General features: G+C 37.5%; 4 protein-coding genes across 10 annotated transcripts in view; all 4 read right to left on the reverse strand.

Moving 5' to 3' along the window:
• Positions 1-19,045: 19,045 nt before the first annotated feature.
• cd82b (CD82 molecule b) lies at positions 19,046-45,067 on the reverse strand. 2 transcript variants are annotated; one of them, XM_079875000.1, is made up of 9 exons: positions 44,911-45,067; positions 37,323-37,390; positions 35,896-35,968; positions 30,854-30,978; positions 29,818-29,892; positions 25,833-25,931; positions 25,388-25,567; positions 23,087-23,170; positions 19,046-20,042 (listed from the first exon to the last, which is right to left on the reverse strand). In XM_079875000.1, exons 2-9 carry the CDS (start codon positions 37,383-37,385, stop codon positions 19,965-19,967), a joined length of 777 nt encoding a protein of 258 aa, XP_079731126.1. In that variant the 5' UTR covers positions 37,386-37,390; positions 44,911-45,067; the 3' UTR covers positions 19,046-19,964. The 2 variants fall into 2 exon arrangements, with proteins under 2 accessions (XP_079731126.1, XP_079731125.1); XM_079874999.1 differs by having other exon boundaries at positions 37,323-37,395; positions 44,911-45,065.
• Positions 45,068-51,583: 6,516 nt separating this feature from the next.
• On the reverse strand, positions 51,584-120,120 carry tp53i11b (tumor protein p53 inducible protein 11b). 6 transcript variants are annotated; one of them, XM_079875004.1, is made up of 8 exons: positions 119,996-120,119; positions 70,769-70,915; positions 68,428-68,565; positions 57,699-57,757; positions 55,156-55,204; positions 54,945-55,041; positions 53,382-53,483; positions 51,584-52,224 (listed from the first exon to the last, which is right to left on the reverse strand). In XM_079875004.1, exons 3-8 carry the CDS (start codon positions 68,554-68,556, stop codon positions 52,091-52,093), a joined length of 570 nt encoding a protein of 189 aa, XP_079731130.1. In that variant the 5' UTR covers positions 68,557-68,565; positions 70,769-70,915; positions 119,996-120,119; the 3' UTR covers positions 51,584-52,090. The 6 variants fall into 6 exon arrangements, with proteins under 6 accessions (XP_079731130.1, XP_079731129.1, XP_079731131.1 ...); XM_079875003.1 differs by lacking the exon at positions 119,996-120,119 and adding an exon at positions 108,021-108,200; XM_079875005.1 differs by lacking the exon at positions 119,996-120,119 and adding an exon at positions 107,614-107,788.
• Positions 120,121-125,611: 5,491 nt separating this feature from the next.
• On the reverse strand, positions 125,612-136,500 carry LOC307160419 (tripartite motif-containing protein 14). Its single transcript, XM_079874533.1, has 7 exons — positions 136,252-136,500; positions 134,373-135,271; positions 133,579-133,674; positions 131,125-131,373; positions 130,388-130,410; positions 129,871-130,019; positions 125,612-127,126 (listed from the first exon to the last, which is right to left on the reverse strand). The coding sequence occupies exons 1-7, from the start codon at positions 136,478-136,480 to the stop codon at positions 126,570-126,572; spliced, it is 2,202 nt and encodes a 733-aa protein (XP_079730659.1). The 5' UTR covers positions 136,481-136,500; the 3' UTR covers positions 125,612-126,569.
• A 1,267-nt stretch (positions 136,501-137,767) lies between these two features.
• Positions 137,768-144,179, reverse strand: part of cd81b (CD81 molecule b) — a 9,781-nt gene continuing 3,369 nt past the window's right edge. Inside the window, exons 3-8 of the mRNA XM_079874534.1 lie at positions 140,666-140,763; positions 139,347-139,421; positions 139,138-139,251; positions 138,941-139,042; positions 138,576-138,659; positions 137,768-138,469 (exon numbers count right to left, since the gene is read on the reverse strand). Coding sequence (XP_079730660.1) covers positions 138,407-138,469; positions 138,576-138,659; positions 138,941-139,042; positions 139,138-139,251; positions 139,347-139,421; positions 140,666-140,763 — 536 coding nt within the window. The 3' untranslated portion in view covers positions 137,768-138,406. The remainder of the gene's footprint in view (positions 138,470-138,575; positions 138,660-138,940; positions 139,043-139,137; positions 139,252-139,346; positions 139,422-140,665; positions 140,764-144,179) is intronic.

A 144,179-nucleotide genomic window follows, 5' to 3' on the forward strand; every position in this document is an offset into this window, starting at 1 on the left:
TCTCTGAAACATCCATCTTGAAATGATTTGTTGGGAGTGTGCAGATTTGGATGAGCTGGGAGAAATTTCCACTCACCCTGGTGCCATGGCATGAGTGCTGAGTTACTGAGCCAAGAAGAACCAATGCCTGGCAGACGCTCTCTGCGGAGGACTGTCCACTTTCATCAGTGTGATCCTTCTGATCAGAAGCATTATGAACAGCTTTATTTTTAGTCTTTCATTCAGTGTAAAGCCATTATAAGAAGATTTTCTGTAGCTTTAACTCTTTCTGGAAGACCTTTTCCCTAAATAATCTCCCTGTAATCATGTTCTCCGGTGATCTTTTCTTGTCTGTTGTTTCCCGTTATCACCCTCTCTCCTTTCTCTTTCAGCCTATCACTACGCTTTTCACTTTCTTCCATTCATTTTTCCTCCCTCTTTCTCTCTGACAGCAGCGGACAGACAGCCTCTCTTTAATGGGATCCAGATGAGTTAGAAAAACAGGCTGAGGACAGGGGCCCATTAAAGTGCGGACCCTGTCATCATTCCTCACATGCTTCTACAGTCCGCTGGTATGAGCTTTACACGGCACAGAGTGTGTGTGTGTGTGTGCAACTGTGCGTATCTACATATGCTTCTTAAATCACAGTTAGTAAAATTATGTCATGATTGATTTACAGTCACTCTGACGCAAATGAAAGCGGTTTGATTTTCTGTCAAGTCCCTCTGGAGTCAGGTTAAGCTCTGCAGATTGACATTTAGTTGATCTGAATCATTCTGGAAATTTAGAAAATGCATAAGGCTTATTATTGGGGTGCAAGCCCCTTTAAAGGGTTAGTATAAATTCTTTCATCATTTATCCTAACCCTCATGACGTTTTTATTTTTCACACTGAAGCAGAAGCCAGCTTTGATCTTGTGTAGGCTGCGTCCGAAACCTTCGGCATCTGACTTGTTGCAGGCAGCGTTTGCACATCAAGGCACCACAAGAAACTCATTTCGGACAGACCTCTGAGGCAGCGTAATGGTTGAATGATCTACAACAAAACAGAGAGAGCTTTAGTAAGCAAATATTTAATTACTACAATAGTAGTTTCTTGCTAGAAATGGCATCCAAAGTGGGAAAAGTTTGCAAAAAGAATTTACACTTACACACAAATTGACCACCAACCACTACTTTCAGATTCCATTTTTTTTTTTTAGCTCAATTGTCATGAAATGGAACACAGGATTGTGGGAAATCATAGACAGTGAAGGATACATTTACATTTGTTCATTTAGCAGACGCTTTTATCCAAACTGACTTACAATTGAGGAATGAAATGATTCAAGAGGAAATAAACACGAGAAGTGCTTGTGATACAAAGTTTCAGACATCATTTAGAAAAGTACAAACTAGAACAGGGAGAGATTAAGGAATAATGGTAGCATAGGGTAAGAATTTTTTCCCTACTTTTTCTTTCAGCATGATGCAGTTAAGTGCTGACGGAAAAGATACGTTTTAAGCAGATTCGTCGTTCCGGATAGGGATGGAAAGATCATTCCACCAGCAAGTAACAGAGAACGAAAACATTCTGGAAAGTGACCAGTCAGCTGGTCATTAAAATTGCAAGATTCCTTGCCAAACTTGATGGGATTATTGTTGATGAACCTAGCTGGATGGTGAAATTATGGAGTACAGTCAGAGTGACAGATAAGATGAGAAGCTTTGTCTTCTCTAGGTTGAGCTGTAGGTGACGTTCCTTCATCTGCGCCGAGATGTCCGCCAGGCAGTCTGAGATCCGTGCAGCTACCGTTGGATCATCTGGTTGAAATGAAAAGTAGAGCTGTGTGTCATCAGCATAGAAATGACAGGACTGTATGCCTGTATAATGGGACCCAGTGAACAGATATGGAGAAGAGGAAAGGTCCGAGAACTGATCCCTGAGGAACTCCCGTCACCAGTTGATGTCCTTTTGGAGCCACCTTGAAAGACCAACATGCGAAGTAAGATTCAAATGAGCAAAGTGGAGTTCCAGTGATGCCTATGAGAGGGTGGACAGAAGGATCTGATGATTAAAGCCTCTGTTATACTCCAGTTTGGACGCGTAGGGCCTACACGACAGCTGCGCACAGCTCGGACGCGGACTACTTGTATTTATACTTTCTGCTGAGGTCCGCTCGGTGAACGCGTTCAACGCATGCGCAGTAGATCGGTCTGGACAGTATAATCGATAATATTTTTTATATTTATAGTTTATATTTGCATTTATGTCAAAACCTAGACACTTTAAAACATCAAAATGACATTTATTAATATGTATTCGTGTCAAAATGACATATAAACATCTTTTCCTATTCTATTTTGCCTGGAAACGCTTGCGTGAAAAATAGGCATTGGTTCTATTTCTAGCATGCACACGTTTTCCGTTTTTTCAAATTCGGCGTCCATGTTATTTCCATCTCTTTCCTAATGAACGCGCGCCATTTTGTCCGCGCGGTCACAAAAAATGGGAGGCACGCGGCTGTCCGCAACGAGCCTCCGCGCGCACCACGATGACGATTTTTACGTCACGCGGACCTTCGCGGTCGCGGAAAGTATAAGAGGCTTTACAGTGTCGAAAGCTGAAGATATATCTGTAAGAATGAGAACTGATCATTTTGAATCAGCTTTCGCAATAAGCAGAGCTTCCGTAACCAACAGCAAGGCAGTCTCGGTTGAGAAAATCTGATTGGTAATCTTCCAGCTGGTTGTTCTATGAAAGGAAAGATGATATCGGGTTGAAAACAAATTCAAGTGTTTTCACAATGATGCTTCCTTCAAAAATCGATCACATGAAGGTATTTCAGTAGACAGGATGAGACACAATCATTTGATTCGGACTCTCTACCACTGCTGAGCTACACACTTGACATTAAAGAACACAACAATGATGGCAACAGTGGACAAAGGATTTTGTATAATTTATTGTAATAAGCAGAAACAATATTGAATGCTGTATTGTACATTACATTGAAGGTTATTTTTAAATAAATAGAGTGCAAGAAAGTGCACTGGTCTGGCTGAATTATTCATGGAGATATTGACTTGCCACTGAAAAACTGTCCGCTTGAAATGCACATTTTCACACAAATATCAGTGGAAGTGAGAGACTGAGAAAAAGATAAGAGAGAAAATGAGATAGTGAGCCAGTAAATGGGGTGTTGACCTGTTCGTCATACACTACGAATTACTGACAAGAATGTGAAAGAATAAAAGATGGCCCTTTCTTGTTAAAAAGACTAAGTTAGTTTAATTGCCATAGCAGATTTATTGCATTCTACTGTAATTCTGAGGGGTTTATAGAGGTGATATGATGTAAACGGGTGGTCTATAAATGAGTGACAGATAAAGGCCCGGGAGCAGTTGGTTTAATGTCTTTATTACATTTCTATTCCTCGCAATGTCCTTAAACAGGGCCTAGCTTGACAGGTGCTGTCAGACAGTTGGGACACCTCATTTCCCTCGTTTCCCTCTGTGGTTCCTTCCTTCTCACTAGTGTCTGTTCACGCCAGAGTGCCACAATCAGTTTGGTTTATTTTAGACATCATTACTCACAATGATGAGGCAAAGGGACAGTTGTGAGAGTTCATGTTGTCTGCTCCCTGTCACTTTTCCTCTCATTTCTAGAGGACAGTCATGAAAAACAGAGGAGAGAGAAAGACAGCTGATGAGGGAGTTTTCTCAATGGAAACATTAAGTGGCCGCTGCAGCCATAAAAGAAAACACAACAGCAATAAAAAGCTGACATTTCAATTAATGGCCAACTGCTTCTGCTGAGAATTAAAAGGGAATCGTCACAATCTATCTTCCTCCAAGCCCACCTGTGTCACGAAGCTTTTATAGCAGAGCACAGAATGTTTCCTTAATCACATCCATAGGGAGAGACACATCGACTGGTGGCTCATGCATGCATCATGCTGTCAGATGCAGTCCAGCTACGTGCACTCTCTCCAAAAGTGTATTTCCTAGTTCAATTTCAATGGAAAAATTGCTAAATAAAAAGAGTTTGGCAGAAGCTCTATCCTCACATCCTCTCATAGATGGACGCCAGGTGCTAAAAGACATGAGAATCTTTTAAAATAAACTGCTTTTGGGAAACTGCAGTTTTAATATGGTTGTAATGGAAGAGCTCAGTCCAATAAAGTGCATGAAACAACAAGCCCTCTACTCTGCTGTCTTAGTTGAGCTCAGCTTGTAAAAACACCCTGAGAGATTTCATTGGTCTATAGTCATCTGGTTGATGCCTGGGTGGCTTCAGTTCACAGGTTTGGTAATGTGTTCAGTCATGCGACAAACATGAATTTAAGAGCAATCAGGAAAGTGATTTGAAGGCTGTTGCGGTCTTTATGCCTTTTTAATGTAATCGCATAGAGCCATGGGTAACTAACTGTAAGTCATTTAAACGAAAGCAAAACAATCATTATTTTTTTGCTATATTTATAACCTCACAGTTTTCCCGAAATCTTAATAAATTCGAATTGTTTATAAATGTAGCAACTTTTACTTGAAATCTGCAAACCTACTTAAATCTACATTTCTGCTTCAGTATCAAAAGTGATCCATTGAGAGAAAATGTGACATTTGAGACCCGTCCTACAAATCCTCGGGTTAGCACTGCAACTTTAGCCAAAGACACATGAGAGGTGACGCTGAGATTGAAGAGACATCTGTGTGCGCATGGGGTGAAAGATTTAAAGAGCCACGCGAGTCTGCTGTTGTTAACATTAAGTCAATGGAAAGTAAATCCAAGCTTTGAATTCCTGTGACTCGCAGGCCCCGGTAAGCACATCCAAATATAGGAATGAGCTGTTATTCATTTTCTTGCATCACGTCTCTCTTTAGTGAATTCAGTTGACCCACTTTGGTTTATTTTTCATGCACACTCTATCCTTGAAAATACCATTTGCATTCACTTTATCTTATGTATTGCTTTATTAACAGCTAAAGTGTGTTGTGTTTATATATATATACAGTGCTATGCATAAGTTTAGACACCCATGCTAAAGTTGACTAAAAAGAGGAATAAAAAATCATATTTTGGAAATTGAACTTAATGCCTTAATTAAAAAAATTAGGAAAAATCCAACCTTTAAGGACACCAATTTTCTTTGTGAATGAATAATGTATTGTAAATAAATAAATATTATTCCTTAAAATACAGGGTGCATAAGTTTGGACACCCCTATGTTAAATTCCCATAGAGGCAGGCAGATTTTTATTTTTAAAGGCCAGTTACTTCATGGATCCAGGATACTATTCATCCTGATAAAGTTCCCTTGGCCTTTGGAATTAAAATAGCCCCACATCATCACATAGCCTTCACCATACCTAGAGATTGGCATGGGGTACTTTACATAAGATCCTCTCTCAAGGCAAATCAAACTAGCTATTAGGCTAACTGAAATAAAACCATGCCAATCTCTAGGTATGGTGAAGGCTATGTGATGATGTGGGGCTATTTTAATTCCAAAGGCCAAGGGAACTTTATCAGGATGCATAGTATCCTGGATCCATGAAGTAACTGGCCTTTAAAAATAAAAATCTGCCTGCCTCTATGGGAATTTAACATAGGGGTGTCCAAACTTATGCACCCTGTATTTTAAGGAAGAACATTTATTTATTTACGATACATTATTCATTCACAAAGAAAATTGGTGTCCTTAAAGGTTGGATTTTTCCTAATTTTTTAAATTAAGGCATTAAGTTCAATTTCCAAAAGATGATTTTTTATTCCTCTTTTTAGTCAACTTTAGCATTGGTGTCTAAACTTATGCATAGCACTGTATATAAAGACACTTTCTCCAATTCCAGTTTAATAAGCCATTTAGTAGCACTAAAAAAAATGTTTGTTTGAGCATCCCAACCAGCTCAACAGCAAAACTGGTGCAACTAATGGTGAGTTTTTCCAACCAGTAACAGATGAGGGGAGTGATTAGGGAAACTCGTTTGAAAACGATCATTATTTTTGGGTGACTCTAGTTGCACACTTCAGCTTTAAGAGGGGATCAGTATACGCTATGAAGGAATTTAATTGAATAATAAAATGAATTGTTTTACCATTCAATGGTAATTTAATCTTAACAGGAGGCTTTATCTCTGTCCTTAGAGGCTTATGTCCAGAGTTGCTTACTGTGCGTTATATTGACATAATTGTTTCCACTCCTCCAACCTCATTGTGTGTAAACTATGCCCTTGGGTCTTTTCCTGGTCTCCTCCTCTCATCCTCAAGACTTTGCTTCCTGACGCACGCTTCTTTGACTACAGCCCTTGAATAAACCAATCGAGTGTGTTCAAGGATATCATTAACATGCCGCTTTCTCTCCACACAGAAACCTAATCTCACCACATTCGGCCTCCCATCTAAAGACGCAATATATTACACAAATTATATATATTTTTCAGAAATTAGTTGTGATTGATTGATGTGTTCAATATTGATCTAATCACTGGAATCAGGAGAAAGTTCATTGATGAGGTAACTAACTAAACACTGAGGCACCGTTGAGGTATTCAATGAGATCACAGGTCACTGATGATTTGATCAAAGTGGATTCTGGTGAGGTCATTCACTGATTAGTGAAGTCAATACTGACCGCAAATAACTAGTTCATATATGAGGTCACGAATGTTCTCATTCATGTTGCGAATTAATTAACTTTTAGATTTTTTTTTTTTTACCTGGTATTAAAAACACGTACTTGATTGTTATTTGTGTACTCTGGTGATCAATATCAGTTGTGGTTTGTTGCAGTAATGAGCATCTTCTAAGAGCTGACACATCTGTAAGCTCTGAAGCACAGCAGTGACACGTTCATCATCAGCACAGCTGCTGCTAGATGAAATCCCAGAGTGCCTTGCCTGTCTGTTCCCTCCTACAGCGGGCATGCGTGATTCTTGGCACCACTGAACGTACATCAACATGGCGATCAGAAGGAGTGATCCCCATGTGAACGAGCCTGCTCTGAACAAAATATTTTTGCCAGTTTCATAAAGAGTCTGGAGAGTCAGATGTGGGACAAGAAGAGACGTGACTCACCAAGGGCTTCATTTTTGTGCCAATGAATATCATTAGCTATCACAGCTTCTCTAATCAGTCTCCAGGAATATTCTCCACAAGCCCTGCGCCGAGCTTCCTCCGCCCCCTTGTCAACCCTCATTTTCATTTAGACTGTGCCAGCACTAATGCATAAATTTTGAATTCCTTTTATTAAGAGGCTTGATTAAATCACCCAGGGAAAGTGGCTGTTTTGCATGCAGGCTGTTGTACTTGATTCTCATGGTAGAGCCTTAACCTTTGTCTGGGTTCTTCTTTTGAGACGTAAATAATGTAGGCACAACTGAACATCAGCTCAAGGCTTGAATACACTACGTGACTTTTAAAAATCGGATCAGATTTTAAAGCACTAGGCATGATACAGTTGCTGACAGGGCATCATATGCTAAACTAGAGGTTTTCAAACTGGGGTCACAGGAATTGTTTATTTATTAAAATAAATGAAATATTAAAAAAAAAAAAATTATAAAAAATTCATATTAGAATATGAATAACAAAAATATGATCTTAATAAGCTAATAATAAACTATAAAAAAGATAAAAATTTATTATAAAAGTTACATGAAAATAGACAAAAACATAAATATACGTAAATATTTTACACAGTATAGTGACTAGAAATAAAAATAAATATTTTCCAAATAATATTTTACATGTTTATAATATTTATTTTTCTCAGTATAAATTGGGTTTTTATACATAAAAATGTATAGCTGCCTTTTAAATTTTAGGACAGGGGTTCCTCCTCCTCGCATCAGAGTGATTATATATGGGGGTCCGTGGCATCAGAGTGATTATATATGGGGGTCCGTGGCATCAGAGTGATCATATATGGGGGTCCCTCACATCAGAGTGATTATATATGGGGGTCCGTGGCATCAGAGTGATTATATATGGGGGTCCCTCACATCAGAGTGATTATATATGGGGGTCCGTGGCATCAGAGTGATTATATATGGGGGTCCGTGGCATCAGAGTGATTATATATGGGGGCCTGTGGCATCAGAGTGATTATATATGGGGGCCTGTGGCATCAGAGTGATTATATATGGAGGTCCGTGGCATCAGAGTGATTATATATGGGGGTCCGTGGCATCAGAGTGATTATATATGGGGGCCTGTGGCATCAGAGTGATTATATATGGGGGCCTGTGGCATCAGAGTGATTATATATGGGGGTCCGTGGCATCAGAGTGATTATATATGGGGGTCCGTGGCATCAGAGTGATCATATATGGGGGTCCGTGGCATCAGAGTGATTATATATGGGGGTCCGTGGCATCAGTGTGATCATATATGGGGGTCCCTCACATCAGAGTGATTATATATGGGGGTCCGTGGCATCAGAGTGATGGGGTCCGTGGCATCAGAGTGATTATATATGGGGGTCCGTGGCATCAGAGTGATCATATATGGGGGTCCCTCACATCAGAGTGATTATATATGGGGGTCCGTGGCATCAGAGTGATGGGGTCCGTGGCATCAGAGTGATTATATATGGGGGTCCGTGGCATCAGAGTGATTATATATGGGGGTCCGTGGCATCAGTGTGATCATATATGGGGGTCCCTCACATCAGAGTGATTATATATGGGGGTCCCTCACATCAGAGTGATTATATATGGGGGTCCGTGGCATCAAGTGATTATATATGGGGGCCTGTGGCATCAGAGTGATTATATATGGGGGTCCCTCACATCAGAGTGATTATATATGGGGGCCTGTGGCATCAAGTGATTATATATGGGTGTCCGTGGCATCAGAGTGATTATATATGGGGGTCCCTCACATCAGAGTGATTATATATGGGGGTCCGTGGCATCAGTGTGATTATATATGGGGGTCCCTCACATCAGAGTGATTATATATGGGGGTCCGTGGCATCAGAGTGATTATATATGGGGGTCCGTGGCATCAGAGTGATTATATATGGGGGTCCGTGGCATCAGTGTGATTATATATGGGGGTCCGTGGCATCAGAGTGATTATATATGGGGGTCCCTCACATCAGAGTGATTATATATGGGGGTCCCTCACATCAGAGTGATTATATATGGGGGTCCGTGGCATCAGAGTGATTATATATGGGGGTCCGTGGCATCAGAGTGATTATATATGGGGGTCCCTCACATCAGAGTGATTATATATGGGGGTCTGTGGCATCAGAGTGATTATATATGGGGGCCTGTGGCATCAGAGTGATTATATATGGGGGTCCCTCACATCAGAGTGATTATATATGGGGGCCTGTGGCATCAGAGTGATTATATATGGGGGTCTGTGGCATCAGAGTGATTATATATGGGGGTCTGTGGCATCAGAGTGATTATATATGGGGGTCTGTGGCATCAGAGTGATTATATATGGGGGCCTGTGGCATCAGAGTGATTATATATGGGGGTCCCTCACATCAGAGTGATTATATATGGGGATCCCTCACATCAGAGTGATTATATATGGGGGTCCGTGGCATCAGAGTGATTATATATGGGGGCCAGTGGCATCAGAGTGATTATATATGGGGGTCCCTCACATCATCAGAGTGATTATATATGGGGGTCCGTGGCATCAGAGTGATTATATATGGGGGCCTGTGGCATCAGAGTGATTATATATGGGGGTCCGTGGCATCAGAGTGATTATATATGGGTGTCCGTGGCATCAGAGTGATCATATATGGGGGTCCGTGGCATCAGAGTGATCATATATGGGGGTCCGTGGCATCAGAGTGATCATATATGGGGGTCCGTGGCATCAGAGTGATCATATATGGGGGTCCGTGGCATCAGAGTGATCATATATGGGGGTCCGTGGCATCAGAGTGATTATATATGGGGGTCCGTGGCATCAGAGTGATTATATATGGGGGTCCCTCACATCAGAGTGATTATATATGGGGGTCCGTGGCATCAGTGTGATTATATATGGGGGTCCCTCACATCAGAGTGATTATATATGGGGGTCCGTGGCATCAGAGTGATTATATATGGGGGTCCGTGGCATCAGAGTGATTATATATGGGGGTCCGTGGCATCAGTGTGATTATATATGGGGGTCCGTGGCATCAGAGTGATTATATATGGGGGTCCCTCACATCAGAGTGATTATATATGGGGGTCCCTCACATCAGAGTGATTATATATGGGGGTCCCTCACATCAGAGTGATTATATATGGGGGTCCGTGGCATCAGAGTGATTATATATGGGGGTCCGTGGCATCAGAGTGATTATATATGGGGGTCCCTCCCATCAGAGTGATTATATATGGGGGTCTGTGGCATCAGAGTGATTATATATGGGGGCCTGTGGCATCAAAGTGATTATATATGGGGGTCCCTCACATCAGAGTGATTATATATGGGGGCCTGTGGCATCAGAGTGATTATATATGGGGGTCTGTGGCATCAGAGTGATTATATATGGGGGTCTGTGGCATCAGAGTGATTATATATGGGGGCCTGTGGCATCAGAGTGATTATATATGGGGGTCCCTCACATCAGAGTGATTATATATGGGGGTCCCTCACATCAGAGTGATTATATATGGGGGTCCGTGGCATCAGAGTGATTATATATGGGGGCCAGTGGCATCAGAGTGATTATATATGGGGGTCCCTCACATCATCAGAGTGATTATATATGGGGGTCCGTGGCATCAGAGTGATTATATATGGGGGCCTGTGGCATCAGAGTGATTATATATGGGGGTCCGTGGCATCAGAGTGATTATATATGGGGGCCTGTGGCATCAGAGTGATTATATATGGGGGTCCGTGGCATCAGAGTGATCATATATGGGGGTCCGTGGCATCAGAGTGATCATATATGGGGGTCCGTGGCATCAGAGTGATCATATATGGGGGTCCGTGGCATCAGAGTGATCATATATGGGGGTCCGTGGCATCAGAGTGATTATATATGGGGGTCCGTGGCATCAGAGTGATTATATATGGGGGTCCGTGGCATCAGAGTGATTATATATGGGGGTCCGTGGCATCAGAGTGATCATATATGGGGGTCCGTGGCATCAGAGTGATCATATATGGGGGTCCGTGGCATCAGAGTGATCATATATGGGGGTCCGTGGCACAGAGTGATCATATATGGGGGTCCGTGGCATCAGAGTGATCATATATGGGGGTCCGTGGCATCAGAGTGATCATATATGGGGGTCCGTGGCATCAGAGTGATCATATATGGGGGTCCGTGGCATCAGAGTGATTATATATGGGGGTCCGTGGCATCAGAGTGATTATATATGGGGGTCCGTGGCATCAGAGTGATTATATATGGGGGTCCGTGGCATCAGAGTGATCATATATGGGGGTCCGTGGCATCAGAGTGATCATATATGGGGGTCCGTGGCATCAGAGTGATCATATATGGGGGTCCGTGGCATCAGAGTGATCATATATGGGGGTCCGTGGCATCAGAGTGATTATATATGGGGGTCCGTGGCATCAGAGTGATTATATATGGGGGTCCGTGGCATCAGAGTGATCATATATGGGGGTCCGTGGCATCAGAGTGATTATATATGGGGGTCCGTGGCATCAGAGTGATTATATATGGGGGTCCGTTGCATCTTAAAGACTGAAATCCCCTGTAATAAATAGTGTCTCTAAACTAAGGCTGGAAGTTGTAAATAAAACAAAGAGTATTGGAGTATGTTTCACAAGAAAATACCACTGCATGCTAACTCCAAAACTCTCGATCAGTCTAAATGCTGTTAAAAGTAAGTTAGTGTGAGTCAGAGCTGAACAAAATATAAGCATGATGTAAGGCTCCTTTCTAGCACATTTTTCCCCATTAGCAAGTGAAATACACTGAAAGGGAATCACAAAATCACCCTAAAGTGGCAATGAATTAGGATTGTCAATCATTATCATTAGTCATCTGCTCTAATATCAGAATACAGCAACAAAATAAGAGACATAGAGAAATAATGAGATGTCTCAGATGCAAAACAAAGCTCAGTCGTGGCATTGAAAATGGATTAGACACAATTGTTTGTATCATTAGCATGTAATCGCTTTACATCTGCACACAAAACAAAGCTTCCCCATTGACATTTTGCTATTGTTAGCCATTAAAGCAAAAATGATAAGCGAAATGCCACATCACAATTGTTCATAACAGAGGCAAAAATATAAAGCAATATTGTTTCAAGCAATATTGAGAAACAGAGCGTGGAGTTCTGTGATGAAGACTTAAAGGGATAGTTCACTCAAAAATGAAAATTCTGTCATCATTTATAATGTCAGAATTTTCATTTTTGGGTGAACTATCCCTTTAAGTCTAAAAGAAAGATAAGTGCTAACATGATAGCAAAAATATAATGTTAATGTTTTAGGCGATTAAACTGACAGAAAGTTATTTAATCATAAAGCCAAAACATCCTTCTTTATTCTTCATTAATGTTCGGCTCATCTTTTTTCTTTTATTCCGTAACTTTCTTCTACGCTTCTCAGACTAAAACAATGGGCTGATGGGTAATCATATTATTCTAAAGACTTTGGATTGAAAAATGTTGTTACTGTGGGTAGTGTGTATTGTGAACTAATGATAGCAAAACTGCCAGGAGGGAGCATACAATATGCATACATTAGATAGCAAACGAGTCTGCTGTGAATAAACACAGAGAGATGAAATCTGCTTAGCATAGGGAGAAAAATGATATCAAATCACTTTCAGACACTGAAAATACTTTATCACCGCAAATACATTTATAACGCTACTAATTTAATTGTCTGGGACCAAAACCAGTAAGGTCATGAATGACAGGTTTATGTGGATTAATTTGATAATTTGCAGTCATAAGTCGCACAGGTATATTTGTGGCAATAGCCAACAATACATTGTATATGGGTCAAAATTATTGATTTTACTTTTATGCCAAAAATCATTAGGATATTAAGTAAAGATCATGTTCCATGAAGATATTTTGTACATTTCCTACCGTAAATATATAAACATTTATTTTTGTGAGTGAATGCAGCACAATCGTGAACATAAATGGACAACTTTAAAGGAGATTTTCTCAATGTTTCAATTTTTTTACACCCTCAGATTCCAGATTTTCAGATAGTTGTATATCGGCCAAATATTGTCATATCCTAACAAACCATACATTAATGAAAAGCTTTGTTACGTATAGATCTAAATTTCACATAATTGACTCATGGGACTGGTTTTGTGGTCACATTTGTATTTAAATTACAAAAAAAGGAAAGTGAGAATATGGATCAGATTGCATAGTGTACATTAGCTCACCTCAAAATAAAAATTCTGTCATTATTTACTTATTTTCATGTTGTTCCAAACAATCTTAATAATAAAGCATCCAAAAAGGAGGTTATCACAACCATGCAATAGACTAGAGAGACCACATTTGGTTCTATAAAGAACCTTCTGTGTAAAGGAAAGGTTCCATGGAGGTTAAAGGTTCTTCATGAAACATGGATGCAAATAAAGAACCTTTATTTATTTATTTTCGTAATTTTTTAGTTTTTTTTTTTTTTTCTGTGGAGCACAAAATAAAAAAAAAAATTGATAAAGGTTTCTCGCTGCTTTCTTTTATGCAAAGAGAAGTGGATGGCGACAAGGAACTCTCAAAATACAAACACGTATAACAGGCTTACCATAGTGAATCAGGGTAAGACAAAAACACGTTTTGGAAGAAGGATTGATGATGCATTGACTCATTAAAATTGAGGTACAACAAAAATAAGGTTACATTGAGCATTTCTCTGCGTTATCTCAGGCCATCATCTTTAGATAAGCTCATTTACGGATTTAATAAGCATCTTAACAGTCTCCAAGGCAAGGGTATCACACACACAGAGAGCAGGTAAACACCTTTTCACACTCTCCCACTCTCCTCACCCACATGTCCATCAACAAAATGAGTTCAGACAGGCAGACGACAGATGAGATTAAAAAAAAGGAAGATATTAGGAGCCGAGTAACCATTAAATGGGGGAAAACTGTCAGGATTTGCTAAATGGCAAAAGCCAGCGCACGGGCCCGGATGCGCACAACACATTTGTCAGAAGTGATAATGTGCAGGTATGCAAAAGTAATGCTAATCATGTTATCTGCCACACAGTCGTGTGGCTGAACAGTGATAAAGTAGCAGTACAGACTCCGCATTTACATTCAAACCACAGAGGTAGAAATGTGAAAGAGAAATCAAATAAAAATCCTGATTCAACAAATTCTTTCACCTACTTTACAGCGGAAACATGGACATTCGCTTCAGAGTTATCAGCAGAGTCAGCTCATTTAATGCCTGACTCAAAACCAGAGACCCTTAATCCGGAAAGTACACCCTGATGGCCTTGCCCATCACTTAACACTGAACTGTGATACACATGAGCCTTCAGGGGCTTCACACTGGTTTAGATCATGGAAATCTGGTGTGTTGTGGTGTAGTTCACTATAACTCACTCGATGAATCACAGCAGTGTTTTTATCTTGCTCGGTTTGATGATTTGTGCTTGTTGGAAACAGTTAAAATGAGAATGCCTATTAAACTCTTAAACATTAAAAATGTTTCAGTATAAACTGGATATGCACAGCATATGGAGTATTTCAGTTAATGTTAAATAATATCAATATTACATACGTTGAATAGTAATAACCATATTTGAAATGTCACCAAACATTTATTTAATTGATATATTATATAATTAAACTACCTTCAATTTTTTTTAAACGTTTCTAAGTCTCTTATGCTCAACAAGGCTGCATTTATTTGATAAAAATATAGTAAATACAGTTTTATTGTGAAATATTATTACAATTTAAAATACCCGTTTTCTTTTTAAATATATTTTAAAATGTAATTTATTCCTGTGATCCAAAGCTGAATTTTGAGCAACATTACTCCAGTCTTCAGTGTCACATGATCCTTCAGAAATCTACAGGGTGGGCCATTTATATGGATACACCGTAATAACATGGGAATGGTTGGTGATATTAAAGTCCTGTTTGTGGCACATTAGTATATGTGAGGGGGCAAACTCCTCAAGATGGGTGGTGACCATGGTGGCCATTTAGAAGTCGGCCATCTTGGATACAACTTTTGTTTTTTCAATAGGAAGAGGGCCATGTGACACATCAAACTTATTGGTAATGTCACAAGAAAAACAATGGTGTGCTTGGTTTCAACGTAACTTTATTCGTTCATGAGTTATTTACAAGTTTCTGACCACTTATAAAATGTGTTCAATGTGCTGCCCATTGTGTTGGATTGTCAATGCAATCCTGTTCTCCCACTCTTCACACACTGATAGCAACACCGCAGGAGAAATGCCAGCACAGGCATCCAGTATCCGTAGTTTCAGGTGCTGCACATCTCGTATCTTCACACCATAGACAATTGCCTTCAGATGACCCCAAAGATAAAAGTCTAAGGGGTTCAGATCGGGAGACCTTGGGGGCCATTCAACTGGCCCACGACGACCAATCCACTTTCCAGGAAACTGTTCATCTAGGAGTTTTTCCCTGAGTCGTTCCCTGAGTTTTTCCAGCAAGATGGTGCACCACCATATTATGTGTGCCAGGTCCGAGCATTCCTAGATGAACAGTTTCCTGGAAAGTGGATTGGTCGTCGTGGGCCAGTTGAATGGCCCCCAAGGTCTCCCGATCTGACCCCCTTAGACTTTTATCTTTGGGGTCATCTGAAGGCAATTGTCTATGGTGTGAAGATACGAGATGTGCAGCACCTGAAACTACGGATACTGGATGCCTGTGCTGGCATTTCTCCTGCGGTGTTGCTATCAGTGTGTGAAGAGTGGGAGAACAGGATTGCATTGACAATCCAACACAATGGGCAGCACATTGAACACATTTTATAAGTGGTCAGAAACTTGTAAATAACTCATGAACGAATAAAGTTACGTTGAAACCAAGCACACCATTGTTTTTCTTGTGACATTACCAATAAGTTTGATGTGTCACATGGCCCTCTTCCTATTGAAAAAACAAAAGTTGTATCCAAGATGGCCGACTTCTAAATGGCCACCATGGTCACCACCCATCTTGAGGAGTTTGCCCCCTCACATATACTAATGTGCCACAAACAGGACTTTAATATCACCAACCATTCCCATGTTATTACGGTGTATCCATATAAATGGCCCACCCTGTATATTTGATCAATATAAAGATCAAAACAACGTAATTTATTTAATCATTTATATCTTTTGTAACAATGTCAAAGTATTTAATGCATCCTGGCTGAATAAAATTGTCTTGGCAAAATCATGGTGACCATAACTCATTGATTGGCTCATTCATAAATTGTGAATTTTGCTCAAACATGAGCCAAATGTTATTTTGAAATAAGGAAGGACTCGGATGTATTAAAAATAAATAAATAAATCAGCACCCATAATGAGTTCAAGGAAGCCAACGAGTTCACTTAAACGAGTGTGTCATTGACTAGAGCTCTAGATCTCACAGTGTGAGTCAGTAAGTATGCAGGCAACCAACATACGAAAACAGGAAGTCCAGCGGGGCGCTCCGGCAGGATGAGGAAGAGGCCATCAGGTGGAGGTGACTGTGCTGATGTGGATGAGGAAAACCATTCCCAGGACGGTCTGTGACTGAGGAAAAGAACACACAAAGGATGCAGAACACACGTTTATGAGCCAACATCCATGTTCTGTTGCATTTACTCTCAGACCTCTATTCATAAAAGCTGACAACATTCAACATTTGCTACTATATACACATATAAATCACAATCATTTGAAATGCAAAGCAGATTTGGAAACTGCAGAGGAAGACAAAAAATGGAATAAAGGAAAGGAAAATGGCAGCATTTACATTATTTATTGGATATGGAACTGAAAAACTGAATTTGGGTCATGGATTTAGATCGTATGCAAAAGCAAACCACCAGCTTGCATTCAGATGCTGTCAGTGTAACTTCGGACCCAGAATTCCTGGCGGCGGTTCTGAGGTCACACAGCCAAGAGGTTTCTTCATTTCTCTCAACGGGACCGCAGAGGTTCATCGTCCTCTCAAAGCACATTCTTCATCTCCCATTAGAACAGACCACTGACTGGACCTCAGATGAGGACAACAACTGAGGTCTTCTGGGAATCTGAGAATATATTATTAGCCACAAATAGCATGCATAACCCTTTCATTACAAATACATCAGAAGGAATCGAAAATTCTGTATATTGTCTGTAATTATTAATATATCTTTGTTAGATAAAAGAATGATTTTAAAACACAATGATTACCAATTTGACATAAAAAGCATGAAAACCATCAATCAATTGATTAAAGTTCACTATTTTCATGTACTGTAGTAGACTACACCTATAGGACATCCCTGATGATCCTGGAGCAAAATTCCAATTAACCAATCAGATTTGAGTTTACTTAGTCAGGTTTAAGTTTACAACCAGGGTTAATTACTTCAACATGGGTGTTATTCACATATCACTTCCCTCTGATTTTAGGGATAACTTATGGGTAGGGTTAGGACTACATCTTCGGAGCAGTTGGGAACCTCACTGTTAGATTTACAAGATCTCGTTTACCAATAGCGCCCTCTTCTGGTTACAACTGCCAATGCAGCAACAATGAAGAGAGTTCTTGCATAAACGTCCTTTCTGAATATAGCATATTAAAGTTGTTGTTTTTTAAAAATAAATTAATACTTTTAATTACTTGGTAACAATAGAAGTCTTAAACTAATAAAATGCTGTTCTTTTTAACTTTCTATTTATCAAAGAATCCTGAAAACAAATGTTTCTCTACAAAAATATTAATATTTTCAACATTGATAATAAGAAATGTTTCTTGAGCAGCAAATCAGCATATTAGAATGATTTCTGGAGGATCATGTGACTGAAGACCAGAGTAATGATGCTGAAAATTCAGTTTTGCCATCACTATATTATATTTAAAAATATATTAAAATAGAAAACGCTCATTATAAAATGTAATAATATTTCACAATGTTTGCTGTTGTTACTTTAATTTTGAACAAATAAATGCAGCCTAGGTGAGCAAGAGCCTTCTTTCAAAAACATTTTTAAAAAACATTACCGACCATTACAGTACAACGTACGTTAATGTACTATTTAATGAAAGCAAGGTAATGACTGGTCTCTCAGTGTTGCATTCAAACTGAAATAAAGAGAAATAAAAGACAGATCACACTGGAACGCATATTTTGTCAAAGTTTTCTTTTAATCCAACTCTTAACTGTTGCATAGACATGTTTCATAACTACTGAAGCAGCTGGTACATGAAACTACAGAAACATGGCTTCCCAGGTAAACATTACATGTTGAATAAGAAAGTAGAAAAAGCCCTTCACTTTGCCTCGGAAATACACAATTATCCCAATGATGTGGAAGCTTGTTTCCGCCACAGAATAAAAAAAAAAATACAAAACATAATTCTGACTTCTCACAATTCTGACTATTCTTCTCGCAATTACGAGATATAAACTTGAAAATCTGAGAAATAAAAGTTGCAATTGTGAGGAAAAAAATATATATATATAAAGAAAGAAAAATTGTGACATATAAATTTGCAATTGCAAGATATAAAGTCCAATTCTTAGTTGAATTTTTTTTGCAATTCTGACATTTTAATGTGAGTTTCTACCACACAAGCTTCCGTAAAACGTTGGTATGTTTTCAGATAATTAAAAAAAGCTCTTAAATAGCTAAACTAGAGTTCTACAGGAGACAGCATCTTGACAAGATACAAAAAAAGACGTTTGACAAAAAGTATTACAAGATCTTGAAAGATTTAAATTATTGTAAAGGACTGAACTAGGAAACAAAGATTTTGTTCTTAAAAAGCAACAAAGTGTTTGGAAACGGCCTTATACAGACAGCGGCCGGGTCATTTCTCGTATCTTCGGTTGCTTCTGTTCTGAACGAACACTAAAACGGCCCAAATTATTCCTCAGAAACGCCTTCGAATTAAGCAAACCCAGGCTTCCTCAATTCAAAAAAGCTGACCAGTTTACATCAGCTTCACACGAAGTAATACAAATATCAAAAAGAAGATATTAAAAAGCCTGGCACAGTTTTGGTTCAGCTGAAATGGGTCAGTAATGTCACATCTGGTGCTGCAGGATCTGTATCTAACATACTTGCACAGATGTTTCACCCACACCAGCACAGCGTGAGGAACTGTGGGATACGCACACAACCTAAAATCCACATACACACCCTGATCCACAGAGCGAAGTAGGCCGACTCACACGTAAACCACGAGAAACGCTACACTACTCCGATCTAGCCTTCAGTCTTGACAATGCTCAACCGCAGCCATCTTTACCCAGACTCCACCCTGAGTGACCCAACCCGGCTAATAACACACGCAGAAAAGACATCATTAAGTGCGGCAAACCTCACTGAAGTATGTCATTCGTATTGATATATATATACACATAACTGAACTGAAAGTACACAATTCTCATTATAAAAGGTAAACAAAACAAAAAACAGGTGTAGATTTTCCCGTCTGTTTTATACAAGTATTTTAAAAGTAGCTAATAGCTCTTCCCATATCAAACTCTCTATTCACTAAAGTGCTCTCACATTCAACTAACGATGAAAACCATAAACGCAACAGTACAGCTATGCAAGAGTGAGATACCAAACATAAAGCTATTTAGACCTTGCAGAGCACTAACCAGGAAAAGATCCATCTATATATCACTAGTTTCTTTAAAAGAACAAGATGCAACAATCCTCATCAAAAACGTTGATCCTAAACAGCGTGATGTTTCAATGATTAAAGGAGATAATAAAGTGAAAAGTGTGTGTGTGTGTGAGCAGATGCCGTCTGGCCTGCTTTGCTCCAGTTGTTCTGCTGGTGTGCAGAGTCTGTAACACTGAGTCACTGAAGGGGGGTTTGCTCTCAGTATTTAGGTACTTTGGTGTAATCCTCCTGTTGGACGCTCTTGCACAGGCACATGGACAGGATCATCCCTAAAAGCTGGAGTAAGCACAATAGACAGAGATCACAATCTGCTCCCCCACCTCTCACACACACACAGAAACACACGTTTACAAGCTAATGGCTACATTTATACTGCGAGTCTTAGGGTGTATTCACACCTGCCTTGTTTGGTTCGATTGAATCGAACTCAAGTTCGTTTCCCCCCTTGGTGCGGACCTTTTGGGCAGGTGTGAATACAGCAATCGAACTCGGGTGCGGACCAAACAATCGAACCGAGACCCAGCTGAAGAGGTGGTCTCGGTACGGTTCCAAACGAACTCTGGTACGGTTCGTTTACGGTGTGAACATGAACCGACCCAACTGCAGAAAACTGCGCCTTTTTATTTGGCTGCTCTTATGAGGATACTTAACAAAACGGACATTTTGGCATAATGCTGTGCATGTGTTATTGTTCGTTCAAGCGCGAAAGAGAAAGAGAATTCTGGCGCGCTGTCTGTGCACGCGATACTGTTGCGCGTCTTTCTGCGAGCCGTGTGTGCATTCACAGACAGAGCGTTCTCTTTTGTATTACCGCGCTTAAATGGTTTAAAAGCACGTTCTCTCCGCCGGAACCGTACTTGCAGCACATCGTCGTCTTCTCAAAATCTAATTACAACATCGTATAGATGACATTTTGTCATATGCTCAATAGTTTCTTAATATTGCGTTTGTAGGGAATAACACCAAATCAGTAAAAGAACAAATATTGCATTACGAAATATCTCCATGCTGAGCCTGTTTTTGCACTTCCTGCTTTTCCCTGCTTGAGAATTCTTTTTATTATTATTTCTTTATTTAAAAGGGACAGCGCACATTAATCAACATGAGGACAAAGTCCTTAGTAAATGTGCCAGATTTAGCCATACAGGCTCATTTTCATCTGCAGTCTCTAGGTTGATGGTTAAGAGAAAACAATAAATACACTACAACAATACAATAAATGCATATCAATAAGAAAGCCTTAGATATAGATAAGTAAGAATAACACCACTATTCCCGATCAGGACAACTGGCAGGTTGATTGAAAAAAAAAAAAAAAAAAAAAAAACCCTGTCCAATGAATGGACGACCTTAGCACACGTGTGGTTTTGTTTACATATTTTGGTTCACTTGCAAAAAGAGCAGTGTGAAAGCAAACCGTACCAAACAAAAAAAATCAACATTGCATTTGGTCCGGACCAAAGCAAGTGAACTATCGGACTTTCCTGGTGTGAATACACCCTTAGTGCTCAATTTCCATTAACTGATTTAAATTTTTTTTTTTTTTTTTGTATATACCAATATCAGATTCCAGTGTGAACAGATCATGGTCCTGAAATGACTTTTTGGTCTCTTAAGCGATACACGCATACTGTACTGTTCAAAAGTTTGGGGTCAGTACGATTTAAAAAAAAGTAATTAATACTTTTATTAAATGACAACTTAAAATTAATCAAATCAAAAGTGACAGTAAAGCCATTTGTAATGTTACAAAAGCTTTCCATTTCAAGGAATGCAAGATATCGGTTATCGGTTGATACATTTTTTATGTTATCGTTATCTGCACGATAAGAAAATTTGGCCAATATATTAAAGCCGATAAATAATCAGCTTAGAGACACTTCAGATGTGCGCTGTTCGCCATGATGGTTATGAATTGCTTGAAATATGATTGGAATCCCTTCAAAAATGAAAATACGGTTCAGTGCAAGTCCGTCATATAGGCTACATAAAATTATAATGAGAACTATAATTGTGTGCTTGGGACATGGATTTAATGGACAGACTTTTGTTTTTGTAATCAGGCTCTCAAAAATTATATAAAAACGTGGATTTAGATTTATCGGTCAATATATCGGTTATCGGCTTTCAGATATAAAGAATTATCGGTTATAGGTATCGGTTAAAATGTTCATATCGGTGCATCCCTACAAATAAATGCTGTTCCTCTTGAACTTTCTATTCATCAAAGAATCTTGAAAAAAAGTATCATGTTTTGCACAAAAATATTAAGCATAAACAACACTGATAATAAGGAATGTTTCTTGAGCACCAAATCAGCATATTAGAATAATTTCTAAATCTTAACAACCTCAAACTTTTGAACAATAGTGTATATTTCCAATAAATGTAATTAAATTATTTGTTTGACCATATTTTGATCATTTAAATTAGCTATAATTAATTTAAAAAAAATGAATATAAATACAAACAAAAAATATTTGGTTTTGGTTTTTAGTGTCTAATGTATGGAAGCTTGTTTCCACCACTGAATAATAAATAAATAATAATAATTGCGACTTTTTATCTCACAATTCTGACTTTTTTTCTTACAATTGCAATATATCAAGTCAGAATTGTGACTTTTTCTCAGAATTGCGAGATATAAAGTCGCAATTCTGAGAAATAAAGTCGCAATTGCGAGATATAACGTCAGAATTGCATGATATAAAGTCGCAATTGCGTGTTATAAAGTCAGAATTGTGATATACAAACTATTCTGAGGTAAAAAAAAAAAAAAAAAAAAAATCCGTCTTTTTTTCCCTTAGAATTGGACTTTATATCTCACAATTGTGAGTTTATATCTCACAATTCTGAGAAAAGATGTCAGAATTGTGAGATATAAACTTGCAATTATGTGTTATAAAGTCAGAATTGCGTGATATAAAGTCGCAATTGCGAGAAAAAAAAAGTCAGAATTCTGACTTTAACACGCAATTCTGACTTTATAACACGCAATTGCGACTTTATTTCACGCAATTCTGACTTTATATCTCGCAATTCTGAGAAATAAAGTCAGAATTGCGAGATGTAAACTCGCAATTGTGAGATAAAAAGTCGCAATTATCTATTAAAATGTTTTATTTTTTGTGGCGGAAACAAGCTTCCATACTAATGTGCTATAAAAAAAAAAGAAAGAAAGAAAAAGGAATGGGACACCAAAGTGCACCGTATTTGTGGAAAGTGCCAAAATAAAAGAAATGAAGGTTAATGAAAGACAGTTAGAAGGGAATAATCATGAATTGGGAATGCATTTCACAAGATACGCTTTCTAGATTTACCTCAATCACTGCTATTCCGACACAGACTCCCAGAATAACTCCACAGTTCCTCAGGAGCCAGTCCTCCACACTGGATACGCAACCCTGCAAACAGAGAATGGAGACAAATGAAATAAGCAGAACAACTGGGAAAAAGAGTGAAACGAGATATGCGTGGTTTGGAAACGATCCTAAACTGACAGAGTTCTGCAAAGATAACATCAGAAGAGACAAACTGAACATGCCAAACTCAAGCTTGGCCAACAGTCAGTGGTCTCGTTTACAGGAAACATTTTGATTTACAGTAAACACTTTGTTCGCTTTGGGACTGTTCGTTTTTTATTTAAGGGCTACCAGAGGAGTTTGGAGATCTATGGTAAAAATAGACTTGATCCTCCCTTCGCCAGCAATACATTTTTCTATGACCCTCCAAAATGATTGTGAAAAAAGGCATGACCCTCCCCGATAATATATTGATTGATTACGCTTGGTTGTACAAAATGGCTATCTGAACATCTTTGCCATGACAAACGACTTAACCTCTGCTTTCTCATCTTACACATCACACACTCCACTGTTATGGTGGCCATTTCAGTAGATTTACTCACTAACATTTGGCGCGTTTCAATTACAGATTTGCGCAAAACTTTTGCGATTTTTTTTAAATGTCGACAAAAAACTATTGCGAAATGATGGCGTTTCCATTAACCGATGTTATGCGAATAAAAATTTTTTTTTTCCTCTCGCAGTCAGTAAAATCATTCCAAAATGGAGGTTTATGTACTAATCCCAGTCACTGCACTAGCCATTATTATTAATGGAAGGAGATGTATGTGTGTTTTCCAAGCATTAATGGCAAGGAACGACCCTTATTATACTTGAGAGCGGCACATATGAGGTGTTTCTGGGTGTTTCTCCCTCATATCTGCTTCGAGGTCTTGATTGTGGCATTTATTTGAGGTTTAGAATCCATTATTCCTGTAATTATTTTGTCTTATATGAATTCTTAAGAACTCTGTCTCGTATTCTGTCCAAACACACCGCGTCATCTACGTCAGGTGACCTGGAAATGCGCAAAAACTGTTTCCATTGCAGTTTTGCGAAATATTTCTTTTTCGAATTGCCTGATAAACCACCTCATGCGAGCGTAAAAACTTTTTTGCGATAAATGGGAGTTTTTGCAAAAATTACGTGTTTCCATTGGGCGTATTTTCAATTCGCAATTTCAATTTGCGCAATTTGAAGGGTGATGGAAACGCGGCTACTGTTGTGGAAAGACATTAAGCATGGAAACTAAAATATGGTAGGATCGCGCATTCTATCAGCTGCAGTTCTGGCGCCTCAATACTGTAAAACTTGACACACATTCACATCACATGTTAAAGCAGTGGTAGAGTTACACTCACAGGACACTGCACTAATTCGCAATCACAAAAGTTCATTATTTGCTCGTGCTTTAAAGCTTTGCCGGGTAAACATTTCATTGGCGTTCTGTTCTGACACAATGCACTTTTTCTGAGCGCGTACACCGAAGTCAAACAGCGCCAAACTGGATTTTTGTTGGGTCAGGCCCATCTGCTAGCGATGGGGGGCCGAGACTGAGAGAGCCACATGGAGCTACATGGACAAAAAAATGCACCAAACAAGCCACTTTGAAATTTTGCTGTTTTCATGAATACAAAAGTTGGGTGACCCTCCCCCTAAACTAAAAAAAAGTTTGATGACCCTCCCCTCAACAAAGAATATAAACACATGACCCTCCCCTATTTTCCTCCGGTGGTCCATTCCATAAATGCCGAACGGTCCCTTATTCAAACAACTGGACTGTGTATATGCTACTAATATGATACAGTTTCCAAATGAATTAATGTAACAGCATAAAGGAAAAGCATTCAGAATTCCCATTTAAATGTATGTATATGAGGTCTGAAACCTGGCTGGGCCTTCGAGACCTAATGAGCAGAAGCACAACCTGTACCAGAGCCATGAATCAATTCATTATTAATAAAAGTGCCAAATGGGAACTGAATGGGGACTCAGAAATATTGGCATGGACTGGACATTAGCTGTTCTCAGCCTGCTAACCATTCAGTCTACAAAGGAAACCCATATGTTGCACTAAAAGCAAAAGGAAGGAGGGAGAGAATGCGGCACAGATGGAGAGGGAAATCTCACGAGCGTATGAAACACAAACGCCAGGTTTGAGAGAGAATTATTGCATTAGCAATGAGAATGGAGAACTACTACAGAACACCAGAATCAGGAAAGTTTACACAGGAATCTGGATGTGTCAATGTGTGCAGTAAAGCTGTATGTCTGTACCGTAGTGTGGACAGGCCATTCAGAGGACAAACTCGGACACAGGCCTGTTTCTGTCATATACGAGCCAGCGACGGAGTCATTTCTGCAGGAACATGGATACAGATTCTGAGAACCGTTATGGCTTTTTATCAACACGTTCTCCGTCCAGTTAGATGGTCCAGTCCAACCACAACACTTCATCTGTGAGAGAAAGAAAAAAGCAGGAAAGAAATTTTACACTACAGTAAAAACAACAACAATAACAAAAATGAAAAACCTTACTGAAAATAACCTTAAACAGTTGCTTGTTAAACAAGAGATAAAAAGCCACAAAAATCCTAGTGATCTTTTGTCATCTGTAAAATGCTTTTAACATATTACTGTAACTTCACAGTAGGGGAATGATGGAAAATAACATTGAAGAAGGAAACGGCAGACAATAGCTGAAGGAAAACCTTGCGCTCACCGTTCTCTGGAGATAATCCCAGGCGTGCTCAGATGTCTTGTTATGACCGGTGTAGTTCACCAGAATTTTGTTCACAATAGTGGACATCTCTTGCCTCAGCTAAAAATAAGCACATGGAGAAATGTGTGAGAAATGTTAGGATGGATCTGCGATTCGAACTTTCCTGTGAACTGAATGGCACCCATATAGGAATAACATATGATATTTCAACAATCAACATTCTTTATAGAGTGCAACTGTTGGGTACCAGAAGTAAAAACTCCAGTCATTTTCTCCATAGGGAATTTGATTTTGAACGATAATTTATAAAACTTCAAATAAACACCTATTTTGAGCTTCAAGGTTGTTAATCAATGATATTTACTTCTGCTGAAGCCGTCAGCTCGCATTATTTCAGCTTATTTTTTAAAATGGTGGAATTAGTGGAGAAAGACTACATTACCCATAATGCTGTACAGAAAATTACACCAATCAGAGGGTTTAAAAAGAGCTCTTTAGCTCCACCCACTCCCATGAAGCACTAATCAATCTATCTATCTATCTATCTATCTATCTATCTATCTATCTATCTATCTATCTATCTATCTATCTATCTATCTATCTATCTATCTATCTATCTACACACACATAATTTGCAATAAACTTAAAATATATTGTTTACATACATATAATTTGAAAATGAGTAGTTTATTATTCCTCCTTTGTTTTTAATTCGATTATGCTGTTCGCAATGCCTCATGGGACTGTAGTTCTTTCCCTCACTAGTGCCGTTAAGTCAAGCAACTAGGTGAATCACAACATTACAAACTATGATATGAAGCAAAAAATCGGACAAAAAGACAAAGACTGTGTTTGTCTTTTTGTCAGATTTTTTGCTTCATATCATAGTTTGCAACATTGTGATTCACCTAGTAGCTGATTGGCTTGGTTCATGGCTTATAACTCTTTAATGAAGGCTTTTTTTTTTCTAAAAATCCCTATAGGAAAAAAGAATGGGAAAAATATCATTTTTTGCATTTATAATTGAAGCATATCACTGAAATTTATTATTTAACTTTAACCTAATTTAAGATTTTAAAATATTCTATAAGTCTCTTATGCTCACCAAGGCTTTATTTGTTTGGTTGTAATGACAATTTCTTATTATCAATGTTGAAAACACTTATACTATATATATATATATATATGCTGACAATATATAGGCTGACAATTTTTTTTACTGTTCCTTTTGATAAATTTGATGCATCTTTGCTGAATAGAAGTTCTCTTACAGCCCAAACTTTTGAACAGTAGTATATGTTTGTAAAGTTTTTGAACATCATACAAATGATAAAACTGGAATAAACTATTTTAAAACCCGCCCTTCAATTACTATTATTTCAACAATGTATACACTGACGTCAAAAACCTTTCAACAGCAAATCACTGTTGAAGTGAACTTTATATATTGTGTAGAGCTTGTTTGAAGTGTGTGTGTGTAGGAGGTGTGGTGGTGCACACAGCTATGAGGGGGGCTGCAGCAATGATGATCTAAAACTGAAAAACTCTGCTTATGCAGATAGTGTGTACGAGACGCTGTGAACCTCGCCCTGTTCTGGGAAAACACTCGCCATGCCCTGTGGTGAAGAATAAAGAGAAAACAGAGCAAGCCCAAGCACAGACTCCAATTACCTGATCTCTCAAGACTGGTCCTACAGGAAGACTAAACACGCTATAGCTAAAAGTCAAATATCTATGCACATGTATGATAATATGGACACAGCAAGTTAAGTTGAGCATTAAGCATGAGCTTATGGCTGTGGTTAGGCCTAGTGCTACTTAACTGAAACTGATTTAAGAAAGGCTGACTAAGCACAAGTTGCATTACAGGATGTATATCTCCTTCCTAACACTATAGAAAGGCTGTTAAGATGAAGTGCAGCCCCTGTTGTTTTTTTTAATCATCTTAAAAGGCATTTGGTGTGAAATGTTTGTGTGTTTCCTGTTCCTGAAGAGGGCGCTGTCGTCGAAAGGTTTCACATGAGAGAGTGAGTGAAGTCAGTGGATGACAAACACACCTCCTTTTTCGTTAAGCACGGAAACATCTCGTCAAGCCGCACACACCATCTTGTGTGAAAGGTGAATATTGGTGCAGTGGAAAGTGAATTATTCCACTTCCTAATTCATTTGAATGGAGGAAGTGGAACTATAGTAGTGAACAGTCAAAACATTTCTTCAGCTTTAAAATCCCATTTTCTAAACCATCTGTTAACTTTCCTGTTACCACCTAACACCACGATTTAAGAGATTACACTATAGTCCCAGCTGACTAGAAAAAGTGTTGCAAGCTTGTGACGCCATTGCAGGAAACATGCTTTTCAAATAGAGCAGTGATATGCTAACATCAGAAACCCCATATATTCATACTGTTAGGTAATTTAGGGCAAATGTAAGAAATATGTGTTAATTAACACTGTTCCAGATGAACCAAATCAGAAGTTTTCACATCAGACTAGTGTTGGAGAAGCTACTTTTAAATGCTAATCAGAATTTAAACTACAGTAAAACCACTTATTTTAAAACGTTAGCTACACCACAGGATATTTACAAAGTGTAGCTAATTACACTAAAGCTATTTAAGGTACTAAAATCTTTTTAAACATAACTATCAGATTATTAATTATTTTTTAAAAGCAAAATAGTATTTAGTATATCTCATATATGTATATGTGTGTGTGTGTGTGTGTGTGTGTGTGTGTGTGTGTGTGTGTGTGTGTGTGTGTGTGTGTGTGTGTGTGTGTGTGTGTGTGTGTGTGTGTGTGTGTGTGTGTGTGTGTGTGTGTGTGTGTGTGTGTGTGTGTGTGTGTGTGTATATATATATAATGTATATATTTTTTTTTAATTAAGTGTGAGTTTTCCTACATCTTGAAACTTTTAGTTTTACAAATGAGGGTAATCTTTGGAGGATGAACAAATAATGTTTTGGTCATCACATTAAAAATAACATTTAAATATGATAATATTTGAGTTTTGAGGTGCTGGGAAAAGATGTGCGACGTACTTGAAAGAATTTTACTATTCCTGCCAAACTTCCATGGTTACAGTTAGTGTTACTACATTAAATCCATGGTGAATGTTGCTGATCGGTGGACTTAAAGCCTAAAACTAGTGCATTCATGGCACAATGTTTCTCCTGGTTTCCACGTCAGCGCTGTTTAATAACGGTGAAATGTGAATGTTTGTCACTAGATCTCGCAGCGATGTTATTACTTTTGTGGCGAATTCAAATGCTTTCTTTACTGGATCTCTTAGCGCTGTGTAGTAACAGTGTCGCTTGATCAAGATCGGCTCGTGCTGCACTGACACTGGTCCGTGAAGCACAAAATAATGAGTAGCGCAGTTTCGTTCCGCTTTCATTACGTTTGCCATTTGATGTTGGGCAACGTTGTGCTGGTAGCGCCAGCTAACAAAATTCTGGTCGCACTGGCAAAAAAATGGTCCAACGAATCGTTCGGTTTGTAATGTATACCGAACCGAAAGCCTCATACCGAACGGTTCAATACGAATATATAAAATATATAAAATATATATATATATATATATATATATATATATATATATATATATATATATATATATATATAAATAAAACACTAAACAGAATAGCAAAAGAAACTAATAAAGAAGAGCAAAGAAGAACATAAAATTACTAAACATAAATAACATAAATAAATTCTAAATATTAATAGAAAACTATCTATATTACTATTATTTTTATCTATACTTTATAGAAATAATCCTAAATCAACCAGTTTTAGGGAAAGTTACTTTTAAAAGTAATGTGTTATAATATTGCGGTACTCCCTAAAAAAGTAACTAATTGTGTTACTTAGTTACTTTTTATGGAAAGTAATGCGTTACTTTTGCGTTGTGTTTTTTCACCTGGGCTGGGCTTGCTTGTTTCTCAATAACAAAAAAACAGCTCTATTATGGTATGGTAACCTACCAGGTCTCGCTGGAAGTAGATGAGGACAGCGGCTGTCACCTGGGCGATGAGGATGAGGAGGAGACAGGTGAAGTACTGCAAACACAGGACAGAAAAATCCATTTACAATTACTGGACACTCAAAACAAAAGCTAGAACCTTTTAAACCACTTCAAACTCTCTGGCTAGTTTTTCTCAAGCCAAAAAGTTTGTCTTGACAAACATTTATATTCTAGATGATATCCTAGTCATTAGAGTTCAGATAAACACTTCCATTTGTTTATTGGACATATTAACAAACTTACAACAATGCATGATTAAGCACATGACAGCTAGATAACGTTATTTTCTAAATGGGTCAAACAGTTTAACAAAGACCTTTGCTGACCGCTAAGCTTATCGAGCGATCTGTGGGTACTAATATGGCCCCCAGTTCTTCCACGGATATCCCCTAAATCTGACTGGCTTATCCCTGTCACTCCAGCTCAGTAAATCCAGCAGCATTAACCCCAGAGAGCCATTTGAAGCTAACTCTTTATCATGCTAATGGAGAAGGGTTTAATGAAGCCCCCTCAGCAGACGGTCTGGGCACGCATTGGTCTGGGCTTGTTGTGACTGTGATTACGACAGCGTAACAGCAACTCTATGCATGGCAGCTTCTGAATGGTCCAGTGCTCAAAGTTGTTAAAGCTATTAACAGACTGTACAATTTTATTTTATGAATAATTTATAACGGATTTTAATATAGTTGCAAAAAATGATCACTTAATGCAAATGTTGCTATAACTGAATATGGTTAGAAGCGAAATATCATTTATATAAATGGCCCAGAGAACAGAATTAGCTGTCTCTAGTAGTCAGCAGTTATTTATATATAAATAAATATGCAAAATAAAAAAATAATATAAAAGCTAAATTCAAATAAACCACAATTGGCTGGCTTTGATGTAGTCAGCAGTTATTTATATATAAATATGCAAAATAAAAGAATGAAATTAAATCATATCAAATGAAATAAGTAATAAAATACTCTATAACTCTCTCTATAATTACTCACCAGTCCGAGAAGGCATCGGATCTCATAAATGGCCCCGATGCAGCCCAGGAAACCCATGACCATGGACAGAGATCCAATCCCAATCAAGATGTAGGCGCCAACTTTCAGCGTTGTGGAGGACTCTTCTGCATAAACACAGAAGACACCAGTCACACTCTCCGACAAGGTCAACTTTAAAAAAAATATTTCATGATGGAAAAAGAACATTTAGATGATGAATGAATTAAGATCACTTCAATTATTATTCGATATCACACCATAAACCTAACTAGCAAATAACAGCCATTATCTAATGTTGAAACTGTCATGATGCGGCAGATGTGGGTTTTGCACAGGAGTGGAGAGGCTGAAAATGAAACTGAGTTTGGAGGGTGGTGTATGGCAGATTTTAGACACAGCTACACATTACTCTTGCTTTAGGCTCTGCAACTAAATGCAGCAAGTTCATATGTATGCAGAGGAAGAAGTCTCTGACACGAAAATACTGTCGAAAAAAAAAAGTACGCAAAAATTTAATTGCACTTCACCATATCAAAATTTGTAAACAATGGATGCAGGTCACATTGTTACCTAGAAGTACGCCAACTGAATTTTGTTTGTCTAATAACAATGTTTTAAAGACGTTCAGAACCTGATCTTAATTCATTTTACTAATGAGAGAGAGAGAAAATAAATGGCCGAACCAACACCCTATCACCACTATTGGTGTGGCGAACACCCTCATAACACAGCAAACCTTCTGCGCTTCTACAGTGGCTCAGCATATGAAAGTAATTTAAAATTATTGCGTGGAAAATTGTCATCATGCATTTTCTCTCAATCTATTATTAAAGTTGGCGCTGAGCTGTGGTGCTCATTTGAGTAGCAGGTTGTTTTTACTATCCTTAGCTATGTACAAATCAGTAGCTTTACACTAATTAAAGACATGAAACTAGCAGTCAAGAGAGCGGAAAATAATGTCTCTCCAAAGAGAGGGGAGCGCATGTCCCTCCTTCAATTCAAAGCAGAAACGAGTTTAGCTGCTCGTATTTGTTCGGGAGGATTCTTTCAAAGATAGACGAGGCAAAGACATGTGGCTTGTGGCTCTGAGGTCACAAGTCTTCTGTAAACACGTGATCCTGCTAGTATTTCACCACAAAAACATTTGTCTCTCTAGCATGCGAGTAGAATGTCGGGCTGTCAATGTAACATTTTGATTTAGTGCAATTAATTGTATGTATGTAATGTATGTATGTATGTATGTATGTATGTATGTGTGTATGTATGTGTGTGTGTGTGTATGTATAATACATATATATATAAAGGAAAAAAATTTCATTCGTTTGTATACAAGTGTTGTATGTAATTTTTTTGACTGCACTAAAGCATAAAAATACCATATGTGTGCAGAGATCTAGCAAACATGATATGTTCAAGTACAAAAAACAATGCTGAAGCCATTTATTCAACTTTGAAATGTGCGTTTCGTGTCGGGATGTCTGTATGATCCCACTGCCAATTTACCCAAAAGTATTTCGACACCCTGGGTTGCCAGTTTTCCAGAAAACGCAGCGTATTGCAGCCATGGAAGCCAGAAAACGATCTGAGACAAAGATTGCAGATTCTACCCGACCTAAAATGCCTTGGCAATAAAAACATTGCAAATGTATTCAACAGCTGATTAACTTATAGTGTAAGGCTCGTCAATTTCCTTTGTCAATTGCACTCTTAACTGTTGCGTGCCATCAATCTGGCAACCCACGCGAGAAAGCGTTGAGTCTGAGGAGGGGAAACCACCTCTCAAATATTTCGAATTTGGACTGTAGTGCATTTCAACCACTATCTGTCAACATAACATACTGCACTACACTGCTTTTTTTTTTTTAAAATTATAATTAATCAGCATATCATGCAATTATTGTTTTGAACTTTCATCCAATCTTCAGTCCGAATTAATTCCTCCCTGACTTCTTACATGCATCCATCCGAAACGATGAGGTGATGTTGCCCTTGTATGACCTTAAAAAGCAAAACTGTGACATCACGTTTGTGACAGAAAACTATTTTGTTTTATAAACTGAGAATAATAAATGGTCGGTAGATTACCTCTCAACTCAAACCAGAATTCTGCGTCACAATTCTAAACACATGTTTCCTGCCTAGCGCGTAACATCTGTCTGAGGGTAAATTTGAAGTTTCCAAGACCTCAGTGAGCGCTTGCTCATAGTTGCTGTGATGATCATGGTACTATGGCAAACACCTCTGAAAATCAGCAGAAATTCCGTCCCAGCAGCATTTTCCACTTGGAAAAACAATCTTGGACCCTTTCAAGCACCATTTACATGCCATGAATGGAAAATATAACAAAAATTAAAAAAAAAAAGATCATTAACTTTAAAGAATAAGTATGTATTGGCTTGTTGTATTTGTATTTGATAATTGTATTTAAGGTTGTGTTCAGGTTTGGCAGGATTGCTTCGATTAAAACTAGCTCTGGAGCGATTGAGTGTTAGAGTGTTTCAATTGAACAAGTGTGAACGCTGCCGTCTGAACCCTGGCCCGCACCAAACAAGTGGAAAGATGGGTCTCAGTCCACTTCCAAACAAACTCTGGTGATGTTCGAATGAAATATGAACGCAGCAAGGACCAAAGACATGTAAACGAACCAAAAACAGGATGTGATGCCACAAGATGAAAAGGGACAGACCCTAAAAAATACAGAATGCTCATGGTTGCACTGCCATTACAGTTCGGTACAGGCATCGGATCTACCGTCTCCTTGAAGCAGGCCAAGAGAAACTAACTACAAATGTAAACACAGCCAAACATTGCAGTTGAACATTAATTTATGTAACAGCCTCCGAGGCTTCAAACAACCAAACATTGACTCATGCTGTAACATGTTTAAGGTATTGAGTCATATTATAGCTATATAACTTCATTGCACCAATTAATGAGGTATTTGAAAAAGAAGTAAAACCTTTATGTGAAAAATAGGGATGATAATGATACAATTCCCCAAGACTCCCTTTTATAGCCATGCGATTGTGTGGAAGTCTATAAAAAATAAAAAAACCTGGGAGGAAGGGGAAAAATAAAAAATATACAACCGAGATCAGAGAACACCCCTTCCCGTTATTTTCGAACTCAATAGGGCCTTAAACCACAGACTAACAAAGTCAAACAAACTCCTCGAGCAGCACAGTGTGGGCGTGACCACCAATGGGACCCTACAGTAAAACAGAGGACTACTGGACCATGTGTTAGCAGAAAGGCAAGGTCAGAGTTAAGGGTCCCCGAGTATGAGGATATCCTATGATATTCCCTGCTATCTCCAGAGGAACCGCTGAGTCAGAAAAACAACGTTTCCAAAAATGGTCCCGATAACAGAGACTCCAGCGCAGTGATATCTGGAGACACTGAAAAAGACAAAGTGAGTGGAAAGGATGGCGGTGTGACCAGCTTGGCAAACGTTTTTAGAGCTTGTCAGCTTAACATAAATATTCCCCTGCTGTAATTTGTTTAACCGAGCATGTGTTATATATAGACTTCTCTAAACCTCCATGATCTTGAGGGAACTTGGCTTGGTCGGTCTTATGAAAATATTTAATTTTAATGTCTATTTTTTAAAGTTTTCTTTAGCAATGGTGTGAAAAAAATAACTTTTAGCTTAAAGGGATACCTCACCCATAAATGAAAATTCTGTCATCATTTACTCACCATCACATCTTTCTTATGTGGAACACAAAATATGATATTTTGAAGAATGTTGGTAACCAAGCAGGTGCCCATTGAATTTAATTGTTTAGACAAAAAATAAATAAATGACAACTCCAGGAATGACATGAGAGTGAATGATGACAGCATTTTTTTTTTTTTGGTGAACTTTCCCTTTAAAAATGGAGTAAAGTCCCTTTAAGTCCCTTTACTCAAACACCTTTTGGGCTGCAATTTCAGTCATGCAAGTACAACTCCAATCACTTTAAATGGGGAAGATATTTAATATTTAATATCTCTCTTCCCTTATTTTGCAAACTTTCGCTCTCTGTTTAAGTGGGCATCAGATGGTTTAGTTAACGTGTGTGTGTGTGTATAAACACAGAGAGTGCAGTGTGGGAGAGGGGTTTGTGGAAAACTTGGTTAATGGCAAAAAAATGAAAAATCCCCACGCCAAGCTCACGAATAACAGCTGCTTTTACTGTGCATTCCCATGTATATCAAAAACACCAGTTTGAACTCAAAAGTGAAGACAGAAAAATGTGCAACCAGCAACGTATTGCTCTGACTCAATGAATACGGTTAACTGTCTGTCCGACTATAGGACATAAAAAGAGAAGAGACACAGACCCAGAATATATACTACCATTCAAAAGTTCAGGGCTGATAAGATTTTAAAAGTGTTTTTGAAAGAAGTGTCTCACCATGGCTGCATTTATTGGATCAAAAATACAGTAAAACAGCAATATTGTGAAATATTATTACAATTTCAAATAACTGTTTTCTATTTAAATCTAATTTTATTATGCAATTTATTCCTGTGATGCAAAGCACATCTTCAGTGTCAAATGATCCTTCAAAATTCATTCTAATATGCTGATTTGCTGCTCAAGAAACTGCTTAATTTTTAGATTTTTTTTTTCCTTCAGGAAATAGAAACATTATAAATGTCTTAACGGTCACTTTTGGTTAAATGAATGCATCCGTGCTGAAAAAAGTATTTTGCCAAGTATAAAAACACCTTACTGACCCCAAACTGTGTTTACACACAGTTTAGTTATGAACTGAAGTGCCTCCTTAAAATATTCAAACCCACATTTTGAGAGCAAATGTGAACAGAACTGCAATGAACCTAAAGCACTGATGTAATACTGTGAGAAAAATAATTTTTCACAATTGTTTTCTCAGTATATGAGAAAGCATTTGTGCTTCCATTACAAATCCGGAACTTTCCATTTCTGACCAATAGCAGCCTGGAGATGCAAACAGTTTAAATAAGACGTACTCTCAGAGACACGATTACATACATCAGAACAGGAAATTATGTTACAGTTTTTTGTACTTACGCAAAACCATGATGAAACTCTGATTATCCAGCATGACCCATAGTCCAAAGCCCATGATTACAGCTCCAAAAATCTACAGGGCAAAAGAAACATGCATGAACAAACAAACACGACGGACATGTTGCATGAGTGTTTGTCTCCTTCTGGACCCGTTTGGTTCCTCATAGCTTGATCTTAGTTTGAACTGTGACTGGAATTATGGATGAGAACACTGACTGAGAACACTAACATACCCCAGATAATTGCTAAAGAGAGACAGCAACTCTCCACAGAACTGAGTTCTCATGCATTCCGGCCACAAAGTTCAAAACTAATGGATCCAAGGTGCCCTCTAAATGAACTGGATCAGAGAAGTTTAATTTGAGTCTGGCGTCTTCTATGCCACTGTGGAGAGGGGAAGCCGTAAAACACCAGGCTACTGTACAATTAAAGGGAGAATCAGAGAGACACACACACTTTTCATTAGCCTTTGACCCTTTATAACATGTCTAGCTGAAGGTTGCAGTAATGCAACAGAGATCAGAGTCCTGCTTCCTCACTGAGCTTAAACTATTTCCTAACAGGGATTTCCAAAACATCACACTGCTGGGCATTTTTGTTTTTTCCCAATAATAATGCAAATACATGTAAAATGTCATGTGAAATGGTAAAAAAAAAATAAAAGCAAAATATACAAAAAGTATTTTAATAATGTACTTTTCTACATCACATATCGACGATGGCAAAAATTGATTTTTGCAAATTAATATATTTTTTTATTTATCTAATTAAACTCAAATTAAATTAATAATTTACAGGGAACCCTCTCATTTGGTACATTACTATAATTTGAGAGGTTAAAATTAACAAAAGAGCCAAAAACAAAAACTGCTGTTTATTTTCAGTTATAATAATTACACTCCAATAAAAACTGTAGGTAGTTTTTCTAAACACTTGTCTTCATGACAAATTTATTCAAACTTCCATATATAATTAACAATAAATAAGCTCCTCTAGTGTTTTTTCACTCGGGATAGTGGAAATAATTGCTTTTATTGGCCAATACAGATTATTGGCCGATACATCCCTAATAAATAAAGTTACAAATACTTCCAAATGATTAAAAAGTCTGACTTAAAACATCTTATTCTTGGTTTCTTCAAAAGATGACTTTTAGTTCCAACACTAGTTAGTTACACTAGTTATCCAAGTTTAAGCAAAAAGCGTTTTGTGGTCAGTGGTCAGAAACTTCTTTATGCATAAATATTTACATTTTCTTCCAGATTTCCCAAAAGGCTCAATTTTAAATACACACTCTCAATAGTAACTCTCCGTTTCAACCTGCATTGGCTCATGGTAGACCTGAAGACCAGAGCTAATGACAGGGAGCCACATGACTCAGAGTTCCTGCTGAGACGGAATGAAGGTGTAGGAGTGTGGACACTTACAAAGAAGAGGAGGTTGAACAAGAACAGGAAGTACTTGGTGGCGGCTATGCATCCTTTCCCCATGACTGCTGCTCTGTAAAAGAGAGGAAAATCATCAAAACTCAGAGAAATGAAGAACACCAGTGCTGATGGAGACCAGTTCTGGACATGACAAAGATTATTAGAGAGTTTTTCTAAATAAACAGAGAGTTAAAAATAAACTGCAGGTGTAATGTCTAATCTCTCACTGATGGAAAGAGGAAACTGTTCAAGAAATCACAGCTGCAATGCAGTTTTTAGTATTCTGAGGTGGTCGTTTAGTTTCAGTTCCATCTATGAATGATATTAATATAACTCTAAAAAAATAAGCTTTCCATTTTTTTTTAGGGTTTCTAATTAAATTTATTCACAACTGGTGGGTTTGAAGGTCCAAAAGTGGGAACTTATCTACTTAAAACTTATCTTTTGAAAAGGAGGAGAAAACCTTTTCCATATCTTTTGTTGTTGATGTCAAAACCTTCATGTTCAACTTCCCGGAATTTCGTGTACAATGGTAAACTGTGTTTTGTACTGCAATTAATATTCTATTCATCATAGGCCCTGTTCACACCTGATATTAAGATGCATTTTGGTCGATCGGATCACACGTAGACGAGGGAGACGCATTCCCGTTTACTCTTGGTGTCTCTTTTGTCCACTTTACCTATTTCTTTGAGGGGAGGCTCTATGGGTGGGTAAATGTATGGGGCTTCGTTCAATCTAATGGATGAAATAAGCTCACGCAATTTACATATGAGCGCAACCAGAGATGACGGAAAAACACACAGAGCGAATCAGCTTTTGTTTCTGGTCTGACAGCCACAAGACAAAAACAAGTGTGTGTTAGAAATCAGGAATGGGAACGTTTTTCATCTTCAAACCAAATTTGGGTCTTCGGCCGACAAAGTTTCAATCCCGTCTGGCTTCCCATAATATTAGTAGTCGTCTTTTGTAGTGGTTCGAACACATTCAACCACATGAGCGTTTACACTACGAAAGCAATCCGGTCGAATGTGTTTTCGACTACCTATGGAAGTGGCCGAGAGTGACAAGCTCAAAAGTTTTAGACCCCGTTTACACCTGTATTTAGCGTCGTCCACTTGTGATCGGATTGACAAAATACCAGGTGTAAACAGGGCCATAATATTAATAAATTTCCATGTTTGATTCTTAAAACACTTTTCCTGAAGCAAACAGTAGCAGAACTACTGACTTAAAACCAATCCACCGGAGCAATCTTGACATTTATGATTTAAAGGGCGTAACGAAATTGATCTTAAAAATATTTGCGCTCTCTTCAAAGTTCCTCCCTGAACATCTATGAAGACCCTGGGAATAAAGTGTGAGATTTCTGTGAGGAGGATTCAAAATGTAACCATGAGTGCATGACATTTTCATTTCTCACTTGGACTGTTTCTTTTACACACACACAATCCAGTAACCCAGAGTAATAAGCAATATATCAGGATATGAAGCCAGAGAGTCAGAGAGCCAAGCTTCCTTGGCTTCATCTCTTCTAAGTACTCCAGGGAACTATAAACCAGAGTCTGGATTTTTCTACGCTGAATGCAGTCTTTTTCTCTATTTTATTAATTTACAAAGGGGAGTTCAGAGGAATAACAACACAGCCAATCTCTTTCCACTGGTAAAACACTGTACTACACAAGATTTGCCTTTCTCTTATTCTTCAACCTTCAGCAGTTTAGCCTGAGAAAACAATCAGAAAAATACGCAAGGGGAAGTATAAACGGCGATGAATGCAAGTTTCATCAGGTTTCAGATGATTTGGCTTTCTATTCAGCATTTTACACAGTGTTAAAAACTCAAACGATTCACATTGACAAAACCCCGCTGCAGTCATCAGAGCCCTCAACCACAAGTACAATCCCATTTAAAAGGCCAATTATATTCTCTCTCAGGATTAGCACCACTTCGCTAATCGATCTGGAAGCTGAGACACCCCTTCATCTATTTCCTTTAATAATCTCTACAGTCATTGTCAGCTGCAGTGTACTGTGCAGATGTCTCCTTTCTACGGTCAATCACAAACATCCCCTCCATTATACAACGATGGCGTGCTGCCCCATTACATACAATAGACAAAAGCTGTCTTATCCTAGCATTTTTAGCACAACACAAAGGGGTATCTGAACACACCCAAGCAAGCTTTACATTGAGGATGTTAAATACTATTGATCACATGACCAGAAAAGTAATCCAGGATAATCGTTATGGACAAATAAGTTCCTCTAGCTAGTGTTCTTTGACTGTTATTCATTTGACAAAGAATTTGACAGAGCTTTAGACATCTTTTAAACATGTATAGGCTGCATTTTGAAGAGAGAGAAAAAAAACTGTAATTGTTTAATTACATCAGTATTTGATATCTGTCAGCAATCATACACTATTCTGGGTGGATGCCAAGAGCATGCATAACAGAACTATACAATTTTCATTTTCGGTGTTCCTTCCATAAGAAACAGTTCAAACATTAGTTACCGATTTAGGCTGATCCAAAAGACCCAAATTACTAGCCAAGTAGCCTAGGTCTACTAATTCACCCCTTCTGGGTCACACAAGAAACTATTTTTGCATAACCCTATGATTTGGCCCCAGCCAACATCTTTTATGCTCTAAGGGCATTCCTATGGCAACCATAATTGAGGCAGTGTGAATGCTCCACTTAAGAGGGGAAACAGTCTCACGCCCCAGTTACCCATGAGTGTCCCCCTCTCACCCCTCAATCAGGAAGAAGGTCGAGCCGTAGCTAAACGAGAACGGGGTCTTCGACAGCCACATCACAAGCATTACAATCATAGAAGGGGAAACAATTATCTAAACCATCAACTAAATTTTCTGTGCTATATTTATCAGCACATGTTAGTTATCCTACATCATTCTCTGCAAAAAAAAAAAAAAAAACCCAAAGCAGACTCCCACAGTTTCAGGGGGTTGGAGTGTCTGTTGAATATTTCTGACTCATTATGTAACTTTTCATTGATGCACTTTTAAGGGCGTGTTCACACTTGGCATGTTTGGTTCCATTAGAACAAACTCTGGACCGATCGATCTGATAGTGTGGTTCACTAATGAGGTTTCAGACACAGAGTCTGAAAAACACTTGTGCAATATAGGACTTTCATTTTATAGTCGCAATGAAACGTAAGTCGTCACATATCTTGTATTCGATATTGTGACGTACATCTAAGTGTAACGAATCATCGACTTCGGTTGTTGACTGGATATTTACAGTGCTATGCATAAGTTTAGACACCCATGCTAAAGTTGACTAAAAAGAGGAATAAAAAAATCATCTTTTGGAAATTGAACTTAATGCCTATAAATAAATGTTCTTCCTTAAAATACAGGGTGCATAAGTCATATGTTAAATTCCCATAGAGGCAGGCAGATTTTTATTTTTAAAGGCCAGTTACTTCATGGATCCAGGATACTATGCATCCTGATAAAGTTCCCTTGGCCTTTGGAATTAAAACAGCCCCACATCATCACATAGCCTTCACCATACCTAGAGATTGACATGGAGTACTTTCCATAAGATCATCTCTCAATGCAAATCAAACCAGCTATTAGGCTAACTGAAATAAAACCATGCCAATCTCTAGGTATGGTGAAGGCTAAGTGATGATGTGGGGCTATTTTAATTCCAAAGGCCAAGGGAACTTTATCAGGATGCATAGTATCCTGGATCCATGAAGTAACTGGCCTTTAAAAATAAAAATCTGCCTGCCTCTATGGGCATTTAACATAGGAGTGTCCAGACCAGTGTTAATTTCGTTGACGAATAATTTGTCATTATTTTCGTCAACGGCATTTTTTCACAGACGAAAACGAGACGATAACTAAATAAAAACTAGTTTTGAATGACAAAAACTATGACGAAAATCTACTGACATTTTCGTCAACGAATAAAAACTAGACGAAAATGTTAGATAGTGACGATTTGGGAAGCGATCCAGTCTGATGTCCAGCATTTGTCTCATAAAACGTTAAAACATGTAAACATCTGGGAGAATGAGTAGAGCAGACATGAAGATCTGAATAAGAGTGACGATGCAAAAAAAAGAGCTATTCGGTACGGTTTTCTGTGCGCACACATCCGACCCGAAGCGTGCAGCCATGCACATAGACACCTATGTACAGAATTGAACTCTTTCCTGTCTGAATGGACAAATACACACAAATATTAGGTCTAAATGTCCGTTTTGGAGAGTATTCACGTAAATTATGTTGGTTATGAGTGTATCTATGTGCATGTCATTGGACATGAACCGATGTCTTAAAGTGACAGTGGGTAATAAACCTAATGCGGTCTGTGTCCTTAATATTGATCAAGCAACAAAAGAAAAAGAGAAAAGCATTCACTGCTCGTTAATAGCTTTAATAAGGATTAATTATATTTAATTCATACAAATAAATATGTCTGCTTGAAAGAATAGAAAATGATGTATGCAAAAGACTGTGTTCTACTTTAGGAAAAGTGGTTTATTTCATTTTAAGATATTTTTTAAGTTACAGTAGTTTAGATCTGTATCTGTATTGCACGTTCAAACTTTAAAATCATTCATATTAGCAGGTTAATATATGTTTTCTCCGGAAGTATATGGGTTTGGAAATTTTAGAGAAATTCTAAATAAATGCATTTAAATTGAAACCCATTATATTTTAGTCGACTAGGCTAAGTCTACTGTAGATTTAGTCGACTAAAATCTTATTGTATTTCGTCGACTAAAACTAGACTAAAACTAAAACAATTCAGATGACTAAAATATGACTAAAACTAAATGGCATTTTAGTCAAAAGACTATGACTAAAACTAAATCAAAATTTGCTGTCAAAATTAACACTGGTCCAGACTTATGCACCCTGTATTTTAAGGAAGAACATTTATTTATTTACGATACATTATTCATTCACAAAGAAAATTGGTGTCCTTAAAGGTTGGATTTTTCCTAATTTTTTAAATTAAGGCATTAAGTTCAATTTCCAAAAGATGATTTTTTATTCCTCTTTATAGTCAACTTTAGCATGGGTGTCCAAACTTATGCATAGCACTGTAAATGTGGCCGTTGTACTCAAAAGTGGAGGCAGATGAACATGAGCGGACTAAATGATTGGATAAGTCTGGCATACATCACCAGAGAGAAATCTAACGTTTAAACTGGAAGGTCGAATTATGACCTTTTGATTAAAATTACGAGGTTACATGAAATCAAACCTGACAATTATTCTTTTTTTTTTTTTATTGGAATATTGCAGTATTTAGGCTATTATAAATGATTTATCTGTGAACGTCATTATTATTATTAGCCTATTTTTTATTCATGTGCCCTCATAATCTTTAATCAAAAAAAACTTCCCCTCCCTCTTGAAACAACATCTCTTTCTGATGATGCGTTTACTGGCGCAAGGGCGGAGCAACCTGTCAATCACATGAAATCAACCAATAGCAAACCACAACCATCCAATCAATTACAGATGAACAAAATCAAGTTTCTTGTTCGAGAAGCTGTTTCACTCGGATATGTCACAATAGGGAGGAAAATAATATCGCAATTTACGTTTCATGCAGACTAGGCCTACAAGAAATCGGAATTGGAAAATGACATTTTCTTGAATGCTACATGTTCAAATGCAGTGTGCACTACTACCATGCAAGGCAAAGTTACAACTGGTTAGCAAAAAGAAATGTTTTTCCACATTAAATCTTTTTTTAGAAAGCCCCCAAACCTAAATTTCCCTTATGAAAAAGAACTGCCTATTAAGTTTCTACTGCAGGCCTGTCTTGGCAAAGGCAGCTCTCAACACACACAGTGGCATCCCATTTTTAGCTGGCTCCAAGAGCAGGAGTTTTCCAGCAAGGGAAAGTCGAAGTAAAAGAAGAGGAACATCTGTATCCTGGCTCTCTCTCTCAGTGGGCTCAGTCCAGTCAAAGACACATCCTGGGAGGTCTGCCAACCCTTAACCTTTTAAGGACCTGAAGCAGCATCCAGTACTTAGCCCAAACTCAATTCTGACCTATTTTCACATCTGTGTTTTCATTTTCAATCTGAAACCGTTCTGACTGCAAACCTGTGCCTCTAAAAATCCCAGAGCATGTTTATTAAATGTTAATGTTTTGCTGTCAGTTTCTTTGGTCAGGACAAGTAAGGCCATGTCAAAGCAACAGTTTGAAGATAATCTTGTTAAACAGGTTACCTTATGTCAACATGTAATATGATAATGATACATCCGGTTTCATGGCACAAATATTTGTATTTAACTCCTTCAGTACTGAGATTTGTCACCCCTTTAACTTCCATAGTATTTTTCCCCCATAATATGGAAGTCAATGGGGCCCGTCAACTGTTTTGTTACACATAGCCTATTCTTCAAAATATCTTCTTTTGTGTTCAGCAGAAGAAAGACATTCACACAGGTTTGGAACAACTTGTGAGTAAATGATGACAACATTTTTATTTTTATAACATTTTTATAATGGTTCATTTGAACATAAGATCAGAAACGTATTTTACGCAAGTATGTAAGACGTGAACGCGTTGCAAACTTTGTGTATATTTGATGTGCGTTTTGCGTAGCCCTAGCAGTGACAAATCTCAGTATATATAGAGTTAACTACAAATATTTGAGCCTTTATGTGGTATTATTCGGAAAATAAATATAGGCCCATTGGTTGCTTAGCAAGATCTTCTTCAACTTTTTGCTTGCAAAGTGTTCAAAATAGATAGTAGTTTACTTCAAAGAGAAAACTTATTTTATAAGGCATTTAAGTTATTGCGTTATTGTGGTAGTCTCAATGGCATATAAAGTGTCTCAATTCACCTATACACACAAAGCTAATACAAAGAATAGGCACTAGTAGCCTATCTATCTAATAGGCACTAATATCTAATAGGCACTAGTATGTAATAGGCACTAGTATCTAATAGGCACTAGTATCTAAAGAATAGGCACTAGTATCTATAAATAAGTACTAGTAGCTAATGGAATAGATAGTGTCTAAACAAACAAGTAAAAGTAGCATGACAATAGATACTATTAAGGATTAAACATTAATACGGCTTGCCATACTACACGCGACTACTAGAACGCTCCTTTAAAACCAGCTGTCTCGATGCTCACTATTTCAAAGTAGACAACTTGTTGATTATCATTCACTTCCTAATTTCAAAACAAGCCAAATCATCTTTGAAATCTTGCGAAACCTCAGCTACAATGTATTGGCTCACGTGTGAACGAAGTGAATGTGCGAGTTGAGTCCATTCAGATTGTAAGTTACACAGGAACGCAGCGAAAATGGTGAAACTGCCAGTGCCACATCAGCGACGACTTAAAGCCACATAACAACAAAGAAAACGCACTTCTCCAAATAGTTTCACAGAACTAACGTTATTTTACTAATACTATGATGATAGAAAACGCAAATAAGGTACAAAGTTCACCAGAGCCTTATTTACTACCTTTGGATTCACTTATTGGCACGCCATCAGTAACTTAAATAACTTTTTTACGCTTTGTACTGTCATTTTAGATGCAAGAGAAACTCATTTACCTCTTTTGTGTAAAGTCGCAAGGGAGATCCGTTGAGCAGATGTCAGTCAGTTCGTGTCGCTACTGGAGTCTGAACAAAAAGACGAGAGCAAAAAGCATGAGAAGAAACCACTCTTTAACCCTTTACTGCGCGTGCCCGGACTGACTGAACAACATCAAGCACCACCGAGAGTTTCCGCCCAAGTCAGAACTCTGCCATTATCACTGCTTATTGTGCATACGGTAAAATTAATAATTAATTTAAAAATTAAAAATAAAATGATATCTTTCAAAAATTGCAAAAAGTATTCAGGACCGTTCTGTCTATTTAATTACGTTTTTATGACAGAGTTGGTAAATTCCATGTTTCCTCCCTTTTTATTGTGGTAGGCTAACTGTTTTTCCACAGAAACAGGATGGATATAAAAATCACATCGTTAACACCTTTTTCTTTTCAAGGTTCATTTTATTGCTAGCATTTTATGTATCTTAAAGGGATAGTTCACCCAAAAATGAAAATTCTGTCATCATTTATTCACTCACCCTCAAGTTGTTCTAAACCTGTATGAGTATCTTTCTTCTGCTGAACACAAAAGAAGATATTTTGAAGAATGTTGGTAACCAGACAGTTGACTTTTTCATAGTATTTTATTTCCTACTATGGCTAGTCAACTGTCTGGTCACTGACATTCTTCAAAACATTGGTGTTCTGCAGAATAAAGAAACTCAAACAGGCTTGGAACAACTTGAGGGTGAAAATGATGACAGATTTTTTTATTTTTGGGTGAACTATCCCATGAAATGACATATTACATAGGCCTATGGCATTTAAGTTTAAGGTTTACACCAGTTATACCAAACTGTCACTGAATGCATCTTCCCAGAAATGTTATTTCACACACCGCATGAATGTAATTTCTACTTACTAGAGCTTGAGGGATTCTTTACCCTTCAACTGATGAATTCTGACCACATTATTGTTACAAAGCAACTGAACAGTAATAGAGTTGTATTGACAATACTGCCCTCCTCAGGTCAAAAGTGGAAAAACCTGTGTTTTTTTGGCACATTTCAATGATCATATCATTAGCACATGGGAAAGTGTGAATAGGTACAAGTCAGGTGAAATCACTCTGGTTCTGATTGGATTATGAGAGCGTTATAATTGCTTTAAAAGGTGCTTCTAATCAATGTGTTCTCCAATAGTTACCTCTAAAGAAAGACATCCAGCCATCATTGCTTTCCTAAATCGATTTTCTGGAGAAGAAATGGTGAGAAGGCTATCATGAGTCCTGTGTTGTGCCAACAGTGAAGCGTCCTGAGATCATTCATGTGTGGGGGCGCTTTTCATCCAAGGGAGCGGCTCTCTCACAATCCGGCCAAAAACATCAACAACAACAAAAACACCCAGGAATAAAGAATGAAATCAAAACATCCTGCAAGAGCAACTTCTCCCAACGCTCCAGGAGCAATTTGGTGATGATCCGTGCATTTTCCAGCATGATAGAGCGCTATTTCACAAGCAAGAGTGATAATGGATGTTATCCATGTTATATTATCTCAGATCTTTGCATAGAAAAAATGGATCTGTGGCCAGACAACTCACTGGATCTTAATCCCATTGTTAGGGGGTAACAGTTTAGGACCCAAGGACCAGATGTTTGAAAGAAGACCCGGAGTCAGAATTATAATAAATTGAAGAAAAGTTTTACTGAAGATAGTTTGCAGTTTCATCAGCAGAAGTCAGCTTCAAGACTCACACAGGAGTTCGTAGGCACAAAGATCACAGCAGTTATACTCTACACCAAGGTCTAAGCTACGTCCTTGCTTCAGGTTGCAGTTTCTGATTGGCTAAGAACACATATAGTCTAAGCAAATTTCCACACATGGATAGATAGGAGAGGATGTTGCCATTAGTCAGGATAGTTGTCGCACCGCACGATTCCTAGATTTAGGTCTGCGGTGACTTCGGAGGTCGGAGAAAGGCGTCTTCGGGTCTGTTGTTGCATGCCGAAGTGTCCCATAACTCCTAATCAAGACCTGCACAGAACATCCAAGGTTTCTCCAAGGTTGAAGAGGGCCTGAGCAAACTATCATCAGGACAAACTACCAAAACATACTTATAATACATTCCCTCCTCAAGAAAAAGTACAGAAACTATTCACTTGAAAGAGGTACAGTTCTGTAAATCAGGTGAAGTCACGTATAGTTGGACCCCTGTAACCTCAACTCGTCAGCTAGAAACAGATATATAGACAACACATGTTGAGGGTCACATCAGAATACCTAAAAGCAGCTGGTTAACAATCACAGCAAACATATGATTAAAAGTATATTTGAATCACTCATTGAATATAGAAATGATTTATGTAGAAATGCTTATCCTTGATTATTAATCACTCATTACACATTGAAGCAGCAGTGGATTTCACCATAGAGAAGGCGAGTGGACAAGCAGAAGTCCTCAAATTGTGATCAACTCTGAGCACTAATAATCAACACTGTAAATATACACTCTTTGCATATTGAAAGTTTTTGCCAATAGGTTTGTGTGTATGTGTTTGAATTTACCATGTTTTGTCTGAAGACTGTCCTGTAACTATGTATGACTGCTATGGCAAAAACAATTTCCCCTCAGGGATTAATAAAGTACAGTATTGTGGTAATAAAAACTTAAGTTAACATGGGGCAGCTCCAGTCGACACTTAAAATGTATACTCTCTAGTGCGTCTCCAGTCGACACTGCTGAGACGGACGATGTCTCACCTCTTATGAACACTATCACTGGGAATAAGGTCTCTAGCAGTGATCAGACTGACTCCAGACAATGCCTTTGAATATGCTTCAATCATAGAGGATTCCCATCGACAATCAGAGCACAAAATTCATTACATCAATTGTTTTCTCCAGTATGAATGGTTCTTCATATGTATAAATTTCTGTTACTAGGTAAAAGCAAATTTTGATTTCTTGATTACTTCAGCTTGTTACTCAAGTCATGAGGTTATATATTTAGACATTCAGACAGCCGTTTAGTTTTCTTTCCTCTTTTAAACACACTGGATTTGGCTCAAGTGTTGTTGGAGACCTTTACTCCACAGTATATATGTATGTATGACTGCATCCATCCATCCATCCATCCATCCATCCACCCATCCACCTATCCACCTGTGTCTGTCTGTCTATCTAAACAAACTTTTGGCAATGGCTGTAGATTAAGAGTAAATATTTATATCATAAAACTCAGGGATAATACAACCCCAAATCAGAAAAAGTTGGGACACTGTACAAATTGTGAGTAAAAAAGGAATGGAATAATTTACAAATCTCATAAACTTATATTTTATTCACAATAGAATATAGATAACATATCAAATGTTGAAAGTGAGACATTTTGAAATGTCATGCCAAATATTGTCTCATTTTGGATTTCATGAGAGCTACACATTCCAAAAAAGTTGGGACAGGTAGCAATAAGAGGCCGGAAAAGTTAAATGGACATATAAGGAACCGCTGGGGGACCAATTTGCAACTTATTAGGTCAATTGGCAACATGATTGGGTATAAAAAGAGCCTCTCAGAGTGGCAGTGTCAGAAGTCAAGATAGGCAGAGGATCACCAATTCCCCCAATGCTACGGCGAAAAATAGTGGAGCAATATCAGAAAGGAGTTTCTCAGAGAAAAACTGCAAAGAGTTTGAAGTTATCATCATTTACAGTGCATAATATCATCCAAAGATTCAGAGAATCTGGAACAATCTCTGTGCGTAAGGGTCAAGGTCGGAAAACCATACTGGATGCCCGTGATCTTCGGGCCCTTAGATGGCACTGCATCACATACAGGAATGCTACTGTAATGGAAATCACAACATGGGCTCAGGAATACTTCCAGAAAACATTGTCGGTGAACACAATCCACCGTGCCATTCGCCGTTGCCTGCTAAAACTCTATAGGTCAAAAAAGAAGCCATATCTAAACAGGATCTAGAAGCGCAGGCGTTTTCTCTGGGCCAAGGCTCATTAAAAATGGACTGTGGCAAAGTAGAAAACTGTTCTGTGGTCAGACGAATCAAAATTTGAAGTTCTTTTTGGAAAACTGGGACGCCATGTCATCCAGAGTAAAGAGGACAAGGACAACCCAAGTTGTTATCAGCGCTCAGTTCAGAAGCCTGCATCTCTGATGGTATGGGGTTGCATGAGTGCGTGTGGCATGGGCAGCTTACACATCTGGAAAGGCACCATCAATGCTGAAAGGTGTATCCAAGTCCTAGAACAACATATGCTCCCATCCAGAAAGTCTCTTTCAGGGAAGACCTTGCATTTTCCAACATGACAATGCCAGACCATATACTGCATCAATTACAATATCATGGCTGCGTAGAAGAAGGATCCAGGTACTGAAATGGCCAGCCTGCAGTCCAGATCTTTCACCCATAGAAAACATTTGGTGCATCATAAAGAAGAAGATGCGGCAAAGAAGACCTAAGACAGTTGAGCAACTAGAAGCCTGTATTAGACAAGAATGGGACAACATTCCTATTCCTAAACTTGAGCAACTTGTCTCCTCAGTCCCCAGATGTTTGCAGACTGTTATAAAAAGAAGAGGGGATGCCACACAGTGGGAAACATGGCCTTGTCCCAACTTTTTTGAGATGAAATTTAAAATCAACTTATTTTTCCCTTAAAATGATACATTTTCTCAGTTTAAACATTTGATATGTCATCTATGTTGTATTTTGAATAAAATATTGAAATTTGAAACTTCCACATCATTGCATTCTGTTTTTACTCACAATTTGTACAGTGTCCCAACTTTTTCTGATTTGGGGTTGTACATTACCATTATTAGTATTGCATGTAAAATAATCTTTAAAGTTTCTGGAGCTGCGTTTTCTGAAAAATGTAAATGCTACTTAATAATAGATATAACACTAATCAAAATGTATATAGTTGTAAAGGAAATTTTGGTACTAATACAAGTTCTCAAGGTGGAACAAAGGCTAGGAAAAGCTACAAAATACAGTTCCTGGAATAATTTTAATATGCTACAAAGTGCTAAGGTCATTACAAATAACCTTTTTAATTCAGCAAGGACCTGATTGAGACCATAGTAGGTCTCTTTTTCTTTTGGTAATAGTTTACAGTTTCAGATTAAGATTAAGAATAGTTCAAGATTTCAGTTGTGTATGGCAATAAAAAAGCTAAAGCTAGAGTGAGGTGGAAGCTCATTATCCAGCAACAACAAAAGACCTTGAGTGACAGATGTAATAAACGTACATTTTCTTTATTCCAAAAAGATAACGATGCAGTTCCATAACAATAACATTTCTCAATAAAATATTTACACACACATTTTAAAAGTACATTAACATCCCTTCAGAGGCATTTTGTATACCATTCGTCAGACAGCTGAAGCCACTAGCAGCTTACTGGATATTTACTTCTAATAGCATGGCAACACAATTCTCATCTGGAGACGTGAATAACAAATGATTCATGTTTGCCATTTGCCGTCATCATATTTAGTGAGAGCTTGCTTTTTAATGAGAGGAACAGAACACACAGTAACAGCCGTGCCTATTCTGAACTACGAGCTAGGATTAGTTTGGTTCTGTGTGAAAGACATTATATTCTCAGGACAGTAAGAGGAGAGTTGAGCTATGAACCTGTTCGCAAGTAAAGACAACGAAGAGACTAAATCAAAACTGGGTTGTGAGAGAAAAGCTGAACTTCATTACCCATTTTGAGCCATGTATAAGCTAAATGTGAAAACCTAATTAAACCTAAGAAAGAGGAACTGCTACTTCTGTCCACATACTGTACTCAAACAAACTCCACTGAAGCTCTATCACCAACAAGCATGGCACTCAACATTTAACAGAAATTTCCTGTGTGGATTCTTGCTAAAAAATATTGCTTCCTATCCAATCAAGTTATGCTCTTAAAGTTATAAAATGCTTCCAATTCTATTATGCTTTTAGCGGAAGATGTCACCGTTGTAACTAATGGACGCTTTCAAAAATAATAGCAAATACACACAAGGCAGCAAACGTGTAATTACACACACGCCTCTTTTTTATTTTGCAGTTTGTCTCGGCAGAACTCGCACAATGACTCAGACAATAAACATGCAAGTGATTCCACAAACCTAACCTACTGTATGCAAAGACGTCCGGGCAGGCCAATAAATAAGCAACTGGAAAATCAACAAGAAAATATATTTGTACAGAATATAGTTCTTTTGAGGAATACAAACAACTGGCAGTGTGCCGACATGTGGAACGCTTGTGCAGTTTAGCATAATAAGGCAATATTAGGGAGACGTGAGGGAAAATACTGCTACATTGCTTGTTTAAATGAATGAAACATGCCAGTGTGCTACAAAACCATATTCTGTGGCGTTACTACTAAAAGAAAAAGGCCTTTTTTGTTCATATGCACTTCGAAATCTTGATGAAAACGAACATGACAGTAAAAAAAATTAAAAAAGAAGAAAATGAAAACGTTCCTGAAACAGTGCAACTACAGGGTGTTTTTGAGATCAATGCACCAACTAGCTAACCAATCAAACTAACCTGTTGTGTCTGTCATCCATAAGGATCATATCATTCCCGTATGAGAACTCAGTCCACGCAGAGTAAGCTGTTCCTGGTTCAGTGACACAGCGGACACAGATACACCAACCAGTAACAATGCTTTTACCGCTCAAATACTGAATGACCTGCACGGAAAACACACATTCTAGTGTTTACTAGCCACCCTCACGCACGTCACATGACTACAAGCTCAAAGTCATTGGCATTATTACATGAAATGATTGACAGTTTTGTTGATGACAAAGCTACAGACGATTACGCCAGCATTTCCAGCTCGGCTACGGTGTGCAATACTTGAGGAGGAGGACGCTGAATGAGGAGGGCTATGCTGTGTGTCAGAAATAAAAATGGAATTCATTCGACCAGATTGTGAGCATTTCCCATAGAAAAAAAAAAGAAGTTTGCTCTGTAAAGGCAAACTCCTGTGTTGTGTGTAAGTTGAAATCAAAACCAGGCCTGGTTGCAGTGAGGCTCAACGCCAGATGAACAGGTTGATGTTGTTTGACTGTGTCACTGTTCAAAGCTTCAGATGGAAACTCCAGCCCGGCGGACCGTCACCAGGTGTGTGTGTGTGTGTGTGTGTGTGGTAATGGTGTGTGCAGGGGTCTCAGATCTTCTTGGGCCGGCGTCCCAGATGGTAGTAGTACGACAGCGTGACAGTGAGGAAGAATATGCGACTGAGGAGGAGGAGGATGGCAGTGTTTGGCAGGAAGCCCAGTTCCATCAGAGTGACGGAGGTCACTGTAACAGACAAGTGTACAAACACATTCATGATCCAAATATCAAGATAGTTTTGAGGAAACACATGGAAAAGGATTATAAATAGCACAATGACTAATTAGACTTAATTGAAAGAAGTCTCTTATGCTCAATTACTTGATCGAAATACAGAAAAAACTGTAATATTGTAAAATAGATTTTTTCCAATTTAAAATAACTGTTTCCTATTTGAATATATTTTAAAATGTAATTTATTCCTGTGATGCAAAGCTGAATTTTCAGCATCATTACTCCAGTCTTCAGAAATCATTATAATATGCTCAATTACTGCTCAATATTTTTTTATTATTATTATCAATGTTGAATACAGTTTTTTCATGATTCTTTGATGAATAGAAAGTTCAAAACAACGTAAGATTTTTGTAAGATTATAATTGTCTTCACTGTCACTTTTGATTCATTTAAAGAATCCTTTCTATATCAATTTCGTTAAAAAAAAAACAAAACCTATTGACCCTAATCTTTTGAAATGCTATGTAGTTCTCTGGAATCCTTGATTCTGATTGGCCAATTGTGGCAGTATATTTGTATAATGACCCCGACCCTTAACCTATTTCACCTTGTTCATTGAAACGTATCAGTGTTTTCTGTTTTTGAACAGTTACTCTGTTCTCTTTTTTTCTATCTCAGTGTAATTGGATACATCAGGCTTCTCAAAACAATTACTTTTACTGTGTGTAATAAAAACGATATTGCTGTATTTGGTGAGCATAAAACTCAGGAGACTCCAGAAAATGAAAACTTCACTCAGAAGAACTGGTAAGAGACAAAAAGCTATATTATTTTACTATTTTAATATACATTTTTCAGGGTCATTTATTTATTTATTTGGCAAGTAGTCATGTAATAGGTGGATTACTATTGCACTACCATATTTGGGACAACTGCTCAATATAAACAATATATATATATATATATATATATATATATATATATATATATATATATATATATATATATATATATTACAGACAATGTATGTTACAATCTACAATGTATGTACTGTATTTGAATGAATCCATTGAGAGACCACAACCACTAGAGGGCAGTGCCATCATTACATTACAGGGCTGACAAAATGCAGCATGCACAAGACTCTAGTTCTCATTGATACAAACCTAAAAACTGGATGGCGAAGTAGCAGGCCTCGCTAAGTAATGTCCACTGGATGATAACCTTCTCAGCAGTGTACAAGCCATTCCACATGATCAGAGAGAGGCCTGCCAAAAAGAGGGCAAAAATATACACTACTGTTCAAAAGTTTGGATCAGTAAGATTTTTTTTTTTTAAAGAAATTAATACTATTTCAAATAAATCCAGTTCCTCTTGAACTTGCTATTCATCAAAGAAAGCTTATCATGGTTTCCACAAAAATACTAAGCAGCACAAATGTTTTCAACATTTATAATAAGGATCATTTGACACTAAAGACTTGCATCACATGAATAAATTACATTTTTAAATATATTTAAACAGAAAATAGTCACTTTAAATTTAAATAATATTTCACAATTTTAAAGTAAATTTGACTGTTTTTGCTCAAATAAATGCAGCCTTGGTGAGCAGAAGAGACTTCTGTCAAAAACATTCAAAAAAATCCTACTGACTCCAAACTTTAGATTTTCTTTTAGAAGTTGCAACTGCTAAACAAACCCTGTGTGTCACATTGTGCCACAACATCATTTAGACGAAATGTGTTCGCTTTACAGTTCTATAAAACATAATATAAATAAACACAATTCTGTCATGAGACTCTAGATGGCGTAGGCTATCTGCTTGCAAACACGTCGTTCTCTATAGGGCACAGCTGATGTATCCTGCTGTATCGCAGCCAATGAGCTTTCTGCTCATCTTTCAAATACTTGGTCAGTGTTCAGGGTTTCAGAAACCCTCCACCTTCCCCAGCTCCACCTGTATAGATTTGCTATGGGTAATTCATGTATGCTATCGTACAGCGGTAGCATGTCTTACTTGCTCAAAGCAGCGTTTTGTTTATGAGCAGTAGCAAGTCTCTGTCATGTTGAGTCATGTTTAGTTAATCTTCTAAGTTTAAACTAATGAATAATAGAAGTAAATTTTAGAAATGGCAGATAAAAACAAAAAAGAGAGAAAAAGTGGCATCAGAGTGAGATGACAGAAATGTTCACTGTTCCACTGAGCAGAACGGATGGATGGATGGATGGATGGATGGATGGAAAATCCTTCCTGTACACCTTGAGATACCAAAGAACAGTGGCTGTCATGCACTGACAGACTTAGCAATTACCAGAAGGATTAGATGAGTAATATTAAAAACATGTCTCATCTATTTAATTTGTGAAGGAAAGATGTGAAAAGGAAGCAGGTAGAGAGGGGAATAATTGCACTGCTAATCTGTGCAAATTTGTTGACTGCAGTGGGCCAGAAAGAGTTAGATTTAATGTGCAATTACATGAATGAGCAGCGGAGAGCGTGCAGCCCTGCAGGGAATGTTTCCTTCTCGCTTCTCTTCACAATCCACTGGCTGACTGGCCATTAAAACACAAAAATATTTCCTAAGAGCCCCCTGAGAAGAAGAGTAGTCTGTTTACGGCCCATCAATAGATGCACTGACCACATGACAACGTCTAACTAAGGCTGTGAGAGATTGTTAGGTAATGCTGCGTTATTAAAAATTACAGAATGACATGAATATGACTTACTGAGAATGGCCCCTCCATAGAGACGTATAGAGACACTGGTGGCTGTTTGCTCCTGGTCAAATACAACCTCATACAGCTGGTTGGGGAAGGCTAGGGCCTATAAATCACACACACAAAACCACTTAATGATGACTAGACTCATTGTGATACTGAAGATAGTAAGAAAGCAATGGTCCTGAGAACTTATGGAGCTTCGGGTACTGAAACTCACCATAAGGGCCATGACCGTGAAAACCACAGCAGAGAAGAGAATCCATAACCTTGAGAAAGAAAAAAAGAGTCAGTAGAGAAAACAGCAAACTTTGATTGCGTATTCTCTATTCTAAAATGCCATGGGCAGTTTAGCAATGCTATAAAGAGGGATTTAAAAACCTGAGACAAAATATCTGGGATTCAAAATTGCATTGAAAGGGATACTCCACTTTTTTTGGAAATAGGCTCATTTTACAACTCCCCCAGAGTTAAACAGTTTAGTTTTACCGTTTTCGAATCCATTCAGTCGATCTCCGGGTCTGGCGGTACCACTTTTAGCATAGCTTAGCATAGATCATTGAATCGGACAAGACCATTAGCATCTCTCTCAAAAAAATGACCAAAGAGTTTCGATATTTTTCCTATTTAAAACTTGACTCTTCTGTAGATACATCGTGTACTAAGACCGACGGAAAATGAAAAGTTGCGATTTTCTAGGCTGATATGGCTAGGAACTATACTCTCATTCCTGCGTAATAATCAAGAAACTTTGCTGCCGTACCATGGGTCCAGCAGGCGTAATGATATGACGCAGCGCCTGAAAATAGTCGACCCTATAGTCTACCGAGCTGGGGGACTATTTTCAGGCGCTGCGTCATATCATTACGCCTGCTGGACCCATGGTACCGAGTTCGGCTGAATGGATTCGAAAACGGTGAAACTCAACTGTTTAACTCTGGGGGAGTTGTAAAATGAGCCTATTTCCAAAAAAAGTGGAGTATCCCTTTAAACCTGGAAGGAAACTGAAAGAAACTTTGATTTAGACTATTTGCTGGCTGCTGTATAATAAAAGGATGTCATCATGACGCCATTAAAATAAACCATCCACTTGTTTCTGCTGCTGGGAACCTTCTGAAGTCTGAACAGAGACACAAACCAGCTGTTTATACTGGACGCCTCAAAGCAAACGTTTTTCACTCTTCCGACTGTCCTGTTGACGTCAGACTCAAGTGTGTGGAGTCTCAGAAACTGAATGTGCATCAGTATACTGTATCAGTGTAGACAGCATCTGGGTTTATTGATGTGACGCTCACATCCAGTGTAGCAAATGTCAGCCGTTAAGCGACTGAACGCCTGTGGGCGGGGCCTATGGTGCGATGATGCATAAGTATTCGTCGATGTCTTGCTCTGGAGGCAGTCATATGCAAATGTTTTATTTATAATGACGACGTTTTAAGCTATAAAACTTGCAGGGTGTTTTAATGGTACAAAGACCTCTTATATGTCAAATGATCAAGGCAAAAGTGATTTATCATATTATAAATTCTTTTATTATATTAATTCTTTCCCCGCCAGTGTTTTTGAAAAAAGTTGCAAGCCAGAGCCAGCATTTTTTATGTTTGATGTTGAAGTTTCAAGGCCCCCAGAATATTCTGTTATATGAATATCTGAACATGCAATATACATGCATCAAAAGAAAGAATAGAGCCTCTGTTTTTAAACACACAAAAAAGTTTTATTCTAGCTTCATGCTTTCTATTTTTTTTAGCAATACTTGAATGTGGCTAAGTTTCATAAAATAAAATAAAAACAACATTTTGAGCAAAAAGCTGAGAAAATCAAGTTTTTGTCAAAGACTACGTCTGAATGGGATTCTGAATGGGGAACTGCTTCACAGTCCTGTAGCTCATCCTGGGTCGATATTTCATTCGTTAACATTAGGCATGTTTTATTTATATGGTGTTTAATGTTGATGATTGCATTATTTTACATGTGCTTATGCTATCGCTTGTTTATGCTTGTTCTTCACCTGTGTTTTGATCAGGAGATTCTGTTCTGTTTCAGAATATGCGTAATAGCGTCCTCTATCTTACAACAGTGAAAACACGGAAAGCCGGGGAAAGAGTTAATGAGAAATATTTTAGATTGTACCCTATTTTAGGTAACTAGATCAAATAAATACACTTGTAACTTTGACTATATGACACAGGTCAGATAAATGAATAAGACATTTTAGATTCTACCCTATTTTTATGGAACTAATTAAATAAATAACATGAACAGAACATAAACTAAAACATTGACAATTTTTACAGACATTAGTGTAAATTATCATTTAAAAAAAATATCAGTATTTTCACTAGTGGTCTAAGACTTTTGGACCCCACTGAATCCATTCCAGAAATATGTTATGTCACTGAATGGTGTGAAATTCAAACTGAGGTACGGAGACTTCACAAATGACACAGCTAATGCACATAAATTAGGAGCTAATAATATTGCAGGAGATTCTTCTAGCATAAATCATTTGCATTAGTGTCCAAAGACAGACAAAACGCTACACGTTACTGAAACAGAACCTGAATTTGTACAATTATCAGGTTCAGGGTTCAGCTGGTTCAGCTGTGGCATGTCAAAATAACTGTGCTTTAATTAAAAGCCTGCTATTTTCTGCACTGTTGACCCAAGGCAGAATTATATAAATGAGGTGAATGAGAGCAATCTCCCCTAACCACCACAGTGCAGAGAGAGTGGCAGAACAGCACAGGGATGTTGTCTTACCTCAGTCCCACAGGCTCTCGAACCGCAAACTTGATCTCATTCCCCAGCATCTGACTGATCTGAGAGAGAAGAGGAGGAAGTGAAGTGAGGAATAAAGAAAGATGCGGGGAGAGAGATATAGACACGAGGGAGAAAAACGCGACACTCAGAATAATAACAAACTGTCACATCCAGCAGAAAAGTCATTTGCAACAGAAACGTCCCATCTAAATTCACTTCGGATGAACAAAAACAACTAAATCAGTCTGAAGCATGATGAATTAATAGTGCATGGTGAGTTATCCACAGTGGTGTGGAGCGAATCATTAAAGCATCTTTAATTAAAGTGAAGAAACCTGTTGTCAACTTTGACGTCTGGTGGCCACCGGTGAATGGGTGGATTAATAACACAATATATTTAGCATGAAACCCGATTTGATGATAAATTAGCACATGCAGCCACCCACACAAAGTCTCTGATGACTTCCAGAGATTCACACATTTTCAGGTTTATGGCTGCCGTTCAATGCAGCCACCTACTTCTCCATAGCTGTTAAACAAAGATGGCAACACTAAAAGGGAATCAAAGTGTTGGCAAACTCCTCCTTTGTTTAATCACCTTTTTGAAAGGCAAGACATTAATACAAGCCCAACAAAAATATCAATAGTAAAATCAAAATAATAAGTACAATCTTTATGCTAAACACCATTAAGTAAAGGAAATTAAATTGGAATGATGAAATGTATGTAGGATAAGCTAATCTAAACCGATGTGTTTTAGGTTGTGATTTGAATTGTCCAGTCTGCGAATGTGAAGTGGGAGAGGAATCCAGAGGCGTGGGGCAGAGCGGCTGTAGGCTCTAAGCCCCCATGGTGCAAAGTCTGAATGTTGGTACAGTTAAAATTTCAGCCGTGGAGGAACGAAGTGTTTGAGGAGGATTATAGGGAAGAAGCAGGTCTGAGAGGTATGAGGGAGCAAGGTCATGGAGGGCTTTGAAGGTAAGCAGAAGAATTTTGTAGTTGATCGGGTAAGGAACAGTGACAGTACGGATCCACTTGTCCGTGTGACACGTCTGTCGCGCCGCACTCCACTTTATTCCAATGGGTGACATCAAGCGACTTTAACGCGCATGCAAAGCAACCTGGGAAGGCATTGAAAAAATGCTGCGCGTCAAAAAGCTGGCCGATCTTTATGCAAATGAATCTGTTGAACGCGACACGACTATCCAATAGAAGAAGAGCACATGGAGACTGGGGGAATCATGAGCCGCTGGCTCAAAACCACGCCCATACCGGTTAACTTGAGGAACGCCCATCAACGCACAAATGAGGGGAGGGCTTCAGTCGTATTGCAAAAGTGGATCCGTACCATAAGAAGCTGGAGGGCTTTGAAGGTATGCAGAAGAATTGTGTAGTTGATCCGGTGAGGAACAGGAAGCCAGTGGAGCTGAGTAAGAAGCGGTGTGATGTGGTCAGTTGATCCGGTGCGGGTGATAATCCGAGCTACCGGGTTCTGAATGGATTGGAGGCGATGGAGAAGTTTATTTGTGGAGCCAATGAGGAGGGCGTTGCAGAAGTCAATGCGGGATTTGATCAGGGCATGAACAAGGACCTGTGTATTGTGTTGGGAGAGAAAGGGGCGGAGTCTAGAGATGTTGCGGCGGTGAAAGTAAGGAGTCCGAGTGATATTGCTGATGTGAGGGCTGAAGGAAAGTGTACTGTCTAGAATGACCCCGAGACTTTTGACTTGGGAAGAAGTGGGAATCGGAGAGCCATCAACTGACATGGTAAACGGGTGACTTTTGGAGAGTGTGGCCTTTGAACCAATGAGGGAACTTATTTCCATTGAGTTTGAGAAGATTGATTGACATCCAGTTGCTGATAGATTGCAGACAGGAGGTCTGGAGACAGGTGTTAGGTTTTGTGGAGAGATAAAGTTGTGTATCGTCAGCATAACAATGAAAATTGATCCCAAAGGAACGGAGAATGTTGCCGAGAGGTAATATATAGATGATAAAAAGCAGTGGTCCCAGCACTGAGCCCTGAGGAACACCATGGGTGACTGTTGTAGATTTTGATGTGACATTTTTTCCCTGATTGAACCGTTTTCTATTATGTAGATATGACCTGAACCAGAACAGTGAATTGTTAGCGATCCCGATGGCAGCCAGAGAATTGTATGAGAGATGGTGTCAAAGGCTGCATTGAGGTTGAGAAGAATTAGGATGGATAAAAGACCATTGTCAGCTGCAAGTAGGAGATCATTTGTGATTTTTACCAGGGCTGTTTCAGTGCTGTGATTGTGGCGAAAACCAGACTGAAAAGGTTTGTAGAGGTTATTGTTGTGCAGGTGGGCTTGACGTTGAATCGCTATAGTCCGTTCCAAAAGTTTGATGATGATTGGGAGGTTGGAGATTGGGCGATAGTTATTTGGGTCATTAGGATCCAAACCAGGGGTGACAGAAGCAGTTTTGAGAGATGTAGGAACAGTGGAAGTAAGTAGAGAGGAGTTGATTATAGACGTTATGATCGGTAAGACAGAAGGCAGACAGGTTTTAACCAGGGTGGTAGGGATGGCTATCATTAGAGGCATATAACACATTCCCTTATGGCTGCTTAAAACAGTGTCATAAGAGCCTTCATTTCTCCTAAAGGAGCATTTTGGTTTCTAAGGAAATATTTTATTTAAAGGGATAGTTCACCCAAAAATGAAAATTCTGTCATTAATTGCTCACCCTCGTGTCGGTCCAAACCCATAAGACTTTCGTTCATCTTCGGAACACAAATGAAGATATTTCTAATGAAATCTGAGTGTTTTCTGTCCCTCCATTGACAGCTACGCAACTACCACTTTGATGCTTCAAAAGTTCATAAAGAGATTGTTAAACTAATCCATATAAATTGAGCTGTTAAGTCCAAATTTTCTGAAGAGACTCGATCGCTTTATATGATGAACAGATTGAATTTAGGCTGTACACTATCATTCAAAGGTTTGTTAACGTTTTTGTACGAAATATTGTGAAATATTATAGCAATTTTAAATAACTGTTTTCTATTTAAATGTTATTTATTCCTGAGATTGCAATGCTGAATTTTCAGCATCATTACTCCAGTCTTCAGTGTCACATGATCCTTCAGAAATCATTCTAATATGCTGATTTTCTGATCAGAAAACATTGCTAATTATTATCAATGTTCAAAACAGTTGTGCTGCTTAATATTTTTTGTGGAAACATTTTTTCAAGATTTTTTTTGATGAATAGAAAGTTCAGAAGAACAGCATTGATTTAAACAGAATTTCTTTGTAAATTACAAATGTGTTTACTGTCACTTTTGATAAATTTTGATCAAAAATTAATTTCTTTCAAAAAAAAAAAAAAAAAAAAATTCGTACTGACCCTAAACTTTTGAAGGGTAGTAGTGTATATAATCAGCATACCAATTTGAGTCAAAATCAACATGAATGTCAGAACGCAATGAGATGGGAGGTTAGTAGAACCAGAATCACATGCTGGATTGCTATTCTATTGATTTGTACATGGAAGAAGCATTTTAATTTGAGCCAAACCCCAGGTTTTCTGATGGATGACATTTTAAATGCTGTGACGGATATGAGTGGGATGTGTTTCTTTTATTCTCATTGGGTGCACATTTAATGTCAATAAAAAGCCAAACCTCCAGAACCCCTCTGTATGGATTTCCTTAAAGACTGTGAAATAAGACAGAATAGGAGTGTAATAGGGAGATAAGAAAGAGAAAGCGAGCATGAGAGACAGAATGGAGGCAGAGAGGTGGGAAAATAAGCATGCAGAGATAAAGAGAGAACACACATTATGAGGGCTGCGGTTGTGCGGGTCCCCTGTAGATCCTGCCACAGTGATACAGCAGACGCTGCTGCTGGCCTTCATACTGGGATGTGCTAATGACTCGAAAATAAATTAGATTTGGTGACTGCCAGAATTGTCTAAACAATCACCACAACTTCCAATATCACCCAAAGTAAACAAGAGAAATAATAGAAATTTTTCCATTACATCCGATACTGCCACACAACGTGTATTTCAACTCAGCCTCTGCTGAGAGACTGTTCAAGTTAATGAAATGACAACACAATACCACAATATCTTTCAAAGAGCAGACAGACGGACTTATTTTCCGGGATTAGAGTGTGAAGAGTGCTGAAAGAGCATAGAGTAAAATAAGAGTTCTGCATGACAAGACAAGAAATGCCTAGCTATAAAACACAATGAATAAATATAATGTAACTAAACATAGAATGGGGTGCAAATATCACAATACAAGGCCCGCTCACAAGGACGAAAACTGTAATGATAAAAATATAGATAAAGTTCTAAAAACGTTATCAGATATCAGAGTTCACACCAAATATGACGGCACAGAGACACAATACCATTGGAATCACTTTCGGAATTATTTTTTCCAACTGATGAATGATTAAAAACATTGACAGCCAATCGGAATCCATCCTCCTTTAACGAGTTTGGACGCTAATATAGTTATCGCTATAGTTATCGTTCTTTGTGTGAATGGGCCTTTTGTAACAAGCAAATAAAAGTTAAATGTAAAAGTAAAATGAAGAAATCTGTCTTACTCTGAACTGTTTTGTTGCATCCTGACAAAAATAATGCAGAAATTGTGACACTGATCATTGATCTTTGTACAGAAGGTCAGATGTTGTTCAAATAATTTGATCAGATTGCATCATATCTTGAAAAATGGGTTGTTCAAAAGAAAAAAGGACATAAATAAGATTACTTCATGTATTCATGTTTTCTTGGTTTTGAGCTTGACAATACAGCATTAAAAATATATTTTGAGCCGCTAATCCCACTCCTACCTCAAAACCTACTCATAAGCATTTCTTAAAACTATAAAAAGTACAGTTATAAAGAAAAAACATAACAGACAAGAGTAATCAAAATATTTTTTAATCAAAAAAAAAAAAAAGAAGTCAAAAGCGGTACCAAAAGAAGTCCAAATGGCGATGTGTTGCAGTTGCAGTCCTATGTGGCGGTATATAACAGATCAAGATGCATTTAACTCTTTGCATTTGTAAAAGAGAAAATTATTTTTTAAATATTTATAAATAGATTTTAGAGCACCTAACCCCACTCCTACAATGCGTAACAGGCAATTAAGTAAAGTCATGGCTATTTATTGTAAAAACTGACCAAAAAACAGTATAAAAGTATTACCAACAACTTGTGTTGCATTCAAGTCTTCTGAAGCCATACGAACAGAGTGGAACTTGTGTTTTAGATTATATAATACACAAATGGTTTAGGGGTAGGGGTTGGGTTATGTGCTCAAATAAAAAGAGTCAAATAAAATGTAAAGAAAATGATGCTGGCTGATTAAATTGAAAATCACACCCCAACATATATGTCATAATGGCACAACTATACCTCCATTCATGAGGATAAAAGTCCCATGCCCATCACGCCTGTGTATGACACCAAAGGTTTCTAATTGAAAGTAATGGAGTATCCTGCCCATCGAAAAAGGACTCTAAAGGGGTACCCCGTGTTAAAAAGTGACGGCGAGTGCAAGCATCAATATGTGACAAGTTAGGAATGAGAATGTGTTGACATGCCGAACCACCATTTCTAAATTGTTAAAGTGGGATGATAACCTAAGAAGCATTATTAAAAATCCCATTAATGAGTTAAGACACCTTAAAAAAATCTGCCGTACCAACAGTAAAGTCGGTATGTTCAACTTTAATCTATCTGTGAAAGAAAGTGTGCTAACTTTCTCAATTACAGTGTGGATCGGCAGCTCCACAGCTCAGCAGAGAAGTCAGAGCTGTTATATAGTGCGGTCTGCCTCAAATTATAGGTCGTGATCTTTCCACCATTGATGACATTTATGTCTTACGTTTGCAGAGAAAAGGTCTAACCAGTTCTGAAAGATCTCACAAATCCGGCCGGACACCTCTAGACAGACTCTTCAGGGCCACGCGTTTTTTTTAGTGGCACTTGTAGGATTGTTCGTGCTCTTAATTCCTCTGGTATTAATGCATTTAGATGGGATATATACTTTATGTATGCATGTGTGTTTTTCTCATTCTTTGTATTTATATGCATTTATTTTATTTTAGTGCATGTTATTATTGTTGATGAGCTCACCAGGAAAAACTCCGGACAACTAGGTTATGGCAATAAATAAAATAAAATGTATCTGCAATTTACAATGATTACAAAGAAGTTGCATCACTAAGTAGAAACTTCTGCTTCCAGGTCAGAGATGTACAACTGTAGTGATGATAAGACTAGATTCAATTTAAATCCAATCGAGTTTTAATTTTAGAGCTGTCATATTTCATTAAGATTTCAGGCTGTAACGTGTGCTTTCCCAACAGCTTAACTGCAAATTGCATTTCATCTGGTGGTTGGTTCTGTGATGGCCATCTTATTCAAGCAGTGTGAGCAGCCGAGACCTTTCTGAGCTCTGAAAACAGCGCAAATATTTTCAATTTGCTGACTGCTTTGGCCTCCGCAAGAAATTCTCAGCGAGTATCAACATCCTAATTAGAGGCTAGTGCAGGTCAGAGTCGAGCAGAAGATAAAAGCCAGGCGTAGCAATGAGACTGACCTCATGAGCGCCATGACCAAAGCCCAGGTCGACTTGTGTGGAAGATATATAAACATATATTGTGCTTTTGAGGATATCAAACATTGCAAAAGGAAATGGAGGGATCAGTGGGATTATTACCACATCTTTACACTGGCTCGGCTGTCAAAACAACTGCTGATACAAAAGCAACTTCCATTTGGATACTTCACGGGCCATTTACACCAAAAGGCTAAGTACAAATAAAAACAGTGCTGTGTATCATGTGATTGCGCATGTGTTCTGACATGTGCATCTGTTTGAATGAGGGTTTGGCCTCTGGCTTCTGTGACATTACTGAATCATGCATCTGTACAGTCATTCTAGCATGCGTGGTTTTCACAGGAACAGACCCTACTCCAGGAAGCAGACCTGAATCATGAGCATGAGACGCATTTAGCAGGAATAATCATGCAGGATAGTGTGGCACAGGCCAGCGAACAGAGGCAGAGGGAAGGCAGGAACAGGAAGAAATAAACAATGCTGTTTTTAATCTGCTCTGTGTGACCGCCTGCTCCTTCATCCTTCATCCTTCATCAAGCAACGGCACATGCGTGAGGGAAAATATTTGCAATACAGGGAAAGGAAAGCAACAGAAATTCTACAGTAAATCTATCATTTGTAGGATGTGACCCACAGTGTTAAGGAGTACTTTCGTGACCTGTAATCTAATCTCCAACAATGAAAGCCCATGGCGTCCAATGTTGTTTTGGAAACCATTGAGCTTCATTGTATGGGCAAAAAAGGTTGAAACATTCTTATATCATACAGTTTGAAACAACACGAAGGTGAGTAAATGATGACAAAAAAAATTGGCTCAAAATATCCCTTTTAATGTTCCTAATGATTTTTTTTAAAAAGAAATTAATACTTTTATGCAACAATTATGCATTAAATTGATCAAAAGTGAGAGTAAAGACATTTATACTGTTGCAAAAGATTCCCATTTCATGTGCATGCTGTTATTTTGGACTTTCTATTCATCAAAGAATCCTTAAAAAAAAATGTATCACGTTTTCCGGAAAAATATTAAGCAGCACGAATAAAATTGATAATAATAAGAAATTACAATAATATAATCTTGTGACACTGAAGACTTCAGTAGGCCAAATGAGCCCCTGAAAATTTTAATTTGTCATCACATTTTAAGTTACATTCGTCATTCAATATTAACCAATTTTTCATTCTGGCTTTGGCAATACATAAAGCCGCATTTTTGTAATAGCATCATGCTACTCAAACAAAATTTAAGTCAACCACTTTCAAGGACCTATGTTAGTTTTCACATACTTTCTAGTCCTTGAATCCATGTGTCTGAAATTCAAGTACTTTCAAGCAATACTTTGAGTTGTTTAGTTATCAAAATTCATTAATTTAAATTCCTATTCCTAGTCAGAGAAATACTGCTCTGATTAATATATACTGCCTATCTGCTCACTTAAAAATACACTGCAGCTTCAAAGCTACTTTTTTTCACAAGGATACCTTGTAGTATCCATGAAGTTTAAATCATGAGTAGCTTGTTACTGGCAAGCAACATTTTTAAAGTCCCCTTCTCAAACTGGACCCAGTTGTGCAAACCAGAAGATCTTTCATTGCAATCTCTGCAAATGGGAGCTTGTTAGATGCCTAAATCATTTAATTCCATTAGTCTTTACAAATTATACTGAATAGCCATAGTGTTTAATACTGCTGAATGACTACAAAGTTAAATCCTACAAAAGACCCTATATAAGTGAAATCACCACAGAGCTGAATCAGATGTGCTGAAAGGGGAAGTGCAGGATAGGGCCTATACCACAGCTCTGAGTAACTCGAACGCCTCGCAAAACTAAGACCCTTCGCTCTATACACAGGAAACTCAAACCTCCTGCTCATGGAGGAAACAACAGCCGTTTCACCGCATCACTTTCCTGTGGGTGTACAGCTTAAGGACGAGTGAAAAGCAAAATGGAGAGCTTCCTTCATTTATTTTTAGTTGTGAATAGGTCCATCTTCCTCTCTCGCAAACCCGATAAACAGTTCTCATGAGCGAGGACAAACCGCCTCAGGAATGGTACAAGCATCAAAGAGCATATTTGTGAACATGAGCACTGTATGTATTATATATATATATATATGAAAAGTTCAGATGCAAAAGCCTCTAAGTGCCATCTGAAATTTTCTTCTAGAATGATCATTTTTTATCAAGCTTGTATATTTAAGTTCAGTCATTTCACTTAAATGACAATTAATAGGTCATTTTCATTGTCATTTAAGTGAAATTACTGAACTTAAATATACGAGCTTGATAAAAATGATCATTCTAGAAGAAAATTTCAGATGGCACTTAGAGGCTTTTGCATCTGAACTCTTCATATATATATCATGGAAGTATATCAGTGTTTACATTTTTCATATCACCCATGAGATGCTGGATTACTGCATGTTGTGCACCAAGTGCAGATCTAATTTCATTGGAAAAAGCTCTTTGTGTACAAGTACCAGTATGACATTTTTATCAGATAATATAACAGTGAGGTCAAACATAGTATTTAAAGGAGTCATGACATGGATTTTTTATTTTTATTATTTTAATATGTTCCTTCAGGTTTACCTATCAAGTTAATAAAGTTTTTTGCACAATATATATATATATGGAAACACGATTATTTTCAACCTTCATTCTGACTCTCTGTATGAAAAGATACGTTTTTAAGGGGCCATTTTACCATATTATTCTAATGTATTGTAATACACACGCTGATTTGTAGCGCAAAAAGTTTTACAGTTGCCTGCAGTTTGATATATTCTTCTCGTTATTTCCCCAGAGCGCCTAATAAATCGGAAGTCTCGCACATTTACAGAAAACACTTGAAAAATAAGCTATGAAACTTGCAGGATGTAATGGTACAATAGTGTCTTGTATGTCAAAAGATCAAGGCAAATTTGATTTCTTATGTCATGACCCATTTAAAGGGGTTCATAAATGCCATTTTTTTATTTTGTAATGTTTTCTGAGGTATTTTTGCATTAAAAACTGTTATCATTTAGAAATAAAAGCAATTTTATACCCTGTTTTTATCCCTTTGATTTGAACACTGATTAAATAGACGGGTCTTTAAAATAAAAGCCCATTGCTGTGATTGGGTAACTTTGCATATGAAATATGTATTACATTAGGAACTCTTTTGAAAACTTTTAACTATTAGAGCTGCCAAGATGAAGTGATCGTGAAAATGTTGATTACAGCATTATATTTAAATCTACTCCCATTGCATTAAAAGTTACAGTGCTGAGCTTTTCCAGGAAGTCATGTGATGATATATTTGGTCGGAAACGGGTCATATTGCCAGCTTGAAAAGAAAAAGAGAAAAAAAGAGCTGTTTTTTGAGTAACAAAGACGTTTTGAGCTCTGAAACTTATTGAATGTTTGTAGCACCATCACCTCTTAAATGTCAAAAATTCATGACCCCTTTAAAAAAACTTAATGTATATGTAAAAATATTATGGTGATAAATAATATATATTTTTGCCCTTACGGCAAATGGATAGGTGGGCAGTGTCAAACATTACAGGTAAAAAAAAATCCTAGTCATGACACTCATAATTTAGTTTTGCTGCTGTAGTGCAAAGAATATTTTAAGTGAGTCATGATGACAGATGTTTTCTTTAGTAAACGGTTTATATATCTGCTTTAAATCGTGCATGTCACTTACATCAACAACAGGTCCTTTGACATAATAATTTCATTTGACATAGCCATGTATTATAATCTTACAGTCTAAGGTTGAGTAAAATGTATTTATTCAACAAAGCCATTTTTTACTCACATTTTGGCAAGTGTTCATTATGGACTGGAATTTCATAAAACCCTACTAATGGTAACACACTATTCAAAAAGAAGTAGATAAAATTGAGGCTAAATGAGCCTATTAGCGCAACAGTCTCAAGCAGATTGCATTGTTGTTTTTTGTACTGCTCCTAATTGCACACTGACAATATATGAACATCTGTTTCACTGCAACAACAGAATGCAAACCATTAATATGCATGTCTGTGTGTTTAAGTTAGTTACTATGCAAGTCATGGAACTTGGATAAGGAATTGTACAAGGACATGATAAACAAATACTGACCTTTGACCTGTGCACTTCTCCATCATCATCCTCTCCACCGACGCCCAGGATCTTGCGAGTCTTGAGTCGGCTCACCAGATCGGTCTGACTGTGTTTCTTCATCAGAGGCGGATGAGGTTTAGAAGCCATTCCAGAAGTCTACAGAGGAGAAGAGGAGTGAGAGAACAAGATGAGATCTGATTTGTCACTTCATGCTCATGCATGTTCTCGTTTGCACTGGGAATGGAGTTCTCACTCTTCTTCTAACAAGACAAGATCTTTACTATGCGCAATCCTCTTGCGCACCAGGCTGTCCTGACAAACCAGTGAACCTTTATGAGGCAATGGATTACTCAAGAGAATCAATTATATTTTGCTCTCAAAAAGGCAGTAAAACAACATCACATGAGGTATAACAAGTCTTGACAAGATCCTCGGTTCCTGTGGCACATTTGCAGTCAAATTGGGCACAGCACCAAATCAGCATATTATAATGATTTCTGAGGGATCATGTACTGATTTCTGAAGGATTATGGACTGGAGTAATGGCTGAAAATTTAGCTTTGCTATCACAGTAAAAAAAACAAAAAAAACATGTTAAAATATTTTTAAATAGTAATATTGTGAACTATTACACAAATTCAGATAAGGTGAAGGCTGTTTTGTTTTCGACACACACAATAGACCAATTACAAAAGACTGGGCCATCTGACCAATAGTGAAATACTGTTAATTTTGCTAACAAACACTATGACATGTTTGTTGACATGCTTTTTTCCCCCATGACTAAGATGAGATGATGACAAGACGACAATACGGTTATCAAACAATAACTGTGACATGCAATATCTTTGACGAAAAAAGACGAGACTAAAATGTAATAAAAATAAAACCTTTTTCCAAAATCTGTATTTATATTTGTCGGGGAAAAAAAAAAGAGGAGACATAATATTACAGACTGCTGAACAAGCCTCTACTACTATGTTTGCCGTTTCCAGATCTCAATAGTTTAAATCCCAATTGTTTACCATTGACTTCCCAAATTCCCACTGACATTTCTCAAAATACCTTCTTTTATTTTCCAAAGAACAAAGAAAGCCATACATGTTTGAAACGACATGAGTTCGAAAATTTTCATTTTTGAGAGAACTATTCTTTTTATACCCATTTAAATCCCAATAATCACATGGCATTATTTATGCAGATGTAATTGCAGTGTAAATATATCTGAATACCAATTATATGCAGCTTCTGAAAAAAGTAAATCATAGCCATTGTAGCCTAAAAGTTTATGTGTAATAAATTCTATGTTGAATCAAATAAAAAAAAATCTAAAGCCACTTGTAATGTCTATTTGATGCTTTTCTCATTTCACACATTAATGACTTTAAATGATCTTCTGGAGGTAATTTCTCAGCCAAATTTGATGTGCGATTAATTAAGATGAATTAGTCGACACGTCAAGTAATTAATTTTGTGTGTATGATAGTGACAGTGAATCTCTGTGAGGCAAAGGATTACTCAAGGGAATTAATTATATTTTTCTCTCAAAAAGGCAGTAAAAAGACTTCACGTGAGAGAATATCAGTTTTTAAAAGCTCCTTAGTTCCTGCTGCATGTTTGCGGTCAATTCGGGGACAGCACTTCTATAGAGAACATGGATATGAACGTCCTGACATGAGGACACAATGCAAATTTATATCTCGCAGTTGTGGATTTATTTCCCATGTCTGCAATGTGATTTCCTGTTATTTGGACATTACTTTTCACATTTGTGACCCTGGACCACAAAACCAGTCACATGGGTCAATTTTCTGAAATTGAGATTTATACATCATATGAAAGCTTAATAAATAAGCTTTTTCCAAGGTGGTTATGCTTATGGTTTGTTAGGATAGGAAAACTACTATCCTATACAACTACTTTAAAATCTGAGGGTGCAAAAAAATCAAAACATTGAGAAAATCTCCTTTAAAGTTGTCCATTTATGTTCGCGATTGTGCTGCATTCACTCACAAAAATAAATGTTTTATATATTTACGGTAGGAAATTTACAAAATGTCTTCATGGAAAGTGATCTTTACATAATATCCTAATGATTTTTGGCAAAAAAAAAAAAAAAAAGTTAATTTTGACCCATGCAATGTTTTGTTGGCTATTGCCACAAATATACCCGTGCGAATTAAGACTGGTTTTGTGATCCAGGGTCACATCTGTGATATGCGAGACCTTTGTTCCCCAGTGATGTAGTTTTTGTAGAAAAAGGACATCTGAATGTCAGATGTAGACATGACTATAGCATGTACTTGGTCAGCAGGAACATTATATCTCAGGTGACTTTCAGTGTGTGTACTCCAGTCACCTGCTCTCGTGTACTGGACAGCAGAGGTACAGACGGCGAGTGCTCCCCCAGCAGAGGGAGAGAGGAGTTCGGTGTCACAATCGATTAGGAAAAGGATGAAATGTGTCTGAGGCTCCAGCACTATTGAGCCTGAAGGTGTTCAGGAAGCTGCAAGAGCAAAAGTACAGTCATCACCAGTGTGCTCTTCAGACAGCAAGATGTAGAAGCAGTATTCATTTCAGTACTAATGAAGATGTCATCAGACCAGTAGATAAAAAAAATGGAATTAAATCATAGATTTGAATAATTAAATCATAGACATGAATTAATAAATCAGTCACTGCAACATATTGCAATCATTTTTGGTCACTCGGTCCAAGACTGATGAAACCTACCAAAACCAACAGATGAAACTTATTCAATCATAGATATACAGGCTACTAATTTAAAGATAGAACATGTAATTGAAATGCTGTGAATAATACAGTTATGAATAATATAATAATTAATAATAAAGGTATCCATTTGAAATGCACTGTTTAAAACTGTACACACACAGAATTTACAATATACAGTAAATAACTTAAATATATAATTAATGTTACCAAAATATTACCAAGTTTGGGGTCAGTCATTTTATTTTTTCAGCAAGGATGCATTAAATTGATCAATAATCAAAAACATATTTTTTTCCCAATAATTTTCTATTCAAGATACAGTTCATTTGAATTTTAAAAAATGGTTCCACAAAAATATTAAAGCAACACCAAAGAACTTTTCCTCTTCTGTCCCCCTACAGGTTGGAAGCGGAATTGTCTATTACCGCTGTTGTAAATAATTTAGCCTACCGCAGCCTCGCACGCACGCTCGCTGTTTATCCAGCACCGGCTTTGGAATGAAAAATGTCCACAGACAAGGTAGAGAATGTTGCATGATTTTATGAAAGTATTATATATTGCGACATCAGAAACGAAGAAAAACTAAATAATGACTATTGTAATGCTTGCCGCAAAGCAAGTCGAATTTGTAGTTTCTTATGTCTCATTCGAACTACAGAAACGCTATCCGATCTGGCAAGCTTGCATAGATATAGGGCCGCAAAGCGAATGCAGAAGTGCCTTTCACCCTGTTACAACTTGATGAACCACTGAAACGATTTTGGAAATTTTTTTAAGGTAAAAAATAATCTTTAGTGTTGCTTTAAGCTGCAACTGTTTTCAAAATAGAATGATTAGAATCATTTCTGAAGGATCATGCTACACTGAAGAGTGTTGCATGTGCAATAATTCTTAATGGTTCATTGAACAAACACGAAAAACATAAAGCTTTGCATATTATCAAGCAAACATATTGGCATCTGCATTTAAAAAAACACACATCAGCTGATCCTCACAGGAAAACAATGAATGAATTAATTGCTTTGCGGAGCGATTCAGCCTGTGTGTGAATTTAACATCACAGATAAGAGGCAGGCAATGGGCCAAGCTGCCCTCAATCAATGTACAGCAAATCACATAAATGAGCCGGGCGATGCCATTCAAATGCGTCGTTCCAATGCGTTTCTTGACATGAGGCTGCTGGAGTGATGCTGATGCAGTTGCCTAGCAACCCCTCAGATTGCGCATTTGGCACCCTCCCTCATTATCGAAAGTATATATTCTGTGACAAGGCTCTGTTCATCTTGACAACTCACCCCATTGTTATTCTTCTGGCGGTCAAATCAAGCCTTTGACGCAAGTTAAAGATCTCGCGGCCGTGTGCGAGTTTTAGCGTCTGGCTTTGTCAGGTTAAAGGCTCCATGTGATGCTGAATTTTTAAAGTGTGGCTACTGTATATAGAATTCTGAAGCTAATGACAGATGGAAAGATGAAGCTAAGGCTTCTTTGTTCATTTAAAAAATCATCCAGACACACTGGGAAGACTTCAGCATTTGGTGTTGAGCATATAAAGGAGGAATTAAATATTAATGGATTTGCTAAACAGCAACACACTGCAACTGCAGGGAAAACAGACAAGTACATGCTTGTGTGAGTGAATGAAAGATATTTAGCTGCAGGACAAAAGCCCCCCAAAGCATTTCTCCTCAGCATCAGTATGTTGGGGATATTAAACATGTATACAATATGACAAAGAGGATGATCATGATAGCATGTGATCTGAATGGATCTTTATAACTTCAGTCACGTCATGGACAACTTCATCAATCTAGGATAACTCATGTTATAAATAAATTATTTGACTTAATATTAGAACTGCCAGTTAAGCCGAATGAATGAAGCCGAATGAATGAAACAAGAATGCAATCATCATTAGCATTAATTAGCCCTCTGTTGCTACATAAAATTGCTTGTGTGAGGTAAAAAATAATACACAGCCCTTGCATCTTATAAACATATAATACAATAAAATGAGTGCTAGGCTATTTCTCATTCAGTCATATGCATCTCTGGACATAAAAATGATCGCAATTATTAATTACTTCATACACACACATTATGTCATTCTCTTTATGGTTTTGTAAAAAAATAAAAATATTTACAAATGCTAAAAGCAATTTTAAGCAAGAAAAAGGACTAAATTGGTGCCAGAGCCAAAAAATTAAGGGGGGGGGGGGGGGGGTTAAATAAATAAATGATCAAATAATTGAATAAACATACAAATACATAAATAAATGAATGAATGAATGAATGAATGAATGAATGTGCAAATGAAAAAATAAATAATTAATTAATTAATTAATAATACAGTCCCACTTTATATTAAGTCAAGTCAAGTCAAGTCAAGTATATTTGTCTAGCGCTTTTCAATACAGATTGTATCAAAGCAGCTTCACAGTATTAAATTAAAATAATACAACAAGGTTTGTTTCTAGTGGAATTTATTGATTGATAAAATTAAATTAAATATCCCCAAAATATCCCCAACTGAGCAAGCCAAAGGCAACAGTGGCAAGTGTTAAGTGGCTTTAAGTACTATGCACTTACATCGAAAAGTAGGTACAATGTACTTATTGTGTCCATGTTGTATTGTAAAACACTTTTGCTGCTATTGAGGTGTGATGCGGGTAAGGTTAGGGACAGGTGTGGTGGTATGGGAAGGTTTAAGGGTGGGTTAAGGTGTAAGGAAAGGGTCAACATTGTAATTACAAATGTAATTACATAAATTAATTACAGCTGTAATTACATGCAGGTATTTTTAAAAATGTGTTAGTACATAGTACTATGTATATTGTTTAACTATGTTATGTTTAGTTTTCATAAATGAAAACTGAAACTAAGACTAAAACTATTGGTCAAAAAACATTTTCGCAAACTAAAATAAACTTTATTATACTTTATTTTTTAATGTAAACACGCTACACAGACTTTTTCAGCGTCTCGCGCATGACACTACGTTCTAAAAACACGGCACTCAAGTTAAAATAAGTTCAACTTTTAAAAAGACGCATCTCGAGACCTTGCACTTTTTCACATTTTTCAAAGCAAAAACGCTTTCTATGTGAACCAACCTTAAGTAGCAGAAATGGCCATCATGTCTAGACCTTAAATACAGCTGCACCTTAATTCCAGGTAAGATAACCATCTAAAAACTTAATAATAAACAAGATACCACACATATTAGACAGGATACCACACTGAGCAGAAAACGGAAAAAAACAAATGGCATGTCTAGCCCACAAATGGACGTACATTTTCAGAGTAGAAGTCAACTAAATGTCATGTAAATGAGTATAACTGTGAGTATATGATATTAAAAGATACAATAGATAAAAAGCATAAATTGATCAATAGAAGAATAATATGTTTGAAAGGATTAATCATAGAAATAACCATAAAAGGATAATCTGAATAATCATACACATTTTTTTCTTTCTTATACACATTTAACAAGATTTCATCTATAATATGAATGAGTTTGAATGAATAATTTTTACTTCTATACTTTTAAGCTGCATTTGTTTGGTTCTTTGTTCAAACTCAAACAATTATTTTATTTTTATTATTAAGACGCACAAGAGTTAACTGTAAACTGCGAACAATAAACTTTGCTGAAATGAAATGTCTAACTGGAAGTGTTCTGTTAACTCTGCTAAACTATAATTACTAAAACTAAAACTGAAACTAAATATATAAAAAACTAAACAGAAATATGTTCACAAAATAAAAACTAAACTAAAACTATTAATGAAACGAAATTTGAAAATGATATTAAAATAAAAAATAATTTAAAAATGCAAACCTTGTGTATAATAACCTTGTGACAAGATGCCAAGGCAGAGTCAAATACCACCTTGCTTTAGTAGGAAATACTTCGTAGCAAACTTTTAGTCATACTGGTGTCGTATTGTTCGCGGGTGCAATAATTCAAGGAGTAAATGTTTAGCGGGAGTGAGTTACTTTCAGTTTCCAGTGAAGGATCCAGCGCGTTTAGACAGTGGATAAAGCCTGCAAAGAATCAGAAATACAGAGAGAATGCTGCGAAATCTGAAAACCTCTGTGTTTGTAGAAACCGCCAGAAGCAAAAGCTCAAGCCATAGTGTTTCATTTTTAACATTATGCTGTTTAAAGAGTAGACATAGTACAATACACTTTTCAGTAATAAAACTACCCGTACTGTTCTGTTAATAACCCTCTGTCGATCCGACTGTCTGTGGGCGGGGACACAAATATTCAGAAGAATAATCTGCAGTTTTCACGAAAGCCCTGGGTCAAAAGTCATCCGGCAGACTCTCTGACACATTAACGTGAATTTCTCGGTAACAAGGAGAACGAGTAAACATTGTTCATTTAAATATACCACCAACATTGTTACAATACAAAGCGGGTTGAAAATCTGCGACACTTTAATACATCACTGCTAGGGATGCAAAACAAATATTATTGAAAATAAATAAATAAATAAATAAAATACTAAGACCTGTATATAAAATATAAAACCTAGCTGAAAAATAAATGCATAATTAATGTATTATATCTATAGACTAGCAAGGCAACCTTTGTTGGAAAAACCATTAATCATTATCAAGAAGCAAAGTGACTACATCCGTCTCAAAGCGTGACTCTTCCGTAGGATCTGTGGCTTACTGACTTTGCATTCAATTATCATCCATCTTCAGAGTAGAATCATAACTCTTAATAAGTAAACACCTCAAATAAAGACTGTGCAGAGGCTGAATGGCATTCGTCACCCACGACAACATTTTAATTAAAAAGTCTTTTATCAAAGCACCGTCTAAATTCATTTTATACACAATATCATTGAAATTTGCGCATTTTAACAAACAGCTACAACCCGATGTACGGTTGCTGGTCCATTAGTCCTAAACACTGGGACAAAGCATGATCCTTTTATTTCCTGAAAGCATCTGTCAGACATAGACGTGCCTCTGATCTGGGTGTTCATTCTTGCAAATGCATCTCTCTCATTGCTCAGTGAGATCATGTTCTCCATTAACATTACAGCTGAAATTATTTTAGACTAAGATTACAAGGCCATGGTTGACGCTAACAGACTTTCTGGAACAAAAAAAAATGCATCCCCATTGACGACCATTCAAAAGTTAGGAGTGAATTTTGGCACAAATTACATTTCTTATATTTCTAATATATATATATATATTATTAGTGCCTAATTGTTTAGTGGATCCTAAAAGCATGACATTTTTGTTTTTACTATAGTTTTTTAAAGTAAAAAAATAAAATAAAATAAAACTAAATGGCATTTCAGTACAAATTCATCATTCGCTTGGCAATGTGGCTGATACTAGCAATAAAATTTCAATGTGTGATTTTAAATGCGTTTATGTTAATATTAACAAATTTGGCAACATGCTGCCTCACAATTAAACTTAATGGTATTTTGGTAGAAATTCATCTTTCACTTGGTAATATGGCTGATATTCCCATTAATCAGGGTTACACATTTTCTATTTCAAAATTCCATTCTTATCCAGACTCAAATATCCAAACCTATCTGTATATTTTTATGCACATATTTAACATAAATGGTTCGTACAACATTATTCTCAGCATTATGTTTGGTATATACAGTCATATGTAAATATTTTTATTTTCTCTGGGGGTTTTTTCATTGGTTTTCTTGAAGTGATGGCATGCGCTGAAACGGAAGAGGGGGAATAGTCTGGAACCACAAATATTTTTCCATACTTGGTTTTCTTTTTTCCATATGCCTCTGGTCATTCAATGTAAAATCTGGTTCTGGAAGCAAAACTAGTTGATAACCATCATAAGATTACACTCAGAGTCCATTGGGTTGCTACAATAATTGCTGGCATCATGTCATCCTCTTGACAAAGTCAGGGGGTTTGTGAGAAAAGGGCAAATAAGCTGCAGGCTAAAAGGAACAGGCCTCTAATTGACAGCTTGTGACAACATGACAAAAACAAAGCAAGGAATCTCCTCCTAAAGCTAACCAGCTGCTGGACGAGCACAAGCCGGCACAGAAGTTATTAAACCTGGTAACACACAAATGTCAAACCGATAGCAGCTTTTCAGTTCATTTACTTCTCTGGAGCCCCGCACATGACATGTGGACAGAAATATATATATGGTGGCCAAAAATACGTTCACTCGTTTTAGTTAAAGCGTGGCCACCAATTATGAATTTGTTCCCACGATTGTTTAATTCGTTCCCTCATTTTAGTAATTTGTGGCCATGCTGAACTAATTCATTCCCTCGTTCTGATTTAACTTAAACAAGGTAATTAATTATTAGCACGTGGCCCAATTTAATAATTTGGCATGTTCTTTTTTGTTCTTCACTTAGGGGTAAAAAGAAGTTTGGTATAACTGTTAGTGAACAATTAGATGATATGTAAATATGTGCTGTGAGTTTCCCTTCAATAACAAAATAAAAACACAACAAAATGACAGTGGTGAGAAAGCAACAGCAATTAAGAAAGCATCTGATCATAGCGACATAGATACCGACCAAGGTGGGGTTGCTCGCAAGTTCTAACTTGAATTGGAATGTAAAGTCCCCACAAGAGGCTTAATAACTAGTTTGTAACTCTGTACTTTATGTGGCTGCACTATTTGTTCATAAGGCTAACGTAGGGCCCTATAATTTCCGCGATCACGGAATCGCGGACGGAATCGCGGAATTGGCAAATTAACGCGGAATCTAGCGTCAACGCGGAATTTCGCGGAATTTTACATATTTGGAATAAAATTCTGTTTTTGTGTGGGAGAAAAACGTATGTCTGAGGAAAATCGCATATTACTGAAAGAAGAGAGAGAGGCCCGGTCGCGCGCGCGTCTTCAAACTGTCTTGCTCTCTCTCACTCCCTCGCGCTTATTAATCTAAATCAATTGAGAATTGACACAATGGTAAAAGATGGGAAGAACGAAGTTTAACGTGGAGCATTCGGATATTTTTTTTCCTGAATTAGGCTACCGCTGGGTGTGAATTGTGCAAAAAAAAAAACTTTTTTACCTTTCCTTCTTCTATGAAAAGCGTTCCGCCCATTCAGCTGACATAAAAAACACTTTCAATAAACTAAACAAAACCTATCCAATGATGAAATGTTTTCTGTGTTGACAAATCTTGTGCGATGTCCTAACTGCCGGGATAATCACACAACGCGTACAAGTCTGCTAATGATACGTCCGACTCTCGAACTAATGACTCCTTTGAACCGATTCACTTTAATGAATGGTTAACTGATCTGTCCAACACTGAATCGGTTCGGTGTACAACAAAATCGGTAACACTTTACAATAAGGTTCCATTTATTAAACTCTAGTTAACTAGATCAGTTAACATTAACTATTAATAAACTGCACTTCTACAGCATTTATTAATCTTTATTAATGTTAATTTCACCATTTAGTAGCCTACATTATTTAAATGAAAAGTTGTATTTGTTAACATTAGTTAGCTTAATGCACTGTGTGAAGTAACATAATAAAAATACAGGGTTAGGGTTAACTAAGATTAACAAAGATTAATAAATACAGTAACAAATGTATTGCTCGTGGTTCATGTTAGTTAGCCTAATACATTCACTAATGTAAACAAACCAAACCACATTTAACACCTCTTAAAATGAGAATTTTGTTTGTTACCTCAATAAATTTAGGGTCATTCCTATTTTATTTGTGTACATTTTAATCATTAACATTAAAAACACTCTTTTTACGACTAAAATAACAGTAAAGGGTAAAAAAAAACTGAATTCCCAAAAATTAAAACGGAAAAAACGGAATTTGCAAAAATTAAAACGGAAAAAACGGAATTTGGGAAAAAATAAAACGGATTTTATAGGGCCCTACTAACGTAGCTAGTAGGTTGTAAGCTCTCTGTTAAAGGTGCTCTAAGCGATGTCACACGTTTTTTAGGCCAAAATATTTTTTGTCACATACAGAAATCATCTCCTCACTATCCGCTAGCTGCCTGTCCCCTAAACACACTTAAAAAAAACGCGGTCTCTGTAGACAGCCCAGGCTCCACAAACGGGAAGAAAAACAAACTGGCCCAGCCTGGACCACGAAACATAACAAACAGTGTTCCAGCCAATAACCGACAAGAATAATTTGGGCTTGGGGGTTGGGGGTTAGTACGTGTGCACATGAAGGGGGGAGTGGAGGAGAGAGAAGCATGAAGAGGCAAGTTAGCTAGGAGAGATGTCCTAGACAACGACAACGACTAACGTTAAAATGTTATATTCTTGAGAATTTCGATATGGCCGACACACGACCAAAGAGACGACGTTCCGATGGAACAAATAGCCAAAGAAGAAAGAAAAGGAGAAGGAACGCGCGAAGTCCTGAATTCATGACTGTTTCAGGAAGCACGGAAGGGAGGGGGAGGGGACGGGATGAGGAGGAGGGAGGGTCGAGCTAGCCTCAGTTTTGTTTGACAATACTTCGAACGTCAACAAGAAGTGACGTCACCCAACATCGCTTAGAGCGCCTTTAAGTAATATAAAATGTCATATACCTTCAATGATCCAATAGCAGCCTTCAAATACATGAGAAGAGGTTGTTAAAATGCTGTGAATTTCAGTTTATCCTTCATTCTAGCTTCTTTTGCCTCATGTCACTAACGGTAAAAATAAGCTTCCATAAAATACAATACTACTCAATCATGAATAACAATATTTAAATTACATGCAAATAATACCAAGAAACTGTATTTGAAATTAATAAGGCTCAATAAATAACTACTGATACAGAAAAAAACAATTACAAGAAATTACATTTATTTATTATGACTGATTTTTTTACATGCACAACACGGAGTGATGCACACAGAGACGACGAGTTTGTGTTGAAGAGCTGCCGCTAACAAAGTAATTTATTCCCATAATGATCTCTCTCTTAAAATGTAAGCGAGTGTAATTGTAAGCATTATCACACAGGTCCAAATAACTGAAGTCTGTCGGGTAAAATAAGAGCTTATTGATGCAGTTCAGTCAGTCTGCTAGTTTATTACAACTATTACTCCTGTTCGGAGGCTTCCCAGAAATATTCAGTTTGTGTAGTTGTGCTTAAACTAAGTTTAATGATGCAACGCAAAAATATTTAGTAGTGCAAGTTGTAATTTAGTGCCCATTTACGTCAAACCTAGGCTGTGACTTACGCACAGCTGGTGGAATTAGCCCCAAAGCACACCGACCAATTACATAATCGCCACGGACCGATGGTGGTTTACCAGCCGGAGCAAACTTTTCCGGGAAAGGTCACTTTTGCAAGCTGCTTTGAACTCCTGAAACTAACTTTTTTTAGGCACTGAAGAGCTCCTTGTATGGCTACTGCTACACAAACTGAATTTCTCTCAGTAAAGCAAGTAAAGCAAAAGATTTCTTACACATTCAAACTCAACGTCTGTTAAAGATAGACTGCAGGATGAAATGAAAATAAACATTTTGGTCAAAACTATACAAGTGGATTAAAATAACTAATGAGGTGCTCGGTTTACAATGCTGTAGAAAATGTAAAGCTGTGGACATTTATCAACTAATGGTTTTCAATGTATACATTCATTTGACTTACAAAAGGCATGTTTTACTCCATGTTTACACCAGCGTGTCTCGGCTTGCACTGTGTAAGCTTGCAGAGCAGTAAATGTTGCCGTGCAGCTGCTGAAGAGACCTCATTAAAACACACTCTATCATCTTCACAACACACCTGTTGCATCTCCATCTCTCTCTACACATCCATCTGGGATGTACGTTACAAGTATTATCTGTGCATCAATCACTTATGGTTTTGTTTGTTATGGTTTGCTTGACTCCATGTTTATTTACATATTCATACTTTATATATAATGAATGATTGTACTGATAACTGATTCAGCAGTGAGGTCTCCTCTCTCAGGATTGTATCTGTTGCCAATGTAAAATTTAAACCAGCTATTTTTAAGATTACAGACTTGTGGATTTAAATATCTCTTGCACTCATTTTAAAGGTCAGTTTTGTAAGGAAATCTCTGCCAAGAACAACAATATAAACATTTGTAGAGACAGAATAAGGGGAAGGAGACAGACCACTTGTGGGAAAATGTATGGGAGAAAACAATGCTTAAATAGCATGATATAGGAGAATATGGAGGTCATACTCGAGAAGGAAAAAACAAAAACACTTCAGTTTTCCAACAACCAAAAAACAAACTGAGCAAAAATAAGCTATTTGCTGCAGTTGCTAATCTGTGGTGTAGCCCTAATACAAAAAGTTGTTTGCTATATAGCATTTGTTATACAATGTATAACGAAATAGTTGCAATTTAGCATGTATAATTGCAATTAAAAGCTCTATATAATTATAATTAAAGGGGTCATGACATGGATTTTTTATTTTATTTTAATGTTCCTTGAGGTTTACTTATAATGTTAATGAAGTTTTTTGCACAAAAAGACTGTCAAAGCATTATGAAATCATTTTCTTACAGTGTCATTCAGCTACTGTCAGATTCAATAAAGTCGGCTGCTTCATCTTTCAGCAAAAGTTTCAACAAAACAAAATGCTCCGAACAAACATAAACTGGACATTTAAACTGGACGCCTCAAAGCAAACGTTCTTTCAATTGTCCAGTTGACGTCAGACTCAAGTGTGTGGAGTGTCAGAAACTGAACGCGCATCAGTATACTGTATCAGTGTCGACAGCATCTGGGTTTATTGATGTGACACTCACATCTAGTGTAGGCAAATATCAGCCGTTAAGCGACTGAACACCAGTGGGCGGGGCCTATGGTGCGATGATGCATAAGTATTCGTCGAGGTCTTGCTCTGGAGGCAGTCATATGCAAATGTATTTGCCTATGTGACGTCACAGATCCCGCAAAATCAAACAGAGACGTTTCTGGAGCTTGATTAAATAAATGCTTTGTTTATAATGCGGAGGACGTTTTAATGGTACAAGGATCTCTTACATGTCAAAAGTTCAAGGCAAATTTGATTTCTCATGTCATGACCCCTTTAAAACCCCTTTTATATGGGGCATATAAGGGGGTAAATTTCCTCATTTTCAGACATGAATTTCAGGCCCTACAGCAGACTGCAGTAATAACATACAATTATTAGAGTGGTGGAACATATTTGCACAAGGCTACAATATATATTTAATTAAAGATAGTAAATTCTCTTGATTACTACTACAGAACTTCCAGTTTCAGCAATCACAGCTTTCATAATTAAGGAAGCATTCATTTCATAATTGGTATTTTTATTAGCACTCCGTCTCTCATACTTTTATGAACATTTCACAGTAAAATGCACTAATATGGGTGGCACACCTAGTACTACACATTCGCAGTTTTAATGAATTATGTAATTGTCACAGCACTGATTTCACAGTCACTCGTACAGAGGCCATGAAAAAGACATCAGCAGTGATAAACTGAATGGCATTTCCTACATTTGCTGCATCAGGACAGTTGTGATGAGTTTTTCTATCTGTTTGAGCTTGAGGAGCTTTCCTGCACTTGTCTATTTACACCAATTCATGGTCTGTCACAGGAGCTTACTGTGAGTGACAGGCCAAAAAAGTGGAACGTTCTTGTTGATGCACCCAGCTGAGACATTGGCTCCCTCGGCAGAGCTCAGCAGTAAACATTACCTACATTTACACAGAAACACGACTGAGAGACTAAGTGCAAACTGTGTTTTGTTGGTGCACCTGTAAGACAAAGCATTTTATATGCAGAAAGTAAACTAATCAAATAATAAATTAAGTCAAATTCAAATCAGTCATGCAACTGTATCAATTCAATTCCATCTTATTTGTAATTCAAAAAGATGTGTCCAGCTTCTAGTGTCCTTTCGTTGAAAATCGCTCTGTTTTCTATGGTGCTGGATGGTTACATTCTTGTAGGCTCTGTTTACATTCACTTTGGGCAATTCGATCACAAGACCGACTGACATTTACAAAGGATATTAAAGTGCATCTCAAATACATCTCCTGAGCCCACTTGTGACTGGATTTTACTGAGGAGAAAATCTCTGATTGTGACTACATGACCTTATACATTAGCAAATGACATGCAAACAAGCAAATAAATACATAAACAAATATAGCCGCAAGCGGCAGTAATCGGGGACCAAGCACCAATGGCCCATGTACATGATTAGCGATTCAACTGAAACGTATCTTATGTTGTGGTTTTTATAGCAAAGACCATCTTGAATCTTCATTGAAAGTTAGGGTTTGATCAAAATATATTTGATTTATGTGTGGATTCATATTCAACATTTAAATTTAGATAAAAAACATGGACAGGACCATTTCAAATAATGTGAAGTTTTGCAGCTCAAAACTTTATTTATCTGAAGCATTTATCTCAAACGCCCCTATCATTTTATAATTTATTTCTACTGTTTATGTATTGCCTTCTAACCTTATGCTTGCCGTTCAACACATAAGTGTTTACTTTATTATTCATACCACAACAAAAAAATAAGTGTCTTTACTCTTTATAGAATTTGTACAATATATATTATTGTGAAGAAGACAAACTTGTCTCTTCATTTTAAATGGACAGCAGTATTTTTAATGTGCTATTGTTGGGGCTTAAAGCAAGAATTCAGAAGAAACGAGAATTTTGATTCTGTCCCACACGGTTACAGAATTATTAGCTAAAATTTAACGTTGCTTATTATAACGCCACCTTGAGTCCAATTTTCACATAATTTGGTACATATATTCATTTTCACACAATGTACAAATATGTCCATTTTTGTAATGGTAGGGCATTCAGATTTGATGTTATTAGCTGCTGAAATTTGATTGGCTGCTGGCGGTTATGTTTTTTGAAGTATCCGAGTCATATTACAGCATATGTAAGGATGTTCACTAAAGAAGATGCATACCAATTTTCAACTTAATGGATCTTTTGGTTAGAGTTATAATAGTTTTTTAGTTGTAGCGCCCCCCTTTTGGCAGAATTGTGCTAAACTTGGTGTGCGTCCTCAGAATTTCCTGTTGTCTTAGTGTGTCACATTTCGTTAAGCTTGGACATTGCATATCATATAGCCTAGTTTACATATACTATATATGTAAGGGACTCCCTTACATATAGGACCCCTTGAAAATGAGATATTACATCTCAAAGGGCTATCCTTTCAATAAATTCAGATATAGTCACATTTTTATATCGCAATATCTCAACATAACAATGTAGCGTTACATCCCTGTTTTCAGGGTTTATTGGTTACTGGTTCAACTTAGTCAAATAATATCAGTGAGCTTAACTGAACATGCAATGCTACTGCATCTGCTTCAGGAAAGAAATGAAGGAAACTATTTTATTGTGAATTATTTGGTATTATGTAAATGTACCAGCTGATTTTTTTTACATTTAGCATGTTGTGTACTGATTTCTCATTCTCATTTCTCACTCCCAGAGGAACTATTGTACCTCAGCTACCTGCACGGAGAATATATCTTTGTACAATGATAAAAACAAAATCAATGCAAATGCAAAGTCAATCCACGTCACACTGAGCCAAATGCACAGGAGGTGGATGCACTAACAAATCCAGCCGAGTCTCTTGCAGGCAGTCAACAGGTCTTGTATAAGATCATCCACTGACATTAGATGTCTCCCCTTTTGGCTGATAAATAATACACAAGCTGTCATTTGGTTTAATCAACAGACCAGCGGTACGTCCCTAGAGACATGATGACATTAGGCCTGATGCTACCAGATAGTTGTACATCCATCCACAATCTTCATCGAGGAGCCAGAAAGTGACACCCTGTCAGCAATCTCTGTAAATAATGACATCAGACAGGACACTGCCACAATATCTCAAGTGACATTTAAAATATAATGAGATAACTGTAACTGATGGATTGCAGTCTGACCAAACAATTCAGTTAATTTCAAGACACAAACAAGTGCATACACCAAAGACAACAATCAATGCAAAAGGAAACAAGCATGCCATGCACACAAGCCACTGCACATTTAACACACTGAAACAAGCAAAGCTGCCCTCTTAATTGGACTTTTATATAATAAACAGACAGCACTGTGATTCATACCAATGCAGGCAGGAAACCACCCTCCAGCATTACTCAAAAGGGTCATCAAGACATCTTTCTTACTTTGACCAGCGTGATAAGCCACAGTTCACACAAACACAGCCACTCAGTCATGACGTCAATTTGTAGACCAACCGGGGGGCTAATTCACTATGGGTTCCTTTGTGAATGTGTTGTAATAATTAATCTATTGAATCAACTACATGTTCCATGTACCTCAAATGTACATTTTGAAAAAGCTGTGTGCCTTAACTTAAAGATATTGTTCACCCAAAAATGGATTACAAGATACTTTAAAAACAGTTTTTGTCCATACAATGAAAGTCAATGGGGTCCAATGTTGTTTTGGATGGCAATTGCTTTGTCAAATCAACAATGTCTATATCTGTATAATGATGACATTTCAGGGAGTAACACAATATTGTAATGCATTACTTTTAAAAGTAACTTTCCCCAACACTAATTATATATTTATGTCGCAAGCCATGCAATAATCAGAATAACTTGCATCCTAACATCAGCTGGATGTATATTATCCCTTACTTAGCACACAAAATGTAGAGAATACACCTAAATATTTAACAAGCATTGCCTTGTTTCTTCAATAAACAAATAAGGCAAAAGATTGCTTTAAAACTGCTTTAATTTTTTTTTTTTTATCTACCATCCACCTTTGCTGGCAGGTTAAAAAGTTAATTTCAGACCCTGAGCCCTTACATAAGCACAAAAACTCACATCTTTGCTGTAGCTGCACAGCATACATTTCTGTTGTAGAACAAAATGTGAAATTTTCCTCAAGTAATGTTAACCACACACCTTATTTTACTCATAAATCAAAAACCACTATTCAAGAAACTCCTAAGGGAACCCATAATACTCTTCAGAGTTTTAGGACTCGAAATAAACAGCTCTATAGGCATTGAGAGATTAAAGGATCACACGTATTGACGTTACATACAGTATATATAGACTAGTTTGTTCTCTCTGAGTGGGTGTGTGAAACTCATGTCGTTTGCGCTCCAAGCATGCAGAGATAGATGGACTTGAAATCAAAACATTTGCAGAGTAGATGATTCAGCTTTGTTTGGAAATGGTTAGAGTGCAAGAATAATAATACTCTGTCTTAAGCCATTTCACCCTTCATCAAGTGGAGGATGGCAGGACGAACACACACACAGAAAGCCTCCCTCCCAGGACGTTCAGAAGAGGTTGGCCCACGTGAGTGGCAGCAGCTTGCTGACAGCTCATTAAGCCTCTGTTCGTGCTAATGTGATGAAAGTGTGAAAAAAAAAGCCACTCAAACATCTTGTCCCTCCCAGCATACGCCTGATCTTTCGACCAATGTACTTCTGCTGAAGCAAACAACAAATGACACCGGATCTCCTCAGTCACAGCACAGAAACAGACATTCACAGTACACTAGCAGGAAGTTGAAGACCATTGGCTGCGCATTCTGGCATTGTCAACACAGCCTTTGAGCCATTAAAGTACCTCAGATCTAGGGTTGGGGCGATGTCTACCAATGTCATCAGACGATGTCTTCAGTGAAACATCGCGATGGACGATGAGGGGTAACATAACATTCTCATTTTTCACTAGATATTTTCCTTTACATCTCATCAGAAATTTTGATTTTGGCACACACTGCATCAGCTGACCACTAAGGAGCGAATGTACAGTGACGTGACATAACTGCCAGGTTCAAACTGTGCTTTCGTGCTATGGCTGGTGCTGAGCCAAAGACGGACGCGCTCAACGCTTGTCATACATCACAACTATTCACATAACGTTTATTTTAGGTTTCAGACATTTAAATACATATAATTTATAGCAAAACAATATATTTATGGTTTGTAAAATACACAATGGTGTTTATGGAAGCAGCAATAACAATCCATTGAAATATATTTGCCGATGTTTTATTCATATCAGATACACAGTGTAAGTAACTTTAAAGTTTACTCTATTCTTCTCCCAGTTCACCGGCCACTTACTTTCCTGTATTTCGGGAGAAACTGATGAATTCACGTGCTTTAATGAATCCAACAGACAGGAATCTCTGAACTGTGGCCCAAACAAACATGGCGGCGCCCATCTTCCGTTACAGATCAAGATCATTTATAGAGGTTTTTAAACGACAAAACAAACTCACTTACACGTATTTGAGAATCGGAATAGAAGATAGTTGTTGACATGGTAAGCAAGTTTGTTAATATTTAGAAATAAAAGCGCAACATCTGTCATACAGCGCTATTTTGGCTGTGGTGAATCACGTGCCAAGCATGACGCGTCACCATGGAAACATGGGGGGGGGGCGGTATCGCGATGCCGGCTCAACATCCATGATGTGTCAGCCATTGCGATGGACGATGGCATCATCTATCGGCCCAACCCTACTCAGATCACTCTACTGACTCGTTCCTTGTCATGGAGTGAATCACACTTTCATCTGAAGTGACTTCTAGCACACCAACCACAGGAGCAATTGTGGGTCAAGTGTCTTGCTCTAGGGCACTACAATCCGTGATAGAGCAGGAACTCTCCAGTTTCTTACCAAGTCCGTGTTGCATATCCACTGGCAGAACTCATTGTGACTGTATTCTCTACCGAAGCTGAACGGAAGGCTTAAATGGGGGGAGAGATCATCAATAAGTTGTAAAATGATGTGAAAACAAAATGTGGCCATTTCAGAAAGTACAATTTTAAAAGCTGATTCCAATAGTACTTGAGTTTATGGCAGATTCAGTACTGCTGTTCAATAAAAGTTAATTCAAATATCAATTGCAGTTTTCACACATACACTGTGGCTTGACACCATATCTATATAACAGTGTCAATTTATTTTATATTTAGAAATTCAAAACCATAATGGATACACTATGACAGGATTGTGCGCTATTCAAACTTAATTAGGAAGTATCTTTTTTAGGAATTTAGGAAGTAAATTTTGTGGCTAATCAAATCAAAACAACCTTTGAATGTTGGCTTAATAAAACTTGTTTAAAACAGTCTTTTAAGTCCATACTGAAGAGAGAAGACAAATTTTTACAAACACAGCAGACCTCAGCATGGTTTTGCCACATGTAGCTTGTTCTTCACTCTCTGTTGCCTCATTATGAGGTAAAGTCTTATTATCCTATGAAATTTGCATTTCATTATCTTTAATGATATCCCTTTCATGTCAGGCTTTCCCTGGCAAGCCATTTCAAAATGGAAAATGTATAATAGGTGCCAATCAAAGGCCCTTTCTGATCCTCTGTTACCCCTTATCCACCGACACTGTTCCAGTGCAGGTTCCGGGTCGGAAAGATCGTTTCAACTACGGCCCTAAAACCTTGCTGGTCTTGAGCAGAGCGGGAGGTGGAGAAATAATAACGTTGCACTACATTGCTCTTTACATCTAAATATATAAAACTACGTGAGCGAGAGAGAGAGACCCAGCGTGTGAGAGAGCGAATGAATCAACGGTTTCAGTTTAAATTTAAACAGTTCGCTAGAATCACTGCGGTACTGTGAACAGTGTGGAAGAAATTTAATATGTGTTTGCATTTTCTTATATTCATAGAATCTTAGTAATAAGATTGAGGTAACACAATGCACGAAGATTGCATGTGGAGTCCCATGATTCTCTGCCACATTATTAGAACAAAGAACTGTTATTAACCCTTATGAATGTATGTATGTGTATGACTAAGTTTATGACCAAGACAGAGGATCTCCATTCAAGGGTATAATATGATAGACAAATCTAAACAATGTGTTAGTTATCTTCATTTAGCCTCGAGAAATAACCTTGGGGGAGTCAGGACTATAAAGGAGGAAGGATGCCCTCCTCTCGTTGTCACACTCTGCAGCCACTTTGTATGACTGTAACCATTGCTGACCTTTCCTTGCAAGGGAATAAATCATTTTTAAAGACAATTGTTACATGTTTGTCTCTTATTCAGCAATAGAAAATTGTTTGCCACCACAATTTGGCGTTGTCAGCTGGATTCCTTGGATGTGCCTCTTGGAAGAAAACTGAAGTGCTGCACTGCCTGCACAAAAACATTAACACTGGTTATAGGCAGGTAAAGAAGACATAGTAGCGTTACATCATAGTGCCTCAAGTCTGTGAAAACATGCGGCCGATTCGCGACAGACTACAGTTCGCCTGGCTAAGAACAGGCTCTGGCTCCAGAACGTGAACCATTCTGGTGGAGCAAAACAGTAAAGTGATCCTGGTCATTTACAACTTCCCTGTGGGAGAGACGGAAACAGAAGAACCTCTGCTGAAGCCTAATGTCTTTTACGCCTTGTGAAATTAATGAAGCAAGACAAGACGGCCTAAAATAGCAACAGACTCACAAAGCACAGCTGTTAAGTGTTTGAATCCTTTGATTTCTCTATTGAGTATGTCTTAGACAGTCATTTAGGTGACTCTTTGGGTCTCTCAAACCGAACAAAATTGAAACTGTGAGCAAAGAAAAGCACGCTAGACCAAATGTTCCTCTTGAGTGGGCAGGTTATTGTCCTCAACTCAACCATCAATAATTGTGTAATATCCATCAGCAAGAGTCTCCACCAATGACATTTGTTCTCCTGTAGCAACAGTCTCAGGCAACTTGGACTTGGATTGGAATATTGACAGAGCTGTAGACTCACTCACGCACCAAGGCTCGAAACTGCAACCATTTTGGTCGCATATGCTCCTGAAATTTAATCTGTGCGACCTAAAAATATAATTGGGAGCATTTGTGCAAGTGCAAATAATGGTTGTGGTGCGACCTGTTTTCAGGTCAACGGAGTGTGAATTGTGCAAAAAAAAACGTTGCCTTATCTTCTCTGAAAAGCGTATTCATTCAGCTGACATAAACCACAATTTCAATAAACGAAAAAAACTATCCAGTGCATGAAATGTTTTCTGTGTTGACACAAATCTTGTGCGATGTCCTAAACTGCCGGGATAATCACACAACGCGTGCTGTAGGCTACACGTCCACTAATGACACGTCCGATTCGAGAACTAATGTCTCCTTTGAACCGATTCACTTTAATGAATGGTTAAAACAACTGATCTGTCCAACACTGAACTCAAGAGACGTCTGAATCGGTGTATAACAAATCGGTAACACTTTAACATCAGTAAAAAAGAACGGAGTTGCGATTAACATGACGTATGCAAATGACAAATCATGTGCCAATATCATCGAGGTGAGATGATATAGAGCCAAAGACCAAATTTCAAATCCTGGCCACAGGATGTGTAAAGCCCCAGTGATTGTTGGTGTTGTTTTTAAATAAATGAAATCTGTTAATATATAATTTGTAGTTGTGGTGCTCATTAATTTTTGGTGGGTGCCCCTAAATTTTTGCTGGTGCTCCTCACTTTTTGAAGTTGGGAGCACCAGTGCTACCAAGTAAAAAAGTTAATTTCGAGCCCTGTGCATGCACCATTATCTTTTCAAACCCCACAGAGTGGCACAAACACTAGAGTGTTTATTTGTAGGCATTTACATCAATGTACCTTTGCAGTTCCATCAATGTTACCAGTGACAAAACGTCAAAGAATTGAAAACCATTGCACAACGAAAAAGCCTGAATTTCCAGTTTCCCATGAAGCGGGGGCTTAACTTTTGCAATCAAATTGCCAAACCAAGAAGCACTCTTGACAAATGACATTGCATTATATCCCAGCACTGAAAAGTGCAGACACCAAGCATATCATCAACAAACATCTTGATATATCTTGACCTGTTCTCACTGCTAAATCCAGCTTGCTTTTTTTAGAAGTAAAACAACTTTTTAGCAGTAATATCACGGCTCTACAGCTTTATGAGTCATGCTTTTGAATTGGTGTGGTGTGTGAAGCTCCACAGAGAAGCTCCACGTCAAGCAAGTGATCAAAAACCCTTCACAATTCTGCCAGCGCCGTCTACAGTCACCAATAGCTCGCAGTTAGAAAGACAATCATTACTGAATTTTAGGTTAGAGCTGGGTTAAGGTGAAAAAAGTACGTACACTTTAATTTCCAAATTATTTCGACACTCAACATGAAATCAAAATTAATGTTTTATTTCCTTAATGCAAGTTTCTGCTTCCTCATCTGTAAATGTTTCATGAATAATGGATAACGTTAACCAATAGCCAGGCTGTGTTTTAGCAAACTGGCCTTTAGCCAGGCTCCTTTCTGATATACAAAGCCTACTTCTTACAATCCAACCAATTCCCTAGCCTTTTCACTTCTTTTCTCTATCCAGTTTCACTCAGAAATGTCATATTACAAAAGTAAAATGGGTTGCAAAAAGCAATTCATGTTGACTTTCTGTGGCTTTGCAAAGAGTGAATGTGTTCTGTATTTTATGACATTTTATTTTATAGGTCTTACTGTACAGCATACTCCAACATTATGCATGCGTTCTGTCTAACACATATTGTACACAAATGTTCTAATAGCATACAGATTCAACAATAAATGATTCAAATGGCAAAGTGTTTCAACTGCATCCCTAGATTTAAAAAGCTATTTAAAAGACAATCTGAATGGTGATGAGATGAATGCATGGACTTCTATCAAATTTAGCACAAGCATATCATGATCTCTAAAAGAGTGTCTGGCTGTCTCCTAATTCACATACTTCTACTAAAAGTATATACTTGATGGGAAAGTAATTTTGACTATGTAAAAATGAGTATATTGACACACTAGAACACTTTATAAACTATAAACCACTGGCTTCCCATAACAAGTTCCAGCAGAAGAGTGACCTCTGACCTGACGCATGACCTATTGACAAGCACAGAAGAGCAGAGGACAAAACAAAACATTGGTCACAAATTAGAAGTCTAAAACAAGAATCATTTAAGAGAAATATCGAATGATCTTGAGTTTGTTGCCCAGCCCTATTAGTTTGAACCGCGAGAGGCGTCTACTCTCACCTAAGCTTACGCTACTACATCATACATCATGCGTCGGGTCAGAGGTCACTCTTCTGCCGGAACTCAACTCGCGTACGGCTGTTACCGGAAGCCAGTGATTAAGTTATTAATATGGATATTTTTCTTCACTTTGCTTCAGAAGGCCTTTATTAACCCAGTCGTATGGATTACTTTTATGATGGATGGATGGATGCGCTTTTTTGGGGCTTCAAAATCTAAGGTACTATTCACTCCCATTATAAAGCTGGGAAGAGCCAGGATATTTTTTAATTTAACTCCGATTGTGTTTGGCTGGGCTGATATTTTTGGGTGAACTAACCCTTTAATGGATGCACACTTTGTAAATCAGTATATCATCTGGCCACCTTTGGTTTACTAATATTAATGATTCTTGACTTCCTAATTCTGATTGTGACAATGCATGTGACTTAAAGGAGACATATCATGCTTTTAAATCGTTCCTTTTAACATATAAATCATACATTTGTAGTCTATATAAAGCGGAACTGCAATGCTTGGGTCTGAATTCCTCATTATTATAGCTCCACAGGCCCCTTTTCTACCCCTTTTCTGATGTGCGTCTGAGAGCAACTCGTTTTGGTGCGGTCTCTTTAAATACAATTGAGACACGTCATACCCCGCCCCCTCTCCAGTTTGCAGAGGTTCAACTCCACCCCGTTCGGCCATTTTTGTAGTTTAATAGCAGAGATACGATTATAGCGGCACAGAAACTTTTTATTCACACGTTATTAACAAAATGTCAACAACGGAAGACTTGTCCAGCCAGCCTTACATGTTCGAGCCAGAGTCGGAGCCGGAGCGAGATGAAAATGAAGACGACGAACCTGCAGAACAGCGTCTTCATATGGATGTATCGCAATGGTGTGTTACTGTATTTACACATGAAACTTTGGTCTTCCGACCTTTTACCACCGTGTCGATTTATTTTGATTAATATGTGCGAGGGAGAGAGAGCAAGACAGCGTCTAGTTTGGAGACGGTGTCTTGTTTACATTTTCGCCTGGCTCCGAAGAGAGAGAGAGTGCGTGCGCGCGACCGGGTCTCTCTCTCTGCTCGTTCTTTCAGTTAAACATGAGCACTGTCATAAGCGCGGCAGTTCATCTACATTAGATGGTGTAATGAAGCGTGTGGGTTACTACATCCAACAACCGAACATTTTAACTTACCCTCTCGTAACTTTTGCATCTTTTAGCTTGGACTACAAAATTGCAGCGAGAAATAGAAATGGCGGATTGCTCGAAGTGTTGGGCTGGAAGTCAATGTCCTTATTTGGCAGTTCCGCTGCAAATACTGTGACGTGATAGTTCACAAAACGTCATAGATAACAGAAAAATCTGAACAGGTTGAAAAATAAGACCAAAACAGAATATACAGATATCAACGAAGCACCTGAAGAGAATAATTTCAACTTTTCTGTACTTCTAAACACTCCAAATATACAACAAAATGCATTTAAGGGCTAAAAAAGTGGATTTAGCATGATATGTCCCCTTTAAGTACACTGAACCAATTCTAAAGTTTGAAAACAATATTTCCCTTGACAAAACTATCATTTCAGCATTGTCCTATTGTTCTTTTGTTTTTCAATATAAACAACAACCAAAGAATAACACTCTCTATTGCCCTCTCATTCCCTTTCTTCCTCGCTCACACTTTATCTCTCACACACACACGCGCAGACACACACATAATGTCCCTCGGCATGGAGGTGAAAACAAGTGTTTTTCACAGTTGTCTTAAGAATCGTCACCAAGGATTTGTTTGGTGTATTCACATGATAATAATAAATAGGGCTGGGCGATATATCGCATGACATTGATATGCGCCTCTCGTCAGTAAAGCCGGTTCCTTGATTAGTAGTAATCAAGCAGGTGATGGCGATTTACTACTAATCAAGGAACCGGCTTTACTGACGAGAGGCGCATATCAATGTCATGCGATATATCGCCCAGCCCTAATAATAAACTAAAAAGGAAAACCAGTATGTGTTCAAAATCCATACAAATTACTGTTAGACCAGAGGTTTGTGCATATTATGTATTTCCTCAAAACAATATACTGTATATAATGTTATTTATTAACATATTTATTAACATATTAATCTATATTGTATACTATAAAATACTATTATAGTCAAGGCTTTAAATTACAGCAGCCGTAACTCAGCGTCCTAAGTGTGTGTGTGTGTGTTTGTGTGTAGGAAGATATTCTATCAGCGAAAACTAAAGGTTTATTACATCTTTAAGGTGGCCATTAAAACCAGTCTATCACAGTTTCAATCATCAGAGCATTTCATTTATGGTTCTTTATAATGGTTGACAATAACATCTTCCAATTCATATCCCCCTAATAACATTGTGTTTTTAGGGCAAAATGTGAACAAGCGGCGCAAATGTTTTCAGTACATTTCATGACAATCTAATTTGGGAGTTTTTCCATTTGCCGATTGTTAATCAGTCAGTGAGCGTTCTTGCTCCCATGCTGTGCTTTTCTGTTTGTACCTTTCTTTATTTTTAGAAAAGGCAATAAACAGCAAAGAATGGCTTCAATTGAATCTGGATCTATGAATGAGAATTTCTACCAGGACAGATTAAATCAACGCCTCCTGACACAAATATGCTATTTTTTTGTACAAAATTATATTGATGGAAGTGAACTTTCCTGGAGGCTATTACAGTGCTTCAATTTGCTTAAAAGAAAAATCATACGAAGCCGTTTTCTCGAGGGGATGCTGAACGCTTGATGTGCTTCTTTCTAATACTGATGCTTGAGTGCTTTCTAATGCCCATTCATCCTCAACAACAAGGCTTTATGGCCAAAGGCAGCTAGTAGAAGACATACTGCAAAGGGTTAAGCGGGAAATTATAATATGTGAGAATGAAACTCGACTGTCATCTGAAACAGCTTTATAAGAGGTTAGAAATGGGATTTTCAATGACAGCTCCTATCAGCACATCGACGTTGTCTTCAGTCAGTGTTCCTTCTAATTCGACTCTCTCGCTCTCCATGCCTGTCAGTCTTGCTCTTACATCACCATAATAGAGGTCTACTTCGAGAGGTTATTTAGCAGGATTCAAACCTGCATAACTGGATCATGGATTTCCATCACTCAGTCAGCAGGTGGCCAGGTTGTTGCCATACATTTGCATTTATTTACATATATTTGTCTTAATTTCTCATTTGGATACGTTTCACTGAGGAACATGTGCCAAATAGGACAAGGAATTTAAAAAAAAAAAATAGTCTAAAAGGTCAATTAAGCAGCAAGTCATGTAATATTGCATCTGCCCCCATGACAATTCAATAACATTTACTTGTAATGGCTGGTTTTTAATTGTAGCCATTACCATTTTCAAGATCACATTATGTGATGAGGAATCAATTCATTTTTAAAGTCAGCATGAACCAGAAATTGCGACTGACTTTTCTTCAATATTGTTATGTGTATCCAACTTATTGAACGGGGACGGGACTTTGTTGGTATTTTGTCCATCTGGGAATTGATTAGATCATAGAAAGATTGTGGAAAGATGGTCAAAGATTATTAGGAGGACACATGAATTACGATGTACACTAATAAATCATTAATAAATTCTCCATAAAAACACAAAGTCAATTTTGATTTCATGTTGACTTCATATAACAGCATTACACATCATATATTAGAAGTTACTAAGATTATACTAGAGGTTTAAGATTACATGTAATCTTTTGTTGAAAAATTTGAATCCTTTAGCAATAAAAATATTGGAAAATCCCAATAACTACATCAGCAGGTTTCAGATAACTTTTCAGAGATTAGTTACCCCAAAATTAAAGTCTGCTATTATTTACACACCATCATGTCTCTCCAAACTCATATGGTGCTTATATGGTTCATGCCTCAATTGAAGTATCATTATGCAGCTTTTCTGTGAATAGCAATTTCAGTCTGTTCCTCAGGCTATCATGTGGATTCAAAAGACTTGGAATATTGATGGAGATTTATTTAATTTTTTTACTATAAACATTTGAATGGCATACCATGAATGACAATTCTCGAACATCTTTGCGTAAACTATCACTTCAGACTCACACTGCACTGTACAGGAATATAAGCAACTGGAGGACATGTCGGTCTGCTTTGTGATTACATTTTTGTAACATTTTTGTTATGTTCAACCAACTGAGATAACCAGATTAGTCAGATAAGCACATCATGTTTGGCCTTGAATAAAAATAAATTAAATAAGAAAATAAACAAAGGACAGAAAAGTCCCTCCACCCACTCCAGGCCTCTCTGCAAGCAAAGTCAAAATAACAGACTGTAAACAGAGTGAATTAAGGCCACTGTATTACGTCATATAGAACACAATCATGTGTAATGTGTAATGGGAGGAAGCTGGCTGCATAGCCTACATTCCTCACTGCTTACGGGGATGAAACCGGAAACTGGGACACACTGAACATCCCCTCTGACCATGACCTGCAGGTACATGTACGCTACCACAAGTCTGGGATCAGTGCGATTTATTTTGTTATTGAAAGGTCTCCTGTGCTCACCAAGGCTGCATTTATTTGTTCCAAAATAGTAAAAATAGAAATATTGTGAAATATTTATTTTTTAATTTCTGTGATGGCAAAGCTGAATTTTTAGCAGCCATTACTTCAGTCTTTGGTGTCACATTATTCTAAAGCAGTTGTGCTTTGCAATCTGTGGCGAAGCAGGCGAGAGCGTTTGACACAACAGGCCCTCTGCTATTTTCAATATACATGCTGCGCCTTGGTAATATTATTAGAAAACATGGAATTAGTTTCTGTTATGCTGATGATACTCAGTTATACATTTTATCACGTCCAGATGAATTCTCTAAATTATCTAAGTGTGTTAAAGATATAAAATACTGGATGACCTGTAATTTTCTTCTATTAAATTCGGATAAGACTGAGGTAGCCTATTACTTATTGGACCAAAAACCTGTACACAGAATCTCTTATGTAAGGGATAATGTACATCCAGCCGGTTGTTCTCTCACAATAAACGAATGCGCGAAGCGGAGGGGTCTTCCATCAGCCTGAAGGGGGTTATTTTGAGAGAACGACCGGCTGGATGTACATTATCCCACTTATTACACGGCTACTTGCAAGTCAATAAATAATTAGACTCGAAATATTCCGTAAATAATTAGACTCGAAATATTGATCTGAGTTGAAATATTTTATTAGCTCTTTAAACGCAAAGTTTCCGCGGAGAGAGCGGAAGTTCAAACGAGACGGACATTTAAGGGATACGGTATGCAGTCATACCACTTATTACACAGCATTTCGCCACATAAATAATTATGGAGATAAGAGATATTGATTTCAGATTAAACTGTTTTAAAATCATACCTGTTTGTATTTTATAATCCAAAAGTGTACAAAACAATAGTCACAAAATGGCAGCAGCTGTGTTTGTATGAAACAAGAGAGTGCGAGTCCACGATACTGGATGGCATAATTATATAACTGTACACAAAATAATGATTCGACTGAGTTTTAATAATTTATTAGCTCACCAAATGCAAAATTTCCACAAAGAAAAGTCACCCGGATGAGCCTGCGTTATCTATTTTGAACGGCTGTTATCTGGGAATAACATACCGCTGGATGGTACGATTGACCAATCAGAATCGAGTATTCCACAGAGCTATGTAATAAAATACAATATGCATCTAGAAGGATGTACAACTTCATCCTCTACAGTTAAAAACTGGGTGTTGACTTCTATTTGACATCAACCTGTCTTTCAAAAATCATATTTTGTATGTTGCAAAAGCAGCCGGAACATGCTATCTGTTTCTGATGCAAAAAAGCTAGTTAATGCATTCATGAACTCTAGACTAGATTACTGTAATGCATTACCAGCTGGTTGTACTGCATCATCAGTAAACAAGCTATGCTTGGTCCAAAATGCAGCTGCTAGAGTTCTGACTAGGTCAAGAAAATATGATCATATAACACCAATTTTATCATCCCTGCACTGGTAACCTTATTAAGTTCTGTACCAATTTCAAAGTATTGCTACTGACTTATAAGGCCCTAAACGGTTTAGCTTCTGTGTATTTAACCATTCTTCTATCACCAATCCATCACACTCTTTAAGATCACAAAACTCCTACACTCTGGAATAGCCTTCCCGATAATGTCAGGGCTCAGACTCACTTTAAATCTAGATTAAACATCTCGTAATTTCTCAAAGTGTTGTTCATTTCTTAATTTATAAATCATGTTTTAAAAGGTAAAACAAATTGTCTGATCCTTCAAAATTAACATGGAAAATCAGTTTGAGATGTCTATGCAGAAAACTACACTGAAATCCCATTCGCTATATCTATCTTAAGCTCATAAATAGAGGGATTCAAGCGAGAGCACTGGCGTGAACAGATGTGAAAGATAAAACACGGACTAGGAGACCAGCTAATTTAGGAGATTTACTGTACTTCTTTGTCTATCTTCCATCACCACACCCTCAAACACTGCCATGCAACAAGTTCAGCAATGAAATACAGCCATAGATCACCACTGAAACAAATGTGAAAGAGATGTGTGTTCACACTGCCAATGAAACATGACACGGGCAGACATGCCACACAATGTTCTACTGAACGTACATTCATTGCTGCTACAACGCCTTAGTTGCGTCAAAACAGTGCTTCTGTTTGAAACACTGTCAGTTTCGCCCAAGGCTTGCAAGTCACCATTAATGGTTCTTTCATAAGGTTCTGACTGTACGCCACCATTCATGAGCAGGGCATATACCAAACCCTTACACCACCGTCATCATAAGTTATGATGAATTTCGCAGAATATTCTCCAGTCGTGCTCAAAAGACCAGATAAGCTTCCCAGTGCTGATTAATTTCCCGCATGGAATCAGATCCCACAGATATTCTCACAAAGCTTTGAAAATGTCCTCAGAACTTTTTTTATGTTGCAAATGCATTTTGCAGAAACTTTCTTTAACATATTTTACTAAATTAAAATTTACTTCACGAAATTTGGAAGCAATTTTCCCTCATTATCAGCACAGATTATGTGTGGGCTGCTGACTGGTTCTCCTTAAAGTCAATCCAATCCAATATCCATTGGGAATTGTTTGGATTGTGAAATCCGGGCATTAAAAACAATAATTGTGCCAGACCAAATGCAAGTTTGCTAAAACAACTATTAGTTAACATTCTAGTCTGTGTAAGTGACTTCAGCTGAAAAGGAAAGTTATTTCAGAGGAAGAGCAAGTTACATTTTCATTAAAGATGTCTTAAAGAATTTTTTATTTGTATTAAAATATACAAATGAATCAGTCACAATAAGACCAAGAATATGCATCAAAAAAGTACAATACCATTCAAAAGTTTGGGTTCGGTACGATATGTCTCTTATGCTCATCAAGGCTGCAATTATTTGATCAAAAATACAGAAAAGATTAAAAGACAGTAAAGATAGTAATATTATGATATTGCCCAATTATAAAATGGTTAATTAGCCCTGTCTGATAGTGAGTTAACATTGCATAAGACAGGGCAGGGGTGTCCAAACTCTGTCCTGGAGCTCCGACTTTCCTCAACACACCTGCATGGAAGTTTATAGTACACCTAGTAAGACGGTCAGCATCTAAAATCACCCCTATACCCTTAAATAGGGCACTATTTGAGGGGACAGCCATTTGTAGTGGTGTCAGAAACCATAGTAGACGTTATCGAGTGGACTCATTCAATCCCATAATGCACCGCAATAACGAGTGTACAACTGATGTACGCTCGATGACTAGAGAATACCCATAATGCACTGTGAGGGTCATGCTAAATGAAGTTTTCCCCAGAAGATGGTGAATCATCCATCCATTTGATTATTAAATAGTTTACTAAGGTTTATGCTAGTTTCCATGACAGAATTCAAGATACATCTTCTCATAACTACTGGAGCTGCCAGTTTGATAAATTTCAAATCATTAGCAAGCGCAAACAAAAGCGGCAGCCCTTCCGGTGCACTCAGTGTCCGAATTCACTCACTCGTTTTCATTCACTCCCTCAAGTGGACTATATTAGTGGAGTAATGTAAGGAATAGTGAATGAGTGTATAGGGGGCGATTTCATACACAGCCCTTGATTAGCTGATCAGGTGAGTTTGTTTGGGTTGTGTTGGAGCTCAACTCTGCAGGACAGTGGCCCTCCAGGAGCAGGATTGGACACTCCTGGCGTCAGATAAAGAAAGACTACTAGCATATCATAATTATTATAAACTAGTGACTGTTTGGTTCTAAGATAAACACAATTCTTATTTGGATTAGCGCCTTATGAAATTGGTACAAGTAATGGACCCTTTGTGTCAGCGCGGTATTCTAGTTAATGAAAAACCACGGGGAACTTTTTTGGGCCTTATGGGGTGTCCCTCAGTTCAAACACTGAAACCGTGCACAGCTTTAAGCACACAACTGCAGCAATGACCTCAACTGTTCAACAATCCACAAGAACACGGAGGTTAAAAAGTATATTTTATCAAGCAAAGGAATGTTATTGTTTGACTGCTGCTCTAATCTTAAGGAGTAAAATAACTATGTTTCCACTCCAAGCATGGATTAAAGAACTTTTGTAGCCATTTCATTTAAAGTGGAACTACTACGGCAATATTTAGAACAGAAAACACTTCTGTAATGCATTTAAAGGCTGGAATATAGTCTACATGACTTTTGCTCAGACTTTTATCCTGACATACAGTCTAGAAGAGTCAACAATAGTTGATGAAAGTCTACGCCAGTCTGCAGATTTTGACATATTTAACAGAAAATTGCGTAGTGTATGATTGGCACCTTGATTCCAGTCAGAGGATATCAAACCACGTTTGATATTTGGAGCCGATTTTAGGACACATATCGTATAGTGTTTGGCACGTCATCATCAGCCTTAAATTTGATCAAAAGCATAAGATCACAATGTACTTCCAAACCTTAAGAGACACAAAAAAGGCTTGATCTGTGTTGACCTGCATCACCAAATATCACAGAGGAATAAAAAAACTGCATGCTGAGTCCTTGGAAAGATTGCAGAGAACTGAACTGGCACCAACTAAACAGACCTTTGGATTCTCATGTGGCAATACAGCATTTTAATAGCATAACCCAAGATCATTTCATAAGAAATCATCATTTCATAAGAAATGATATCAGTATGTCCACGAGCCCCGTAGTGCTTTTCTTATTGGTTGCCGTTTGTCTCACACAAGTGAGAAAGGTCCACTGGGTAGTGTTAGAAAGAACACGATCATTCTCACCAGTAATGACAATAAACCACAGCTGAGCCAGAGCTAATAATGAGAAGAATGTCAGTTAAGACAGCATGACCATCTCTAACATTATGGAAAAGCAAGTCTGTCTACCCTTTCTAATTTAAGGCGGTCATGTGCTGCAATGTGTTGCATAAACACAGTCAGTAAACTAACCTGCTTTGATTTCATTTAGTCTGCACAAAAGAACAATAGAGAGCAGTCAAAGAGCCTTTAAAGTGCACAGAGCTAAACTTAAAAATCAAAGGCCTGGTTTCACAGACAAGGCTTAGACTAAGCCAGGAGGACTAGAACTAGGACATTTAAGCAGATTTTATAAACGTGCCTTAAAAAAAACATTACTAAACAGACAAAACAATGACACTGACATATAAGACGTCAGTGCAAGTTGCTTTTAGTTAAGACAGCTCAAACATGCATTTTATTCTGGGCCTTGTGTGTGAAACCGGGCAAAAGAGTGTGATTATTTAACAGAGTGGGACACTTGAGCCCCTTTCACACAGAGATTTTAGAAAATACACAGATAACGTGTCCTGGGATTTGTCCCGGGATCGTTTGATTTTGGTTCATTTACACTGCCAGTGATTTTCTGGAATCTGTGCGTTCACACACATCCCGTCAAGATCCCGTCAAGACACGTGACGTGTCGAAAACATGTTGTGATACAACAGCGGAAGTGTTTGCATTGCTTTGAACATGGCAGCTGATCAGGCATTAGATGTTGATGTTCAAACTTGTTTGATGTAGGCTACAACATGTTTCGTGATCAAATCACAATTTTTTTTTCCAATTATGACTTCTTTTCAACGTGTTAATTCAATAAGCCGTCATTACGTTGTGCGTCAAGTTATCACTATGACACACCCCTTACGGCATTGTCCTGCTTTTGTTCACACAGGGCGCGTTCCGGGACTGATCCCGGCAATGTTACTAGTAGGTCCCCATCCCGCCATCAATCCCGGGACGTGTTTGCATTCACACAGAAGGCACTCTAGCAATTTTACGGCAATTTCCCGGGATCAGCGCGCTGTGTTAAAGGGGCTATACTGTAAGGACATTATAGATGTGTAAATCACTGAATAGACATTACTAAAAAAAACTTCAGAAATTAATAGATTTTTTTTTTTTAATATAATTAAAACAGTCCTTAAAATGAAAGTCCTACTTAGCGAGGCACCAAAGTAAACAAAATTGTAATTATAATTATTTTGATGTATGGTCGATAACCAATACAAGGGGCTGACATTAAACTTGTGTACAATTTTGTCTAAATAAATTACAAAATAAAACACTAAAAACTGAAATCAATCATTTTAAAAGATACAAATCAATTTAGGCATCACAACTTTATAAGGTACAGTATGAAATATGCAATAAATGTTTAGTGATCTTAGAGATTAACTTTGAGTGTTGGATCGTGGTGGTAAAAGTAAATGTTAAAATAGGAAATATGAGCATGCACAATTAAATATACAACATGGCCTTATATCAACTGACACTGATTAAAAAAAAATAAAAAAGTATATATATATATATATATATATATATATATATATATATATATATATATATATATATATATATATATATATATATATATATATATAAAACTCTACTTAAAGGAAGGTTAATTCAACTTTACAACTCTATAAATTTGCGGTACTGGATATTCACCTCATAGACTTTCACTCTATGTCTTTTCAATGAGTTGAAATCATTTCCTGAGGCAACTGACATTCTATTGACAAAGCTTAATTTGTTTCCGGAATATTCCTCTACACACAGATGTCAGCTTGTCTGCGTCATGCCAAACAAAAGCAGGTTGTGTAGAATTCAAGTCAGAACAACTCAAATCAAACCATGCAATGAATTAGCCCAAATCCCAAACGACAGCCTCTGAAACCTGATAAGCCCACGCATGAGCTTCAGGGTCTTAGGTACTTTTTTTGGCAGACACTAATTTGCCTATTTAGAAATATTTAGCCCCAAAATGTGAAACATTCTTCTCTTCTTGCTTTAACCATATTAAAACCTTGGCTAAAATCAAAGGGATTGTTTTCACCCTTGCAACAATGCAGTCTCTAAAAGCCTGGGCTGCCTAGGCGTAGTAATTCAATCTGTGAGAAATCCAGGAGAGGACATCTGTTCATTCTGTGGCACAGCGGTGCCCTGCTGACATAACAGTGTTGGAGGAAATTAATCTAGAAGCTCAACTAGATCCTCACTCTGAGGGACCAATCAATCAGAAGAACACACTAACCTTTTCCCAGAACACCTCGCTTTGTGACAGATGCTTGATATAAAAATTGTTAAAGATATTAGTCACCACCTTTAGTGCTGTACACGTCAGTGGTCAAAATTCTTTTCAGAAAGTGGTTTCTGAAATACAACAGTTACAACACGACACAAGCTTTTAATCTTCCAACAACAACAAAAAAGACCATAGCTTTCAAGTTCATGGCCACCAAGATCAAGTATTGGACGGGGCAGTGTGCATGTAGGAAATTATGTACTGATAATAATGTTCCGCCCAATATTGATTGAAGCCATAATTATTTTAACTATATAGTCGATATAAAATGTTATACTACATTGATTATAAAAATAAATAAAAAATATAACACACAAGAAATAATATTAAAGGGATAGTTCACCCAAAAATGAAAATTCTGTCATCATTTACTCTCCCTCAAGTTGTTCCAAACCTGTATGACTTTCTTTCTTCTGCTAAACACAAAAGAAGATATTTTGAAGAAAGTCGGTAACCAAACGACTGATGGACCCCATTGACTTCCATAGTAGGAAAAAAAATACTATGGATGTCAATGGGGACCAGCAACTGTTTAATTACCAACCTTCTTTAAAATATCTTCTTTTGTGTTCAGCAGAAGAAAGGAAATCATACAGGTTTGGAACAACTTGAGGGAGAGTAAATGATGACAGAATTTTCATTTTTGGGTGAACTATCCCTTTAAGTTTTAGGCATCACAACATTATAATGTAAATAACCAGCTACTAAGGATTAACTTAATAGGACAAATATCCAATTAAATAAAGAATCATATATATATCTGCCGATATATATCTAATATGGGATAATACCAAAAAACGTAAATAACTGATATGAAACCAATATATCATGCATCCCTTGTTGGCACATCCACAAGAGGCGTTATAAGCAATACAATTATTTTTTTCTACATTGCAGATGCAGGTTTATTAAACTGCCCAGATGTAATTAAAAAAATGTGCCTGTTGGTAAATTTTTGCAAAATGATATCGCGTTGCTTGTAGCATGAATAACGGCAGTTTAAAACAGTGACTGGCGCTAAATAGAGTCTTCAATTTTCTTTATAACAGTTCAACATGACTGTAGCAACATCTTATTACCATGGTTATTTAACGCTGTTTTTGTTCACTTCTACAAGACTTTGAGTACCAGGTGAGCTTCCAAGCAAGTTTACCAAGTCCAAAAGAAATATATATGGAGCTGGTTATGTAATTCAAACGTCAAACTGTATTAGTTTACAAATCATGCACTTCGGTAAAAGTGTTTTGAGGTCATAACATAGTATTGTGCAAGGAACCATGCAAAAATAAACTTTATTAATCACTAATCTCATCACTGTTATCATAATTTGTGTAAAAGGGAATAAAAGTTGTTGGTGCTTTTAATGCCTCTAGTGTTCATTTCAGCTGGAAACTGAAATGTATAGGTACGTTTTTGCACGTTTTAAGTATTTACAATGAGCCTGTGTTGATACTATGTAAGAAATCACATGAAAAGTGTAAATGCAAAGGCATAAATATCGGGAATCACAAACCGATTCCTGTAGCAGGAGGAAAAAGTATTGTGTAAACTACAATGAATCATATCACATTTTAAGGCCCGTTGCGCACACTAAGATATTGTACATGCTGCACAGTCTATGACTGAAGGGAACACTCATTATTAGAGAATAAACGACTCTCTCCTAATCACACATTCAACTCACTACTATTAACATCAGCAATAATAAGTATTTTCTACCAAACTGTCCATCAGATCACACAGCAATTGAAGATTCTTTGGTCCGAGAATCTGAAAATATGGTGCCGTCACAGTTTCACAGGACAGTGTTTGATAAATCAACCCAGTGATAGAATAAGACCGGACAGAAAGCAGGTCACCATCTGCTTGTCTTACCCAGAGTGCTGTGCTCCCGAGGACTATAGCAACAGGGTGGTTTGCCTCTTTGCAGTGACATAAAATCATCATCATCACTATCGGTTTGATTAGTAAACCAAAGTGATCATACTGAGTTGAAGTGCACTTCCCAGCCTCATCGAATGAAAGCAGGGTAAAAGCTGCAATGACCTCATGAATAATGACAGGTCACTTCATATCATTGACACCCAGAAATGTCATCTATTATGAAGATATTTAATGCAGCTCACCACAATTAATCTTAGACTTGACTCTGCACACAACAAAAAGGTGTTTTCTTCCATATTTCAACATGCATAACTACACATTCTGTTCTCATGAGACATCTGAAATGGACAAAATGCAATTCTGGTCCAGTGTACATATGATCTAGATTTAGTGCTCTTTCAAGCCCCCTATCAGTTTCTGCACTTTATATAAAATGCATGACCCCTGCTTCTTTTATGTAACCATGGTAACAGAATCGGGGAAGAACGGGATACCGTTTCTTCCTCCTCCTTTGAGTAATAAATTCCCACAGATTCACCGCCCACACCTGTCTCCAGAATGAAGACCAGGAAAACACAAACGACCACAACCGCTGTATTGTGCATTATGATCAGCAGCTTAAAAAGTGCTATGGATTTTGGATCGCAGCAGTGTTGCTTTTCTCATAAATCAGCTGCTTGAGGACTCACCTCGAAGCATATAGGTGACCATGATGGTTATTTGAGTTGAGCTGTTACGTGCCAAACCACACAGAAACAAATGGCGGAAAAAAGGACTGGTGTGAATATGACAGGAAACAAGGACATAAAACAGCCAGACGTTACCTATACATTTCCTTGCATCTGTCCTTGTGCTTGGCGTTTTACTAAGACTGTAAGCAACAATTACTCTCTGACCTTAAGCAGAGCAAGTAACACATCAGACAGGGAGCGGAGACTTCCTAGAAATCATTTACAATGCCAAGAACATGATTGCATGCAGAATGACTACTAATAGTAAATACTTGAGAGCATAACAAAGCTCAGATGCTGGTAGTTTGAGAGGAGAAAAGGGTTCAATGTCTTTGTTGACACAACTGTGTGGCTCTTTTCCAAAAGCTTCTTGCATAGAAATGCTATGAGTGTGCAAAGGCTTTTTTATATTATTACAGTTTAAAATTCAGCCCCTGCTTTGCTCAAAATCTGTGCAAAGACAGTGGGTTAAAAGCGTTCCCCAGAGTATACAGTGCAACAGACTTTAAAAAAGTATCTTATAAAAGCATGTCTAGACTTTTTACATAATATCATGTTCTGTTGGCCAGATAAACAGATAAACAAGCATTGTATGCACATGCAGTTAAAAAAAAAAAACGTTTGGGTCCAATTGAAGATGACTTACAGAAAGTATGTAATAAATGAAACACTCCAATAGCTGTCATTCCAAAAAATGCCATTTGTGACCCTCATATTTGTGTTATTATAGGCATTTTCCTTCAAATATAAAAAAATACTGTAATTGAGGATGTCTTTTTGACCTGTTTTCAACTTCTCTTTGCTTTAATAGCAATTATGCACATTATAATTGTTATATAATTCATAACAAACACTGTTACCATCAACTGTCTACTTGCTATGTCCCAACATTTAAAACCTATATTTCCTTTTAGTTTGAGATGGCAGCAATTTCCTCAAATCTTTAACATCTACTTTAAAACACTTTTTCAGCATAAAAACAAGACCCATTCAGCGGAATAACCGAAACTAAAGACAAATAACAGATAGACAAACCTGTGCGCATTACTGACTGTAGTGTGAGGGAATCTGTCGTAGCAACGTCCAGAGCCGCGCGAGACGCACCAGTTGTTGACAATTATTAAAGACAGAAATGTGTTTCAAGCAATTCAGAAAGTGTGATATTACACAACACAAGTCTTGCCAATCCAATCTTACGTTTTAAAGGAGGTGCTTCTTAAGGAAACGTCCATAACTGTCAAAACTGTCCGTTTTGTGCAGTAGTAAGTTGTCGCGTGCTCGAGCGCGCGCGCATGCCTTCAGTACTCCAAGCTGTTTATATACTCCATATACTTTATAAAACACATGTTGAGCAGTGTTGAGCGTGGTCTGTTCAACAGTGAATTATAATGAACTTCCAACAAGAAGAAAACGCACTACTTTTTTGTCATTCCTGCGACACCGCGTGCGTTTCTCTAATATGTTTGCTCGGTTATGAATCAAAGAGGATAGCCAGAACTCCTGTGTATAACTATGTGAGATGGATAGATGTAACGTTAGCGTCCGCACAAAGATGTTTAACCTGTAATAAAAATCCAAATGAACAAAATTAATATATTTCTCACCAGTTAGTTGAAAGAAGCTTAGGAGGTCTTCTGCGTTTCTGCAGCGCTATTTTCGGTATGCGGTCCGATTATTCTCTTGATAAATTTACATTGCGGTGCTCTTTGGGTTTGCAAACAACCAAGACTCCGACGGATCTATAAATTTACCGTAATGTCACATATACACAGTATCGGCTCAACGCTGTCTACCGTAATACACAGAGCGCGCGTATACACGTGACATGAAGATTGCTCACGGAAATCTTTATCTTTATATCTTTATAGTCTGAAAAGTGGTTTGTTAAGATTCCCATAGCTTAAACAAGATTGTAAAAATAGTGTTGACTTCCAAACAAGGCTGTAACTGTGTCCTTGATTACAGGGAAACATGTTGTAAGGATAAAAACATTGGAAAACATATTGATCAACAAGTGCCTGTAGTGGTTGCAGCAGCTCTGCTTCCCAATGCATTTCAAACACCTTCATTAATACTAGTGGTGTAGATAGGTCGACAAATAGCTTGAACTGCTTTATATGGAAGCCCATTTCCGCACTAATAGCCTATAATGCTTTGGTAAATCTCTATTATGAAATGAAAAGTCATAATTGTGACCTAAGTCATAATTTTGACTTTTTCATTTCATAATTCTGACATTACAAGTAATATAAAGTCTCCTTGGGTTCTTGAAAAGCACTAAATAAATCAAATGTATTATTATTATTATTATTAAAATTATGGCTTAGCCCACTGTCATAATTGTGATGACATTCTGTAATTATGACATAGCCAACTAAGTCATAATTATGAGATAAAAAGTTGAAATTATGACACAAGTCATAATTATGACATACTATGATTATGAAATGAAAAGTCAATGTCATAACATAAAAAACGAACTCTTTATTATGACATAAAGGTCATAATTATGAGAAATTATGATATTATGAAGTCATCATTAGGAGATTAAATGATGTCATAATTTCGAATTTTTATTTCATAAATCATTTTTGTGACATCCAAGTCAAAATTATGACAGCCTACTAAGTCATATATTATGAGCTAAAGTCACAATTATGACACTGTAATTATGACATACTAAGTCATAATTATGAGATAAAAAGTCAAAATGATGACATAAAAAATCTTAATTATGACATAAGTCATTTTATAATCAAAATTATGAAGTCATCATTATGAGATTAAAAAATTCTAATTGACTTTCTGTCATAATTTCCCATTTTTATCTCATAATTTCAATTTACTGTCATAATTTTGGAATTTATAATTATACAAAAGCATGATTTTTTTATATGTGGCGGAAATGGGCTTCCATAGCTATTTTACTGTCAATCATGCAATCAAATATTTTTTTTTTTTATCAAAGATGGCGAAGAGGTGAATGTGGTTCCTCTCTCTGTATATTGTTCTGTAAAGGAACTGATGATTTCAGGTGTCCTTACAGGTGAGGAGCGGGTGCCATACAGATATTTTCATCTAAATAACCTTGTGCACCTTAAAATACCTCAGTCTGATAGCTTACAATCTATTTGCGATTAAACAAATCTGAACGTGAGAATTGCATCAGCTGTTGACTCCGTAGTAGGACAATCTTCCACAGCAGAGTAAAAGCATACATTGGCGGAATAGTCTGGAATTAAAAGCAGCCCACATAGAATTCTGGAATAATCTCATGAGACACCAACCCACACACTCTTTAAACAGAAATGTCTTGCCAACATAATGTTTAATATTTCCACGTCAGTATACACTAGCAAAAGAGAGAGAAAAACACTCAGCTCGCACTGTCCTCGTTTTCTCAGTTAGGCTTGAACTTGAACAATATTACATAAGCATGCCTCTATCATTGTGAGTTTTATTGATAACAGTTTGTGAGTGGAATTTTACTTTTTACCCAAGAATGCATGTTAAAATGTACTGTTTAAGATGGAAAAAGATTATGATATGAAAATAGATATTAACAGTAAAGCATATTTCCTCCAACTATTACATTCCTAAAAACAGTCTGACGCCAGGTATTTTACTTTCGAATCTATTTAAGGGAAAGAAAGAAGTATCCCGCAGCTCAGTATATAACTTTTTTTTTTTAATAAGTAGTCGTCTACATGAATCTTTATTGGTTCTGATTCATGTCACGTGGTTTCCAGTCTGTGTTGACTCATTACTCAGGGCAATTAAAACCAACATTAAGGATCCTTAATGAGAACAGTAATTTGCACATTCTTCTCACAAGAGCTGGATTACTGAACCTAGTGCAGTGTTGAGGGCCATTACATTTAAATACCTATTGTTTTGTAGGCTATTATGAAAAAAGTTCCGGAAGCAATTATTAAGTAATTTATTAGACACCTAGAGGAAGAAAATATTTCATAAGCTTGAGCTGCGCATGAATGAATGTTTGCTGCACTGAGATTCGTTCATTATTTCAGGTTGCTATTGAAAACATAGCTTATTTACGTGAAGTACAGTTCAGTTTCCTTAAAAATAGGCCTATGCAAATGGATGACGCTTTCATATAAATATGATTCATCCAGACCCCTAATAGCAATTTCAAGGCTTTTCACTTAATGTAATTCAACTTTTGATTTTCAAGATGTCTGTCAGCTTGAAAAGAATCAGTCATTTTACAGACAGTATAATTCCAAATAACTTTTGGGGGAAAAAAAGAAAAAAGGCCTTTGTAAGAAATTATGTTAATAGTTTCCTTTCATGCTCGGATAAAGAGGACATATGTTAAATGTGTTGATACTTTAGGCACATTACAAATACTGAGTGAAAATAAACAACCCTAAATACTCGTGTAACATCTTTCAACCTCTCTAAGGATAGAGGCATTTCTAAATGTCACGTGCAGGCTTTTGAGAATAAATGATATGAATATCAATGCATTCTCACAGCTCTTCATCACGTCTGATGCTGCTCCGATGTTTTTTTCAAGAGCACTGCATTGCACCAATGAAATCAGCTCTGTTTATTCTAGCATGCACTGCCATGTATTCATTCACAATGTTATATCAAACATAGTTCCTGTTATTCAATGCAGAAAATAAACTGGGGGTAAGTACATAGTGACCAGTGAGTTGAGTCTCACATTTTAAAAGTGCTAAGAGGCAGCTGAATTCAAAGCTTTAGCTCCTATGAAGGATAGATAGGCTGTGCATGAAAACAAAATGGCTCTCATTTACGTAACGAACGTAAAACTGGGCATTTCGACACAAAACTTGACATTTATCAATATGGACGTGAGTGGTGGCTAAATGATCAAATCTCACATCCGGTTTCAACTTATGCAAGTTAGCATGTACTTGCGTGAATGAAAGCATATGAAGCCAGACAAACCACATGTTCATCATTTAAAAATATGTTGCCAACGGTAAAATATTCAATTGACAGTGTGCCATATTGCCTATCCATAACATTAATGAAGCATTTTCTTATGTTAAAGCAGGGTTCCTCAAACTCGGTCCTGGAGGGCCGCTGTCCTGCAGACTTTAGCTCCAACACCGATAAAACACACCTGAGCAAGCCAATCAATGTCTTCAGGATCACTAGAAACTCACAGCTAGGTGTGTTTGATCAGGGTTGGAACTAAACTGTGCAGGACAGTGGCCCTCCAGGACCAAGTTTGAGGAACCCTATATTAAAGTATTTGCAGGTGTTTTTGGTGTCGGTTTCTCTTTCATGAGATTACTTCCTCTTCTTTCCCGAGTTACAGTTCTCCATTAGCCTGGTTGACACCAGACCCTTCTCAGTTGTAACTGACAGTGGGTCTGGGCGAAGGTTCATTCACAGCCCATTTCACCAACGGACGTCGCTCAAATGCCTCTGCGCGCAATTGGATAGATCCTAAAACCAATCAGAGCGATGAAGGAGATGACGTATGCAGAGCGACGGAAAAACAGTGTTGTTCTGTGCTTGGTTTTTAACAAAAAGGAAACGTTCAAATCGCTTAAAACAGACGCGATAGCTGATTCGAACGAGTGATGTTCCGGTGTGGTGAAGTATCCGGTCACTTTGAAGTGATGAGTCCGGGCTTAGGACCCAAGCAATCCGATTGGTTCAAAGCACGTTTTATGGGAAATCACTTTAGTGCCTGGTTACAAATCAAAATCACTTTATTATAAAAGACGTTTGTACTACGTTATAACGAGTCATTAATGTATTTTAATTAGGGCTGTCAAACGATTAATCGCGATTAATCGCAGCCAAAATAAAAGTTTGTTTTTACATAATACATGTGTGTGTACGGTGTATAATTATTTTCTATATATAAATACACACACATGCATGTATATATTTAAGAAATATTTGCATGTATATACTGTGTATATATATTTATATTATATATAATTTATATTATATATAAATATTTTATATATAAATAACACATTTTCTTAAATATATATACACTCTAAAAAATAAAACATTGGGTCAACAAAAAAAAATATGTTAACGTTTTCCACTAGAATTTTTATGTTAAGACTGCTGGCAGAATTACATTAATTCAAAGCGATGTTTTGAGTACGGTGAATTACTTTTTTTTTGGCCACAATAAAACGCATTTCTAAGTAACACGAACTTAATAATTTTCAACATGAATGCAAGTAATTAAGTTGATCCAACATAATGTTTTAAGTTAGGTGAAGCAGTTTTTTTGGCCACAATAAAACACATTTCTAAGTAACATGAACTTAATAATTAAGTTGATCTATGCAAGAGTTAAGTTGAGCCCTTTTGATTTTATTTGAAGTTGATTACTCTTTTAAACATACATGTAACATTCATCTTTTAATATATTTCCCTTTCAAAACATTTAAATGAACTGTATTACCATGTCCTTTCTAATACAACGTAAAGCATACAGTTTCTTAGAAATCAACCTATGTACTTATCACTTCAAATCAAACATTCAATTGAAATGTATGGTCACTACACTGTCATTGGACAGGAACACAGAAAACATTCCATCACTGGATAGGTTTCGTTCGTTTATTTAAAGTGTGGTTTATGTCAGCTGAATGTGCGGAACGCTTTTCAGAGAAGATAAGGCAACGTTATTTTAGTAAAATTAACACCCAGCGGTAACTCAGGGAAAAAAAATCTCTGAATGCTTCAGGTGAAACTTCGGTCTTCCGACCTATTACCATCGTGTCAATTCTCTATTGATTTTGATGGTAATATCAATTTTGATTAACGTTAATATGCGCAAGGGAGGGAGGGAGAGCAAGACAGTTTGAAGACTGAGAGTGCGCAGGCGCGGCCGGAGGAGGGTTTCTCTCTCTCTCTCTCTCTCTCTCTCTCTCTCTCTCTCTCTCTCTCTCTCTCTCTCTGCTCGTTCTCTCAGTAAAATGCGCGGGCGCCTGTCACAATTGTAAACAATCAAAACGAAATTTGGAAAACTAAAACGGAATTCATAGGGCCCTACATAACTCCGACTTGTTTTGAGCAAAGTATCTGAACAAATAGAGTAGCTACTAGCTAACTTTACCTCGGCACACAGACTAACGTATATTATCAACACTGCTCAAATTTCAGAGTAGGCTAAGGACTTCCAGATTTCGGTATTCGGTTACAGTAGGCTATCACCAACAGAATCCTGAGCGAATGCGAATATGTGTAGGCCTAACTGTGCGTTCACACCGCCGCCGACTTGAGCTTCCAAAGCTACCGGAAGTCATTCATTTTCAATGGAAGCTGGCTTCTCTCAGCTGCAAGGAGCGTCAAATTCCTCGGCGTCGCGTTTTGGGCGTTTTGAGCGTTTTGAGCGTCAATCTGAAAGTTGAGAGAAGCTCAACTTTATGGTAATGAGCTATGACGCGGTTCAGCGGCAAGCAGCGGCAAAACGCCAGCAACCAATCGGAATATACGTCCTTCGCGCTGGCTGATTCCGGAGAAACATACGATGTAAACTTTCGTTCCTACCAAAACATTAGTTCCGAGAAAAAATTATTAATTGCAGAGTTTAACCATCATAGAGTGAAAGTGTATCATTTGCATGTGTTTTAAAGTCCTGTCAGCTTGACAGGGCATAACGAGCAGAGAGAGAGATAGAGCCCCGGCCGCGCGCGCGCTTACTCACCCGAGCGCTGTCTTGAATGCAAGACTCTTGCTCTCTCTCTCCCTCGCGCATATTAATCAAAATCAATTGATAAGATGGTGTCGAAAAAAAACTCTCCAGTGATGAAATGTTTTCTGTGTTGATAAATCTTGCGCGATATCCTAAATTGCCGAATGCATTGCTTGTTTTTTCTGTTTACATTTCATGGTGTGACACTTCTCTTCTCCCATGATCGAACACAGAATGCTGCTACGTCAGAGCGGCCAAAGCGTCAACAAGCTTCCCCGTACTTTTTGACAAGCGTCTTTGACTGGGCGGCCAGAGCTTCTTTGCAGCTCAAGTCGGCGGCGGTGTGAACGCACAGTAAGCATAAAATTACTTACCATTCACCACATTACGCTTCAACGAGTTTCAGCTGTGGCCACACTCATCTGCCCAAAACGCGACGCCGAGGAATTTGACGCTCCTTGCAGCTGAGAGAAGCCAGCTTCCATTGAAAATGAATGACTTCCGGTAACTTTGGAAGCTCAAGTCGGCGGCGGTGTGAACGCACAGTTAAACATGCACACGGAAACTGTGGACCGTTTACACGTCATCAAATTGTTTTTTACATTAACAGAACTTAAAATTAAATTAATTTTTGATCAACTGAAAATATTAAACTCTGACAAGTCATGATAGTATGTTTAATCAATAGGCATAATTTGTGTGTCATCCCAGCTCAATAAAATAACAATTACAAGTAAAAAGTCTAACAGTATCTCAGAACTTGATTTTTTATTTCACAACAATATATATATTTAAGTAATGACTAAAGGTCCTCTGAATTAGTTTTTATGTGTGTGTATTTATATATAGAAAATAATTATACTCCGTACACAGACATAAATTATGTAAACACAAACTTTTATTTTGGATACGATTAATCGCGATTAATCGTTTGACAGCCCTAATTTTAATGTATTTTAACTTATACGTTTCATATACTAGTATTTAACCGAAGCTATAGATTGTGTAATTAAACATTTCTCGTTGTTAGTGTGTTTTTTAGTTAGCTTAGATAGTAGCATAGCATACAGCTAACGTTATCCGATGATCGTGTTATGAGCTTTACCTGATCTTATACTGCACTGATACTGCCTTATACTTAGATTTAGATCAGGCATACTACTGGCATACTAATTGGGTCCTAAGCCCGGACTCATCACTTCAAAGTGACCGGATACTTCACCACACTGGATGTCCACGGCGGCAGCCATCTTTGTTATGTACAAAATCTGCTTCAACGTCGCTGCGCTATTGTCATCGTGTAAAGCCCGCCTCAACGTTTGTGTTTGGTGCCTCGATTTGGAAAAATTTGAAATGGGCTTGAATGGGCTCTTGGCCAGACGGACTTGCAGAGCAAATCTCAAATTTGCCGGAAGTTCGTTAGGGTTTTCCCAGGCTAGTTCTCCATGGCTGCATCCGAAAACTGAAAAATGCTGCTTTCGGAGGATGCATTCCAAGGTCGGAATTATCAAGGCACGTCCAAATCCAATGTTGGCTTCACTTCCTGTCTCCTGAGATACATTCATCTGATCGATTTCTGAAGGCAGCATAGATGTATCCTTCGCTGCCTTTGATATCCCACAATCCTGTGCTTTCCATTCTGTGACAGTTGAGCTAAAAAATAAAGATGGCATCTGAAAGCTGTGGTTGGTGGTCAGATTGTGTGTAAATGTACGTTTTTGGCCATTGTTTTCCACTTTTGATGTCATTTAGCAATTAAATATTAATTTAATCATCACCAAAGCTCTCTCTATTTTGTTGTAGATCATTAAAACATTACGCTGCCTCAGAGGTCGGTCCGAAATTTCGTGAGGTACCTTCGTGCATAAACGACGCCTGCAAAGTCATTGGGTGATAAGGGAAGCGAGGCAACAAGTCTAAGTTTGTCGTAAACTCGCAAGGCTTCTAAACCTTGAATTTATAGGGGCCTGAAATTTAAATGACGATTGCTTTCAGCCGCCACATTTATCAACATTTGATCATTCGTACGATTGATTGGTGGCATATGAATGTTTCATGAATCATGAATGTTGTAACATGATTTCTGCACTGGATCTGCGCTCGTTATATTAGATTGCCCAATGATTCAACACTTCTAACAAGACTGTGTCGTTTAATTCTACCTCCTACACACATCTATATGGATTACCCATAAATCTAAGCTCAGAGATGCCTGTTAGATCAATCAGAACATGTCAAGACGGTGCTTTGTTCACTTTGCTGTTCTGTTGTCAAGGATAGCGTTGATTTGAGAGCAGTCAATAGTGGGGTGGGTGTTCCTTCACATTGATTACACCAGAAATAGTCAGTGAGTTCCCTTTATAAAGCGAATGGCTCAAAAACTTAGTCCACTCAGTCCAAAATGGACCCTCCGAACTGCTGATCAAATCAATGGCTGTTATTGTGCACTGTGATGACCTCCTTTTGACCCCCTTTCAGTTCTCCTCTCATCTACAGACTGACTTAATTTGATATTAAACTGACCTGTGATGAGCTAATGCTAGCTTTGAGTTTGGTCTTTGTAGTGGAAAAAACAACATAACATACATTACAAGAGCATGTCATACATTTCATGATGACTTTGTGTGTGCATAAAAATGTAATTTTTCAAAATATCTTAAAGTAAGCAAATGATGACCATTTTGCTACACAATTTCCAGTTTTTATTGACTTTATTAGCATACTCAGCCTCTTTTAAGTTGTGCTAAGCTATAAAAGCAAGTTATAAACTTCCCTTCTATACACACAAACTCCACACTAAACTAAATTGCTGAGTGAAGCTACTAATTAATTCTTTCTGTCTCCCAGTTTAAAGAAGAAAACCAAGGTTTGTTATCATAAATAATGACCGTATTCATATTGTGACAGCGCCAGAGCTTTAAAGATGATTTGTACAGTCTTCATTGTGACACAAATTATGTTTAAATGGTGAAAGAACTTCAAATGAGTATAATTTGCATTCAAGCATTAGTATAACCTTTTCAGGTACACAAGTGGAAAAAAAAGCTCTGAAGCTTAATTGAATGCATGACTCAACATCAAATGGTACAATAAAAAGCATTGAACATAAAATGTGTGGCAATAAACCCCCAAAAAATCACACGAGTACAGCTTTCGGCTCCTTGGATATGTGTGTTTAGATAACCTTTGAATTGTAACTTTACTCTCAGAATATGCAAAAATTGTTCCTTAATGGGTACAACAGCTTGTCACTGGTGCAGTTTTCAATCAAAGGGACATTTTTGTACCTTATTTACCTCTCAAAGTTCATAGAAATACTTTTTTAAGTTTTAGGTTTTACCTCCTACATCAGTTCATTCCCACCAGCTCTTTGTATCAAGCTTGCCAGAAAATGAAAAAATTGAAAATGTTATGAAGAGGGTCAAGGATGAAACTCATTGGTAATGAGGTTTTAAAAATTCATCCATTTGAATGTCTAAGTGCAGCTCTTATAGAGAATGAGGTTGTATTTGAACATATGTGGTCTCTCTTCTTCTCAAACATTACAGTTTATCACATATTCTTGAACCAGGTCTTATTTCTGAAATGTGTAAAGTTGTGGGGTGAATTCAATTTAAAGTTGCACACATTGCATAAAAAAAAAAAACTGCATCTTATTGTAACCACATGCAATCCAGTTTAACCAGACACTGAAAATTGGTAGATTGTAAGAAAGGGGCGGGTTTTAAGTTTGGCATATTCGTCAACAGAAGATCAAGTTGATTAAACATTATGAGCTCAAAAAAAATAAAATTGCACGGATGCATAGATGAATCATTGACAATAATAAAAACAAGATGCATTTAGAAAATATATACATTTTCATTTCATGCCAACATTTAAAGGTTTTTATGTGCACATTTTAGAAATCTTTTATAAGATAGATAGATAGATCCCAAATTATGTCCATTTTAAAAATGAAAGCAATAAAATCTTCATAAACTGCAAATAAAATCAGTAAATATTTGTGTGATTTACGCATCTAATAATGCTGGTAAATGGAAGAAACTCTCTCTCCATGCTGTCACTCTTGGCTGCAGAAGATTATAACTCTCACATTAGCCTGAGTGTTAAAATGCCCTGGTGCTCTCGCTCTGTCGAGACCGTCCTAACATCTTAATACCCAGGTCACGCATCCGTTCAGTCCAAGAAACGTCAGGTTTTTACTGGAAGCCTTTTAACACATAACATTTTATTGCAGGTTTTTTTTAAAAAAGTTTCCTTTTAGGCTATCGTTGAAAAAAAAAAACCCCTCTGAAAGGAAACTCAAAAAGGCTGACAGTTTCAGTGCACAGCGGGGGACGTTGAATGTCATTGTCTGGCAGAACCATCTTGTCCATCAAGTTCTCACACATCTCAAGAATCATATATTCATTGCTGTAGGAATCACTGTCACTGTCACATAGTCATCGAGGTGTTTGACTTTAACAAATTACTTTTGCTCAAACATCAATTTATTCCTGGTTCTGCATTTCAACTGGTGCCTGTGGGTGTCAGTACATGGTTTTAATCAAACCTTCTGTGTTGCGTTTTCCAAAAGCATCGTTAGCCAACAATTTTCCGTCATTACCAAAATTGTTCAATGATTTGCCATTTTGACCACCTGCCATTTACAGAAACGAATTTCCGCAAACAACATTGCAAACTTGTGTGGTTGGAACTACAGTTCTCGACCTGTGGTTAGAAGTTTCTTGTTAACATGATAGATCCGGCTCTTGGGCACAATAAGCAATAACACTCAGTACATTCTATATCTTTCATCCCAATTAAATACGCTCTTATAAAAAAGGTGCACGCATGAGACCAAGAAACATAATTTAGAGTGAGATATGAAGATCCAACCCCCCAAAATGGGTTGTCAGTCTTCATTATTGAACCCTCCGCTGGTTTAATTGTTCTCATAAATTACGGCTGGGATAAAAGCTCCAATTAGAGAGCGATTAAATCAGTGGGTAGTGTGATCTGTGGTGACGAGTTGCATTTAGCCCTTGTGCTCCGGTCTAGCAGGTGGTTTCAGCGAGCAGAGTTGTCAGCTCTAATGAGAAACGCTGGATGGATTGGAGGTTTTGGAAATCATCGACTGTGGCGACGCTGCACGCAACAGCAGGGGCACAGGGCTTTCTAGCCATAGCCCGAGGCTCTTCTTCAATGCATAAAGCACTGAGACGTGTGGGAGGAAGGAGGAACAGGAGTGGGAGTATTAACTTTAGAAGACACAACAGGGAAAATAGGACAGCTCTGAAGAGAAAGAAGGAAGGAGAAAAAGAGTGAGAGTGCTTTCATGCTAAAACGCAGAGTTAATGTTTTGATTTGTTCTGCTAAATGAGGCTGAAATTAAGGCAGCATCTGATGCCAGTTAGAGTGAATGAAAGTATGAATGAGATAGAAGAAAACAGTCAGGGATGCAACATTCTGTAACAGCTTTAGATGAACAAATGGAGAGGTAAACACAGCTGATGTTTTTAGACACGCAGTACAGCTTTTAGCTCTTGAACAACAGAAAAATAATGCGCCATACAAACACATGTCCATAACTGAAATACTGAAATTATGCCTTAATTCTTTAAAGGGGTGGTTGATTATGATTTCACTTTTTTAACTTTAGTTAGTGTGTAATGTTGCTGTTTGAGCATAAACAACATCTGCAAAGATAGGACAATCAAAGTTCAAAGCAAAGGGAGATATTTTCTTTTACCGAAAATGCTTACACAAACGGCTGGACAATACGAGCGATCGATCCTGGTTAGTGACATCACTAACCCTAAAATTTCCATAAACCCCGCCCCCGGAACGCGCTTTATAGATTATCATGACAGAATAAGCTAATCAATGACTAACTCCACATGCAGCTCCATAAATTCATCAACTAACCATTCAGAAATGTCCTGTTGCATTCTACATGTTGTCACTTCTTGAGTCTCTCTTTGTCCGACTCCTGTTTGGACATAAAAGGCTAAAAGTTGTTTCATTTTCAGTGTGTGTCTGTGTGAGGTAATCGGAGTTGCTAACACACACACAAGCTCTTGAAGCTTCGCCCTTTGTGCCGGGAGCAGCAGCTCATTTGCATTTAAAGCGACACACACAAACGGTGCGTTTTTGCTCACCCTCAAAAAGTGACAATTTGAACATGCTATATAAAAATATCTGTGGGGTATTTTGAGGTAAACCTTCACATACACACTCTGGGGACATCAGAGACTTATTTACATCTTGTGAAAAGGGCATTGTAGGACCCCTTTAATGAAACAATAGTATACCAAAAACATTGTCTTGGCTTTTCGGAGATGGCGAGAACGGAGGGATTTGAAATGTTGTAAAAGCAGGAAATGGCATTTTTATTACTCAACAGGTGAGTAAGATATTTTATTGAACAGTATACAGTAGGATAATCTCTCTCTCACTCTTTTAGTTATGAGAAAGAACCATATTTATCCGCACAGTCATGAAGAGCTAAAGCACAACCAAAACAGTGTTCTTCTTCAAAATACATGCAGTTTTGTTTTGTGAGATTTTCCTCTTGCGTTAGAAATATTACTCAAGCGCGAACTCGACTGATTACAGTTCCTACTCAATTTAACTTTTTAAGTTAAATATTCGCTTGATGTTACTAGAAAATATTTTCTGCATTTGATTTGTTTATTGTACGAGGAAAGAACAGTTTACAACACTCTGAAGAAGGACTGAAGAAAACCGATACAGGGGCAAAGGCAGGAGAAGTGAAGCGATGCTTTGTGTGACACAGGCAGTCAGAGATGGATTTGTGTGGGCATTCCTTTCAGTCTCTTCTATATGAGATGCGCGAGCTGTAGGCGAGATGTATGGTGGTACAAAGAATTCTTTGGCATCAATTACAAGGTGTTTCATTTCATGGCCGGGATTGATAAAGGAAGGTGACAGCAGTTACTGTGAAGAAATCCCTTTGAACATCATCAGTGAAACATGGAGAAATGAATGCACCGTTGTCAATGCTAAATCTCTAATGAAAGGCTGCATGAAATGGCTTGAAGATCACTTTCCTGTGATGTATTTGTTATTTAATTGTATTTTTTCTGTGTAGCCTATCACAGTTTTTATCCAATACATTTGTTTACGTCACAGCCTAGCAAAACTTTGATTTGGACATTGCTATCGCTAGTCAGAGGCCTGTGTTTAATCATGAGGTGTTTAAACTATTACACGCTCAAGGAAAAATCTCTAGAGAGTGCTTAAGATGTTATGAAGTCAGTTTCGCAACAACATGTCTAATGTGGCAGCAGCAATGTGATGACGACGTCCAGAACAAGCTGAATGAAAGAGGCCAGAGAAAACTAGCCAGCGGGAGGGAAAATGTCAACTGCTACGGGAAGGACCACATCTATACAAGCCTTTGAAACAGAATCATATTCCCATTCGCCTTATAGAGAGTTAAATGTCACCGATGAGCAACACGTTCCCTCGATGCTCCCTCGTCTCTGGGGTAGACGATGATGATCATGTGATCACACTTTCTTCCCAACAGCCTCCAAAGAAATAACACGGATGAGATCAAACCAGATTCTCACGCAAGAGACTTTTTGGGAGTCACAGAGGATTTATGGGATGGCTGCACAGATAAAGCTCATTTTGTTGCTAAATGCTTAGGGTTTATTTTGTAACCACCTGACTGTACATCTTTCTTACTTCACAGCTACTCAAAAAAAAAAACAAAAAAAAAAACATAGACATGAAATAGGCCTATTGATTTGAGTTCAAATTCATTTATAATTTTACCTGTATATTGTCTTCATGCTTCCGCTAAGAAAAATATAGTAAAATTCACGTGTCCTTGTAATCTTTGATCAAAATAACTTCCCCTCCCTCTTGCAATCTCTTCTCTGATGAGGCAACCTGTCACTCACGTGAGATCCACCAATTGCAAACCACAACCATCCAATCAATTCCCAATGGACAAAAAAAGGGACAAAAGTCCCGCCCAACATTATTTCTTCTTTGAGAAGCAGTTTCACTCAGATATACGTGAAAATATGCAGAAAAGATAAAATTGCAACTTCCTTTTCATGGGAGTTTATCAAGTGAAATAAATTGCATTACGTCCAATTTGTTTTATTTTGCACGTAGTGTATAGCCTACATATTTTAAATAAATGTCATATGTGTGTAGCTTAGTATTTAAAGAGACCCGATTTCAAGCGATGACTCAAATCCTCACACACCAGTATTGGTTACAGGATTGCGGATACTGGGCGAATTCCAATAGTAAGTGAGCGTCGCTATAAACACAAATGGACGTGTGTTTGAACAGGCTGCCAGTGCTTGGATTTATGGCATCAACACCTGTCGACAACACCAATATAAAAAGCAGTGTGAAAAGCTCTGACTCCGAAAACGTATTGATCTTACTGCCATCTTAAAAGTCTTCAAGGATCAAACAAGCTTAGGAGCTTGAGCTGTATGTAAATTAGTTTCGAGTAGCTGGATATGTCTATTTCGATTACAATATACCCAGACTGTCATTCTCAACTGAGAGATCTGTTCCATCCATCCTAATTTGGGTCTCATTGAGTGACAGCTTAATTAAAGGACTGACATACTCTGTCAAACCCATTTACTGAAAATTATTAGGATGAGAGAGGAAACAACAGTGTTGTTAGTCAAAAACTGTGAGTGAAATCCCTAAACTGAATTTCTCCTTAGTGCAAATAGCATCTATTCACTAGTGCAAATAGCCACTGCCCTTTTCTTTTTCAATAATCAATTTCACCTGGATGTACACAACAAGTTTATAGAGATCTGTCACTGTGTCCATTAGGATAAGCATTCATGTAGTTTTTTTTTTGGCTCATGCATTGCATATAAGCGAGTATATTTGATACAGTAGGCTATAGGCCTACACCGTGTTCTGAGTGTCAAGTCACATTGAGGACAGTGTCAAAAGTCTTTTCCTCTGAGAGAGGTCTTGGAATATGTACATTAGCCAGCTGGCCACGTTCTCTGTCCCTGGCCATCTGTGCTAAAGGCTGAAATGAACATCCTCATGGGAACAACGATGATACGTGATGAAAATGATGAGGCGATGTACTCTGAGAATGAAGTCAAATCACCAGAAAATTAGACATAGCCTACCTAAATTTCACATAAAGTCTGCAAATCTCAGATAAAAGCTCTGGATTGCCGTTAGGAATGGTATATTCAGCAGTCCAAGGCGCTGTTGTTGCCAGAGGAACAGTCTAGTATATAAGGAGATGTTGTATACACACATGCCAACAACAAAGGGCTTCCTTGGGGCTTTTAAAGACACTGATCAGAGAGATTCTAATTATAAAAATGAGTTATATTAATTTCACTCATTGCATATACTAGCATGCAATCTAACCTATAGGCTGCTGTAAATAAATGATATATATTTCAACTTAAAAACTTTGTGCATTAAAGTATAATCAAACTGGATGTGACATTTTTATTTATATTATATAAAACAAGTTGAATCTCTTAGAACTTAAAAAATGAAGCTGAAACATGCTGCCATGATCTGAACATATATCATTTTTTACATTGAACAAATTCCCAAAGACAAAAACACAATTAAGGTAATCCAATACATCTTTTCTTGTTTATTGCCACCACAATGAAAGAGAGGTGATCTATAGCAGAAAAACAAATTCTGAATATTAGAATATCAAAAATAAGATGGATCTAGCATCGAGTGCGCTCAGCCCTACATGACAAATGAATTTCTTCAGCGAATTAGTTCAGTATCAGGACTGAGTGTCCCCTTCATGTCTCAGCTGTTCTGAACGGTGTAAATTCACACTGGGGGAGAGTTGATGTGTGAGCGATCAGAGTACGGTGAGCAGCTGTAAGGCACTTACACAATTATTCTGCACCTGTTTCCACAGGCAGCCGGGAGCAAAAGCACCCCTGACCCAATGTCTGCACCGCTGAGATAGAGCCTGGCTCAGGGCGCAGGTTTGTTGCCATGGCATGTGCACATAGTTCGCCTGTAGAGATGCTTTGCCAAAAATGAGGAGGTGGAACTTCAAAAGAAGTTCTTCAGAAGTAAAAAGGTGAAACTCACAAAACAAACAAAACAAGAAAACATATATATATATATATATACTAATATACTGACTTTGAACATGGCATGGTTGTTGGTGCCAGACGGGCTGGTCTGAGTATTCCAGAAACAGTTGATTTACTTGGATTTTTACTCTCGGGTTTACAGAAAGAGAACATATCCAGTGAGCATCAGTTCTGTGGGAGAAAATGTCTTGTTGATGCCAGAGGTCAGAGGACAATGGCCAGACTGGTTCAGCTGGTAGAAAGGCAACAGTAACTCAAAATAAGCACTTGTTACAACCGAAGTCTGCAGAAGAACATCTCTGAACACACAACACATCAAACCTGGAAGCAGAAGAGCTACAGCAGCAGAAGACACCGGTGACACTCCTGTCAGCGGAGAACAGCAAACTGAGGCTACAATACACACGGGCTCACCAAAACTGGACAGTAGAAGATTGGGAAAACATTGCCTGGTCTGATGTGTCTCAATTTCTGTTGCGACATTCAGGCAGTCGGGTCAGAATTTGGCATAAACATCATGAAATCATGGATCCACCCTGCCTCGTATCAGCGGTTCAGGCTCCTGCTGGTGTATTGGTGTAATGGAGGTTTTCTTGGCACACTTTGGGCCCCTTAATACTAAACCAAGCTTCATTTAAACGCCACAGCCGGCCTGAGTGTTGTTGCTGACCATGTCCATCCCATTATAACCCATCTTCTGATGGCTACTTCTGGCAGGATAACATCGTCCGTCACACATCTCAAACTGGTTTCTTGAACATAACAGTGAGTTCACTGAACTCAAATGGCCTCCACAGTCACCAGATCTGAGTCCAGTACAGCATCTTTGGGATGTGCTGGAATTAAAGATTTGCATCATGGATGTACAGCCGACAAATATGCAGCAACTGTGTGAAGCGATCATGTCAATATGGACCAAAATCTCTGAGAAATGTTTCCAGCACTAAATCTATGCCGCAAAGAATTAAGGTCTGTGTATATATTTAATATATAGAAATATTGTATATATATATATATATATATTCATTTTAAGTGGTGTATAAGCATATAGTTTATTACACTTTTTTGTTTTTACTTTTTTTTTTGCTGTACTTACAGTAATGGAATCTAATGAGAATAACAATAACTGAGAATAAAAAATGCCCAGACATATTATGGTAATGAGGATTTGAGAAGATTGTCAGTAAAAGGAGTCACAATGCAAAAAAATCTTGCAAGATAAAAAAAATGTACTTGTTTTTGTGAGATTTTTAAATCAAATGTTAACTTTTTAAAAACATTAAATTATATATTATTGGATTACTGAGTACTTAACAAGTAAATCCAATTAATTCTGTTATTTTACAAGTGAACTAAAGGTTAATTATTAAATGGACATCATGAACAAATGAATAATTTAGTCAGTTTGAATCAGGCATGTATTGACATTTTCTAAGACGGTCTTTATTACCACATCACTGTAATGTTTTCTTCACTCGTTATTTTTCTTTATTAACAGCCAGTGCAATTTGTATTGACCGGAAATGAATTGAACTGTGAAAGCAGTGTTTAGAACGGATGACTCCTGAAGGACATCTCCCACCAGTGGCTTGAAAACAAAAGGGCACATCCTTATTTACAAAACATACGAAACGAGAAAAGCTTTTGTGACAACACAGGCTTTATCAAGAAACATCTCACAGGTAATTCATGAACACAGTACAGCACAGAAGAACATATTTGTGCTGTGAAACATCTGTGAAACAAGAGTTCATTTTAAAGAAATATCTTAATTTAATTCCATAAGCTTTACTGCACAGTTCAAACAATCATCATAGAACTTTCAAATTAGATATTGAACAATACTGCCACCTAGAGTTAAACTGCAACATTCATCAAATCGCAACAGTAATTCAACATGGAATGATAAAGATATGCTGGCATCTAGTATAAAATCGAGTAACGTTTGAAATGTTTCACTTTATCTAGTCTTTAAGATTACTGAAAAATATTTCTCCTGGCCTTCAGTTTAAGTATACATGAAAATACAATTGACATTTATATTTTACTTATATAAAAATACAAAATGATTCATCTAAAATTATCAAATTAATAATAAAAAAAGGACATTTTAAAAAAAGATTGAGAAGTGGTTGAAAAAAGTTAAAAGGCTGTGCAAGATTGTTTTGAAAAAAGACCATTCCAGATGATATATAAATGCATATATAAAGCATATATTTGGAATGGAAATGGCTCAGATATGTAAATCTTCCGCATTAAAAATCAGAGAATCATCATAAATCACTGGCCATTGTTTTCAAGACCTCTTGCTTGACTACTGGGATGATGTTTTGTGGAATGTAAAAGTGATTTGTGTTTCTTAATATAATAAAGTGTCATAAAATGGTCTAGTCTGTAGTGATCTTGGTAAATATATCACAGATGCTGAGCTGAGTTTTAGAAACCGCCAGCGCCGGATACAAGGGCTCAGTGAACTTATGCTCAAAACTGTACAGCAAAGAAAGAGCTCCTTCCCTGGCCACGCTATAAAAAGACAAGCGACCTTCTTTAAAATCCAGCAGCACTCCGACCTTCCAAAGTTCAGCGGCACACACAGGTGACGCCACCTTATCGTGCAGAGCTTCCACCTTTCCCTTCTCATAAATTAAACACCAGGAATTGGGGTAGAAGCCAATACGGCAGACGTCCTTTTGCCCCTTTCTGCCTATCTGTCCATCGCAGACGCCCAGCTTCCAGCGGCCCTCATCCAGGGAGACCTCCACTTCCCAGTAGCAGCAGCCTCCGTCGATGGCGCGAGAGCCCAGCACCTGGGGGAAAATGTTGAAGCGCGTCTCCTGCTCGCTGTAGTCCTGCTGGGTCTCGCTGTACTCCACCGTACGGTTTTCATCCGACAGCAGGAGCTTTGGATGGGCAGTATCAGGATCCAGACTTGGGCTTATCCCATCTGCAGAGAGAAACATCAGGTGTCAGACATTACATGTGCAAGGGCGTAGATTTGGTTTGAACATTGGGGGGGTTGAAGTTTGGGTCTGCATATTTTTCATGTGATCATGGTATAAATATTGGGGGGGATGTAATGCATAGATTTAAATACTGGGGGGGTTATCTCCCCCCCAACCCCCCCACAAATTACGCCCCTGTACATGTGTATCCGGGTCTTGACACTAACTTTTATGGCTCACCAGACACTGTGGCTAGTGGTTTTCCAAAGTTATTAGGCCCTCAGCATTATCACTGGCCACAATTTTGACATCAATACCATGGGGAAAACTGCCATATAGATATTTTTAATATTATCTCATAATTTGGCAGCAGGTTTATTAGGCTGCTGTCACTTTAAGTCATGACGCACGGATCCATTATACTGATACACACGTTTTCTTTCTCAACTATTTACATTCGGATGTAGCAGGGCTCCAGACTGCGACCAAATGGTCGCATTTTGCGACCAAAATTTGAGAATGTGCGACTGAATTTTACATCCAGTCGCACATGTGCGACCAGTAAATTTTTTTTTTTTTTTTACGTTAAACGTGGAAGGGGCGCGTCAAAGAATCCGGAATGTGTAGCAGGCCAATGAGTGTGAGAAGAATAGGGAATGGCCACTGTAACTGGCTAATGTGTGGAGGGGGAGGGTCCTAGAGATAAGCGAGCGCGCGTAAGTTAAACGTCTGTGGGAAGGAGACGGAGACAAATATCAATGTCACGGACAGACCTATTTTTTTACAGTCTATGGGACAGACACAGTCGGTCGGATGATGATAAAGGCCTGAACCCACTATTTTCGGGAAGACTGGCTACGAAAATTCAGCTGGTTGAGGTACTGTAAGTAAGGTGACGAACTCCATGAGCTGCGAATGTTGCAGTCGCTACCCCAGAACTGCGGGGAAATAGAAGTTTGCAGGCACTTCGCAGTTTAAACACAAAACGCATCTCAGCCTCAAGCAGAGTATTCCGTGACATGTTATTAAATAAAATGAAAAAAAAACTGCGCTGCGCTGCGCTACTCATTTCTACTTCATAGACCGTTTAATAGACAGCGCAGAGCTTCTCTCGCCAGTCGCGGGCCGATCGCGATCACGCGAAACAGTTACATCGTGGAGATCCAGTGAAGAAATCCATTGAGTTCGCGACAGAATTAATAACATTGCTGCGAGATCCGGTGAGAAACATTCAGATTTGACGCAGAATTCTGTTATAAACCATATCAGATCAAACAGCGCTGACGTGGAAACCAGGAGAAACATGTGCCATGAACGAACAAGTTATAGAAGGCTTTAGGTCCACAGATCAGCAACATTCACCATGGATTTAATGTAGTAACACCACTTACTGTAACTATGGTATATTGTGTTTATAACAGTAGCCTACACATCTTTTTCCAGCACTTCAAAACTATAATATCATATTTAAATGTTATTTTTAATGTGTTGACCAAAACATTTTTTGTTCATCCTTTAAATATTGTCCCTATTTATAAAACTAAAAGTTTCAAGAAGTAGGAAAACTCACACTTATTTAAAAAAAGAAAAGAAAAAAATATTAAATTACTATTGTAAACATAGCTGCAGAGGACGCTTATTGGCTATTTTCACTCCCTAATATCTATTTTGTCACTCATTTTGCTTTTGAATTATTAAGACATTATGAATGATAATAATTAAAGTTAACTTTATCTATACACCTCAAATTAAGCTCAGTGCTTTGTCATCCCACAGTGCTACCAAATACTTTCTGTAGAACTTAGTGCCGCTGCCCTCAAATGTTAGTCTGGAGCCTGTGATCTTAAAATAAAACTGCACCATACTTTCTGTACGTTAAGGCCATTTATTATCAAAGCATTTACAGTTATTTTGGGGGAAAATGTGAATAATTGCATTGTAAGATGATTTAAGGTGCGCCCCTAAATTTTCTGCTTGTGCTCCTAAAATTTTAAGTCAGGGGCTACAGCGCTCCTAATAAAAAAAGTTAGTCTGGAGCCCTGTGTAGAATATGGTCATGCAGAATAAGGCATTAATATGTGGTTTATAAGTACTAATAAACAGCTATTAAGCAACTAGTTAATAGAGATGATTGGACCCTAAACTAAAGTATATCATCTTTACATATAAAATCTAATATGCTTTGTTTATCTGCCATTAAAGTATTACAGTATAATATAATATATCACAATACCAAATTTAATCAAATAAATTCAAGTACAATTGCCTTACTTATTGACATTATTTAAAGATTTTAAAATGTGTTTAAAGTAAAAGTGTAAGCGGTACCTACACTACTATTCAAGAGTCTGGGGTCAGTATGATTAAAAAAAAAAAAAAAAAAAAGGAAATTTATACTTTTATTAGCAAATATGGATTTTGATCAAGTGACAGTACAGACGTTCATAATGTCACAAAAGATTTCTATTGCAAATATATGCTGTTCTTTTGAACTTTCTATTCATCAAAGTATCCTGAAAAAATGTATCATGGTTTCCAAAAATATACAGTATTAAGCAGCACGACTCGCCAGTTTACAGACGTCCACATGAGAAGCAATTACAGTCTGAATAGGGCTAAAGTAAAACTCTCACACACATATCTATACACATATATATATATATATATATATATATATATATATATATATATATATATATGTACCCTAGCAGTATTTGTAGTATAATTAGGAGTGTAAATGACTCACACAGCAGTCTGAAAGGGTCTCGATGAGGCAGTGTTATGAGCACAGTCTCCAGTCTCCTCTCAGTCCAGTCATGAAGACAGTCCAGTCGGTCTTGGTTTATATCCTGAGGAGGCTGGAGGGTTTGCACAGGGTCAGATAGTGCTGTCAGTCTGGATGAAGACAGGGTGGTTAGTAAAAATAATTCAAAACACTTAAAGGGATAGTTCACCCACGCATGAAAATTCTGTCATCATATACTCGCCCTCAAGTTGTTCCAAACCTGTATAAATGTCTTTGTTCTGCCGACCACAAAAGAAGATATTTATACCGTTGACTTCCATAGTATGTGCCCCACAAATTTGGTTACAAACATTCTTCAAAATATCTTCTTTTGTGTCCAGCAGAGCAAAGAAATTCATACAGGTTTGGAACAACTTGAGGGTGAGTAAATGATGACAGAATTTTCATTTTTGGGCGAACTATCCCTTAAATTAGTATATTTATCCAAATCACCAAATAATTGAACCATTTTACTTACTGTCCTGCTATTTTGCTGTATTCCTGAAATAAACAGCAAGAGTTGCATTACATATACAACTTTACTAAAATCAAAGTACCACAAATCTCTCTGTAAATCTCTCATTAGCTATGTTTCCATCCAAAGATGCGGATTTAACCTGCAGAAAACTGTAATATCGCATTAAACATTTGGGAATAAAGCAGCGTTTTTCTTCAAGAGAACAAAATCACCACTTCTTGAGAAATTGCCGCAAAATATCTGTAATAAAAATGAAAGTGGCTGCAATCGGGGAAGAGACTGTGGCTCTTTTAACTAACATCAAATTACTTGCGCCTCAGAACACAGACAAAACGCAATAAACGCTGTCATGTTATCTTGCGTTCGGATGCTGGTGTTTGTGAACGCAATCATGTGAGACGCTTCTGGGAGGGAATTAAACCAGATCATTCTGATGACACTTGCTCAGGTATTTCAGAAGAACTAAAACAATGATGCAATGACAGTTATCTGCTGGTTAGTCCAGTTTTCCAATCACATCCTCTGTTGAGACAGTCAACGTGAGTTCTTTGTTGCACTACATCTGTTAAAAACATTATCCGCCTCAATTGAGCGCATACGTTTTTAATGCAGATTTTTAGAATTTATGCAACTCTTGGCATTTCTCTCCAGCGTTTTTTGACGTGTTATCCCAAAACGAGCATGAAAATAGAAGGATGGAAACATAGCTAGCAAATGATCACTGCTGCTTGTCGTACCATGATGAAGGCCTGGTCCTGGTACTGAGACACCCGCTCAACATCGGTCATTCCCTGCAAGGTGTTTAATATGGTCTGGCTAGATGTCAAGGCGCCCTGTAACGTGTCCAGCTGCTCGTCAATGCTTCCCAGCACTCTGTGCTCTTCCTGGGCTACGCAGCGTAACGCCTGTCCCTCCTCGTGCTCCAGAGCCTCTCGAATCACCTGATACTGCTGCAAAACGGCAGCCCGCACGTCCTCCAGCCCCGTCTACAAGAGTCAGGGACAATGACAGTTACTGCACAAAGAGTTAACATTTACTTTATGCTATTGTATGCTGATCTATTCCTGTTTATTTTTATCTTTTCTGTAAGGGAATCTATAAATAAACTTTGCTTTTAACACTAATATTGACTTGACTTGTACAGGTGAAACTCGAAAAATTAGAATATCGTGCGAAAGTTATAATTTTGATGATTATGGCTTACAGCTTATGAAAATTAGAATATTACCTGAAATTTTAAATTTCAGAAATACAGGAATGTTTTTTAAATACAGAAATGTCGGCCCTCTGAAAAGTATAATCATGCATATGAATATACACTCACCTAAAGGATTATTAGGAACACCATACTAATACTGTGTTTGACCCCCTTTCGCCTTCAGAACTGCCTTAATTCTACGTGGCATTGATTCAACAAGGTGCTGAAAGCATTCTTTAGAAATGTTGGCCCATATTGATAGGATAGCATCTTGCAGTTGATGGAGATTTGTGGGATGCACATCCAGGGCACAAAGCTCCCGTTCCACCACATCCCAAAGATGCTCTATTGGGTTGAGATCTGGTGACTGTGGGGGCCATTTTAGTACAGTGAACTCATTGTCATGTTCAAGAAACCAATTTGAAATGATTCGAGCTTTGTGACATGGTGCATTATCCTGCTGGAAGTAGCCATCAGAGGATGGGTACATGGTGGTCATAAAGGGATGGACATGGTCAGAAACAATGCTCAGGTAGGCCGTGGCATTTAAACGATGCCCAATTGGCACTAAGGGGCCTAAAGTGTGCCAAGAAAACATCCCCCACACCATTACACCACCACCACCAGCCTGCACAGTGGTAACAAGGCATGATGGATCCATGTTCTCATTCTGTTTACGCCAAATTCGGACTCTACCATCTGAATGTCTCAACAGAAATCGAGACTCATCAGACCAGGCAACATTTTTCCAGTCTTCAACTGTCCAATTTTGGTGAGCTCGTGCAAATTGTAGCCTCTTTTTCCTATTTGTAGTGGAGATGAGTGGTACCCGGTGGGGTCTTCTGCTGTTGTAGCCCATCCGCCTCAAGGTTGTGCGTGTTGTGGCTTCACAAATGCTTTGCTGCATACCTCGGTTGTAACGAGTGGTTATTTCAGTCAAAGTTGCTCTTCTATCAGCTTGAATCAGTCGGCCCATTCTCCTCTGACCTCTAGCATCAACAAGGCATTTTCGCCCACAGGACTGCCGCATACTGGATGTTTTTCCCTTTTCACACCATTCTTTGTAAACCCTAGAAATGGTTGTGCGTGAAAATCCCAGTAACTGAGCAGATTGTGAAATACTCAGACCGGCCCGTCTGGCACCAACAACCATGCCACGCACAAAATTGCTTAAATCACCTTTCTTTCCCATTCTGACATTCAGTTTGGAGTTCAGGAGATTGTCTTGACCAGGACCACACCCCTAAATGCATTGAAGCAACTGCTATGTGATTGGTTGATTAGATAATTGAAATGACAAATTGAACAGGTGTTCCTAATAATCCTTTAGGTGAGTGTAGTTATATATACTAAATATATTAGTTTCACCTTTTAATTCGAATGACTGAAATACACTAACTTTTGCACAATATTCAAATTTTTCGAGTCTCACCTATATAAGAGATCAGGGTTGATTTCATGTCAATCAATCAATCAATCATTTTATTTCTAAAGCACGTTTAAAAACAACACAAGAGTTGACCAAAGTGCTTTACAGACCCAACCAACCAGACCCAATGTGTATGAGCAGTGTTATTTTAGAATCATTTTATATACTTTTAGTTTGTATTTTTCTATTTTCAGTTTTAATTTTAAGCCATTTTGTTATGTGCTTACTGATTTCTATTCAGCAATTTCTAATTACATTTAAATTTCTAAATATATAGTTCTCTTACAATAGTACTTCAACTTATCTTATTTCAGTTGGCTGCCCAGGCAACATTTAAAATTTTCATGTTTTAAGTTTAAGTTCTTCATCTAATATTGATATGTCATTTTATTACAGTTTAATTACAATTGGCAAAAACAATTTTAGTTAATTTTTTGTCAATAACAACACTGGATCAAAGAAAGCTTAAAAACATGAACAAAAATTATAACTATAAAATACAAAATGAATAACTAAACAACAACAACAAAACTTGTATCAACAACATGATACACTTACACTTACCTGGACACCACGTTTTTTCTCACTGAGCTCAGAGAGTTTTTCCTGAATGGACTTTTCCGTTTTTTGTATTTTTTGCATCTCATCCTTCAGTGAGCCCTGAGAAATTAACATAGATAAACCAATGAGCAAGAACACATTCAATTGATTAAAAGTGACATTTTTCATGTTAAAAAATATTTCTATTTCGAATTTAGGCTTTTATTCACATTTCACATATAAACATTCATCAACTCACACATCAGTTGTGGTAACCAATCATGTTCGCTTGACGTGCGAGAACCAATGAGGTTCATTCGGTGTTACGCAGCACGTTTAAGCTTCAGTTTATGTTCGCTGATCAATGTTTATATGCGAATAAAAGCCTAAATTAAATCTGTTCATCATATAAAGCGATCGAGTCTCTTCAGAAAATTTGGACTAAACCGGTAAATTCATATGGATTAGTTTTACGATCTCTTTATGAACTTTTGAAGCATTAAAGTGGTAGTTGCGTAGCTGTCAACGGAGGGACAGAAAACACTCAGATTTCATCAAAAAGATCTTCATTTGTGTTCCGAAGATGAACGAAAGACTTACGGTTTTGGAACAACATGAGAGTGAGTAATTAATGACAGAATTTTCATTTTTGGGTGAACTATCCCTTTAAATAACTTCTGAACGATAGTGTACTACTTTAGATAATATGCTTAAAACCTACACTATTCACAATAGTAACATGAATGTCGAGCCACATATTAAATCACCAATTAAAAAAACATTTGAAAGGAGAAGAAAAGTGCCAAATAAAGCCTCACTCTGAGCTCCTGCTCTGCCTCGCGGATGCTGATGCACTCGTGCCCCTTGTGCGACCCGACCAGGGAACACACAGTACAAACACACACTGCACATGATCGACAGTAGATCCGGTTCATCTCCTGGTGCTCTTGGCATCTCCAGAGAGACACATCCTCCACGGCGTCCACGAGCGGGTGGTTCTGGAACACAGGCTTTTCCAGGTGCGCGCGCAGGTGCTCGGAGCACATGGAGGCCCCGCACACCAGGCAGGTCTTTACCGCCACCTTCTGGTCTGAACTGGGACAGTAATGGCACGGCACAGAGCTGCTCCTGGACAGTCTCTCAGAAGATGTAGAGCAGATCCTGAGGGAAGCTGATTCACTGTTACAAGCACTGTCCTTTTCCCGCCTTCCAGGCGAATGAGAGGTGGCGTTGACTGCTGGTAAGTCGCTGGCTTTGGAAGAGGTTGATGGTGGCTCTTTTGAGACTTCTCTCTCTCCCTGAGATGTGCTGCCTCTCCTGGGTGAGCCTGTGTCACCGTGTGAAGACACGGTATGCTGGTCTTGCTCAGAAGAACTTGTGTTCCTCTCAGGAGATGATTCTGCATGAGGAGATGTGATCTCCGCTGTTTCTGGAGGTGTGTGTTGTGTTGATGTGTCACTTGTAGAGGTCATCCCCCAAACCGCTGATGGAGTCTGGCTTTCAGATGGACGTTCATCTGCCATGGCCTTTCTTTTCCTTGGTATTGATGTTTCTTCATCAGAGTCATTGATGGCGATTACATCAGGGTCACTGACGATGTCATTAAACGGCGCTGTGCCAAGTGTCCATCCGCCACCATGGAACGCCGAACTGAACTTCCTCTTCCCAAGCCATTTCTTCGAGTGCCGGCCATGATGCTTCTTTCTGAAGGCCCAATCTAGAGGAAAACATGGAACCGCATTAATGTACTGTAAGTGATTTTCTCCAGCTTCTGTTTTTTTATTTTTGTTTAGAGATTGATTTTATTAAAACTAACAGATTTCAACTTTTTATTTTTGATATATGAAAGTCACATTAAAACAGTCTTGGAAGCTTTTTACACTACTTTTAATTATTTTTTTTTATTTTTTTTTCAATTGGATTTTACATTTTATTGTCCTAGACTCATACTTTTGGTCTTCTTAATCTATGAAACTAAATTATAAAAAATATTTTGACACAATATAGATTTTTTTTTAGTTGTTTTGTTTCAGTTGCGGTTGTTGTTTCACCAATGAGACAAAATATATCAGTGAAGAGCCTGATATTAATTATTTGACATGTGCAAAGTAACTGTCACTAATGAACTAATTTTTTTTATTATTGTACATTATTTTAAATCAATTTGCAATTGTAAAATTATACACAAAGTGTAAAATAAATATTATTCGATAGTGTATATTATAATATTAAAAAAATTCTAACTTTGAGTTTTCTATCCTAAAATATATATAATTTCTGTCCTGGAATGCTTTCAAATATAATAAATTTGATATTGCCTTAGTGATGCTGTTTTGGAAATGACTGAAAATGACAAAAATATCATCATTCTCCCGTGATGTATAGTATGTATATTATAAACTGTTGAACATTGTTTGTAGAAAAATTAAACAAACTAGTGAGACTGTAAAAAGTCTTAATTTTCTATAACTCTATAAGAATAATCTATAAATGCGTCCTCCTATTCACTATTAAAGCATTATGCTTGAAACTTGATATGAGACAACTAACGTTAATCAACTACAACAGAGTAAACACACAGTAATTGTGGCCTACGTCATGGTCAATTTACACATGTTCACAACAAATATAACATAGGCTAGAAGCCATCAAGGTCAACCAGTCAAGGGTTGTTTAGTTGTGTGTTAACGCCCGTACGTGTGTTTGGTGTGGCTGTGGATGTCGAGGCTCCGTCCGTGTAGTCCGGCAGCTGCTGGTACTCGTATCTGCACTCGGGGCAGTAATACGGTCCAGTGTCAGATCCACTCCATAACTCACTGATACAAAGCCGACAGAAGCTGTGTCCGCATCCCAGCGTCACCTGTTCCCGACAATCCTCATGACACAGAGGACATTTCAGAGGTTTGGCATTAGATGCTCCCATCATTAAGGGTTTGTTACAGCAGAACGTCTCACGATCGAAAAAACGAAACTGACCTAAGACGGAGTGGGCGGAGCCTCACCTTTTGAATCGCGCAAACACTGCTCTTAAAGCGACAGTGCACAATGTTTTCTTTGCACATCTATCTATCTATCTATCTATCTATCTATCTATCTATCTATCTATCTATCTATCTATCTATCTATCTATCTATCTATTTTGAATCTTGAAAACATTGTTCTTAAAGCGACAGTGCAGATGCCATCATTTTCTTTCTATCTTTTGAATCTTGCAAACATTGTTCTTAAAGCAAAAGTGCAGTTTTCTTTGATCAATGCCATCATAATCTATCTATCTATCTATCTATTTTTTTAATCTTGCAAACATTGTTCTTAAAGCGACAGTGCAGTTTTCTTTGCACGACAGCTTCATAATTTCCATCTATCTATCTATCTATTTTGAATCTTGAAAACATTGTTCTTAAAGCGACAGTGCAGATGCAGATGCCATCATTTTCTTTCTATCTATCTTTTGAATCTTGCAAACATTGTTCTTAAAGCGAAAGTGCAGTTTTCTTTGATCAATGCCATCATGATCTATCTATCTATCTATTTTTTTAATCTTGCAAACATTGTTCTTAAAGCGACAGTGCAGTTTTCTTTGCACAACGGCACCATAATCTCTATCTATCTATCTATCTATCTATCTATCTATCTATCTATCTATCTATCTATCTATCTTTTGAATCTTGCAAACATTGTTCTTAAAGCGACAGTGCAGTTTTCTTTGATCAATACCATCATAATCTATCTATTTTTTTAATCTTGCAAACATTGTTCTTAAAGCGACAGTGCAGTTTTCTTTGCACAACGGCATCATAATCTCTATCTATCTATCTATTTTTTTAATCTTGCAAACATTGTTCTTAAAGCGACAGTGCAGTTTTCTTTGATCAATGCCATCATAATCTATCTATCTATTTTTTTAATCTTGCAAACATTGTTCTTAAAGCGACAGTGCAGTTTTCTTTGATCAATGCCATCATAATCTATCTATCTATCTGTCTGTACATTCTATTTCTAGTCTTCACATTGGAATACAAGTACAATAATGTTTCCCTCAAACATTTATGCAAATATTCTTCAAATAAAGTAAGATTTTGGTCCAAGTACACTGGGCTGCACGGTGAACGCGAATGGATCGAGGGACACACACACCCCGCCTCCCCAACCTAAAGGGGCCCCAGCCATTATTCAATACATTACTAACACAACATTCATGACACAATAATTTGGCAGAATTTTTAATTTTTTTTAATTTTAGATTTATTAGAAATAAACGGAATGTCCCCAAAATAAAATAAAAACGTATGAGCTCATTGAGTAATGATTTATTTGATTTAGGTTTAAATCATTAGATTATCATGCCATCATCATAAGGGCCACTAATGAAATCAAATGCATTGTTGCATATTATGCAAGATACAAATTGACTTGTTGCATAACTGATTCATAGGTTATCTCTCAATAAACATCACATTGATTTACTTCACAAACAAGCACACATACACAAACTAAAATGTAAGTGCATTGAAGCACTTTTACTACTTAAAGTTGAAAATAGGCCATAAGAGCAATGTAAGAGAAAATCTAATAAACTGATTAAATAAAAGTAAAACAATACATAATAGCAATGTTATCCATATTACTGTCAATCACATTATTCCTCTTCCCTGATATCAGTTATTGGTTTATTTATTATAGCGTTCGGTGTGCATTCACTTAAAAAGTCCTCTCTACAAACACAGGGATCAATGTTCAGTGTTTGGACATCTGAACTTGAAAAGAGAGGGAATGCAAAAGTGAATTGGCCTCCTGCCCATCACTAGGAAACATCGAACATTGTTGATCAGCCTGGTCTTCATCCAGCAACTCAGTACACAGGAGCATTGCGGATTGCACAGCAGAGGACCATGGTGAAGATCATCTCAAAAACCTGGACGCCAAGCAGAGAGGAAATTATACACACAGGGAAATTTTGGGAGGGGCAGTGAGTTATTCATAGTACAAGTCTGTAATTGTGCATGTGTGTACATTCTCACCATAATGACAGCGATCACTAGGGCGGCCAATCCAATGACATGGAGTTTCTCAGAGAACAGGTCCCTTAGCTTCGTGTGGCAACTCTGGATTATCAATCAAAACAGTCTTAGCATTCTCTAAACTGTAAGTGCAGTTGTCACAACAGTTTGTTGGAACATCAGAACTCAGTTGCATGTCTGTAAAATGTAGTAACTCACCCAAAATATTTAATTCCTAGTTAATGTGTAGTAAATCGGCCAATGCCACCACAATAAAAAGTGTTTTGTGAACCACACTGGTCAAATGTTTAGATGTTGTTTAACCATAGAAATATTTGTTATATACAAATGTCATGTTTTTTGTTGACACTACATCCAACAGATACCTGAGAGATGAGCAGGTCGACTGGGTTGGTCTTCTTGGGACACACAGAGGCCTGGACAGCTGTGAAAAGTTCATTATCATCCCCTTTACCACAGCACTCGAGCTAGATATTGAGAGAGTGTGAAAAAGATGGGATAGGGATTATTAACTGGCAAAAACAGAGGAGTTTTGATGAGAGAACTGATTTTGGAAACGCACTGTGTCATGGAAGACCTCCAGGATTTTGGCAGCTGCCTGTTTGGATGTTGTCTCCACAGGATCCACAGCTTTAATGTATGCAGTATCATAGAAGTTAATGAGTTCAGTGGAGATCTGGACGGACAGAAAGAGAAGAGTTGCGCTCTCAAAATGAAGGTTTTAACATACAGACAGACTCTTTGAGTGTGTATGTGTGTGTGTAGACATACCGTATCCCTGTTAATAAAGCCCCATATTCCTGCGGCCACCTCACAGGCGAAGAGGATCACTAAACATGTGAAGAACTGAGGGAGAAAAAGACAAAAATGTGTGATGAAGAAAGAAGTACTGGATTAGGAAGGTAGACTGTATGGTTTTTCCTTAAAATAACATTAAAACATGACTAAACAGCACAACCCTTGTTGTGAAAAAGAAGTGTGCTTAATTGTATAGAATGAGTACTTGTAGTAAATCTTAAAACTATGTTTTTTTTAAAACTGAACGTGCAAATGGCCGCTTAAGTTTACACTTTCATGACTTTTAAATAGTGTTCAATTTTACAATGTCATAATGTAAAATGAATAGTTTTACGTTTACATTTTAGGCACATTCTGAATTATTATGTTTCAATAATTTATTAAAACACTTACTACCTAATACTACGCTTATTTTTGACAACCAAAATGAAGCATGTGTAAAGGACTTGATTTTATTTTTAACCGCAATTTGTTTGATTATTTGATATTACAGTTAAAATTAAAATACTTCAAAATAAATGTACTAAATTGCAACATTATCATTACAAATGTGTAATTACAAATACATTTAACTATCCCATGTACAAGTTTCAATAGGAATTATATATATTTAAGTTTGTTTGTCAGTACTTTTAGCACTACACTTTGACCATATTTCAAAGACAAGAAATTATACATATACCCCCGGTTTCACAGACCTCTAAAATTCTGCTAATTGCATTTAATACTAATGTAAACTATAACACATTTTGGTAACACTTTACAATAAGGTCTCAATTGTTAACAATGCGCAATATATTCTTACAACATTTATTAGCCTTTAATAATGTTAGGTATTAAAAACATTAATGTTTATGTTCACAGTGCATTTACTAGTGTTAACCATGGAGTTTACAGATACAACTTTTGATAAAATAGTAATAGGCTAAATGTTGATATTAACATTAACTGAGTTTTCTAAATGCTGTAGAAGTATTGTTCATTATTAGTTCATATTAACTAATGTAGTTAACTATAATGATAACAAATGAAACCTAATTGTAAAGTATTTGCTACATTTTAATTTAACTGCAATGCAGTTAAGTGTCCAAAAACATTATATTCAGTTTGCATTTAAGTATAATCTTTTCTAAAGTAATAAATAATGCTTAAAGTAAAGTGTACAAGAGATTAATGCAAAATGCACTGGTTTTGAGTAATTAAACCGTAGCCCTTGTAAAGGTCTTTTGAAGATGAATGGTAAATCTCTTAAAGGCATGCAGAATGAACAGTACGAGTTGAGTGAAACCCACCGTTCCTAAGAGACATTGAGATTCCTGAATAGCTCCATAGCAGCCGAGGAATCCCACAAACATCATTACGGCCCCAATCGCTATGAGAACATACACACCTGAAAGAGAAACACAGATAATGTATGTATATGATCCTGACATCAAACATTTAGAGATTCACATTAATTGCACATGTTCACACAGTTTCTAGAGGACTCATTCCTCATCATATTTATCAACAGGTATTGTGATTTTGTAACCGGCTAATGCAATATTTTGCCACTAGATGGCATGTGTGCAGCTGTGTTGAACATTACCTCAAATTTGAACCCTATTTGTGATTGCATTTAAAACTACTGTATGTGGAGTATATAGTCTTCATCCTAATGATAGATAAAATAATGCACTGACTAACTGTCAATGTTGAGCTGGTAAAGTCTAGTCCTCTTTTTTATGTGTCATTTTGTTCTGTGGAATTCAGAGGCAAAAACTAAAAAAAGCCACTATTTTCCTGTCTGACTTACAGTTCCATAACAGTAGCTTAAACACTGCAAAAACAACATCTCAGGCTCAGACTTACAGGTAAAAGAGCATGTCACCATACAAGCTATAAACAGGCATAGGAAGATCTAGTTTAAACAGGAAACTTCCACATAACAGAGCCAGACTTGCTTTCTGTGCCCATTAGACTCACACAACAGCATCTGAAAACATGACGGACTCTAAACTCATGGACAACATCTCTGTAAATGTATCATTATTATTACTGCTCATACTAAAGTTTAGGGAGTTTGCTCTAAACCCTTAAACCAAAGAATTAAACTGGCAACACCCGCACTGTTTAATATTCCAGTATGTTAGAAAAGAGAAAAAAGAAAAACACATTTCTGGCTTCCCTTTTGAAAAATTACACTTTAGTATACTCCACAGTCCTAATATATAGTCTATATTATATATCTATATACTAAAATACTTTAAAAGAATATGCTTAAGTGCAAACCGAATGTAAGCAATTGAATGAAAATGTATTATAGTTTAAATTTACATAGATAGGACTTAAAAGGATAGTTCATCCAAAAATGAACACAAACCTTTGGAAGACAAATGAAGATCTTTTTGATGAAATCTGAGAGCTTTCTCTCACTCCATTGACAGCTAACTGAAACTTTGATGCTTCAAAAAGTTCATAAAGAGATCATAAAACTAATCTATATGAACTGAGTGGTTTAGTTTCTGAAGAGACACGATCGCTTTATATGATGAACAGATTTAATTTAGTCTTTTATTCACATATAAACATTGATCAGCGAACATAAACAGAAGCTCAACCGAACTTGAATGAACCTCATTGGTTCTTGCTGAAGCTCAAACATGATGCGTAACACGAGAATGAACCTCATTGGTTCTCGCACGTCTAGTGAACATGCTTGAGCTTCTGTTTACCACAACTGATGTGTGAGTTGATGAATGTTTATATGTGAATAAAAGCCTAAATTAAATCTGTTCGTCATATAAAGCGATCGAGTCTCTTCAGAAAATTTGGACTAAACCGCTCAATTCATATGGATTAGTTTTACGATCTCTTTATGAACTTTTTGAAGCATCAAAATGGTAGTTGCGTCGCTGTCAATGGAGGGACAGAAATATCTCAGATTTCATCAAAAAGTGTCTTACGTTAGATACGTTACGTTTTAGTCTTAAGGCCTATATAATGTACTACATCCTCTTTAATATGAAACAAGTAGTCTATATGATGATGTATCCTCTTTTAGATTTATTTCATTGCTCAAAACACACTGCCATCGCTGCTGCTCAGGCTCCACTCTCTGTTTAAAACTTATATTTAGGGATTTTAGAGTATTCTCCAGCCAGATTTCTCTCTAAGCTGTAATGATTTGCTGGGGCGGCCGGGCTTGAACATATTTTTAGGGTTGTTTAACCAGCACTTGAGCGAACCCAAGCACTGCTCATTCTAATTTGTGGTGTAACGGGCACATGAGCAGGGCTTTTTCAATTACACGGATGTTCAGGAGCAGTGGGAGAAGAACTCTTCATCTCTCTCTTCTTTCTCTGGGTGGGCCAGACCAACAACCCTTTAAACTTCTTTAATCAGAAAAGGTTGTTGCTGCTATAAAAAGGAACAGGCGGAGCTCTTGCTCCTACATGTACTTATACTGAGTGGAGAGAGACAACCCCATGGTTTCTACAAAAATGAATGGCCGCTAACTCTATGCTAGTGCCCACAACAAGCTGAGCTTGTGCCACTGAACTCTGCTGTGGTTAAGTGTGTAAACGTGAGTGTGTGTGTGTGTGTGCACGGGTGGAGTATGAACACGCCCTGTGGTCACTTTTAGTCTTTCCCTGGTTCTTTTAAAACACCCTGTGGGTGTGTCTGTAGAATCACTGACTTCATGTGAAAACAGTCAAATAAAGTGTTATTAAAGAAAATACAGGAATGACAACATGACTCCATCTGACTATGGAGGATCAAAGCTCTTATGCAATGATAATGTGCTGATGCCATCATTTTAGTTGTTTAAACACACACACGTACACACGAAGTGATTAAGTGGCCCTGTCAAAGTCCAGCTTAGACCCTGCTTCCCTCTTCCTTCCATCTTTTGAGGAGATGCACCTCTATTTCAGGAGTAATTGTTTCTCAAAGTTAATAGTGCAAAGGCTTCCTGATCACGCAAAGTCACAATGAAATCAAATTTGACTGTTCTTTTTTTTATGGAATATTGCAGGGTTTATTATAAATGATTTAACTGTGCAAAACATCATTTAAAAATTCATGTGGCCTCATAATCTAGATTAGGGAAGAAATAAGGACACAATAGGGAATAAAAGACTCGCAACTTCCATTTCATGCCAACTTTAACAAACTATTATTATACCATGGTCTGTCTGAATACTCGATTCTGATTGGCTGGAAGGTGTGCATTAAAATCCAGTCACCGTTCTATACGCTGTTTTCATTGAAACACACACACACACACACACACACACACGTAACTCGACACACAGAAACATTTAGCAGCACAGAAACTTGTTACCAAACTATGCCCTGTGAATTTTATTAATAAAGTAGCTTAGCTACTGAATCGCTACATTATATTTCTCAGCAACATGGGTAACAAAGCTGGTTTTGAAGTAATTCAACTCACGGCTTTATTGTTAATAGAGAGAGACACTGAACAGACGCAGGTAATTCACACACGCATCTCTCATCACTCTCTCTTTCTCTATCAATAATTAATTCAAATAAATTCTATAATTCATTAACTCAAATAAATGTAATATTACAGCACTATGATCTCTGTGTCTGATTTAAAGCAGGCAGACTGCTTTAGACTGACCGTAATTCAAAATAACCATAATTTTTGTCCTTCCAGTTAAGTATTGCACTGCAAACATCAATAACAGTGGTTCTTTTCCTCCACGTCGTTCATTAAAATCATTTAATGCACAGCTAGCCGTAGATTATCCCTTGGCTCACATAAAGGACATATGCAAGTTTATACATTTTCAATGC

This window comes from Squalius cephalus (assembly GCF_949319135.1).
Source record: "Squalius cephalus genome assembly, chromosome: 6".
Lineage (NCBI taxonomy): Eukaryota > Metazoa > Chordata > Actinopteri > Cypriniformes > Leuciscidae > Squalius > Squalius cephalus.

Bases quoted from the DNA above. Each gene is read 5' to 3' on its own strand.
- cd82b (XM_079875000.1), bottom strand. From the start codon at position 37,385: ATGGGGAAAGGATGCATAGCCGCCACCAAGTACTTCCTGTTCTTGTTC. The intron at 35,969-37,322 runs GTAAGTGTCCAC...TTTGCCCTGTAG, and splicing joins TGTTCAACCTCCTCTTCTTT to ATTTTTGGAGCTGTAATCAT. The intron at 23,171-25,387 runs GTACAGACATAC...CTCTGTTTGCAG, and splicing joins AATGGCCTGTCCACACTACG to GGTTGCGTATCCAGTGTGGA.
- tp53i11b (XM_079875002.1), bottom strand. The intron at 57,758-68,427 runs GTCAGTATTTGT...CTTCTCTCTCAG, and splicing joins GAGAAGTGCACAGGTCAAAG to ATCAGTCAGATGCTGGGGAA. The intron at 55,205-57,698 runs GTAAGACAACAT...TTCTTTCTCAAG, and splicing joins CGAGAGCCTGTGGGACTGAG to GTTATGGATTCTCTTCTCTG.
- LOC307160419 (XM_079874533.1), bottom strand. From the start codon at position 136,480: ATGATGGGAGCATCTAATGCCAAACCTCTGAAATGTCCTCTGTGTCAT. The intron at 130,020-130,387 runs GTAAGTAAAATG...GTCTTCATCCAG, and splicing joins TACAGCAAAATAGCAGGACA to ACTGACAGCACTATCTGACC. The intron at 127,127-129,870 runs GTGAGTCATTTA...TTCTCTCTGCAG, and splicing joins AGACCCTTTCAGACTGCTGT to ATGGGATAAGCCCAAGTCTG.